The sequence below is a fragment of the Panicum virgatum genome, chromosome 4K (assembly GCF_016808335.1).
Source record: "Panicum virgatum strain AP13 chromosome 4K, P.virgatum_v5, whole genome shotgun sequence".
NCBI lineage: Eukaryota > Viridiplantae > Streptophyta > Magnoliopsida > Poales > Poaceae > Panicum > Panicum virgatum.
This window is the reverse complement of record NC_053139.1, coordinates 1387633-1529938: the sequence shown is the minus strand read 5'-3', so window position 1 is coordinate 1529938 and position 142306 is coordinate 1387633. Positions and strand designations below refer to the sequence as shown.

General features: G+C 51.1%; 6 protein-coding genes and 3 pseudogenes across 9 annotated transcripts; 6 read left to right on the top strand and 3 right to left on the bottom strand.

Moving 5' to 3' along the window:
* Positions 1-1460, top strand: part of LOC120702435 — a 13461-nt pseudogene extending 12001 nt beyond the window's left edge.
* On the bottom strand, positions 443-3437 carry LOC120702434 (pentatricopeptide repeat-containing protein At5g16420, mitochondrial-like). 2 transcript variants are annotated; one of them, XM_039986232.1, is made up of 2 exons: positions 1646-3425; positions 443-1318 (listed from the first exon to the last, which is right to left on the bottom strand). In XM_039986232.1, the coding sequence occupies exon 1, from the start codon at positions 3371-3373 to the stop codon at positions 1751-1753; it is 1623 nt and encodes a 540-aa protein (XP_039842166.1). In that variant the 5' UTR covers positions 3374-3425; the 3' UTR covers positions 443-1318; positions 1646-1750. The 2 variants fall into 2 exon arrangements, with proteins under 2 accessions (XP_039842166.1, XP_039842167.1); XM_039986233.1 differs by having other exon boundaries at positions 1184-1318; positions 1931-3437.
* A 16796-nt stretch (positions 3438-20233) lies between these two features.
* Positions 20234-24786, bottom strand: LOC120702433 (pentatricopeptide repeat-containing protein At5g16420, mitochondrial-like). Of its 3 annotated transcripts, none has more exons than XM_039986229.1 (5): positions 23001-24786; positions 21977-22610; positions 21363-21518; positions 20955-21038; positions 20234-20567 (listed from the first exon to the last, which is right to left on the bottom strand). In XM_039986229.1, exon 1 carries the CDS (start codon positions 24738-24740, stop codon positions 23106-23108), a length of 1635 nt encoding a protein of 544 aa, XP_039842163.1. In that variant the 5' UTR covers positions 24741-24786; the 3' UTR covers positions 20234-20567; positions 20955-21038; positions 21363-21518; positions 21977-22610; positions 23001-23105. The 3 variants fall into 3 exon arrangements, with proteins under 3 accessions (XP_039842163.1, XP_039842162.1, XP_039842165.1); XM_039986228.1 differs by having other exon boundaries at positions 21977-22169; XM_039986231.1 differs by lacking the exon at positions 21363-21518 and having other exon boundaries at positions 21977-22169.
* Positions 24787-45638: 20852 nt separating this feature from the next.
* LOC120702432 lies at positions 45639-47272 on the top strand (annotated as a pseudogene).
* Positions 47273-54508: 7236 nt separating this feature from the next.
* Positions 54509-83557, top strand: LOC120704782 (oligopeptide transporter 7-like). The gene is made up of 7 exons (XM_039989314.1): positions 54509-54647; positions 56166-56675; positions 68129-68163; positions 68245-68500; positions 68594-68776; positions 68877-69182; positions 83192-83557. Exons 2-7 carry the CDS (start codon positions 56256-56258, stop codon positions 83555-83557), a joined length of 1566 nt encoding a protein of 521 aa, XP_039845248.1. The 5' UTR covers positions 54509-54647; positions 56166-56255.
* A 5089-nt stretch (positions 83558-88646) lies between these two features.
* Positions 88647-89841, top strand: LOC120704781. The gene has a single exon (XM_039989313.1). It carries the CDS (start codon positions 88750-88752, stop codon positions 89839-89841), a length of 1092 nt encoding a protein of 363 aa, XP_039845247.1. The 5' UTR covers positions 88647-88749.
* Positions 89842-130168: 40327 nt separating this feature from the next.
* LOC120702431 lies at positions 130169-132914 on the top strand. The gene has a single exon (XM_039986227.1). The coding sequence runs from the start codon at positions 130272-130274 to the stop codon at positions 132729-132731; it is 2460 nt and encodes an 819-aa protein (XP_039842161.1). The 5' UTR covers positions 130169-130271; the 3' UTR covers positions 132732-132914.
* A 2420-nt stretch (positions 132915-135334) lies between these two features.
* On the top strand, positions 135335-137242 carry LOC120702429 (annotated as a pseudogene).
* Positions 137243-138781: 1539 nt separating this feature from the next.
* LOC120702430 (FCS-Like Zinc finger 3-like) lies at positions 138782-140126 on the bottom strand. Its single transcript, XM_039986226.1, has 2 exons — positions 139817-140126; positions 138782-139706 (listed from the first exon to the last, which is right to left on the bottom strand). Exons 1-2 carry the CDS (start codon positions 139981-139983, stop codon positions 139496-139498), a joined length of 378 nt encoding a protein of 125 aa, XP_039842160.1. The 5' UTR covers positions 139984-140126; the 3' UTR covers positions 138782-139495.
* Between the last annotated feature and the right edge of the window lie 2180 nt (positions 140127-142306).

Below are 142306 nucleotides of genomic sequence, written 5' to 3'. Positions count from 1 at the left end.
TCATTCTGCTATGGAAAACAAGATAATGAAGCTAAGAATCATCGTGCCCTTGTGCAGTGAAATTTGGCAGTTAAGTAAATCAGCTTTTCAAGACAAAAAGGTGGACATACATACAAAGCTTATGAGGAGATATAAGCAAGTCCCCGAGTGGTGGTTCATCTGCATCCTTATTGCTAACATTGCTATCACCATATTTGCTTGTGAATACTACATTGAGCAACTCCAGCTGCCTTGGTGGGGTGTTTTGCTTGCATGTGCCATTGCCTTTTTCTTCACCCTACCAATTGGAATAATCACAGCAACAACGAACCAGGTACCCATTTTAACACCCTATGCATATTATTATTATATGTCACACAGCTCAAGAGCGCAAGATCAGCACTACAGCTTCTTTTGTTGTGTGCAGACTCCGGGCTTGAACATAATCACAGAGTACATCATGGGCTACTTGTACCCCGGACGGCCTGTTGCAAATATGTGCTTCAAGGTATATGGTTACATCAGCATGAGCCAAGCTCTGACCTTTTTGCAAGATTTTAAGCTGGGTCATTACATGAAGATTCCTCCAAGGACCATGTTTATGGCTCAGGTAAGCTCTTCTAACCATTTCTCTACACAGATACTGAGATACATATGTGCTTCTGTTCAATAGTGTCACTAAGCTGCTTCTTATTCTTACAACATGATAGGTGGTCGGAACTCTGATTGCAGCATTTGTATACATCGGAACAGCCTGGTGGTTGATGGACACAATCCCCTACATCTGCAACACTGAGCTCCTCCCACCGGACAGCCCTTGGACATGCCCGGGTGATCACGTGTTCTATGATGCATCAGTTATATGGGGCCTTATTAGCCCACGCAGAATATTCGGCGACCTAGGCACTTACTCGGCTGTGAACTGGTTCTTCTTGGGTGGAGCTATTGCTCCCCTACTAGTATGGCTTGCACACAAGGCATTCCCAGGCCAGAGCTGGATCTTACTCATCAACATGCCCGTGCTGATCGGTGCCACTGGCCAGATGCCACCTGCTACTGCAGTCAACTACACCACATGGATACTTGTTGGGTTTTTGTCAGGTTATGTGGTTTACAGATATCGGCGTGACTGGTGGGAGCGACACAATTATCTGCTTTCTGGTGCACTAGATGCTGGTTTGGCGTTCCGTCCTGATATACTTATGCCTAGGCTTGGAGAACATCAGTTTGAACTGGTGGGGCAACAATTTAGACGGATGTCCTCTTGCTTCTTGTCCAACTGCTAAAGGTATTGTTGTTGAGGGCTGCCCAGTGTATACATGAGAACTCATGGTGTGACCTGGAGAGAAGAAAACAGGGATCGATGTAAATAATTAAACTTTATTTTCAAACAATTTAGAGATGAGAACTTGGTGTAATTTTTATTGAATTCTGGAAGATTCAAATAATATTAAAGGAAAATGGGTAGTTATCGCCAAGCAGCAACTATTTCAGCTTGGAAAGAAGACCCTCCAAGGTTACAAATAAACAAAGCAAAATGCATCTTTTAAACTGGTACCAGTATCAATAACAGATCCTTTCACTTTTGTGTGTATATGTGCAACATAACCTAACCTGTCCAGTCTGTATGCATCCTAGAAGTGCCAGGCCCTGAGAATACACTAACCTGATTAATTTTCTGAAGAAGTCCATTGATATAATTTTCACGAGAAAAAATATCAGAACAAATAAGAAGTTCCAGGCTTCCAGCTATAATATGAATTCTTTGTGGCTACATAGTTAGCACTAACTCAAGATGCTTTGTCCAAGATTCATTTGTATCTAACACTTTTCTGATAAATATTTCCCACGGTTTAGCATCCGAGAAATCATGACCACTTAAAACTGCAGCTTCAACAATAGTGCAAAAAGTATCATCATGACTTGGCTCAGAAAGGCTATCAACCAATACTTGGTAAATAAACTTGCTTGGAGTGCATCCTTTGGTCACCATCTCCTTAAACAGTGCAGCACCTTCATTTGACTTGCCCATTTTGCAGAAACCCTTGATCAAAGCCTCATAAGTCATTGCATTTGGTTCATATCGCCGTTCGACCATGTCATCCCACACCCTCCCAGCCTCATGTAACTCTCCATTCTCGCATAATCCTAGAATAAGTGAGTTATACGCCAACAAGCTTGGCACGAGCCCCTTCTCAAGCTCATCGAACAGCTTCCTCGCCTCCTGAACCATTCCATTCTTGCATAACCAGTAGATCAATGCTCTCGTGATGGCGTTATCTGGTGGGACGTTCTTCTTCACCATCCATATCCACATCTCATTTGCCTCCCCAGCCTTTTCATCCTGGCATATCACATCGACTACTTTAGCACACAGCGGTGTGTCCGGGACATACCCTGCACCTAGCATTTCCCTCATCAAATCACGTGCCTCCGCAGATTTTCCCTCCTTGCAGCAAGCCTTAATCACCACAGAGTATGTAACCTCATTCGGCTGCACCCCAGCAGCTTCCATCTCATCCATTATCCTAGCTGCATCTTGTAGCTTCCCACGCATGCAGTACCCATCTATGAGCACAGTGTACATTGTAGCATCCGGCCTACGCCCGCTGGCGATAACATCATCAACGAGCTTCTGTGCACCTTCAAGATCCCCTTTGCCGCAGTAGGCAGTGAGAACCGTGGTGTAGGTGACGACATCCGGGACGATCCCCCACCCAGTCATTTCGTCGAGCACCTGTAGTGCAGCGTCGAGGTCACCGACGCCAACCAGCCCCTTGAGCAGGATGTTGCAGGATACGAGGTTGGGCGTGATGTAGAGCTTGGTTCGCGCAGCGCGGAAGAGCGCGGCGGCGAGGCGGAGGCGGCGCACGGAGACGAGGGAGTGGAGGAGCGCGTTGAAGGAGCGGATGGAGGGGTGGGAGTTGAAGGACGGGAGCGAGAGGAAGAGGCGGAGGGAGGGGAGCGGGCGGAGCGCGCGGAGGAGCGGCAGGAAGGGGCGGTCGGAGAAGACCGGGAGGCGTGCGGCGCGGAGCAAGGAGAGGACGGGGGGCAGGAGTCGCGCCGCGGCGCCGGCGTCGGAGGCGGCGGCGCGGGCGAGGCGGGAGAGGGCCGCGGCGAAGACCGGGAGCGAGGGCGGCAGCGGAGGGGCAGCGTGGAAGAGCGCGTGGCGGAGGGCGAGGACCGCGGCGTCGGGCGTGGGCTCGCGGAGGAGGAGGAGGCGGGAGAGCGAGCACGCGGTGAGGCGGCGCGGCCAGGGCTGGACCGGCGGGGTGACGGTGTAGCCGGACTCCGGCAGGGACGCCGGGAGCGGGGCGAGGTGCGCGACCGGCACGGTGGCCCGCGCGGCCGGCGCCGCGGAGAAGGCGCGGGCGCCGGGGCTCCACCGGCGCATGGCCCTGAGCAAGGCGTGCGGCGGCGGCGTCGCGGGTAGCGGCGAGCCGGCTGTCGCGACGGACTCGGGTTGTACTGGGCACCGTACATGCGCATGATCTCTGTCGGTGTCCCGACCCGGGCCCGGATTCCGACCAATAAAATGCTGCGTGTTTTCTCGTCCGAGATGACGCAAGAGGCAACACAGTAACGCATGGTTTATCTTGGTTCCGGCCGCGGGGCCGTACGTCCACTAAAAGGGGTGTGCGAGGGCACCGTATTATCTTACACCCGGAGTGCTTTTTGTAGGGGATACAAACGAGGTGAGAGAGGGAGGAAGGCTCTCAGGTCTCTGCTAGAAGAGGGGTTGAACGTGACGAATAGGAAAACCGGAGCGTAAGTGGTGATGGATCACGTCGGGAGACCTTTGAGCGTAGCGTAGCGTCCCCCCGTCCCGTCCAAAGGAAGCCCGCCTCCTACTTTTATAGTCACAAGGAGGGGCGACGCACATGAATGGGGGAGCGTGAAAGTCGTCGTTTCCCCCGAATCGCGGGGGTACAGTGGTCGGATACTGTAGGAAGGAAGTACACTGTGCGAAGGCGGCGGGCGTCGCAGTCGCCCTGGATATCGTCCTTGGTCTTGCGGAGATCGCCGTGCCAGCCCCTGCAGGCGGCGTGGTTGTCGCTGGCGTATGGTCGTCTATATACGGCGCGGCGGCGTTCAGTGGACCTTGCGGTCTAGGGTCCTGCATGCACCAGTGGTAGTGGTAGCGCGCGACGGCCCTGGACCCCCTGGTTGGACTGCGGGCGTGCACACTATGAGGTCCGGGGGACACGTGGAGGTCCCGGACTCCTCAAGGGGGGAGGTCCGGGGCTCCGTCCGTGCGTGCTGAGCGCCCCTCTCGGAAGGACACGTGATGTCGCCGGACCCCTTCCCCAGCGAGGGACGGATCCGGTTGGTCGGCGTAGGCAAAAAAGTAACGGGAGCAGTGCCGAGCCTGTCTTGTCCCGCGTCGCAGATCCCACAGTGCTGCTACAACATCCGGGAAGGCGGAGCGGTGACCGAAGTCAGCGGATGGGACCCCAATCACATCCACTGTGGGAATGGCGGCCTGACGCCGCCTATCCTGGGTGCCGTGGTGGAGTGGCTGGCCTTTAATGCCTTCGTACGACGAGCGGTTGGGCGGCGGGGCCGTTCGTCCTTTGTGCCGAGGGGTGGCCTCGAGCGAAGCGGAGATGAGTTACTCCCTCGAGGGTAGGTTCGCTACCCTCGAGCGAGGCGGAGATGTGTTGCGCGGTCGAGGGTCCCGAGGGGAGCCCTCGAGCGAGGCGGAGATGAGCCACCCGCTCGAGGGTAGATCCGCTACCCTCGAGCGAGGCGGAGATTGTCTAGCGGGCCCGAGTGGGATGCGAATGGGCCGCACGCTGAGCTTCTTTGAGTCCTTTCCTTTCTTCCAGGTTGGAAGGAGGCCGTGGGCCTTCGTGGGCCCAGCTGTCTTAACAGGTGTTTGCGTTTTAAAGCGATCTTAGCACCCCGATTAGGGTGTCCCTAATCGTGGTACCCGACAGTAGCCCCCGAGGCTTTGGTCGAGTCAGGGGATTCGGCCAAAGGGTGATTCGGCGATTTTCCCCTTTAACGTGATCAATCAATGCCGCGCACCCGCCAGACGCGCCTGAGCGCCAGCCCGGTGGATGTGACGACACGCTGGTCGGGGTAGTACGCCCGCGGGGGGAGTACTTCGAGGCGCGCGCCTCTTTGTTTGCTTGTTTAAAGGACAAGTCGTGTCCGCGCGCTGAGGGGGGCCAGGGCGACGGTGGCGCCCGCTGCTTGGCAGCTGGTGCTTTCATCGCATTGTCCCGCACGTAGGGCCTTGGCCCCAGCGTTCCTGGTTGCTTTGTGGCGCGCCGTTCGAGGGCAGCCAGCCAGAGCCGATGCCGCACCGCTTAGCGTCCAGGGACTCAGCTCCGCTTTATTTCGTTCGGTCGTGTCTCGGCGCGGTGATCGAGGACAACCTTCGTTCGTGGAGCGCCGCGTCGTCACGGGCGATACAAGCCTCCGCTCTTCGACAAGCTTGAAGCTTTATGCCCTACGCAGCTATAAATAGGGGTCGTGGGGTTCCCTTTCTTCTCCAACCTCCCAGCTCTTTCTTCCAGCATCGCCTAAATCTTATAATGTTTACTTTGCCTTTTTGTGACCGGCCCCCGGATGGGGCGGCTGGCTTTTTTAGGCTTTTGGCACTAGAAGAATGCTTGCGAGCGGCGGGGGAAGACCGGAGTGGGCGTGCGCTCTATCCCTCAGCTTAAGTGGGATCAGTAGAAGATCATTGGGCCCGTGGGGTCCTGCTCCTGCAATGTCCCCTAGCCTGAAGGGGGATGGAGACGCCTGACCGTGGCGCTGGCACCTGGTCTGGCGGCTGTTTTTCGCATCGTCCCCCCTGGCGACAAGGTTGCTCTCGGGGAGACGGTGCGGAGGGCGCTGTCCGCCAGCTCGACCCCCCGCGTGGTCTTTGGTGGAGGAGACGCTAGGAGAAGGCTTGCGAGGAGAGCCTCCCGCTGGACCCGTGCGGCCTGGGGGCTGCTCCTCGCAACCCTAGCAGCCTCGCTGCTGCGTCAGCCAGGGGATCGGTGTCTTTCTTCGTTGCTCGCTCCTCCCCAAGACAGGAAAAATTGCCATGTAGGTGGCAACGTGTTTGTATCTTTCGACGGCCTCGCGCCGGTAACCCTTTGTAATCTTTATTTGCATTGATCAATAAAATCCCCCTTTCTTTTTTACGAGAAGCATGATCGAGGGTATAGGGGCATACAAGGGTTATCGGCCTCGAATATGTGTGAAGTCTCCTCCACGGGGGCGCGTCAGCGCACCCGCGGGTGTAGCCCCCGAGGCCTTGGAGGAGAGTTTGTGCTCGTCCAAGAGCTATAAATGTTGTCCCACTGGGTAGCCTTACTAGGGTGGCCGTCCAGCGTCTTTTTCAGCCGGCATCGGCACTCTTTCAGCCGGCCTCGGCATTCTCAGTGCTGGAACGACGACCCGGCGTTCAGCTTAACTGTCGGGAGAGCGCACGTAAATAGTGGAGGATTTGGTTACACACGTGGAGCTTCGTAGTTGGGAGTCGTCGACTTATTCGAGGGTGCGATCAGAACCGTGGTGTGCGAGAAGCCCCCGAGCCCAGGCCCACGTGAAGGCGTTCAGGGGAACCCTCGACTTTGACTACGACCCTCGTCGCCCTTCCGTAGGGAGGAGGGGTGAAGCGCACCATGCTACCCATGCCCGGGCCGCGAGCAATGGCTGCTTCGGTGAGCTATTAGCGGGTAGTTCAAGCGGACGTCCGTGCCCCGTTCGATAGGGGTCGGCTCGTGGTCCATGGACACGTCTCATAGAGCGCTCGCAAGGGTTCGCTAGGCGGGGCTCGGACCCATTCGATAGGGTCCGAGGGCTCGATGCTCTCCCTCGATGGGATCCCTCTTCTAGGCACCCTCAACTGGCCTTGAACACTGCGCAGGATGTCTCGAACTCCGTGTTCGAGGGTAGTTTGTATGGCACATCCCTGTAGTCCCTGACTCTGGTGATCTGGGGCGCCTGTCGAACCTCCGAAAGGCCAGGCTTCGAACCCCTGATCAGTAAGGCCTCGAAATGCGATTCCTTCGAGGATAGAGGGACCCTTGAAGGAATATTCCATTTTGATTCGAAAACGACGCAGAGTCGCGAGTCACACGCGCAGGTCTCCCACTGGTGGTGGGCGACGTGGCCTGATTCGTGCGGTGCGGTGTGGGCGCGCCTTTTTAGGCGATAGCCTCGGGTAGATGAAGCGGCGTGGGCGGCGGCTGGCGGATGGGATAGTGCGACAGTCGCGCTCGCCGGTTACCGTGCCGCAGTTATTGCTGCGTGCGCGCGTGGGAGACTCCGCGGTCGTGGGGCCCAGCCATCAGCGACAGCGAACTCTACCGCATTCAATGCGGTAGATTTCAGTCGTGGCGGAAAGTCCGCCCGCCGTGGTGAATAAAAACGAAGAGAAGGGGGTTGTTTGGGCTCACCTGGCTATTTGCCTCCATCTCACTTTGCCTTCTCCGCCTCCCCTGCATCCTGAGCCCGTAGCCAAGAGCGAAAGGTGGAAGAGGAAGGAGGGGGAGAGAAAGCGCACCTTAGCCATCCCAGAGCCTTTGCTCCCACATTCCCCCCTCGAATCGAAGAAATGTTGGACATCTAGGAGCCTTTGCCGTGGGGGAAGTCCTCCGCCACCGTGCGGTCCTGGAGCAGTTGGTCGCCGACCGGCTGCTGCCGCGGATCACCGACTCGGGGGCGCCGGCGTGGATTTCCCCGCATCCGGACGAGACCGAGCCGAAGCCCCCGCAAGGCTACGTCGTGAGCTTCGTGCGCCTTCACGAGCGAGGCTTCGGCATCCCCATCAGCAGATTTATGCGGGCGTTGTGTGACTATTACGGAGCGGAGCTGCACAACTTCAGCCCCAATGCCATCTCACAGGCGGCGGTCTTCGTCACCGTCTGTGAGGGGTACCTTGGGATAGAGGTGCACTGGGATCTCGGGATCCACCTGTTCCGCGGTGAACTCTTCGTCGAGAGCGGGCGGGGCCAACCGAGGTGGTTCGCGCGCGCCGGCGGCCTGACGTTCCATGTGCATCACTCCCGGAGGAACCTCTACATCTACAGCAAGATGACGACAAACAACGCCGGGTGGAGCCGAGGGTGGTTCAACCTTCGGAACTACCGTGGCGCGCTCCCGGCGTTCACCTACAGGGTGCTCCGGGAGCGACCGGCGAAGTGGGATTGGGGGGTGTCGCCCCAAGTGCAACAGGACAAGCTCGAGGGCCTCACTGACGCGCTGGCGCACCTGGCGAGGAAGGGGATGACGGCGGCGGCCGTCATCGCGAACTTCCACCGGTAGAGGGTGATCCCTCTCGTGGAGAGGGCCCTGCCGATTTTCCAGCTCACCCCCGGGAGCCAGGTAGAGGGCTCCAGGACATCGTTCAAGCTGCTTTCCCACACCACCGCCGCCCGGAGGGCAAAGTATGCGGTGGCGGAGTTCCCCCAAAATCCCGAGGATCTTTGGAGGATCAAGATGCGCCCCGAGACGGGGTACATTTCTCTGGTAAGTTTTGACTTCGAATCCGGCGTGTGTGGTGTAGTCCTCTTTTCCTGACTCCATCTCGGGCGTGCTTTGCAGGGGTTGAGGAGCGGCATCTCGAAGCCCCTGGTCCCGGAACAACGCCTGATCAATCGCCTCCACGCAGAGAAGATGAAAAGGCGGAAGGTCGAGAGGAAGAGGATGAGGAAGGCGGAGCACGACAAAGTGCGCAAGCTTGCTCGCGCGGAGGGGAAGCCGCGGCCTGCCATGCCTGAGTCCTCGAACGAGGAGGAGGAGGAGGCCTCGGATGCCGAGGACCACGCTCCGAGGGGCGACGGGGAAGCTACGGGCGCGAGCCCCCCGCCGTTCTACCTGTGGGACGATGACGAGGGGGAGCCGGCGGTGCCGGAAGAGACAAGGGCCGTGGCCTCGGCGCACCCATCCCTCGAGGGGGCTGAGCGGGAGTCGTCGCCTCCGGTAGCCGGTGAGGAGACGCCCGCGCCCCAAGTGCCGATGCGTGGCGACGAGGCTGCGGCGGGCGCGGAGTCATCCGCGCTGCCAGCCTTGAGTCACCAGGCCGACACGAGGGGGCGCCCTCGGGGCAGTCTTCGAGGGGCGGCACGGTGCCTCGGGCTCGAAGAAGCGCCACGAGGAAGCGGAGCATGAGCGCTCGATCCGAGTAAGTAAACTTGGGTTTCGTTTTTGTTGCGTGTTTGGTGGATTTCTCGATCCTGTTGTCCTCAACTCGTGTTCCTTGATTTTTAGCCCTGGGGCCGTCCCCAAGGATGCGGTGCAGCTCGCCCCGGCTAAGGCCATCAGGGCCGGGGCGCGCAGCACGCCGCACATAGTGCCGCAGCCCCTGCCTGTAGTGGATCTCGAGGCGGCGGCCACGAAGCTACGGGAGGCCATGGCTCGAGGGGCCCAGGCGGCGCAGCAAGCTCAGGCACAGGAGGAGGGCGACGCCGGCCAAAGCGGTGCTGAAGCAGCCGCTCAGGCTGCCAAAGCTGAGGAGACCGGCCAGGGCGGCGTGGACGGCGCCGCCCTGGCAGTTACTGAAGTTGAGGCACGTCAGGACAATGCGGCTAGCGCCGCCCGACCGGACACAGGAGGAGAGACTGGCGGGGGTGCGCAGGAGCGCCCCGCCGACCGTGTAGAGGAGGAGACCCTCGTCCTCGAGCCCTCGAGGGCCGAGGGCGAGGGCATCGCAGAGGAGGAGACGGCGCAAGGGGCGCCAGTTGTGGAAGGAGCCCCCGTCTCGGAGCCCACCGAGGCCCGGGACGAGGGTATAGTCGCGGTAGTGCCCGTGCCAACGGCGCAAGGGAGCGCGGCGGCGGTGGTGGAGCTGCCGGACAGCAGTGAGGAGTACGGGGGCTTGATGGACATCGACCCCGCTGCTGCGGCAAGCGCCGCCGCGCACATCGCCGCGCACGTCCGAGGGGGGCCATCTCGGGGCGATCGTCCCGTCCGGGGTCCCCTCGGAGTTCCTCCGCAAGGAGCAAGAGGAGGAGGAAGCCTGGAACGCGCAGATGAGCATCGATCGCGAGATCTTGCAAGCCCTCGACCGCGCCTTCCAGCTCCATCAGAATGCGGATTACCAGGTCTGCCAGGTAAATACTTCCCCCCTGAAAATTGCTCGGATTCGGTTTAACTTTAACGTGTCTTCACCCACGCCCTCCCCTTTGCAGCAGCTGAGGGAAATCTTGTGCGAAAAGAGTGCCGAGATGACCCGGCTGTACTCCCAGATGAGCCAGCTCGGGCAGCACAACGCCGAGCTGGTACTCAAGAACATCGACGCCAACACGAAGATGGCAGATCTGGGAGCGCATCAGCAGGCGCTGGAGGAGGAACTGGCGCGGGTTACCGGTGAGCGGGACGTCCAGAGGGCCGCGGCAGAGCAGAAGGCTCGGGAGGCCGAGGCGCAAACTGCCGAGCCGCAGCGCCTCCGGGCAGCACTCGAGGAGAAGGCTCGGGAAGCCGAGGCACAGAGTGCCGAGCTGCAGTGCCTCGGGACATCGCTCGAGCAGCAGAAGGCCGAGCTCCTCCATAAGGAGGTGGCCGTGGTTGCGCTCACCGGGACCCTCCGGGAACAGGGCGAGGCCCTCGAGGAGAAGGAGGTGGCCCTCCAGAATGTGGGGACCGCCCTCAAAGAGAGGGAGAACTCCTTGTCCTCGCTCGCAGAGGTTTCCCAAGCCCAGAGGGAGGAAGCTCAGAGGAACATCACGGGTGAGTACCTTCGAGTTTTCGTCAATTTGTTTCCTTTCATAGCTTACGTTGATTTTCTTTGCCCAGAGCTGAGGCAGAAGGTGGCGGATGAGTCCGCGGTGAAGGTAGCAGTCCACACGGCGCTCACGGTGGCGCAAATGGAGTTTGCTGAGCTGGAGCAAACTGCCATGACCGTGTGTCAAGAACTCGAGAGGGAGGGTGCTGTCTCGGGCAGTTCGGTGATCAGCCGCCTGCGCGCGCTAGGCGGCCGGATTGCCGAACACGCTAAGAGCACCTTCCGTCTCGGTGTCCTGCGAGCCCTCGCCGTGGCCTCAACACACTACCTCATGGATCTCCGGAGGGTGTCGTCGGGGTACGTCGTTCCCGATGATGCTGATGCGGACGCCGCGTCGGTCATCATGGACGAAGCCGACGCGGCCGCGGAGGAGTTCGCCACCGTCCTCGCCGAGAAGCTCGAAGCAGACATCCCTCCCATCGCCGAATTCGACGCCCCTGAGGGCCCGCAAGGGGGGGAATTGTAGCCTGTAGGAAAACTGGGCTTCGAAGCCCATGTAATAGATTAGTGAATATATCATAGTCGCGCTTTATAATCGCACCCTATGAATATAAGAGATTTATTTTCGTAGTTTGAGTGTGTGGCCCGTCGAGGCCTTGTGCGTTCGAGCCTATGTTTCTTTACTTTATTTCCGTGTTCTCGTATGCGACTTAGATAAACATCTGCGAGGAAGTTCGCGTTCATAAGCAACGTAGGCGTAGGATGGTTAGGGGGGTGCCGTATCCCGGAGGCGTAGGCAGCCCCACGACTCGGCCGGCCACGTACAGTAGTTGCTTATGCCTCGCGTCCGTTTTTTCCAAGGATACGAGAAGCTTAGGGTCGAGACGGAAATATTTCGAAAAAATATTGGCGATTTTTTGGGACGTTCGGGGGTTCCCCCGTAGTAGCCCTCGAGGGAGGCTTGGCTTTGCCGAGGGTAAAGCCGAGCGTACCTCAGTGTTAGCGCGCATCCTAACCTTCGAGGGCCCGGATGGTTCCCAAAAATAAACAAGTAAAGCGTACTTCTTTATTATTTCGGGAAAATTAAAGTGCAAGTACAAATAATGTACAAATAGCTTGGAATGCTAAGGATAGAAACGACGTAGCTGTTGTATGTTCCAAGCGTTGGTGAAGACTTCGCCGTTTTCGTTCGCCAGCTTGTACGTGCCGGGTTTGAGCACCTCGGTGATTATGTACGGTCCTTCCCATGGAGGAGAGAGCTTGTGGCGGCCCCTGTTGTCCTGTCGAAGCCTCAGCACCAAGTCCCCTTCGTTGAGGTCTCGGCGCCGGACCCTCTGCGCTTGATACCTTCGTAAGGACTGCCGGTAGCGCGCAGAGTGGAGGAGTGCCATGTCTCGAGCCTCATCCACTTGGTCCAGCGAGTCTTCGCGAGCTCGCTGGTTTTGTTGCTCTTGGTATGTCTTGAGCCTTGGCGACCCGTACTCCAGGTCAGTGGGGAGTATGGCCTCGGTGCCATAGACGAGGAAGAACGGGGAAAAGCCCGTGACTCTTACTTGATCGACGATGAGTTGAGAGTCCCCGCGCACGTTGAGGCGCTTGACACCGAGCTCGATGGCGATGCGGAGGCCACTGAGGAGAGCCTCGTACTCCGCCATGTTGTTCCAAGCAGGGAAATGCAAGCGTATCACGTATCGCATGTGTTCTCCGAGGGGTAAGATGAAGAGGAGGCCGGCTCCGGCGCCAGTTTTCATTACCGACCCGTCGAAGTACATAGTCCAGCATTCGCTCTGGATTTGTGGCGAAGGTAGCTGAATGTCCGTCCATTCAGCCATGAAGTCGGCTAAGATTTGGGACTTGATTGCTTTGCGGGGGGGCGTAAGTAAGAGTTTCTCCCATCAGCTCCACAGACCATTTGGCGATTCTACCCTCGGCTTCCCGGTTGCGGGCTATCTCTCCCAAAGGGAAAGATGAGACCACGGTGACGGGATGGGCCTCGAAGTAGTGGCGCAGCTTGCACCGAGCCAAAACCACTGCGTAGAGCAGCTTCTGAATCTGCGGATAGTGTGTCTTAGTTTCAGACAACACCTCGCTGATGTAGGACACCGGCCGTTGGACGGGCAGAGCATGGCCCTCCTCTTGTCTTTCGACCACTATCACCGCGCTGACCACTTGGGTCGTTCCAGCTACGTACGGATAGAGGGGCTCGCCCTCCGTGGATGGCGTGAGAATGGAGGCATGAGTGAGCGACGCCTTCAGCCTTTCGAGGGCTTCTTGCGCTTCGGGGGTCCACGTGAAGCGCTCGGTTTTCCTCAAGAGCCGATACAGGGGTAAGCCCTTCTCACCGAGGCGCGAGATGAACCGGCTGAGAGACGCTAGGCATCCCATAACCCTCTGTACCCCCTTTAGGTCTCGGATCGGTCCCATCCGAGTGATGGCCAAGACTTTATCAGGGTTGGGTTCGATGCCCTGCTGGGAGACAATGAAACCCAAGAGCATGCCTCGAGGCACCCCGAAAATGCACTTTTTGGGGTTAAGTTTTACCCCTTTGGCCCGTAGGCAATCGAATGCGAACCTGAGATCGGCAACCAGGTCGTCCGCCTTCCTAAATTTTACAACGATATCATCGACATATGCCTCTACGCTCTGCCTGAGATGGTCTCCGAAAACGTGGAGCATACATCGTTGGTATGTCGCTCCGGCGTTTCTGAGGCCAAAGGGCATCGTAACGTAGCAGTACATGCCGAAGGGCGTGATAAAAGAAGTCGCGAGCTGGTCGGACTCTTTCATCTTGATTTGGTGGTAACCGGAATAAGCATCAAGAAAGGATAGAAGTTCGCATCCCGCAGTAGAATCTACAATCTGATCAATTCGTGGCAAAGGAAAGGGAACCTTCGGACATGTTTTATTTAAACTAGTGTAATCTACACACATCCTCCAGTTTCTACTCTTTTTCTTCACTAATACTGGATTAGCTAGCCACTCGGGATGGAATACCTCCTTGATGAATCCGGCCGCCAGAAGTTTCTGCAACTCCTCGCCGATCGCCCGGCGCTTGAGCTCGTCGAAGCGTCACAGGTGCTGCTTCACCGGCTTGGAGTTGGGTCGGACATCAAGGGAGTGCTCGGCGACCTCCCTCGGTATGCCAGGCATATCCGAGGGTCTCCACGCGTAGATGTTAGCGTTGGCGCGAAGAAAATCGACGAGCACCACTTCCTATTTGCCGTCGAGGGCGGCGCTGATCTGCAACGCCTTGTCATTGGGGTGGCTCGGGTCGAGGGGCACCTTCTTGACACCCTCGGCGAGTTCAAAGCTCCCGGCGTGTCGGTGCGTGGAGTCCAAGGCCTCGCTTGCCATTTTGTCGAGGGTGGCTGCAAGGGCCTCGTCCTCCGCTTGAGCCTCCGCGCGCTCAACGCACTCAACGTCGCACTCGTAGGTGTGCTCGTACGAAGAGCTGATGGTGATGACGCCCTTTGGACCCGGCATTTTGAGCTTGAGGTAGGTGTAGTTGGGGACGGCCATGAACTTGGCGTAGCAAGGACGACCAAGGATCGCATGATAGGATCCTCGAAACCCCACCACCTCAAAAGTGAGCACCTCCTTGCGGAAGTTAGCCGCCGTGCCAAAGCAGACAGGCAGATCGATCTGGCCGAGGGGTTGGACTCGCTTCCCCGGTGCAATGCCATGGAATGGCGACTTGCTGGGGTGAAGCTTGTCCAGTCCGATGCCCATGAGCTCCAAGGTGTGGGCGTACATGATGTTGAGGCTGCTGCCTCCGTCCATGAGCACCTTAGAGAAGCGGGTGTTGCCGATGATGGGATCGACAACAAGTGGATACCGTCCCGAATGCGGGACGTAGTCGGGGTGGTCCTCGCGGCCAAAGGAACTGGTGTCCTTCGACCAGTCGAGGTAGGATGGCGTGGCTTTGGTGACGGAGAAAACTTCCCGGCGCTCGCGCTTGCGCTACCGAGAAGTCAAGTTTGTCGTTACTCCTCCAAAGATGAAGAAGGTGTTCTCCACTGGGGGGAACTCGTCATCTCCACCTTTGTCGACTGCATCCTTCTTCTTTTCTTCGTCGCGATGTGCGACGCGATTGTAATACTTCTTGAGCATTTCACACTGCTTGGGGGTATGATTGACTAGACCCTTGTGGTAAGGGCACGACTTCTTAAGCATATTGTCGAATTGGCCACCACCGTCTCGAGGGGGGCCTCGAGGTCCTTTGCGATCCGGGGCGGCAGCGAAGGCCTCCTCGGAGTCCTCTGCCTGCCCCGACCCGCGCTGGTTCGGTGGGACCGGCTTCTTTCCCTTCCTCCCCCGCTTCTGTTTCTTGGCGGGGGCATTGGGCTTGATGTTGCTGCCCTCCGCGGGCGCGTCGTCCTTGCGCTTGCTAGGCTTGTCGTCGAAGATGGCACCAACAGCCTCTTCGCCGGCGGCGTAGTTGGTGGCGGCGTCGAACAACTCATTGGTGTTGGTCGGACGGCTTCTCGCGAGCTCATGCACCAGGTTCCTGCACGTCGTACCCTCGAGGAAGGCGTTGATGACCTCGACGTGGGTGACGCTGGGGAGCTCGGTGCATCGCTTGGAGAAGCACCGCACGTAGTCGCGCAGGGACTCGTTGGGCTTCTGACGACACCCTTTGAGGTCCCAGGAGTTCCCAGGGCGCACGTATGTGCCCTGGAAATTGCCCACAAAGATCTGGACCAAGTCGGCCCAGTTGTGGATCTGATCTGCAGGCAGATGCTCGAGCCACGTTCGTGTGGCATCAGCAAGGTGAAGAGGAAGGTTGCGGATGATGACCACGTCCTCCGTCGCACCGCCTAGGTGTTGGGTTGTCGAAAGCGCGGGGGAAAAGCTGCAGTTCGGATCTCCCGGCTGAACACTCGGGTGCCCGGAGGCTCCGGTGACTCGTCCCTGTCGTGCTCGGGGTCGAAGCGTCCACCCCGTCGAGGGGTGTACCTCCTGCCATCGATGATGTCGCAGGCATCGCCGTCGTCGGCATGCCCACGTGTGTCACGGATTCGCTCCCTTACGGGAGGCCTTCCGATGCGGTCGTGCACCGAGGGTGCCTTCGCACCGGGCGCTACGGCTGCCTTGCCCTTCCCTGCTGGTGGTGTGTGCACAGAAACCTCGCGGTCCTGGTGTGCGGTCCCATCAGCCCGCTCCGGGGCTTTCGAGCGCATACGAGACGCAGAACTCTCGGCCTGCTGCACGGCAGCTTGTTCGATGAGCTCCTGTGCCTCGCGGCGCAGGTTGCGACCCGAAGGCGTCGATAGCTCGGGCATGGCTTGGAGTAGATAGGCCGCAGTGACGAGTTTTTCGCCGGCCTTCTTTACTTCCGGAGATTTGTCGACGTTGTCGTCGGCCAGGATGCGCTCCCGGGCAACACGTCCCGCCGCCTGGGCATGAGCACCACGCGCGGTACGCTGCTTCTCGAGTGTGGCGCGCAGCTCCTGGGTTTGTTGACGCTGCTCGTCGAGCTTGGCTTGAAGCTCATTGAGCTGCGCCAGCTAAGCTTGTCGCGCCGCCGAGCTTGACGAGGAAGGGGCTGCAGGAGGGACCACCGGTTGGTTTGCCTGCGCGTCTGCCCCGCCGTCCCCGTCGTTGCTCGGGGCATTGTTGTTTTGCTTGTCCGCAAGGTCCGCCGTGAAGCACTCCCGGGAAGGATCGAAATCCCCTTCGCTGGAGTCTTCAGAGCAGGTGAGGCAGTAAGCCATCGCCAGCTGGAACGAGCGAAGAGCGTCGGGGTCGCAGACCCCAGAGAAGTCCTCGGCCTCGTCGGCCGCGAAGTTATTCATGAAGAAGTTGACGTCGTCGGCGACCGAGCTCGCCGTCTCGGGGTAGGATTCATCGGGAGATGACGCGATGAGGTTGCGGATCGACAGAAGATGGTGACCCGGAAGATCCTCATACTCGGTGAAGTTAGTACTGATCGAAGAGGCGTAGGTGCGAGCGGCGGTGTTGCGCATCCCGAAGGGGAAGGGCGAAGGCGAGGTCGAGCCCCCCTGGGAGACACCGGTGCCGCGGTAGGTGATGGTGCCGGCGCAGATGATGCCGAGGCACGTGATGACGAAACGGTGGCCCCGTTGGCCGTGATGCTGAGTTGCGACACGCCAGCCTCGACCCACGTGGGGGAGCCGTGGCGTGCCGCGCGATGTCGCTCCGTGCGCGCTTGTCGCGAACGCTAACCCGAGCGCCCGTTGCGCTGGGCTGGTGAAGTCGGGGTGATGGGGTCGCGTCTGGGCGAGAGGAGCCGCATGAGGTAACTGTTGCCGGTCGCTCTGAACTCGAGACTCCCGAACCAGATCACAAATCCCACTGGGAGCGGATCCGAAACACCCATAGGGTATGGGTTGGATCTGCTCGCCATCCCTGGAGATCAAATGGGAACAAGAGAGAAAAAATGTCACGCAGCTCCCCCTACCTGGCGCGCCAACTGTCGGTGTCCCGACCCGGGGGCCCGGATTCCAACTAGTAAATGCTGCGTGTTTCCTTGTCCCAGATGATGATGCAAGAGGCAACACAGTAACACACGGTTTATCCTGGTTCCGGCCGCGGGGCCGTACGTCCAGCAAAGGGGGTGTGCGAGGGCACTGTATTATCTTGCACCCGGAGTGCTTGTTGTAGGGGATACAAGTGAGGCGAGAGAGGGAGGAAGTCTCCCAGGTCTCTGCTAGAAGAGGGGTTGAACGTGATAAATAGGAAAGCCGGAGCGTAAGTGATGATGGATCACGTCGGGAGGCCTTTGAGCGTAGCGTAGCGTCCCCCCCATCCCGTCCAAAGGAAGCCCGCCTCCTCCTTTTATAGTCACAAGGAGGGGCAGCGCACATGAGTGGGGGAGCGTGGAAGTCGTCGTTTCCCCCGAATCGCGGGGTTACAGTGGTCGGATACTGTAGAAGTACACTGTGGGAAGGCGGCGGGCGTCGCAGTCACCCTGGATATCGTCCTTGGTCTTGCGGAGATCGCGCCGGTCGCCGTGCTAGCCCCTGCAGGCGGCGTGGTTGTCGCTGGCGTATGGTCGTCTATATACGGCGCGGCGGCATTTAGTGGGCCCTGCGGTCTAGGGTCCTGCATGCACCAGTGGTAGTGGTAGCGCGCGACGGCCCCGGACCCCCTGGTTGGAGTGCGGGCGTGCACACTAGGAGGTCCGGGGGACACGTGGAGGTCCGGGGGGCACGTGGAGGTCCCGGACTCCTCAAGGGGGGAGGTCCGGGGCTTCGTCCGTGCATGCTGAGCGCCCCTCTCGGAAGGACACGTGACGTCGCCGGACCCCTTCCCCAGCGAGGGACGGGTCCGGTTGGTCAGCGTAGGCAAAAAAGTAACGGGAGCAGTGTCGAGCCTGTCTTGTCCCGCATCGCAGATCCCACAGTGCTGCTACAGCATCCGAGATGGCGGAGCGGTGACCGAAGTCAGCAGATGGGACCCCGATCACATCCACTGTGGGAATGGAGGCCTGACGCCGCCTGTCCTGGGTGCCGTGGTGGAGTGGCTGGCCTTTAATGCCTTCGTACGGCGAGCGGTTGGGCGGCGGGGCCGTTCGTCCTTTGTGCCGAGGGGTGGCCTCGAGCGAAGTGGAGATGAGTTACTCCCTCGAGGGTAGGTTCGCTACCCTCGAGCGAGGCGGAGATGTGTTGCGCAGTCGAGGGTCCCGAGGGGAGCCCTCGAGCGAGGTAGAGATGAGCCACCCGCTCGAGGGTAGATCCGCTACCCTCGAGCGAGGCGGAGATTGTCCAGCGGGCCCGAGTGGGATGCGAATGGGCCGCACGCTGGGTTTCTTTGAGTCCTTTCCTTTCTTCCAGGTTGGAAGGAGGCCGTGGGCCTTCGTGGGCCCAGTTGCCTTAACAAGTTTGTGGAAACTGGCTATGAAAGTCGTCAAGAGAATGCAGCTGCAGCGACGTGGCAACGCTCGAGCTCTGTTGTCTGCTCTGCTCTCTGACATTTCCTTTTGAACCCGATTCTTGCAGCCTTGATTTCTCCCAAATCTGTTAATGAGTGTCAAAATCGGTCAAAAACAAAGTTGTAGGTCTAACCTTTATCTACAACTTTCTCACAACCATCTCCTTTAATTTTGCATCTAATGCATCCAGAATATACTCTGAACCTGGGAACGGAATGGATGAGCCCATTCAGTTTCGTCAGATAATAGTTGGCAATGACGATTTGCATCTTTGGGCTCCAAACCACATTTCTTCCTTGATCATCACCTCAGCCAGAAACTGCTGCCACGCCTTGTCCAAAGACGGTACATTCAATTTTGCAGTTATATGGCCAAACCTTAGATGCAAAAATATTTACAAATGACTTGCAAATAGGGCTAGCTGAAACTGTTTCAGAGTTTCAGACTTGACCAAATTCAACCTGTCAAACTGATGAACAGCATCACATTCAAACTTTGCATTCAAATTTAAATGTCTAAACCTTCTCTTCTTTCTCCAAGAAATACTGTCATATGTTGAACAACCATGGTACATGCCATTTTACAACTTATTACCCGAGGTTCAGATACAAAATTCCCTATAATTCAACCTCGAAATTGGCTAAACTTCACTGTTTTCAACTTTCAGATAGCCATTTTCGGCTGGTATTTCGAATTCAGAAATAGCCCAACTAGCAATCTGATAAAAATGCATCCAGAAAAGGAATCACATTGAAATGCTTACGGTATCAAAGCTAGTGTTCAGTGAACCATGGCCTTCTCCATCATAGAATTCTATAAATTTCATGGCAAAGAACATAATGTCAGATGGGGCCTTCTGAATGGGAACCTAGACTTACACGTGTCTCCAGTTCTTGAATGACTTGAATTTGAGGTGCATCCTTAGACAGTGCATCGCTGAGACGATGCATGATTTTTTCCCCATGTCAAATAGATTCTCTGTTTATAGATTACTATTGCAATTCCTTTAAAAAAATAGATTGCTCTTGCAAATAACAGGGTGGTGGCTACCTGCTGCGAAATGTAGTTAACTGCAATTTATCTGATGTACCATATATGTATGATTTCATCTCGAAGATTCTGCACCACCCCTGAGGCCAAGTGCAAAGAGCACGTGGAGGCTAGGCATCCCAAGAACGACCTCTACCAGTGCTGCTCCCACCTCAAGAACTAGTAAGCAGCAGCATATGCCAGCTTTGACAAGAGGCATATGCTTTATCAGAACCACAAATAGAGAAAACTTTCGTGATCCACTAGTATTGTTATCATCATCATGTACGTAATGAATGGTTACTCTATGTATTACGGGTCTGAACTGCTGGCAGCAGCTGCTGCTTCGGTTCTGTTTGCCCTATCTAAATATGTAATCCTTCACTGTCAAGTGTCAAGTGTCAACCTGTTGCGTTGCAACATCGATTGTGTGGAGTTGTGATCTGCTTGCTTAATAATTTCATCGTGTCACTATGATGATCAGTGACCAGAGAACTGACAAATCACCTGAAAGTTCATTTGAGCCAAATTTTGCAAGTCGTCTTTAGTTTCTTCGCTCAGCATTGCTAGCTAGGGGAAGGAAAAAAACATTTGAAAGGGCAAGGGTGCCACAAAACACGACATTTCTTAAGGTAGGACGAAAGAATAACTCATGAGCTTGATGGGGTCCAAACAAATGGTTGGTAATTCTTTACAAGCTCAATAATACAGTGGTACAATCTGCCAACAGATAACCTTTTATGGCAAACACCTTACATGAAAATAATGTTCGCAATCACATCTCAAGCTCATAATCTGAATAAATTTGTGTTCCTTGTCAATGTAGTTAAAGACAGACTACAACAGAGGCTCCCTCATAATCTTTTGTTTCCGTCAAGTGACCCAACCGCTATTATACAGCTGAAGATTGATAGAGCCCAGCTGATGATTCAGTTATATATATACGCGCGTCCTGCTGTTCTCTACAGCTCTCCATTGTTGGAATTAAGGGTGCACCTACAAGAATACAAGTATCCAGTATAAGATGAGACAGACTTGACAACATTAATAAATTATCAGGAGGAAATACTATGCAGCATAAATCAATTAAATCTGTTGGGTCTTATAAATACTATGAAGCTTGTTGAGGAAATCTATGGCCTACAGATAAACAAAGAAATCAATCTAGAGGCAAGAACTACTGATCCTAGTTAAGAAAATTTGAAATGCAAGAGCTGTTAGGCCACATCTCAGGAGATACTAGATGTTGGTTATCCGCACTAATAAACTACGACCACCGTTTCCTGCTATGCATGCATCCAAAAAAGGATGTAAATGTACTTCACATAAATAATTATCTTGCATCAAAGGCCTGGTGAGTCATGATATATTGGTATATTGTACCTTCCGATGAGGGCTTCAAGCTGAGGGTCAAGCTCAATTCTGTGCATGTTCAAATAAGCATTCAGTCCATTCTGCTCCAAGTACCTGATAATAAAGGAATGTGGCAATAATTAATGCTGATGTTTCAAAAAGTTCTGCAGATATAGCAGCAGTAATGGTCTCATGATAGAATATATCAGCGGATATGAACAAACATATCAACAAGTAAATGTGCAGGCACAGACTAAAAGTAAACAACTAATTAATTTCCAGAGTATAAGTTCATTAAAAAATGAATAGTCCAAACTGTTTCTTCTGAATGCAACAGGACTAACAGCGACAGATAAAACGATGTTGCTGTGGATACAGCATAAGGAGAACATAAGCAACAAAGATAGTTAAATGGAAAAAAAAAAACTGAAGTAATACCTAAGCAATCTTAACAAGCTGATCGTGGCTGTCATGGCCATATATATGATGGCAGCATATGGTCAACAATAAAATACGAAGCTCATGATCTATCATAACATTGTGAGGCTTCACATCTCGGTGCATAATGCCTTGTGAATGACAGTAATCTAATGCCTGTGCACATAAAATAGAAATAGTAAGATAAATGGAGCCAGACTCACTAATAGTTGTTAATCAGATCAAAAGTAACCTAGTGTGGTCATTTGTTACATATGCAGAATTCCCATTTCCTTTACAATGCACCCCAAAAAGAAACTATTGGGACATTAAAACTCAACAGCAGATATAGATAATACTAAATTACCAAGTCTTCTTTACACAAACAACATAAACCAAGCCTTTACTCCAGAGCAAATGGATGAGTCTCCTCTGCAGTACTGCAGGGAGACTCTCCCACTGACCTGTGGCCCCCTGAACTATGGGGCCCGCAGGTCAGTGGCACCGAGTCCCTCTGCAGTACTGCAGAGGAACTGGTTCCAGAGCAAACTATTGGGTTACCAAGACTTCCTTAGAGAAGGCAATATAGCCGTTAGCCTGTTATGCAATAAGAACAGTATGAGCAAGAATCAAACCTTGAATAACTCGTAGATGTAATAGCGAATGTCATAATCTGTCAATGTTGGGTAAAGCACTTTGAAATCTGTGTTGTTGACATATTCAAAGATCACACTAGGTGTTTTTGAGTGCTGGTCTAACAATATCAAGCAGCTTCACAATATTAGGGCCTCCACCAAGATTCTGAAGGATTTTAATTTCTCTTTTGATCTGCAGCAGCACGAGGTGTAGGTTAAAATCTCGATAAGAATGCCATCGTTATCTAAACAGGTGTAATGAAAACAGTAGCCTGTTCTTGCTAAGCTAGTAGGCTCCATCCGTGTAGGTTGTCTCCAGGGCGGCTGGACGAGGGTGAGTTGAGGATGCGGCAGCGGGGTGCGACTAAATAGCAGGACGGCAGGACGGGCATGGGAGCAGCTGGACCGCGCCGCACCTAGTCCATTCGAGCTCCGCACTGCTCATTCCACACGCGTGCCGCGCGCCCCTCGCTGCCCCCGCATGCTCAGCAGCCTAGACCCGCCCCGCGCGGCTCCCTGCTCCCTGGTCCTCCTGCACCGCGCCGACCTCCTGCCAGTGCTCGCGCGCCACCGCGCAGCAGCTCATGGGGCTCGATGTTGGGAGGCTGGTGCAGCGCCGGGATCGGGTGCACGTCTGGGGGAGAGAGTGGCGACGACAGGGTGGTGCGGCGCCGAACCAAAATCCAATCGGAAGCCGATGCAGACCAGGGTGGATCAGATGGGGAAGATCGGAGAACTTTATTTTCAAACAATTTAGAGATGAGAACTTGGTGTAATTTTTATTGAATTCTGGAAGATTCAAATAATACTTAAGAAAAATGGGTAGTTATCGCCAAGCAGCTACTATTTCAGCTTGGAAAGAAGACACTCCATGGTTGCAAATAAACAAAGCAAAATGCATCTTTTAAACTGGTACCAGTATCAATAACAGATCCTTTCACTTTTGTGTGTAAATGCACAACATAACCTAACCTGTCCGGTCTGTATGCATCCAAGAAGTGCCAGGCCAGGGGAATACACTAACCTGATTAATTTTCTGAAGAAGTCCAATGATATAATTTTCACGAGAAAAAGTATCAGAACAAATAAGAAGTTCCAGGCTTCCAGCTATGATATGAATTCTTTGTGGCTACATAGTTAGCACCAAATCGAGATGCTTTGTCCAAGATTCATTTGTATCTAACACTTTTTTTATAAATATTTCCCACGATTCAGCATCCAAGAAATTGTGACCACTTAAAACTGCAGCTTCAACAATAGTGCAAAAAGTATCATCATAACTTGGCTCAGAAAGGCTATCAACCAATACTTGGTAAATAAACTTGCTTGGAGTGCATCCTTTGGCCACCATCTCCTTAAACAGTGCAGCACCTTCATTTGACTTGCCCATTTTGCAGAAACCCTTGATCAAAGCCTCATAAGTCATTGCATTTGGTTCATATCGCCGTTCGACCATGTCATCCCACACCCTCCCAGCCTCCTGTAACTCTCCATTCTCGCATAATCCTAGAATAAGTGAGTTACACGCCAACAAGCTTGGCACGAGCCCCTTCTCAAGCTCATCGAACAGCTTCCTCGCCTCCTGAACCATGCCATTCTTGCATAACCAGTAGATCAATGTGCTCGTGATGGCGTTATCTGGTGGGACGTTCTTCTTCACCATCCATCTCCACATCTCATATGCCTCCCTTGCCTTTCCATCCTGGCATATCGCATCAACTACTTTAGCACACAGTGGTGTGTCCGGGACATACCCTGCACCTAGCATTTCCCTCATCAGATCACGTGCCTCCGCAGATTTTCCTTCCTTGCAGCACGCCTCAATCACGACAGAGTATGTAACCTCATTCGGCAGCACCCCAGCAGCTTCCATCTCATCCATTATCCTAGCTGCATCTTGTAGCCTCCCACGCATGCAGTACCCATCTATGAGCACAGTGTACATTGTAGCATCCGGCCTACGCCCGCTGGCAATAGTATCATCAACGAGCTTCTGTGCACCTTCAAGATCCCCTTTGCCGCAGTAGGCAGTGAGAACCGTGGTGTAGGTGACGACATCCGGGACGATCCCCCACCCAGTCATTTCGTCGAGCACCTTTAGTGCAGCATCGAGGTCACCGACGCCAACGAGCCCCTTGAGCAGGATGTTGCAGGAGACGAGGTTGGGCGTGATGTAGAGCTTGGTTCGCGCAGCGCGGAAGAGCGCGGCGGCGAGGCGGAGGCGGCGCGCGGAGACGAGGGAGTGGAGGAGCGCGTTGAAGGAGCGGACGGAGGGGTGGGAGTTGAAGGACGGGAGCGAGAGGAAGAGGCGGAGGGAGGGGAGCGCGCGGAGCGCGCGGAGGAGCGGCAGGAAGGGGCGGTCGGAGAAGGCCGGGAGGCGTGCGGCGCGGAGCAAGGAGAGGACGGGGGGCAGGAGTCGCGCCGCGGCGCCGGCGTCGGAGGCGGCGGCGCGGGCGAGGCGGGAGAGTGCCGCGGCGAAGACCGGGAGCGAGGGCGGCAGCGGAGGGGCGGCGTGGAAGAGCGCGTGGCGGAGGGCGAGGACCGCGGCGTCGGGCGTGGGCGCGCGGAGGAGGAGGAGGCGGGCGAGCGAGCGCGCGGTGAGGCGGCGCGGCCAGGGCTGGAGCGGCGGGGTGACGGTGTAGCCGGACTCCGGCAGGGACGCCGGGAGCGGGGCGAGGTGCGCGACCGGCACGGTGGCCCGCGCGGCCGGCGCCGCGGAGAAGGCGCGGGCGCCGGGGCTCCACCGGCGCATGCCCCTGAGCATGGCGGGCGGCGAACACGGTAGCGGCGAGCCGGACTTGGGTGGGCGTCGCCTATGTATCGTCCGGAAGAAGATAGTTAAGCGACTTGTCGCACAGCCCAGTTCGGCTGACCTGCCCAACAGCGTTTTTTTTATATTTTTTAAAATCATTTTTTATAAAAATATATTTTCGGTTTCATAATTTATAGTTTTGTACCCCTACCGCCCGGCTGCGGGGCGGCCGGCCCCCTGTCGCCCTGCTGCCGGGCGGTAGGGACCTAAATATAAATAAATTTTTTTATTCGCATTTTGGCCCTTGGGGAGTCTGCAGCCGGGCGGCAGGTACCCACTGCCCGGTGGCGGGGCGGTAGGCCAACCCGCCGCCCGGCAGGGGGCGGCAAGCCCTCCTCTATATAAAAGGCTGAGCTCCCCCCTCCCCCCTCATTTGCTTCCCACGACATCCAGAGAAGGGGAGGGAGAGAGGAGGGGTGAGGGAGGGAGTTGCAGCTGCGAAGTCCTGCCGGATTTTGGATCCGAACCGCAGGTAATAAATATTTCACAACTTTCTTATTCTAAATTTTTTTGTATATTTAATTATATAATTAGTGTATGCAGCAGTAATGATATTTTAGCGATTTAGGTATTGTTTTTATTATAATTTATGTAGAATTAAGATTAGTTTTTAGAAAAACCATTTAGGTTTACCCACCTTTTTTTTATTGATTAGTTGTTTAATGCGAGAAAATTTTTTAAAAACTGCTCAGAAATTATAGAAAATGCTAGAAAAGTATATGAAAAATTCAGATAAATTGTAGAAAATGCAGAAAAATTGTAGAAAATGTAAGAAAAATTTATTTATAAAAATTTATTGTACAAAAATTGTAGGAAATGCTAGAAAATGCTAGAAAAGTTTATGAAAATTTCAAATAAATTTTAAAAAATACAGAAAACTTATATTTTTTGTGTTAGGTATGGCCGAAGATACGCCAGCTCTACTTGACCGAGTTATAGACTCGTCGCACCGGTCCTTCCTTGCAGTGGTTCAGCGCGTGAAACTAACGTGCTGCGTCCACGTCCACCAGCGGAGTTGATTCCTGTTGACCCACGATGGGTGCCCAGGTGATATGTCGTCGGATTATGTTTCAGAGAATACGTTTGTTTCGTATACGTTTCCTACATAATGTACTTACCTTTGATCGTTCTATTTTTCAGGTTGAGTGAGGCTGGTCTTCTTACTATAGGCCGTCCTGCTGAGAGTGGTTTGGCAAAACTGGACAGGTTCCTACTGACGGCTCTGGTTGATAGATGGAGGCCTGAGACACACACACCTTCCACCTCCCTTATGGGGAGATGTCACCGACCCTACAGGACGTTGCGATGCTGCTGGGTCTTCCTATCAGTGGGGATGCCGTAGGGCCTTGCGTTGTCCCGTCTACGTGGTTGGACGATCTAGAAGAGCGTTTTGCAAATATTGACATCGCGATCCCTCGTTTTGTTATGAGTAATGTTAGAGTTATGCTTTTTACTAGTGCAGTTATGGTTTTATTTTATAATTGATCTTGTACTCATAAATGTTCATCTTTTCTATGCAGTCCGACAATTTGGCACATGATGCTGATGAGGATAGCGTCACTCGATCCCTTGAGACATAGCTGTTGTGGTTGTTTGGATACATAATGTTCAACAACTCACAAGGGGTCTATGTGGATAGAGTGCTTGTGCCTTACGTACAGGAGATCGCAGAGGCAGCTGTGGAGGAAATGCCTCAATACAGTTGGGGTTCAGCGGTAATTGCAGCCACGTACCGTGGCCTCTGCAAGGCATCGGTGCAAAATAAGCACAATGCAATTCTTACAGGATGTCCGATTCTGCTACAGCTTTGGTCGTACGAGAGGATAGCAATTGGTCGTCCGATTATCGACCACTCACCGTATGAGCCGGATATGTACGGTGACACCGAGGATGATAGGCCGACCATGGGGACTCTCTGGTACGCTCGTCAGGTACAGAAATGACTGTTACTCGTACTATTCTGTTGGCAATTCTGTTGCTTTGTTTGACCCTCTTTGTATTTCTTATTGGTATATATTATTAATTTTGTGCAGAAGAGTTGGGCCCACGTACAGTCTCGGCGGTCCTATCCTGAGTTTGTAGCTGAGTTTGATCGGTTAACACCTGAAGACGTTGTGTGGGAGCCCTACTCCTAGTTGGCTATAAACACTCGTGCACCGTTCGGGATATCTTCGGTTTGCTCTCAGGACCAGGGTCTTTGGATGACAACTACAGCGTTGGTGTACAACGTTTACATTGAGGCCCACTGCCCGGACAGAGTCAGAAAGCAGTTCGGTCAAAGGCAGTTGTATCCTGTGCTGTCAGCATTGGATTGGGTCCAACGTCAGGACCACATGTAACGATTCATATGTCATTTCAGTGATAATGCATTGCTGCTTTAACTAATAAATATTTAGTTTGTCGAGGGCTGGTCAACCCTTCTCGAACATGTGGGTGACAAGGGTGCAGCCATGCGTCGATGGCTGGGACCAGGCAGAGGAGAACGTGATGTTTCCGACCCCTGCACACACGGAGGCTTCGTACAGGGCGTACCTGAGCTGGTACCAGCCTAAGACTCGTTGCCGCTTGATATATGCTGATATGCATCCAGAGCCGCATGTTGCGACCCCACAGGATGGCTATGCACGACATAGGGATGAGGCATTAGCTGGGGCGGTGAGTCAAAGTTATCATCGCTTTTCAAATACTTTGGATTAGAGTGTTAATGTCTTTCTTTTTCTTGCATGCAGTTTGAAATGTGCAGGTTGATGGACGTAGATGCCAGGGCGAATTTGATGAGGATTCGAGAGGGAACTATGATGGATAGGAATGAGCAAGAGTCGGCCTGGACCCGAGTTTCACAAAGAGCCCATTCCATGCTTGAAGCCTTTGGTAGCCGGATATCGTACGAGGACTCCTACGGTTCATCTCAAACCTCAACCTCGTTTCCTTGTGGTCCCACACAGCAGCAGCCTTCCCCAGCACCTTATTGGTCTCAGCAGCATTATCCAGGTACGTGAGGATACTTACTGACTTCCTATTTTGATAACAACAATTAATTCTCAGTCCATACAGGTGATGGACACCCACCTTATCAACCTCACGGAGGGACCCAGTTTAGTACCATGGCACCAACTGCAGGGATGTCATTTCAACCAACACATGCACCACCACGATATTTTGGTAAATATATAGTCCATATCTTAATTTCAATTAACTTTGGTATGAAGTCTAATTCCTTTTGCATTTACATATAGGATCACAACACTTATATGATACGGGACCTTCTTCGTATTACCCTATGGCGACAGCAGAAGGAACGCAAGGTAAATATCTAATCCGTAACCCAAATTTATCATGTTCTTCTTATTTCTATGAATATTTTAAATAATTTGAACGGTTTACAGGATCGCACCACCAGCTTTCTGATATGGGTCCTTCTTCGTATCCACCACCAACAGGTACATATGATGAATATGTACCAAAATAGATGACTTATAAGACGATGATTAAGATATCCTAATTGCTACTGCATAGGGGCCACACAAGATACCTTGGAGGCGAACTTCGAAGACTGGAGTCGGTTATTTTCTACACCTAACCAGTATGCCGATCCTACCTTTCAGACACCTGTGGCCACCGGACGTCCAGGTAGAGACATAGGGCCTCCAGACCGACACACATACCCTACACACCACGTCCACGCACAGCGTAAAAGAGGTCGACATGGCCGGGGTGGTTAGGAGGTGCTTCTAGTTGTTTCTGTATTTTTGTTATGAACATGTCATCATGTTATACTTATTTCGTTCTCATGCATCACCTATTTCATTCTCAGTTGCGTATGTGTATGAATTGCTAAGTTATACTTTTCATATTCATCTACTTTACTAACGGTTTTTATTTCTATCCAAAATATTTAAAATCACATCTAATGCCGCACTACCGCACTGACGGGCAAGGTTTAACCTGCGGGAGGGGCCTGCCGCCCCCCTGCCGGGCGGCGGGTACCTGCCGCCCGGCTGCCGGGCAGCATGCTCCCCCCAGGGGCCAAAATGTGATTAAAAATAAATTTTATTTACATTAAGGTCCCTACTGCCCGGCAGGAGGGCGGCAAGGGGCCGGCCGCCCCGCAGACGGGCGGTAGAGGTATAAATCCGTAAATTATGAAACCGAAAATATATTTCTGTAAAAAATGATTTTGAAAAATATAAAAATAAAAAAACGCCTGCCCAATAACGCCCAGCCCGCCAACAAATAAGGCCGTCCGGGATGTTTTCGGGGCTTGCCGGAGCGTTTTTTTATTTTTATATTTTTCAAAATCGTTTTTTACAGAAATATATTTTCGGTTTCACAATTTACAGGTTTATACCCCTACCGCCCGGCAGGGGGCGGCAGGGGGCCTACCGCCCGTCTGGGGGGCGGCCGGCCCCCTGCCGCCCCCCTGCTGGGCGGTAGGGGCCTATATGTAATTAAAATTTGTGTTTTATCGCATGGAGGCCCCTACCGCCCGGCAGGGGGGCGGCAGGGGGCCTACCGCCCGTCTGCGGGGCGGGCGGCACCCTGCCGTCCCCTTACCGGGCGGTAGGGGCTTATATGTAATTAAAATTTGTGTTTTATCATATGGAGGCCCCTACCGTCCGGCAGGGGGCGGCAGGCTCCCCCCTCAATATAAAAGCCGAGGTCCCCCACCTTCATTTGCAGCAAGCAACATCCATAGTAGCATCTATCGTGCTTTGGAGAGAGAGAGGACAAAAAAAAAGATAAAACGGGCACGAGTCTGTGCAGTGCTTGAATAATTTCATGCTCGATCGATCTTTTCTGCTCAAACCCGCCTATAATCACGTTTTGGTCCTAACTTTTCTTTCCCGACGGATTATATAACCTTGGGATCCCAGAAGAACGAGAAAGAACAAACAGCAGGTAGTGCAGTTCATGATGCTGGGTTGCTTTTATTCGATTCTACCTGCCAAGTAGCCATCACACACGGCACACGAAAGAGCAAATGCCACGCCATTATATTCCTTCAATCATCATCATTACCTTGTCGGTTGTCGCAAAGTATATATCCTACCCCTCGTGTTTCATGGCTATCTTTTCTTTACCAAAACCATGAGAGTAACTCCATCCCACCCTCTAAATAAGTCTCCATCTTAAATTTGAAAGGTGGAATAAAAACCATACTAAAACTCCTATTTTGGGGAGGCCACCGAATCTCTTTCTCCACCCTATGCTCCTGGAGGGTCTTTAGGGAGCATCTATCCACTGACAAATGGTTTCTACATTTTAAATTAAAAAAAGAGGGTGAGATTTAGAAACCACTACTGATGTTGAAGTTAAAAAACTAGCACTCAAAAAAAAGAGAGCTCTTACTTAAATAGTGTCGCACCAACATAACATCCTAATTTGCTAAAAAAATATCACTACTACAGAACAAACCTTTGGTCCAAGTCATTTGTCCCGGCTGCCTTTGGACCCGGGACCAAAGAGTGCTTTAGTCCCGGATCCAACGGCTAGCCGGGGCAGCGTGGGAGGGCAGGGGCCTTTTGTCCCAATTGGAGTCACCAACTGGGACCAAATCCCCCACATTTGTCCCGGTTGGTGGATCCAACCGGGACCATTGGTCCCCGGGGCCATTGGTCCCCGGGGCCTTTGGTCCCGGTTGGAGCCACCAACCGAGACCAAAGCGTCACCTTTTTGTCCCAATTGGTGGCTCCATCCGGGACCCGGGACAAATGAGGGGGATTTGGTCCCGGTTGGTGGCTCCAACCGGGACAAAAGGCCCCTGCCTATATCCCCTTTCTTCCTCCCCCGCCCGTGCCATTCGGCTCAGTGTTCTTGCTGTTCTTGGCTCGGGTGGGAGGAGTTCTTGCCCATTTCGTTCACGATTTGTGAAGACTCTTTGATTTCCTGTCCATTCAACAGCTACAAAGGTTAGGAGCTTGTTCCTCTCATCATTCATTTCTTGTTTAGCTAAGTTTTTATTGTTTAGAAATAGAGAAATAATGGGAGGTTTCATTGTGAAAATTTATTCATTTTTAGACCATTTGAACTCAAATGTGTGTGGTACTTTTAGCTGTGCATATATAGACAGATTTACTTGTTTTAGTTTATCTAGATAAGTATAGAGAGTTGACGTGTGATTTTCTTGTATAGAGAGTTGATGTGTGATTTTCCATGTATAGAGAGTTCATATTATTATTATAAATTAAAATTTGATTTTTGTTTACAATGAGAGTATATATATTACAATGTGAGTATGTATATATTACAATGTGACTATTTAGTATTTTATTAATTTTTTTATTGTATTATGAATAATTAGTTTTATTTTGTATGTGTTTTTATTATATTGTTGTAAAGATAAGTGTAGAGAGTATGAGTTTGCCACCTGTGAGTTCATTGGAGCGTCGTGCGTCTGCTCGGGCGGCGGTACGCAATCAAATGGAGGCCACCGGACATTCCCTTGAGTTCCGACCTGAGGAGCGTGTTGGACTTCTGAAATGCCGTATTCGTCGTTGGGTTAAGAGAGCATTTCCATGCTTTGAACTTGGTCGAGAAAATCACAAATTTCAGCGTGAATTTAATGTCGAACTACATGGTACGAATGACGATCGTGAGTTGATGGCTTGATATAATGCAAGGCGTGAAGCGTCAGGGCTAGCATAATTTGACCGTAATGTGGAGAGACTTCGCGAGGCGGTTCACGAGGCCTCGATCAATAGGTCTTGTGAGTAGTTTGTATTAGCATGAATGTATTGTATTTGCTATTATTTCAGCTTGGGCCATTTAAATTATTATGTTTGTGTGATGAATTATGTAGACCTTTTAATTAATCATGGTGTATGAGTAATGTTATTACTTTGGACCATTTATTTTTCTATTCATGTTATTCAAATAATGCAGATGGACCGGTAATGGATGTACAAAGTTGACCGACGTACCAAAGAGTTCATTGATGGCTTGCATTATTTTTTGAATGTCGCCGAGACAAATAAGCAGAATGGTTTCATGTGCTGCCCATGCTTACACTGCCAGAATAATAAAGATTATTCCTCTAGAATAACCCTTCACAGTCACATTTTCCGTCAAGGTTTCATGCCCAATTACTTATGTTGGACCAAACATGGAGAAAATGGTGTTATGAGGGAAGACAATGAAGAAGTAGATTATGATGATGCCCAAATTCCAATCCATGCTGGATTTGGTGCCTTTGACGATGATACTGCCATGGAAGAGCCTGAAGCAGATGATGCAGAAAAATGAGCCCACCGACGAGCTTGGGCATGCATTGTGCGGTGAGCGGTAAGTTTGTGAGAGTGAAAAAGAGAGGCTAAAGTTCCAGCAGATGATAGAGGACCATCGCAAGTTGTTGTACCCATGATGTGAGGATGGGTTGAAGAAGTTTGGCACCACACTGGAGTTGCTGCAATGGAAGGCAACATATGATGTATCAGACAAGGGATTTGGTGAATTACTAAAACTTTTGAAAAAAATGCTTCCTGAAGACAACGAATTGCCTAGCACGACGTACGAAGTGAAACAGCTTGTTTGCCCTCTAGGATTGGAGGTGCAGAAGACACATGCATGTCCCAATGACTGCATCCTCTACCGAGGTGACTACGAGAATTTGGATGCTTGCCCCATATGCGGTGCATTGCGTTACAAGATCCGAAAAGATGATCCTGGGGACGTCGAGGGGGAGCGTCCCCGGAAGAGAGTTCCCGCCAAGGTCATGTGGTACTCGCCTATAATACCACGTCTGAAGCGTCTGTTTAGAAATAAAGATAATGCTAAGTTGATGCGATGGCACAAAGAGGAACGCAAGCAAGACTCAATGTTTAGACACCCAGCGGATGGGTCACAGTGGAGAAAAATAGATAGAACGTATACTGACTTTGCCTTGGATGCGAGAAACATAAGGTTCAGTTTGAGTACGGATGGCATGAATCCTTTCGGTGAGATGAGCAGTGGGCACAGCACTTGGCCTGTCACTCTATGCATATACAATCTTCCACCATGGCTATGCATGAAGCGGAAATTCATCATGATGCCTATACTTATCCCAGGCCCAAAGCAGCCCGCAAATGACATCGATATGTACTTAAGACCATTGGTCAAGGAACTGTTATTGCTATGGCGTAAAGAAGGTTTATGGATGTGGGACGAATACAAACAAGAAGACTTCAACCTACGAGCATTGTTGTTCGTAACCATCAATGACTGGCCTGCTCTTAGTAACATGTCGGGACAATCGAACAAGGGATATAGAGCGTGTACACACTATTTGGAGGATACCGATAGTATGTGGTTGACTCACTGCAGAAAGTGTGTATACATAGGTCATCGTCGGTTTCTTCCCGTCAAACATCAGGTACGAAGGAAATGCAAGCATTTCAAAGGGCAGACGGACCACCGAACAAAACCGAAGCACCGTACTGGCAGCGACATCTTGGAAATGGTCAAAGATCGAGAAGTAGTATTTGAAAAGGGACCAGGTAGCAAACCTGTTCCGAGCGACAACGGATTGGCGCCCATGTGGAAGAAGAAGTCTATTTTTTGAGAGCTACCATATTGAGAAGTCTTAGATGTTCTCCATGCAATTGATGTGATACACCTCACAAAGAATCTTTGCGTCAACCTGATAGGATTCTTGGGAGTGTACGGAAAGAATAAAGATACACTAGAAGCACATCAGGAATTGCAACGAATGGAAGACAGAGATGCCCTACATCCTGAAAAGCGAGACAATGGACGACACTATTTAAGTCCCACCAGCTATACTCTTAACAAATAAGAAAAGGAAAGCATGTTTGAATGCTTGAGCAGTGTCAAGGTCCCATCTGGATACTCATCCAATATAAAAGGAATCCTAAATTTGCAAGAGAAGAAATTGACAAACCTAAAGTCTCACGACTGCCACGTGCTTATGACTGAACTTCTTCCCATTGTGCTGCGGGGGATTCTGCCTGAGAACATGCGGTTAACCATCGTGAAGCTATGTGCCTTCCTCAACGCAATTTCTCAAAAGATAATTGACCCAGATAATCTGACAAAGTTGCAGAACAATGTGGTACAGTGTCTTGTTAGATTTGAGCTGATATATTCACCATCATTCTTCAACATTATAACACATCTTCTAGTGCACCTTGTGAAAGAGATTGATATCCTCGGACCTGTATTTCTACACAATATGTTCCCCTTCGAGAGGTTCATGGGCGTACTAAAGAAATATGTTCGTAACCGTGCTCGTCCAGAAGGAAGCATCGCCAGTGCGTACGGAACAGAGGAGGTTATTGACTTTTGTGTTGATTTTATTGATGATCTTAAACTGATTGGGGTCCCTGAATCATGGTATGATGGGAGACTAAGTGGAAAGGGCACACTAGGGGAAAAAATCTCATGTCTGCACAGATGATGACTCGTTCAAGAAAGCGCATTACGCGGTTCTTCAACAATCGTCCTTGGCGGATTCGTATATCGAGGAACATAAGAAGATTGTAACCTCAGAATTTCCAGAAAAGTCTGAGACCTGGATTATATGTCAACACATCGACACTTTCGGCAGCTGGTTGTGGAGACATCTAATGCATAACATGGATATAGGTGAACAACTGTTCTTGTTGTCTAGGGGACCGTCTTGGAATATCTTAATGTACCAAGGGTACGAGATAAAGGGGAACACATTTTACACGGCAGCCCAAGATAAAAAAAAGCACAAATCAAAATAGTGGTGTTCGTATGGACGCCACAGACAGCAATGAAAAAAAGGAGACATTTTCCGGTTACGTGCCTCTGTTTCGGTGCCAGTGGGTGAAGCTGACTGGAGTAACAAAAGATCAGTACGGTATGACAAAAGTTGATCTTAATAATCTTGGGTACAGAGATGAGCCATTCGTCCTAGCCCAGGATGTTTCTCAGGTTTTCTACGTTAAGGACATGTCTAGCAAGCCAAAAAAGGGGATCAACAAGCAAACCGATGAGCCAAAGCGACACATAGTCCTTTCAGGTAAAAGAAATATCGTTGGAGTCGAGGACAGGACAGACTTGTCAGAGGACTATAATAATTTTGCTGACATTCCACCTTTCACAGTCAATGCTGATCCATGCATCCTGCTGGCCAATGAGGATGCTCCATACTTGCGCCGTGATCATAATCAAGGGACATTTGTGAAGAGGAAGTCTGTTACCGTACCAGTACCTGCTGATCCTTGATGTATTAGAAACTTTTTATGTAATATTTCATAAACATGTGATGGGGAATTTGAAAATTTTGATTTATATATGTATTGCATCAATTTCTCCTCGCACATTGACACCCACAAACTGCTCGCAATACAACACATTGACTAATAACATGAATTGATTAAGTTATATGTGAAAATCACTTTTTTAACATTAATGTATTAAGGAAACTCATTTTATTTCGAAAGCCAATATTTTGAAATATTTCTATTATCTAATACATATTTGCATGGCCAAAATAAAAATTATAATATGTATGAAGTTATATAAATTATGAGTCCTATCACTTAAATAAAATGAAATATTTTTGCTGGACATATAGAACGTAAATTCGTATAGAGAACAGATAAAAAAGAAATAAAAAAAAGATGATAGCCCAAAGTTTTGGCGACAGAATGAAAAACGGGCCTCATTTGTCCTGGTTATTAGATCCACCCGGGACTAAAGGTGGGCCGCAGACGCATTTTCGCCGCGGCCCGCCAAAACACCCTTTGGTCTCGGGTCGTAGCTGGAACCGGGACCAAAGGCTCCCACCCTATATATCCCGGTGCCTTTCTCCCCTGCCTCCTCCCCAACATTTGGTGGTTTTCTTGATCCGTCCGCAGCCGCCGCCAGTTGATCACCATCGTCGTGACCTGCCCCGGAGCGCCGCCGCCTCGTCGTCCCCGGCCCGGAGCACTGCGCCGCCGCGTCGTCGTCCCTGTCCCGAGCGCCACCGCCTCGTCGACCCCACGTACCGCCCTCACGCCGCCGTTCCCTGCGCGGCCCCGGCCCCGGCCCCGGAGCACCGCACCGCCGCCGTCCACTGCTTTCGAGAGCTCGCGCCGCCGCCTCGCCCCGAGCGCCGCCACCTCGCCCAGAGCGTCGCCGCCCCGAGCGTCTGCCCCGAGCGCCGCCGCGCCGTCGTCACCTGCTGTGAGCTGCACCCCGACCCCCCTGCCCAAGCCGGCATTGCACGCCGGCGGGCGGCCCTGCAGGGCACTGCTAGCTTGGAACAGTAGCCCCAAATTGAACCTTGGTTCAAATTTTTGATTCAAATTTGAGGGCTACTGTTTTTTATTATTCAATTTGTTGCATTAATTTCTAGATTAATCCGGTTCAAATTTAGTGCATTAATTTGTTTGTAATTCAAGTCCCATTTGTTTTGTAATTGAAGTTAATTTGTTGTGATTCACATTAATTTGTTTAGTGCATTAATTTGTTTGTAATTTAACCTCAATTTGGATGTATTTAGATTGAAATTTAGTTTGGAAATTTAGTTTGAAAATTTAGTATGGAAATTTAGTTTGGAAATGATTGATGGAAATTTAGTTGGATCCTTGGAAATTTAGATGGAAATTTAGTTTGGAAATTATTGATGGAAATTTAGTTGGAAATTTTGATCCTTGGAAATTGGATCCTTGGAAATTTAGATGGAAATTTAGTTAGGAAAATTAGTTGAAAATTTAGATAGAAATTTAGATGGAAAGTTTGATCTTTGGAATTTTTTATCCTTAGAAATTAGTATGAAAGTTTACTTTGGAAATTTAGATGGAAATTTAGTTAGGAAAATTAGTTGGAAATTTAGATAGAAATTTAGATGGAATTTTTTATCCTTGGAATTTTGGATCCTTAGAAATTAGTATGGAAATTTACTTTGGAAATTTAGTTTGGAAAATTAGTCGGAAATTTAGATAGAAATTTATATGGAATTTTTTATCTTTGGAATTTTTTATCCTTGGAAATTAGTATACAAATTTACTTCAAAAATTTAGATTGAAATTTAGTTTAAAATTTAGTTTGAAATGTATTGGAATTTTAGTTTAAATTTAGATGGAAATTAAGTTGAATACTTACTTTAATTTGGTCAAAACAATTTGTATATTCAATAGTTAGTTGAGATGGACTCGCGATGTGACGAGATGGATGATGAGCAATTCTTAATGGACATGATTGCATCCGGTAGCGCAGCCGCGGCTCCTCATGCCGACGACACCGTCAATACCGACATATACATCAATATGTCCGGTGGCGAGGAAATTGATCAAAATACAGCAGCTGCTGCTGACCAGGAAGCAAATGTATATACCTGGACATCGATCCTTGTGTTGTAAGTCGTACTTACAATGAGTCATAACCATGAATATATATATATTTTTTGAAGCCATCTGGATCATCAAGTCAGCAGACCAAAAAAACGAAGCGAGGCACGACCAAAAAATTGGAAGGGCGATTTATCACAACAGAAGTGGCTCCAGTTGGCGAACCAATCGCTCCAGAAGCAGCCGCAAAGAAATACGTTAGGCAATATCGTTGTCTTGTCCGGGACCACATCCCTATCAGCTTTAGGTTATGGAAAGCTAACAATCCAAGCGAGCAAAGGGATGCGGTGCCTGAAAGAGAAAAGAAGTGGCTCTGGCGGGAGCTGAAGAAGAACTTCACGGTTCCGGCTGAATCAGAAAAAGCAGCTAAGCACTGGACCCTGAGCAAGATGGCCGAACAACTTCAGACATTTAAGAAGAATCTGACGAATAATTATATCAAGAAAGAGAAAACGCCAGAGTTCACTGGAGACCTTGCAAAGCAGAAGGACCACTGGAATGCCTTTGTGGCATATAAGTCTTCAGAGCTTGGAATTCGGAATGTGGAAAAGGCCAAGAAAAATGCCTCGAAGAAAGTATATCATCACACTTTAGGGCAAGGTGGGTACAAGATGGCAAAACCAAAAGGGAGAAGATGGTGCAGGATTTGATTGACAAAGATATCACGCCAATGACCATCACCTGGCCTGAACGTTCAAAGAACTAGTACTATGCTCATGGTGGAACATTGGACCCAGAGACGGGTGAGTGCATCTTTGGCCAGAAAATTCAGCAAGTGGCCCGCAGACTACAGGAGGCCATACAAGCAGTTAGCCAAGGCACATTCCAGCCCATTAGAGAAAACGACAAACTGACATACGCCCTTCAGAACCCAGAATGTGACACCTTAGGTGTCAGTACTTTTAAATACAATCAATGTACCTTAGTTAAAGTTAAAAGAAAAATTTGGGAAATTGAATCAAAGAGAAAGGGGCAAATAAAAGACAAATTATACAAAAGAAATTAAAGGAGACAGGAAAAAGAGTGAAAAGCTATTCAAATTTCAATTCAAAAAGGTGCACAAAATTTTAGTTGGCTTATTAGAGGTGCTTCAATTGACATGTGCTCAATTGAACTTCAGCCAAAATCAAGTCAAAAACTGAATAAAACCAAAGTCCTTTTATGCAAATTTGCAATTGTACGAATAGTTCAAAATGTGAGTTTTAAATGGAAATTTGCATAACACGAAAATTGTAGATCTTGAAAAGTTATGCAAAAGTGGAATTCAACACTTTTCCATTTGAGCCCTCCAAATAGGAGATAATTTTAGTTTACCGAGAGGTCCCTGGATTTTCAGAAATCACAGATAGGCCCTCACCTTCACCTCTCTCTCTCCCCGGTGCTCTGTTTCCCGCCGCCCGCCGTACGCCGCCGGTGGACTTCGTCCACCGCGCGCCCGCGGCCAAATGGACCCGGGGAAACCTCTCAGCGCCACCTGGCCGCCCCTTGGCACCTCCTCGTGCGCACACGCGTCCCAGACGCCTCCTCGAGCCGCCATGACACCCCGGCCGGCGCAGCGCCGCTGCCTCCTTCGCCCGTTCGCCGTCGAGTCGCCCAGGGCCAAATCGACCGCCCCCAGACACCACTTCCCTCGCCCAGGAACTCCTTGGCCTATAAGAACCCCCAGAGCTCCACCGTCGCGCCCCTTCTCCTCCTTCTTCCTCCTCCCGCCGCTCCGCCATGGCCGCCGAGATCCAGCTCGCGCGGACCGGCTAACCCAGCCCTACATTGCCCCATCCGACCCCCGCAGCAGCTTCGCCACCTCCTAGATAAGCTACACGCGTGCGGAATCGAGCCAAATCCTCCTCCCGACGCCGTTCCCCTTTTGCGCCGCCGCCGGCGAGCTCGGGCTCACCGCGGACAGGCCAGCTCAGAGGGAGACCGAGCACGACAGCTACCCCAGGAGCATCCACAAGCTTCCGCGGTGCTCGTGCGTGCCTTGTTCCCCTACCCCGAGCCCTCCTTCACCTCCAGCGCTGGCGAACCGAACAACCGCCCCGCCATTGACGCCGACGAGCTCGAATCCGTGCACCAAACCTTCGAACGCCGACCAGGGTAGGTGTTCCTCGATCCCTACTCTCCCACGCGCCTCCCCGTGGTAGCCCCGGTAAGCCCTGCATCGCAGAACACCACCGGCAAGATGCCACGGCGGAGAAGGCCGGCGAAGGACCCGGTTGTAAATTCTTTTTTTCGTTCAAGGGTGTTTCTGCAAGTATTCCAGTGTATACCAGTGAACTTCTAAAATGTGAAACAAATCACAAAAAAATAGGAAAAATGCAAACTCAACTGATATGGATTCCTTGTAACAAGATCTACAAATTTTGTAACAGCCACATCTGCAGAAACTCAACCGATTTTAATCTGGGAAAAAGAATAATAAAACCACCTTATGCATGTTCAGGAAGTTCTACTTAGCAAATGACCTTGATTTTTGGATATGTTATCACTAATGGAATATTAAGATCACAGTAAAAATATGACACCCAACCAAAATAGTTATCATGTTGGAACAATCAAGATTCCCTAATCTGTTGTTAGCTTTCTCGATTTAATTCTGGAAAATATGCACATGAACTTGCTCTGGAATTTTTACTGAATGCATGTGCCACTGAATCCCTGCTAATCCCTAAATTTCAGATTTATTAAAGTTCATATGCTATATACCATGATTTATGCTTGTTTAATCAACTTAATTCTTCATATATAGTTCTTATGCCCAGAAAAATCTATATTTATTTCTAAAGTCTCTCTTTATCTCTGTGTTCTTGTCTAAAAATTTTGAGCTGCAGTTACTGAGTCTTGCTTTGGTGAATAATCATGCTTAGCATCTTAGGGCTAGATTTACTGTTTTTGTTCTGAGTAATTTACAATGTTTCTGATCATGTTTTTTGGGCGTGATCTTGTTTAGAGTATGTTCTACCTATAATAAAAAGTTCAGATGCAATACTGGTTAAATGCACCTTGAGAAATCTATGCAAACTCATGCTAAGTTAACGGCATAACTAAATTATCATATTGAGTTAAATCTTGAAACATTTTCTGGAGAATTCTTAGCTCATGAATAGTCTCTGGTAAACATTTGAGAGCCATATCCCTAGTAAAACTCTCTGTAGAATTAATCTTAGTTAAAAGCTTGCTGTTTTTGTTCTTTTTGTCACCTCAGTTATATAATTGCATAAAATCTGGAAAAATTTCAGTGCTTAGTATATGCTATGAAATTGCTCTCGTAAAATTTTTAGCACCAGAAGCCATGTCAAAAGTTCTGTACAAAAAGATGAAGTAATTAGAGTAGTCTACTTACATGAATAGTAGTGGTAAATGCTTTATGGTCAATGGCTGAAATTTATACCATGAATGTTTAAGTTTGGATCTGTGTTACTTTAGTTTCTCATCAATAGCTCATTAATAATTGTATTGTTAAGAAATAATGAAAGCGTGCTATGTGTTGAAATTAAAAAATGAAAACTAAAACCCCCACTCATTTATGAAGAAACGTAGTTATGTTTACTACTCTATAAATGACTGCCCATGAAATAAAATGTTGAAATCATCACTAAAGTAACTTTTGTTGGACTACAACTTTATCGTGAAGGAAAGAAATTGTTATCCATGAATAACTCATAATCTTGCATTGCATATAGAAATGGTTAATCTCGCGGACGGTGACTACGAGTTGGTACCCGCGGACTCTCGTGCGGAGCAGGAGGTTAATCTGAACTGTGCTAACTTGTCTCAAGACCTGGGCCAAGCCCCAGAGGCTTTGCTGCCTGACAGTGCCCAAGAAGGCAAGCCCCGGAGCATAATCCCACTATTTTCCGAATTATCATTCAGCTATCTGTTTATTAATGTATTGTAATATCTTGTTTTATGCATTTAACTTTCTAACCGTTGATCGAAAACCGGATCTTTTTATCGACTAGTTGCCATGCCAAATAGATACGGTAGAAGTTGAGTGGTTTCCTGCCTCTCGCGAGCAAATAGGAATTGTACTAACTTTAATTCCTATTGAAATGTAAGGACAACGGGCGGGGTTGTGTAGTTGTGATACCCCGCTGGTGTAGTCAAAAATGGCTAAGGTCGCGGTGTGTGGCTCATTTCGTTAAGCGTTTGAAAGTACTAGCCACATACCGAGAAATATGGTAATCGGTAAGCTGAAGTACCTGATTGGACCGGCGAGTGGAACGATCTCGCACCCTCCTGGTAGAAGTAGGATTTATATTTTTGTCGTGACGTACGGGTGCAGAGTGGTCGGACTCTGTAGTCGGGGAGGGTGCCCCGGATCCACGGACTGGAAAGAAAGGGGAAAAGTAGCGTGGGCGGGAGCGAAGTCGATCCCCATGCGTGTGGTCTATGTTCCCCTGGCCAGGTTGAAATTCGATTCAGAATCGTCCGCCTCTCACGGCATGAGATTGCTTAATGTTTTTGGTCACATAGAGTAACAAGTGAAACATGATGATGATGATAATACTGCTGGTTGATTAAATGATTGCTCTACCATGTTTGTGTAGAGTTGGATGCAAACTTAGAATGGTTAATCTAACTAGAAGATGGCTAAATAAAATCTGAAAATAAGGATCAACCTTTAGTGGCATTTTTGGCAAACAAACCCAACCAACCAAAAAGCCTTGCATGTCTAGTTATCGGACTATGTTATATCCGGTGACGGGTCAGTCTTGCTGAGTATTAGTATACTCAGCCTTGCTTGTGGCACTGTTTTTCAGGTACTAACTTCGAAGATCTGTTTGCAAGTCTTACTTGGCCGTGTACTCTGCCTCCGGGCTGGTCTGTTGAGTGGGATGGCCCTTCAGCTGGTGCTAATCACCCTCCCGCTGAGTGACGCATTCGTACGGGCTTTATCGATGCATCACGTTATGTCGCTAGTTATCTTTAATTGCTTCCGCTGAACAATGAGACTTGAATAATTTGAGTAGTTGGAACCCCGTAGAACTTGCTACTCCGAACATGGTTTGTAATAAATTTTCTTTCCGCTGCAATCACTCTGAGATGTATGAAATGTTTTGTGTTGTAATCTCTGGGCTCACCCTCGTGTGAGTGTTGTCTGCTGATCCTGGAATAGCGTGTCTTTTATTGAGGCTTCACTCGAGGAACTACCGGTGAGTGCCAATTTGGGTCAGAGTTGCTTAGCAACAAAGATCAGTGCACCCGGGCCCAGTAGTTTTGGGTGGTTCCGCCACACAGAACATCCGGGGCGTACAATGGGCAATGGAGTGGTTGCGTAGAAATATGGCTTCAGAGATTACATCGATACATATAGAAGTCGGGATAGAAGGAAGAACGAGGAGCGCCTGCACTTGAGAAGGCTAGAGGAACAGCTCCTCTCACAAGATGAAAGAATGGCAGAAGAGGTTAAACACCAGGTGGCCTTAGCAATGAGCCAGCAGCAGCAACAGCAAATGGAGCCTGCAGAGCCTATTGTCGATGAGGCCGACCTATCTCAACGTAAAAGCAGCTGCGCCTCCACGGGCCTCCCTGCCGATACGGGAATCGCCGCTATTGATACGACGGCCGAGCAACACTATCTAGTGGATGAGATCACCCAGCGAACACCTTGTGCGCTTCAAACTTGCAGTAAGAACTTAAGGTTCACGGTAGCGTACGTTTCCGCCATGCCAAGCACACCAGGCGAGGTGTACCATGGGCAGGAGATCCCGGCTGGATACGCTAAAGCTGGGGTCGAGGAGGTGTGCAATGATTGGAAGAATCTCGAGCTCGATATTCCTGGAGGTGACGGGGAGACAACACTAGCAGATGCTGTTCATGGTTACATCCTATGGGACAAGTGGTACATCATCCTCAAGCCTACCGATCAGGGATCAAGGCCGACATCGCCGCAACCCGATCGTCGTTCACCTCCTCCGCCACCGTCTCCGGGAGCTGCCCCAGAACACTCTGCTGCTGAGCCACCATCTCCTAGGCAGCCGTTGACTACTCCTGCTGAGCCGCCATCTCCTGGCCCACCTCCTCCGTCACCGCCAAAGAAGCGAAAGAAGACAGAGCCAGAGAATCAGGATAAACCACTGGACCCTTCAAAATTAAAATTTTTTATTGGAATGAAAGAAGCGAATAGGAGAAAGTTTATTGAGAAACCTCTTTCGGACTACGATCGCTCAATTAAGAAATCATACCAGAAGAGTAAATCAAGGTCGTCATCGTCCGATGTTCCATAGCTGGGGGCCCAAGAGAAACAGTCAATACAACCGCTAGTTGTTCTAAACCAGGAACAACAAGGCTTTCTGGGGTTCTTGCAATCATCAAGGCTCACTACTGATGACATAACATGGGCTTCGAACTGGAATCCGAATCCGGAGAAAGAGTATCCGATAGCTCCAGTGGTGAGATGGGCATATAAGGAAGGCACCAGCCTTGTCCCCCCAGAGATTGTGCCTTTGCTTCCAACGCAAATGCGAAGGCTACATGACTTGTACATGAAGGCGATGAGTGACTGTAACTTCATGCAGGGCGCAAAGATTACAGACGAAGATTTCTTTCGTGGAGAGGCCATCATATGGATTGATTGGGAAGAAATCTACCAACTATACCATCAGGACTCCCTCGACATCTCTATCGTCGCTTTGTGGCTGTTGTAAGTGTGTTCTTGAAGTCCCGATTCATTACAAGTTCCAAACCTATTGATTCCTTACTTCATTTTGTATCTCGTAGGATGGAGATTCAAACTTGCCGAAAAAAGGGTATTACCATGTCGGCTTCGTCGACCCAATAGTTGTGAATTGCAAGAATCTCAACAGCAATCCTAAAGAAACTTCCAAAAACTTGTACAAATACTTAGCCGTTCAGCACTATAAGTCGACCATTGTATTTCCGTACAACTTTAGGTAAGTCTTTCCTGCCATGTAACTATTTTAGTTCTATATAACTGAATTTTATTAACCCTACATGAAATCTTGCAGAGATCACTGGATACTAATTAACATATATCCTGACAAGAGCTTAGCGATTGTTATGGACTCATTGCGCAGAGATCCAGAACAATACAAAGACATGACCGACATGTTGGACAAGTAATTTACCACCTCAATCACCATTGTTTTGAAATCAACGACAACTATATTTATTCGTTTTGGTTCGTGTTCAGGGTTTGGAAGAAATTCGTTCGGAACCATAGTGGCAATAATTTCAGTCCTGAACTAAAGTGGAGGAAAAACTATCCGGTACGGGTGGGATTCTACTTTCTTTGCATGTTCCATATCCTTTAGTATATATGAATACATTGATAACTAATTACTTCATTTTTCTCTTGAAATGTCGGAGGCAGGCGCAAGGAACTAATTTATGCGTATACTATGTCATAGAGAATATCCATACCCTAATGGGTCCTCAAAGGACCTTTACCGCATGGCAGTAGGAAGTAAGTAAAAACTTTATCAAACTTAGCTTGCGTGCAACTCGTTTTGTAAATTGTTGTAATTAATATTCTCACTTTTCCACAGGTCAGTGATATGCGAGACACACTCATACCAGAGGAAAGGATCCTGGCGATTCAAGAAGCCATGTGCGGATTTATTGTTCATGAGGTCCTGGACCCGGCAGGAGAATTCTACTATGATGGAAGATCAAATATAGCTAATAGGAGTAAATATGACAATATTAAGTAAAACTTTTGTTGCACTTTGTATATAATTGACTTTTGTGTTGCACTTTATATGAGTAAATGAATATATATTTATATTTATATTACTGCAGTTCATACTCCGCTTAAATTCTAATACAAAATTCAATTGAAATGGAATAGAAATAACCCAAAAGAAATAGGAAAAAAGAAACAGAAAAAAATAGGGGCCTTTGGTCCCGGTTGGTAACACCAACCGGGACCAAAGGGAGTAGACCCTTGTCCCGGCTCCTTGACCCGCCTTGGCGGTCCCGGTTGGGAAACCGGGACAAAAGGCCTTTCCCAACCGGGACAAAAGGCATGTTCTGTAGTAGTGTATAATAAAGGCCTTTTCCAACCGGGGCAAAAGGCATGTTCTATAGTAGTGTATAATATCGTACAACTATTTTTCTATAGCTTCTGATGCTACCTCTGCAATAACGTGCTGTATTTTAATATAACCACTACTTCCTTGAGAAAAATATCACCACATCTATTAATTGCCACATGATCGAAAGTCGAACCCTCGCAATTACATTAAGTTTTCAGCTAATTATGCTCCATCCTCCCTAATAAATAGTTTTAGCGCTCCTTTCACCACAACAAATATAGTGAAAAATCATAGTTTCATTTTGATACCCAAAATATTATATTACTACTTAAGTAATAGTGACTCCACATTACTCTACCTAAAAATATATACCAAACGCAACAACATATTGTACACCATGATAGCTATGCGAAGATAACGAAGCGGCAGATTCATTCGCTGCGAGCCGGGCCCCAAAACGAAACCCTGGCGCTCCGATCCCCATTATAAGCGCGTGCTCCTTCCACCCACTCCTTTCCCCGAGGAAACAAACCCCCATGGTCCTCCCCTGATCCCCTCCTTCGCTGGTGAGGGTATCCTCCTGCTCTCTCTTCTCCTTTGTTCATCCTGCTTCGTTTCTTTGCCTACTACTTTATCTTAAGCTAAAATGTTATAATGCAATTCATATGTCATAATAATATATAATCCTTAAATTCACAAAAGATATTATTACAGGCTGATCTGCAGGCTGTAGTAGGTCGTCCCTGGCTGACAAGAAATTACACTAAAATCAATAATGGATTCGGAGGTGAAAGTTGTAGAGTCATCGTTTGTAGCACCGAGAGAGCAGACACCGAGGAAGGGGCTCTGGCTGTCTTCCCTGGACCTCCTGATGGTCAACAGAGGCTACACACCAACTTAACATACTACTTGTTCGACCGCCCCGATGACGACGACGCTGCGTCCGATTTCTTCGACGTGGCCAGGCTCAAGGAGGCTATGGCCAAGGCACTGGTGGCCTTCTACCCCCTCGCTGGCCGCCTCAGCGTCGACGGCAGCGGTAGGGTAGAGATCGACTGCAACGGTGAGGGCGCGCTCTTTGTTGTCGCTCGCTCTGGCAACACTCTTGACGAGATCAAAGAATTGAAACCGTCGCTGGAGCTAAGGAGGCTGCTTGTTCCTCGCATCGACGAGCCGCCGTCCGTCATACTGGCCGTACAGGTCGATCTGATCCACATCCAAGATTGGCGCTTCATTCCCATATATATATATGCTTCAATTCCTCGATCGTATATATACCAATTTGTGCTTGCAGCAGGTGACTTTGTTCGTGTGTGGAGGGGTGGCGCTAGGGACGGCCCTTCACCACGTCTCCATCGACGCCCTGAGCGCGCTCCACTTCTTCCAGACATGGTCGGCCTTGTGCAGGGACGGCGACCGAGCCGCCGTGGAGCTCCCCTGCCACGACCGCACCCTCCTCCGTGCGCGGTCCCCGCCCGCCGTCCAGCCCGACGCTCTCCTGACCTTCTACCCGAAGGTCGCCTTGTCCGACCCGTCAGGGCCCACCGCCAATGAGGTCTTCACCATTTCAAGGGACCAGGCCGCCGCCCTCAGGCGCCTCTACGGCGGCGCTAGCACTTTCTGCGCCGTGAGCGCCCTCCTGTGGCAGTCGCGCGGCGGCTTCCGCTGGACTCCAAGGCGCTCCTCGCCTTCCCGGCCAACGTCCGGCGCAGGGTGAAGCCGCCCCTCCCGGACCGCTACTTCGGCAACGCGCTTCTCAGGGTGGGCGTCGCCGCCGCAGCGCGGGATATCGCATCGGAGCCGCTGGGCTCCGTCGCCGGCCGCATCCGAGCTGCATGTTATCAGCTGGCTCGGAATGCCGTTGTACGACGCGGATTTTGGTCCGCGAGTGGTGTCTCGCGCGGAGTCCAACCGCGGCGGGTTCCTGCACCTCATGAGCAACGGGGCAGCAGACGGCGGCGTCCGTGTGCTTATGTGCATGGAGGCTGCAAATATCAAGGAGCTGGAGCGGCTGCTTCACGAAGCTCTAGCAAGATGCTAGTGGCTTCATGCGGAAGCTGATGGTTCTTTTGCTGTTTCGCGGCATGCATGCAAGGTTGGGAATATAATAATGGGTCGAGATTTTTACATATGTACTGTTATAAAAATTGTCTCTTACTCATGTACCATCATAAATTTCTAAAACTTTTCAGTACCATTAAATAAAATTTTCTTTCGCTACCTACCACTCCCACTCACCTTCCATCTGATTCTTGCTATTTGCCCGTCCTGACATGTGGGCCCAGTCCACAGCGCCGCCCCACCTCCGCTAGCCTCGCCTGCACCAGCCCCTCCTCCGCTGGGCTCACCTGCAGCCCCTTCACCACCTCCTCATCTAGCACCTCCTCCAGCGCCGTCTCCTCAGCACCTCCTCCGATCCCGTGCCTCCTCGCCGCGCCTCGTCCGGCACCTCCCATGTGCCCAGCCGATGCACTCTGACGCCACCACGACAGTGCCTGCCAATAGGTTGATGACCATCCCGGCCGCCCCACACGAAGTCGCGCCTTGATCCTCCACCGGCCGCCGTGGGCTAGCGCGGGGTGAGCTCGCCCCGGCGGCCGTGGGCGCGAGCACCGCCCTAGCCCACCATCGTGGGCGCGCGCTCCGCCCCGGCCGCCGCGTCACCAGCTCCGGCTGACAGCGTGGAGAGAGAAGAGAGAGTAGAGAGAGTAGTTTCTAAGACCGAGCCTACATGACGGTAAGAATCAGACGGAATCTATTCATCTCTCTCCTCCATGCACCCAATCACGAATCGGTTTATCTCTCTCCTCCATGCACCGCATATCTCCAGTAGTTGATTGGACTCCTGTAAATGGCACGGCACCTTATTTTTTATCTTTCATGAAGAAGTTTTACCTACGTGCAAACTACTAGCTCTTTTCAAAAGAGCGCCGATTCCCATGTCAACAAAGAAAGAGCTTCAAATAAATGAAAGCAAGATTGCTTGTTGTCTTATTACTCTTTTTGCGAATTGCTTTGAACTCCTCACTGGAGAAGCCTTACCTGTAGGGCGTCGCCGCTTCACTAGGCGTGGTGGGACTAGGGCCCTGTTTATTTTCAGAAATTTTTTGGTAGCTGTGACTTAAAAAAGTCCCTTAAAACCCGAACAGGGGAACTTCTTAGGGACTTTTTTGGCTGTTGGGACTTAAAAATAAATACACCTCCATGAGGGACTCCTTGGGACTTTTCCAGCAGCTTCCTCACATCCCCCCCCCCCCAAATGACTTTAAACCTTATTTAAGTTCCTGAAATAAATAGATAGGGACTTAACTTTTATAAGTTGGGACTACTAACCCAAGACTTTTTTATTCAAACAGAGTCTAAGGTGTCTGCTGTGTGGACACCCGCTACCCGCCTCTGTCCCTGGGGCTGCTTCGTTGGGGTCTGGTTCATGCCTTGGCCCACGTGATGGCCCAGGCCTTCTCATCAGGCTCACTTAGGGCCCGATTGGTTTCTGCATATGAGGGAACCAGGTTCCCGAGATGCAGAGATGCAGGGTCCTTATGTTTGGATACCTGGTCAAGGGGCAGAGCCTGGCCCTGTAGATGCAGCGGAGGCCATCGAGCTAGGCTCGCGGGAGAAGGGTCAGAAGTGTTTCTCGGGAGCTTGGCCGGGCGCGTGCGAGTGGGAGCTGCGCGCAGAGAGCACCGATGCAAGAACAGCTCATACACTCAGGCAACCAATCAACTTCATGCTCAGCCATGCTACATGCGCACAGGCAACCAAACAGCGGGCATTTGCATGCGCAGGACCGAGCTCAGTGGAGCCTGGCTCCGCGATGCGAGCCTGGCTTGCGTGGGAAGACAACCAATCGGACCCTTAGGGCATGTACACACGGGAGGTTCTGTCTCTAAACCGTCTCGAATCTATCATACAAACAAGTATAAAGACAAACATACAACTCACAGATGGAGCATGTCTCTAAAGCTATTTAATATTTTGCATATAGCTAGAATCAACTTGTAAATAAATTTTTGTATACCATTGTGTGGCTAGTTGATAGAAATGTATGGAGCATAAATAAGAGCAATAGAATTACAATAATTTTTAGAAAAATCAATAATAATTATATTATCTATACTTGAAACGCCTTTCCTATCTATTTTCCTTTATTTTCATAGCGTTGCCATATGTGCTCCATTAGATTCATAAGCAAACACACAACTTCCATATCTGTTCCTTTAAGCGGTGAAAGATAATCACCATAAGCAAACACATATGAGCAATTCTGTTTGCAGAAAAAAAATCATATGCTAATGGAAGCAATAGATATGATTTTCCTGGAACTGTGAAAAGGCAAGTGCATTGTGATTACAGAATTGGCATTATTTGCATGAGTTGTATATTATTATCAGGTACAATATTGTGGAGTAACTAATAATCACAGAAAAATGCATACATTTCTAGCACACAACACCAGCATCAAACCATGATCCAGCACTCAATACCAGCACACACAGAAAAAGGTGCGTTGTGATCTACTCCCTCCTTCCACTTTTATAAGGCACACATGCATATCAAAATTCAAACATTTCTATCTTTGACCAAATTTGACTATCAATTTTTTTTTATCTTTTTAGAATGCAAACTTTATATATGATTGGATTCGTAATCAAATATAGTTTACAATAATTATAAATTTATAGCCCTAAGTGATATAATATATGATAAATAAATGATCAAAATATTATTTAGAAGATCGTGTCATGTTCCAGTATGCTTTATAAAAGTGGAAGGAGGGAGTATGAGTTTTGAGTGATTACCATGATTTAGGAGAAGAGGGATCACCGCTGGCCGCATCAAACCAAGCTGGAGGTGGTGAAGGAGGGAACGGAAATCCATCCACGGACAGCGACGAGCTAGGGAAACCACCTCCGCTAGATCCATCAATGGAGGATGGCGCCGTCACTGCGCCCATGCCGACACCACCGGTGGTTGGGCGGGCTGCCGCCGCCGCCATGTCCGAGAGAGCGGGCTGTCGGTGCCGAGCTGCCACCAGGATCGAGGGAGAAAGTCGTCGTCGCTGAGAAGCCACCGCGACCTAGGGTACGGGCTGCGGCCGGCGCTGGCACCGCTGCAGCCGCAGACGATGCGGATCCCTTCTTCTTCCTTGCTGCAGCTGGCATGGACATCTCAGGCGCACCAAATCGGAGACGAGGAGGGTGCAAGGTGCGGATGGATGAGCGGTCTGGGGGAACTGATGAGCAGATTGAGGTGCAGTGCGGGGAGCCAGGTGACATGGCGGGTGGAGATGGATTTGGTGCGGAAAACTCCCGCGCATCCAAATCTGCTGCCGAAGCGCATTGTTGCCGCCCGCGCGGGATCCGAGCACGCCATCATCTTTAGGAGACGAGGCCGTACAATGGCATTGCGCTCGTCTGTTCCGTCTCGGAGCACGGTGCTGCGCTGGGCCGGGGTGTTTTCTAAAAAATACTAGCCATCACCGAGACGAGGAAAAGACGCCTAATGTACGTGCCCTGGAGTCAGAGAAGAGAGAACATCGATACAACAGCCCTATTTGATTTTATAGCACAAGATACTGTAGCCAACTTCAATCATTAATTAAAGATATTAAATAAAATCAGTTTATAAAACTAACTCCACCCTCCTATGCTACTTCGCGAGATAATTTACTAAACTAATTTTACGACCCTGCGCTATAGGCCGTCCTCGTCGGCCTCGTGTTGCCGTCTCGTCGGCAGGAGACAGTGCAGCAAGAGATTAAATAGATTGGTACCGGCTGGCCCCAGCTGATTCAATGCTGCTTCCCCGTGATTGGCCAAGCCGGTTTGGATTCCTCCCTGTCCCTGATGGCAACGCGCGCGGACCCGTCCAAAAGGGCATATTCATCTGATCCCTGCTTATCGTTTTAGTACTAGTATAAATCAAGTGAAAATTCAGGTATACTATTTGTTAACCATTTGTGTTCCTTTCTTCATTCCCTGATCTCGAAACTGGACCTGACGCAATGCAACTGTATTTCTCTAGGAGAGTGAATTCTGTGCGCACATGGGCTGGTGCCCACCCATATGCTTTAGCGTTCGATAGATAATCAGTGGTGGAGATTCATCTAAGAAATCTACACAGTGAACTGTGTGAGAGCATCTTTCTGACACTCTTGTAGGTCACGGACGACCTGTCACTGTCTCATATCTTTCTCCCCCCTGGACTCCTCCCACTGAAGGCACTGGTGAAGCTACACTAGTGCATCTTCGACAGCGAGCACACCTCCTCCACCCCATCGTGGTCGCGCTACGGGGCCGTACTCACCTACAACCACCAGCGGTGGCGGTGGCGGACCGAGCAGCAGGCGGCAAAGCGGCGGCGCCCTCGTCAGCGGCGGCCGCAACGGCGACATCTACATGGGGCGCGCATGGCGGCGTGCGGCGGCCACCACCACCACCAGCAGCTCGGTGGCGGCTGCGACACGAAGGGACAGCAGGACGAGTCCATGGAGTAGCTGCCGGGAGGCGGTGGGTGGTAGCATCGCCGGCTGCGACGGCGAAGGCGCGCACCAGCAGCAAAAGCGTAGCGAAGAGTCCATGAACGCATGGAGAAGCGGCCCCTGTGCGAATGGAGCATGGAGGAGTGTAGGCTCAAGCTCCACGATGCTTCTCAGCCTTGCCTGGTTGGGGCTCCAAGCGTTGTAACCTCAAGCCCATGATTTGGGTGGGTTTCTATGATTTTTTTCTCCTTTATTTCTTGGTCTAATAAATATTTTCTGCTTGCACATGACAATGGGTTGAAGCATTGCTGACGAAATGCTGGTGGGTTTACTAAAAAAACTTTTGTTTTTTTCGGATTGTTTCTTGTCGGATCCCACCAAATCCACTGTAAGAGAGTATTCTTTCTAACCAGATGCAAGCTTTAACTTTCAACTTCAAGTTTCAATTTTTCAATAGTCTAGATAGATTGTGTCAGATTGTCAGTGGATTTGAGTTTGCAATTGGACATGATATTTCCAGGTCTAGATTGGGAAAAAAAATCTACAAATAACTGATGTCATGAGCTATTTTTTAAGACAAAATGCTATAAATTAATTTTAATAGAACCCATCTCCTGGACATTTGCTAGAAAAAAATTTAGATATGAGCTACTGTGCTGATAGAAGTTGAGATGCAAATACAATAAGAATGAAGGATAGAAAAGAAAGGAGGAACAAAACAAGAGGAAGAAGACAATATCCATGTAACGGAGGCTAACGCCGGTGATAGTGGGCACTTGCCCATAGGGGCACGGAGTATTTTCCCTTTCTCTAGACCTATCAAGGAAATTTGACAGCACCTGATATTCAAGGGGCGGATTTTGAAGTTTCAGGATTGCATTTCGTGAAAGCAAAGGGAAGAGAGGAGAAGAGCAGGACGTCAGTTCATCTATGATCCATGTACGGTTGTGCTTCACGCCAGGGTTCCGTGGACCTATTCACGCATGGCCATATGCTAAACGCCCCATGTTTGTCTGCAGGACAGGTCAGCAATAGCTTCTTTCTGGCTGTTGGAGGAGGGGGAAAAAAACAAAGAAGGGAAAACTGAAGAAGAGCAAGAAACACGAGGGAAAAAATGTGTAAAATCCCGACGAGCTCGATTCAATCATTTAAGAGCTGGTACGGACGGTCCAGGATCGGTTCATTGAACCTGGCCGGAAAAAACATAGGCGATGGAATGAATGTGCACAGAGAAAACAGGTGTACATGTGTGTGTTCAAAGAAAAGAGAGGGAAATGAGACAGGTCAAGTGACTTCTCTGCTAGTAGAGGCATGCCAATATAATGGCAGCCATTTGCACATCATCTCATCTCCCAGATCCAGCAATAGCGTCCCCATGCTTAACATGCATGTTCCATGATCTGTAGTTAAAGGGCCTCGTGTTGCTTGCCTCTTTCTGGTCTGAAGATCCATTCAGATCTTCAGATATGATGAAGCTCTCAACCTCAACCACCGCTTGCATCATCACTTCCCTGCATTATCAGTTATCACACAAATGAATCGCCTGGCTTTCCACGTTCACACCTGCAATTTCAATTCTCTTCTTCAATTATTCTCGTCTGAAACAATCTGCAGTACTCAAAATGTCCCGTTGCTTCTTTTGTAGTGCATCCTTCATTGTTGGTACACAAATCTGGGTCAAATACAGTCAGTTCCTTCTGTGTTTTCTAAAGCTATAATAAAATATGGACCACTTGACACTGTGTTCAGCTCTAAAAAAAAACTGTGCCATATACTTCTCACTGGCATGTGGCCCGGTGACCCTAGCTAGGACCCACATGTTAGATAAAGAATCAAGATATAATCCTCCAAGATGTAAAATATGTTGATAATTACAAGTCAGAATTAGACTAGTTCATCGTTACCGGTATTATTTTAAAGCACAAGGACAATCACGAGACAAAATTTGCTGATGAAATGAAACAGAAATTTCCACAAACATCCCTGTCCCATAAAAATGCACAGTGCAATATTAGCAGGCAGCTACAGAATGAAACAGCAGGAGTTGAGTAGAGGACCCCAAAAGGCCACCAAAGCCCAGGACAGACAAGTAGGCAAACGTGCCCCCAGCTACCACTGTTCAGGTATACTCAACTAACCCACCACCCTAGCGATCTGGTCTCTATCTCCATTCCCCAACAAATAAATCTCAGCTAGCTTAATACTAGTGATTAACACCACAGCTTACTTGATTATATATAGCTAAGTAATAAAACAGCTTATCATTGTTGGTCAGTTTTAAAAACAAAAATAAAAATAGAAGCTTACTTGTCATGGATATATGAACAAATATGTGTGATGTGTATGATTGGCACGTAGTAGGTGCATGTGTTTGGCCTTCTGATTTTTAGGACCAGCGTTTACGATAGACAATGGATTCAGATTACATACCTGTCATGGGCCATGCCACCTCGGATTGCTTTTGCTTACATCCAAGAATGAAAGGGATTGCAATGTGACTGGTGCACTGCGGGCCATTTGAGACTATGAACAAAGACAAAAAGAGGGGGATTTGTAGTTTACCTAGTAACTTGTGAATTGTTTGTGACTCTAGTCATGATGAAGCTTTCGATCTGGATAATACAGCAACGTGGTCGCCATGTTGGGCTCTGTCCAAACGTGCTCGGGTTGACCAAGCTGGATCTGAACGATCCCAACAACTGGCTCTAGCAACTTGTTAATTGTTATCATCGGCCATCTCCATTTACAATTAGTTTATAGTTATGGTCAGCTCGTTCGTATTTTATCGGTTATGAAAACGACTAGTGATCTCATAAACACATGCAAAGAAATTTTCCTTGTCAGTCAGTCTAGTCAAGCTGAAGTAAAGACAGTGAGGTAACTGAGTACATGCCATGATTATTCACTTCTTTTTTCAGGGCACAAAACGAAACTTTGTTCCGATGATGTAAATAAATCAAAGATTCGAACAGATGTAGAATCAAATAAACAGTTTTTCGATTCTATACATGATGTTCCTCAACACAACTTTGCACTGTATCTGCTCACCAGGGCGCTCCATGAGAAAGAACAGCGGGTTTGAAAGGAATCGGGTGCTCTAGCCTAAGAGGGGGAGGGGGTGAATTATGCACTAATAAAAACTTTGACCTATAGCTCCAACTAGTTTGCACAAAACGTAAACTAAAATATGCTATCTAAATGTGCAACTAGGTTGTTCTAGTGTGAAAACTCTATCCCAAAAGAGTTTAGCAACCTATAGCCTTTCCTATCAAGAAACTATTCTATGAAAGTAAAGACACACAAATTGCTAGTATGAAATGTGGAAGCTTAAAGAGCGGGATAGGAGATAGCAAACTCTTGACACGGGTGTTTATCCCGTGGTTCGGTTAGCCACAAAGGCACATCTACATCCACGTTGTTGTAGCACTCACTAAGAGTATTGCTACTCGGCCACCAAGTCTCTTCCGTGAACACAATCACGGTCACCTTGGCCCCGGGTTCCACTAAGGAGCTTCTCCACAAAGGATGGGGGTCTCCACGTCCCCCGCACAAAGATGTCGTCGCCGCTCCACACCAAGTCGGAGGGTCGATGACGTTGCCGGCGAGCTTCACGCTCCAAGGTGCCGGCGCACCAAACTCTTGTTTTGGTTCGCTAATGAACCACAACACAAAGGCTCGAAGCCTTGCAAACTCACTCACTAAGAGCTAATCCTTTACACAACACTCTCAAAGTGTGCTAAGGGCTAAGGATATGATCTTGATGCTTTTGTATGGCTTGGAGATGTTATTGGGTGTGTGTGGGATGTCCAGCAACTCCAGCAATCTTCAAATGGCCGGGGTGAGGTGTATATATAGGCCACCAAGTCTTGTAGCCGTTGCTCCAACGGTCAGCAGAAAATCTGCGTATCACCGGAAGAACCGATGTCTCTGGCTGAGGTAGCGTCGGTTCTTCCGGTCACTCATAACCCGAAGTAGCCGTTGAACTTCTGACAGCTGACGCGGTGATCACCGGTTGAACCGATGCTTTGTACCGATGCATCACCGGTTCATCCGGTGCTTAAAGATCTTCTCCTGGACGCTGACGTCATTACACCGATGGTATGCACCGATGCTTCACCGGTTCAACCGGTGCTGAAGACTTGGCTCTTGCGCGACTTGCATCGTCTCTGGAACATAGGACGCCCAATGTACCGATGCCCCTTTTTGACCCGTCGGTTCTTCCGGTGCCTATAAACTGACTTGGCTTCAATTCCCTTCTGTCATGGCGTCGGTTCTTCCGACAACCATCGGATGCACCGATGCCTTATGCGTCGGTTCTTCCGGTGCAACCGACCGAAGAGCTTTCAGGGCGCTGCCCTGAGACCCACGAGGGACGGCTCCCCCTCGACCCCCGTCCGCTAACCGGGTAGCGGAACCCCCGTAGGGGCAGCCCTTCGGGCCTTGCTACGCCTATCTTCTCTTTCTCTTTGTCATCACTTGAACCTAAAAGCCTGAGGATGATCATCTTAACAATCATATTAGTCCAAGTGTTGTGTTGTCATTCGATCACCAAAATCACTCGAAATAGCATAAATGGTGCCATGTTCGTTACAGGGTTAAAGGCAGCTTGACGCGCAACCAGTTCTTCCTGGTGGCATTCATCTGCAGCTTCGCCTACTATATCTTCCCGGGTTACCTGTTCCAGATGCTCACCTCCCTCTCCTGGGTCTGCTGGGTCTTCCCCCACTCTGTGTTCGCCCAGCAGCTCGGCTCCGGTCTGCAGGGCCTTGGCATTGGAGCGATCGGTCTTGACTGGTCCACAGTCTCCTCCTACCTCGGGAGCCCTCTCGCCAGCCCCTGGTTCGCGACTGCGAATGTTGCAGCAGGGTTCTTCATCATCATGTACATAATCACACCCATTGCTTACTGGTTCAACTTCTACAACGCGCAAAACTTCCCCATCGTTTCTGATGGCCTCTTCACCTTGTCCGATCAAAAGTACAACATATCCAGCATCGTGGATTCCCATTTCCATTTCGATACAAAGGCGCACGAGAAGAATGGCCCACTGTACCTCAGCACTTTCTTTGCTGTCACATATGGTGTTGGTTTCGCATCTCTTACCGAGGGGCGACCAGAGGGGGGTGAATGGAAGCCGATTAAAAACTATCGCAATCGGAAGCTCGGCTTAAGATCCAAAGTATGCACCCAACCCTATCGTCCTATGTGAAGTGTGGAGTAGCTATGGAGGAGCTACACTAGCACACGTCAGCCCTAGGGAATAACGAAAACAATCGTGGAAGCAAACGCGAAAAACGGCACAAGATTCAGCACGGTATATATCACCGGTTGATCCGACGTACAAAGACTTGAGCACGTCGGTTTAACCGATGATACAGAGCCTACATCACGATAAAACAGTGCACCGGTTAAACCGACGAAATCGACAATTTACGCCGGTGCAGTTGTCCAGAGAAGCAGCAAAACAACGTAGTGAACACCGGTTAAACCGACGTGCACAGGGAGCACCTCGTCGGTTAAACCGATGCCCAGAATAGGATAGAACCCAGTTCCACTCACCAGTTAAACCGATGAGGGACAAAAAGAACTCGTTGGTGCAACGGTTCAACACCCAGAGAAGCTGTCACGAAAACAAATACACCGGATGATCCGGCATTATTGCATCGGTGCAACAGAGGAGCGTCGGTTCAATTTGTCAAAAACCCTAACAGCCGGAACCCCTACTCACCGGTTGATCCGACGTTTATATGTTTAAACACGTCGGTTCATCCGGTAATAGGGTGAATTCTGTCCGAGCGCAGAAAGAGATTTTTCAGCCCGCGACCTTTTGAAAAACTTGGTGATTGGAGGATCAAATCAAGTCCAAAGGAGCTCAAAATTTGTAGTTACGATCAGAAAGACCTTGTGAACATATCTACGGAAGGAATTGACGAATCACTCCATGATGCAGGAGGAATCGAGGAATTCCCGAGCAAAAACGGAGTTTTCTCAAGAACGCAAGAACGTCAATTCGAGGGAGCTCGTGAATCCTAGTGATCTTGCACTAATAGAAGCGGTTTGGATCCATCACAAAGAGCTCGGAAAGCCACCAAAATCTCGTGCATCAAAACTCGTCAAACCAAAAACGAAAATCATCACACGAGAGGAATACGACCCATGAATTTGACACAAGATCAAAACCCCAGAGGGCACAAGGAAGATAGGGCCTCCTTTCCCAATCAAATTCAATACAAGGTCTAAAAAATCCATCCCTAAGAGAGGAGAGGGCAGGAAGAAGAGAGGAAGGGAGAGAGGCGACGGGGGAGAAGGCGCGCTCCTCTGGGCGCCAGAAGAAGAGAGGGAGAGGGAGAGGGAGGCTGCCCACTCCCTAAATATCTCCCACTAACTCTAAACGCGAAATGACTAAATTACCCCTAGAGCTGAAAATAAACTAGAAGGCCCGCAGGGGCAAAACCGGAAAAGATACAAGGACTCATCCGATGGCCGAGGTTCTTTCTTCGAATCGAAGTCTTCTCCGCGATGCCGCCACGTAGATGAAGATCCGATCCGCGGTTTTGGAGGGTCCGCGAAACCCGGGTAGGTGGCCGGTTTTGAGAAAACTGCCAAAACTCCACGCGCGGGAAGATTCCCGCCTCCACGCCGTGGCCCTGGACGCCGTTCCTGCCTCGGCCTTCTGAAGGCTCTAGACGCCGCCCGAGGCCCGTCACCTCCTCGCCCACAGCGAGGCCCTAGACGATGTCGATGCCCGTTCCACCGCTAGTCCCGAGACCGACGCCCGTGACTCCACGACTTGGCGTCTTCAACCGCCGTACGCCAGCTTGGTTTTGTGGCGCAAACCAAGAAACCCGCCTTCCGTCGGCGCTTGCGCCCTTAATCCAGGAGTGGACGCCACAGCTGCCGCCCGGCCCGAGCTCCGGTCACGGCTGCCCTTCACCACCGTCCACCGCACGGTCCATCGGCCACAGCACCTCTACAGCAGCTCTCCGTCGACACTTGACGCCCGTGTACCTGCAACCAAAGACCAAGCACACGATCACACCGCACGGTTGACAATTCACTCATCACAGCCAGGAGTGAGTACTGCCCATTCCTCAATCTCCCCCTTGATGAGTGCATTGTCAACACACCACCTGTAACCAGAGAAGTGAAAAATAAAAAATGGCAAAAAGAAAGTGAAGAACTCAAGCAAGTGACAAAAAGCTCAAAAAGGCAAGAACAGTCACTTACTCAAGCAAAAATCGATTCCCTAAGACAAGGGCAACGGCTTGACGCAATCGATCAAAAGCCAAAACATGACTCCTCGAAGACAGAGGTAAAGCTCGACGCAGTCATGCAAGAAGCGAAGGGAAAACTAGGAGCTAAACAAAGCAGAAACTCCCACTGAAATGCATTTCCCCCTTACCAGTGCAACTCTCACCACATGTATGCACTCTCAAAGCCCTGTGCGCAACAAGTTTTTCAAAACTCAAACAAGTCTCAAGTCCCCCCTTGTTCGATCACTTCTCCCAAAAATTCTCCCCATTGTTGGCACATGCACACATCAAGCCTAAAATATGCCTAAACCTCCCCCTGAAATCATGCTATGCAATGAATGTCGTGCAGATGGTGTAAGTGAAACATTCAGGCATACAAAGATATGATCATCTAGTGACAGGCATGTGTGCTTCATAAACAGGAACTGAATCTAGCTCAACAGGGTATATCAATCAAGTCTGCTAGCAAGTTCAGTTCAACAAAAATAAAAGCATCACCCATGATCTAGCAACAGCAAGTAGGAGAAAGAAAGCAGTGCTTACCAGACTCATACAGGGTGATCCAAAGCAGCCAATATATTTTATCATGAATCAATTCTACTTCTCAAAACTTGCATTTGAACGAAGAGTTAACATGTTATATCAAGCAAGAGTTTCTGCCAGGGGTTGAAAGCTTGTCATGCTTTACTTAGCAGCGAGACCAAGCCTATGCCAAGGGCAGTCAGAAGCTTAAGGCACTCACTTCAGTCATGCACAGCCTTGCCCGGGTTCTCACTAGTGCTATGTGAGCCATCCCGAAAGCTCGATCAGTGCGACAAGCAATGCCACCTGGATCTTTTCATTCCATTTCATACATATATTAAATAATTTTAGCTCATGTCAAAGATTAAAAGCCACACTAGCATGAATAGGATAGCAAAGCATATCAATACAACCTAACATGCTAGAAGCCAAGACAGGGTGATCATGTTTTCAGATTTTCAAATCAAAATAGCTTAACTCAGTTGATATGACATATACTGAAGAGCAAGCTATACATGATCAAGTCTAAGAAACTATACTAGCAAGCACTAGAGGATCATAACACTGTATGCAAGAATGCCAGTGTAGTGAAGCAATGTGAAATGCAAACATGTACAATGCAAATGCATCTATCAGAAGCTAGAAAGCGAAGAGAAACAAAAACAAAGACCTACAAAAAACTAACCAAAGAGAAGTCAGCGATCAAAAGGGGTAACAAACCCCAAGCTCCCCTCGCAAGCGAGCAAAGGTGCCCTGCTCAAGTGGTTTGGTGAGGACATCTGTGGTTTGCCTCTCGGATGGTACATGGATCATGTCTATGTGGCCTCTCTCATGATTATCTCACAGGAAGTGGAACCTGATGTCTATGTGTTTGGTTCTGGAGTGGAGCACTGGGTTCTTTGCAATGCAAATAGAAGACATGTTGTTTACAAAGATGGGAACCCTACCAAAGCTCAACCCATAATCCTGCAAAGTTTGTTTCATCCAAAGAATCTGAGAGCAGCAGCTAGCAGCAGCAACGTATTCGGCTTCTGTGGAAGAGAGCGCTATACTAGCTTGCTTGCGAGAGGACCACGAAACCAGCGATGTACCGAGAAAGTGACAAGTGCTGGAAGTCAACTTGCGATCCAGCCGACACCCGCCAAAATCGGCATCCGAAAAGCCAATCAAGACAAGAGATGAATCCGCAGAATACCAAAGACCGAACTCAGGAGTGAACTTGAGGTACCTGAAGATGCGTTTCACCACTTGCTTGTGGGAGGTGCGCGGTGAGGCCTGATACAGCGCACAGAGGCCGACCCCGAACTGAATGTCCGGCCGGGTTGCTGTCAGGTACAGGAGAGAGCCAATCATGCTCCTGTACTCCTTCTGGTCCACCGCCTCACGTCCAAGTCCTCATCAAGCGTCGTCGATGTGTTGATCGGAGTCGGCTGAGGAGACAAGTCATTCATGTCGAACTTCCGCAGCAAGCCCCTCGTGTACTTGGCTTGATGGATGAACGTGCCCTGGGAAATTTGCTTGATCTGCAGCCCGAGGAAGAACTGCAGCTCACCCATCATACTCATCTCGAATTCCCTGGACATCTACTCAGAAAACTTGGAAACAAGAGCGTGAGAAGAGCCACCAAAGATGATATCATCCACGTAAATCTGAACCAGTAGAAAGTCAGAGCCAGAGCGCATGAGAAACAAGGTTTTATCAACACATCTCATTTTAAAACCTTGAGCAAGCAAGAAAGTTCTAAGCCTATCGTACCAAGCTCTAGGCGCCTGTTTCAAACCATAAAGAGCTTTCTGAAGTTTGTAAACTCGGTTTGGAAACTTGGGATTTTCAAAACCAGGGGGTTGTTTCACATAAACTTCCTCTTCAATAAATCCATTTAAGAAGGCAGATTTCACATCCATTTGGAAAACTTTAAAACCCTTGGAAGCAACAAAAGCAAGAAAGATTCGAATCGCCTCTAAGCGTGCTACCGGGGCAAAAGTTTCCTCATAATCTATCCCTTCCTTTTGGCAAAACCCCTGGGCTACAAGTCAAGCCTTGTTCCGCACAACCAACCCATCTTCACCTTGCTTGTTCTTGAAAACCCACTTGGTTCCAATGGGGTTACAAGCAGGCGTAGGCTCAACCAAAACCCAAACCTGATTCCTTTCAAAATTTTCGAGTTCCTCATGCATGGCATTGACCCAATTGGAGTCAGAAAGTGCGTGTCCAACATCTTTGGGCTCGAAAGAGGCAACAAATGATGAATGAGCAAAGCCAGCGATACTTGTTACCTTGGACCGTGTGACTCGCTCGTTGAGGTCACCTAGCATTTGTTGAGGTGGATGACGACGTTGAATGTGTCGCGGTGCTTCCCTTGTCGAAGTCGCCTCCTCCTCAATCAAAGCTGGTGTCTCCTCAGGTGCAGCTGGTGAAAGCTGAGTCACCTGCTCGATCGGTCCCCGGGAAGTAGATGTAGTCGGGTCGGGGCCGTCATCATCGTCCGAGCTCGTGGCGGAGACGGCTGGGTCCACAGCACGCGTGGTAGCCTCAGCATCACCCTCTGCAGCTTCTTCCTCCTCATCTTCAAAGATGGGGGTGCCGAGCTCATCATCTCCTGTAACCTCAAAGACAGAAGAATTGCACGGTGCAGTCTCGTCGAAAGTGACTTCACAAGTCTCTCTGACGATGTTAGTATCAATAATCAGCACACGGTAAGCTCTAGAGTGAGAAGCATAACCGATAAAAATGCCGTCAGACGATCGAGACTCAAACTTATCAAGATTTTCTTCCTTTAGCACAAAACACCGGCAACCGAAAACTCTGAGATGGTCAACACGGGGCTGGAGTCCAAATCGCAACTCATAAGAAGTCTTGTGCATGAAAGCACGCAAGAAAATACGATTGGACACATAACAAGCGGTGTTAACTGCCTCAGCCCAGTACTTTCTAGGAGTCATATGCTCATCGAGCATCGTCCTAGCCATCTCAACCAACGTCCGATTCTTCCGTTCTACAACTACATTCTACTGTAGAGTGTAGGGGGAAGAGTACTGGTGTTCAAGACCTTGATCACTGCAAAAAGTGTCAAAATGAGTATTTTTGAATTCTGTGCCATTGTCACTGCGAATCGCTCTCATGGCCTGGGGTAGCTCATTTTTCAACCTCAAGATCACGTCTCGAACAAACTCGAAAGTCTCATCCTTGGTTTTCATGAAAAAGACCCAAGAATAGCGAGAAAAGTCATCCACGATCACAAGAACGTACCACTTCCCACCAATAGACATCATCCGAGAAGGACCAACAGTGTCCATATGTAGCAACTCTCCAGGGTGAGTGGTCATCACTTGATTAATAGGCGGATGGAAGGTGGCAACCATCTTCCCATGGCGACACGGATGGCAAACAAGATCCTTCTCAAACTTCAATTTGGGCAATCCTCGGATTAGGCCAAGTGAGCTAAGTCTCGACAACAAGTCAAAGCTCAAATGTCCAAGTCTCCTATGCCACTTCCACAGATCAGAAGGACCAGCCAACAAACAACAAGGAGGACCAAGAGAAGTTCCAGAGAAGTCAACCAGGAAAACCCGATCGCGAGGTAAAATCCGGCAAACCAAATCTCCTCTAGAATCTAAAACACGAGAACAACCCTCCTTGAAGCGAACTTCAAACCCCTCATTAAGAAGTTGCGAAATAGAGAGCAAATTGAACCCAAGGTTCGAAACCAAAGCAACTTCTCTCAGGGTAAAGCGATCAGAAACACGAACAGCGCCAATTCCATGTACTTTTTCTCTTCCATTGTCCTCGAACACAATGTACTCCTTTGAGCGCATCGGGGTGAGGCTGGAGAACCATTTGTCATTCCCGGTCATATGGCGCGAACAACCGGAGTCCATGATCCACCTGTTCTCCAAGCCTCCAACCTGCACATCGGTAGCGAGACAAAGGGTGAGCAAATGTCTCAACACTGGGGTTAGCAATGTGTGAAGCAAACCAGTGTGGAGCCATTTGCTCTACAGAAGGGTTAGCAAGATCTGCCAAAGCGTATCCCCTGTCCCGTCTACCGCGAGGCTGACGACCACCACCACAAGGAAAGTGTGGTGTCTCGTGACCTCCTAGAAAGCCTCGGTCCCGTGGTCCATAGCCGTACTGAAGACGACCAGGAGTACGACCGGCAAAGCGACCATCCGCTGGAGCACGGTAATCACCACCGTCTCCCTGTCCTCCACCTACACGGCGCGCCCTAGCATCTTGCCTACCACCACGCCGAGGAGGACCATGCACTCGAGCAGAGTACATGTCCGAGTTACATCTCTCCTGCTCACGCCTCACTGCCCGCTTCCTCCTGAAGCAAAACTCCTCCAGGTGACCGTCTCTGTCACAGTACTCGCAGTGGTACCTCACCTCTCTCTTGGGAGGTGGAGGCCTTGCCTTTGGACGGGGAGGAGCAGCTCCCTTCTTCTGGGCAACCTGGGCTGCGGCAGCAGGGAGCGTATCGAGGGGATTCCTCAGCTCATTGGGCTTTGGAACCCAAACATGCTTCTATGGAGGTGCTTTTTGTGGTTCTTTCAGCACACCATCCACGAGGTCAACAAGCGAAGGCTGCGTGCTTGTACTAGCAGTGTTTAGAGCACTAGGAACTCCAGCAGCCTTGTCGATCTTACCATACAACTTGTCAAAGTCTGACTTCGTGTACGTGTAATCGACCCCAAACCCATCACTACGCTTAAACTGCTTGATCGTCATGCCCAACTGTGGCTCACTACTAGAAACCCAACTAAGAATCGCCCTAAGATATGTGTTCTCATTCTCCAAGTTGGCTTTCTCTACCACAAGATTATCCAAATCAGAAATCAGACCAGGGCAAACATGACAATCAATAGGTGGGCTAGACTCCCCGACCTTAGTCTTCCCCAAAGACTTAATCAAGGCATTCTTCTCATCTAGCTCTGACCTAAGCGTGGGACAAAGCTTGCAAGCACCAAGCAGAACAGGCCTAGACCTAAGCTCCTCTAGCTCACACACAACAGTAGCAAACTTAGACTGCAAAGAAGCTAGATCTGACTTAAAGATGGGGCACTCATCACATTTAAGCACATCACTAACGATAGGAGCGTCCTTGGCTAGTTCAAGCTCATGCTTGGCCTTGGCTAGCTCGTGAGACATGTCAGCAAGCGAAGTCTTGGCAACATCCAAGTTCGCAACATTCTCATCATGCTTGGTACGGAGAGCAACAAGATCATTCATGTGAGATATGCAGCCAGCGCACTCATCCTCACTAGATTTCTCTCTAGCACAAGCCAGCTCAGCCCTAAGCTTCTTACGCTCTCTAGCTGCTTCCTTAAGCAGCCTTTTCTGATTATCGAGAGCGGCGTACAACTCCCTAACCTCAGTATCAAGCAGGTCGATAGTGGAGTTTACCTCTGAATCACTCTCGGATCCAGGAGAAGAGTCGTCGTGTGTCGGTGTAGCATGTCCACCTGGAGACGCACGAGCACCATTGGCCTCGCCCGCCATGGTGCAGAAACTCTTGCGTCGACCGGCCGCCAAGCAAAGGCCGATGAAGCCGGTGGCTTCCTTGTCCCGCTTCTTCTTCTTCTTGTCATCGTCGTCGGAGGTCGGTGAAGAAGAGCGGTCGGTGTTAGAGCTCTTGTCGAGGTCGCTGAGCTGTGCCAAGAAAGCCTTCTCCCGCTTCTTGGCCTTGTACTGGAAGCGCTTCTTGAGCGACTCCTTATCGAAGCGCCCTCCCTTGTCCCGGTCACGACTGCGGTGCTTGTGGCACCGACGCTCCTTGTTGGAGCCTCCCTCGCCGCGGTGGCGGTGGCGGTAGTAGTCGAAGTTGTTGTTGTGGCCACCGCTGGACTTCTTGAGGCAGTCGGCGACGAAGTGGTTCAGATCGCCGCAGTGGTAGCACCCGGGGTTCTTCCTCCTTTGCCTGTTGTGGTAGATACGCTGGAACTTGTTGATGAGGTGGCACAAGTCGTCATCGCCCAGCGTCTCCAACTGCTCATCTGTAACAGAAGGCAAAGAGGCAAGAGAAAAGCTATGAGCAGAGTTAGCGTTAGAGCTCGATCCACCCGGGCCAGTCACAAGAGCAATGCTTTTGGAAGGAGGGGCACCATTGAGCTTGGCTCGTGTCTGGTTATCCACCTCAGTGGCCTTGAGCTTGCTGAAGAGCTCATTCACGGTCAGAGTCTCATAGCCTGCAGACTCGATGATCGTGTTCACCTTGAGATCCCACACAGAGCGGTCAAGTGCGTAGAGCAACTTGAGAGCCTTCTCATGCTCTGTGTAGTCAAGGACATAAGCAGATCTGTTCGCACTGACTTTATTCACAATCGATTGAAACCGGCTAAACATGTCACCAATGCTCTCACCCGACCCCTGTGTGAAGTTTTCATATTCACGCCGGTGAGTCTCGAAAAGCCTAGCCTTAACCTGAGGTGTGCCCTCGTGGTAGTTCTCAAGGCATGTCCAAACCTTGTGGGCTTCCTGAAAACCCTGGACGCGTGAGAACTCCGCTTGAGAAACGCCAGCGAACAAGGCATTGATAGCCTTGGCGTTAGCCTCGTGCTCGGTCACTTGAAGATGAGTGGTTCGAACGGCAAGCACCTCGTGAGCCTGGTTCTTTGTTATATCTCAAACCTCGGCTCCCATGCATTGCAAGAAGGCTCGCATGCGAACCTTCCAATAAGCATAGTCCTCGCCGGAAAACACAGGGATCTTACCAAGACTTGCCATGGTCACCAAGTGGTTTTCGAACCGGTTAGGGTAATGAAAACTTTAACCAAGCTCTGATACCAATTGAGGGACCGAAAATGCGACCAGAGGGGGGGGGGTGAATGGGAGCCGATTAAAAACTATCGCAATCGGAAGCTCGGCTTAAGATCCAAAGTATGCACCCAGCCCTATCGTCCTAGGTGAAGTGTGGAGTAGCTATGGAGGAGCTACACTAGCACACGACAGCCCTAGGGAACAGCGAAAACAATCGTGGAAGCAAACGCGAAAAACGGCGCAAGATTCAGCACGGTATATATCACCGGTTGATCCGACGTACAAAGACTTGAGCACGTCGGTTTAACCGATGATACAGAGCCTGCAGCCCGATAAAATAGTGCACCGATTAAACCGACGAAATCAACAATTTACGCCGGTGCAGTTGTCCAGAGAAGCAGCAAAACAACGTAGTGAACACCGGTTAAACCGACGTGCACAGGGAGCACCTCGTCGGTTAAACCGATGCCCAGAATAGGACAGAACCCACCGGTTAAACCGATGAGGGACAAAAAGAACTCGTCGGTGCAACGGTTCAACACCCAGAGAAGCTGTCACGAAAACAAATACACCGGATGATCCGGCGTTATTGCATTGGTTCAACAGAGGAGCGTCGGTTCAATTCGTCAAAAACCCTAACAGCCGAAACCCCTACTCACCGGTTGATCCGACGTGTATATGTTTAAACACGTCGGTTCATCTGGTGATAGGGTGAATTCTGTCCGAGCGCAGAAACAGATTTTTCAGCTTGTGACCTTTTGAAAAACTTGGTGATTGGAGGATCAAATCAAATCCAAAGGAGCTCAAAATTTGTAGGCACGATCACAAAGACCTTGTGAACATATCTACAGAAGGAATTGACGAATCGCTCCATGATGCGGGAGGAATTGAGGAATTCCCGAGCAAGAACGGGGTTTTCTCAAGAACGCAAGAACGTCAATTCGAGGGAGCTCGTGAATCCTAGTGATCTTGCACTAATAGAAGCGGTTTGGATCCATCACAAAGAGCTTGGAAAGCCACCAAAATCTCGTGCATCAAAACTCGTCAAACCAAAAACAAAAATCATCACACGAGAGGAATACGACCCATGAATTTGACACAAGATCAAAACCCTGGAGGGCACAAGGAGGATAGGGCCTCCTTTCCCAATCAAATTCAATACAAGGTCTAAAAAATCCATCCCTAAGAGAGGAGAGGGAGGAAGAAGAGAGGAAGAGAGAGGCGACGGGGGAGAAGGCGTGCTCCTCTGGGCGCCAGAAGAAGAGAGGGAGAGAGAGGGAGGCTGCCCACTCCCTAAATATCTCCCACTAACTCTAAACGCGAAATGACTAAATTACCCCTAGAGCTGAAATTAAATTAGAAGGCCCGTAGGGGCAAAACCGAAAAAGATACAAGGACTCATCCGATGGCCGAGGTTCTTTCTTCGAATCGAAGTCTTCTCCGCGATGCCGCCACGTAGATGAAGATCCGATCCGCGGTGTTGGAGGGTCCGCGAAACCCGGGTAGGTGGCCGGTTTTGAGAAAACCGCCAAAACTCCACGCGCGGGAAGATTCCCGCCTCCACGCCGTGGCCCTGGACGCCGTTCCTGCCTCGGCCTTCTGACGGCTCTAGACGCCGCCCGACGCCCGTCACCTCCTCGCCCGCATCGAGGCCCTAGACACCGTCGATGCCGGTTCCACCGCCAGTCCCGAGACCGACGCCCGTGACTCCACGACTTGGCGTCTTCAACCGCCGTACGCCAGCTTGGTTTTGTGGCGCAAACCAAGAAACCCGCCTTCCGTCGGCGCTTGCGCCCTTAATCCAGGGGTGGACTCCACAGCTGCCGCCCGGCCCGAGCTCCGGTCACGGCTGCCCTTCACCGCCGTCCACCGCACGGTCCATCGGCCACAACACCTCCACAACAGCTCTCCGTCGACACTTGACACCCATGTACCTACAACCAAAGACCAAGCACACGATCACACCGCACGGTTGACAATTCCCTCATCACAGCCAGGAGTGAGTACTGCTCATTCCTCACTTACAGCGACAATTGTTCATGTTTTCCTCTTCCATGGAAGGTGAGCAGGTTCTTCTGAAGTTTGTCATTCTGCTATGGAAAACAAGATAATGAAGCTAAGAGTCATCGTGCTCTTGTGCAGTGAAATTTGGCAGTTAAGTAAATCAGCTTTTCAAGACAAAAAGGTGGACATACATACAAAGCTTATGAGGAGATATAAGCAAGTCCCCGAGTGGTGGTTCATCTGCATCCTTATTGCTAACATTGCTATCACCATATTTGCTTGTGAATACTACATTGAGCAACTCCAGCTGCCTTGGTGGGGTGTTTTGCTTGCATGTGCCATTGCCTTTTTCTTCACCCTACCAATTGGAATAATCACAGCAACAACAAACCAGGTACCCATTTTAACACCCTATGCATATTATTATTATATGTCACACAGCTCAAGAGCGCAAGATCAGCACTACAGCTTCTTTTGTTGTGTGCAGACTCCAGGCTTGAACATAATCACAGAGTACATCATGGGCTACTTGTACCCCGGACGGCCTGTTGCAAATATGTGCTTCAAGGTATATGGTTACATCAGCATGAGCCAAGCTCTGACCTTTTTGCAAGATTTTAAGCTGGGTCATTACATGAAGATTCCTCCAAGGACCATGTTTATGGCTCAGGTAAGCTCTTCTAACCATTTCTCTACACAGATACTGAGATACATATGTGCTTCTGTTCAATAGTGTCACTAAGCTGCTTCTTATTCTTACAACATGATAGGTGGTCGGAACTCTGATTGCAGCATTTGTATACATCGGAACAGCCTGGTGGTTGATGGACACAATCCCCTACATCTGCAACACTGAGCTCCTCCCACCGGACAGCCCTTGGACATGCCCGGGTGATCACGTGTTCTATGATGCATCAGTTATATGGGGCCTTATTAGCCCACGCAGAATATTCGGCGACCTAGGCACTTACTCGGCTGTGAACTGGTTCTTCTTGGGTGGAGCTATTGCTCCCCTACTAGTATGGCTTGCACACAAGGCATTCCCAGGCCAGAGCTGGATCTTACTCATCAACATGGTTGTGTGTATATATATATATATATATATATATATATATATATATATATATATATATATGGCATTAGAGGAGTTCTAGTTGCTGAAACCGATAAAAAGATGAACCATAATAGTTATGATAAGGACACTTTAATTTTATTCTAGATGAAAATAGAAATGTCTGCATCATTTTGTGAAGCAATAGATTGGACTTTGCATTGACTCTCTTGGATAAGTGAAGTTTCTGCAAATTTTTTTAAAATAAGTTTGAGCAACACAGTTGTGTGAAATGTTGATAATTGGAAAGTATTTATTTTATTTATGGTTTTAATACCTATGTTTCATTAGACCAATGTAGATATTTTGAATTGGTTCCGCGATTTTTTTTAAAATTAAGTGTGAGCAACACAGTTGTGTGAAATGTTGATAATTGGAAAGAATATATTTTGTTTAATGGTTTAGTACCTATGTTTTATTGGACGAAAGTAGATATTTTGAATCGGTTATGGATTCTCCACCATGGTGATCTGCGTTACTATAGTATAATAGGATGTTAGGAATGGTTGTGATAAAAATGAATGAGTTTGTTAGCACTTACATTACTTTTTGACGTTTTTGTTGCTAATTCCATCATAAAAATTATTCATGTGGCAATAATAAAACCAAGTAAAAAGGTAAGAACTCTCAGTGGGTTGTGGAAGGTCAGGATATGAGCTTTCTTTCAGATCTTATGATAGAAATAAAATGATGATGTGGCTTCACCACATATGAGAGAAATAGCTATTAATGACTTAGCTAGTGGGTTGCACTTATATAAGATGTATAGATTAGTAGTATATCGCATACCTGTACTCCTTGAAAGCAGGTTACGACTCACACGCTATCTAGCAAAATGGATTTTTAGTGTTTGTTTGAAATCCCTTTTCCACTCATTATGTCCATTGATATAAGCATTTATGATATCTTTAAGATAAACTGAACATGGAGCTTAATTAGAGAAAAGTCGTCATGCCCGCCCGCTCATAAGATCGCTCGCCCCCTGCAAAAAGAGATAGAACTAGTTAGCCAGTAGTCACCTTGTGAAAAAATAAAGTGTTCATTACCTACCATTTGAGTTAGACTATCGGGTAATTTTAGACACATCACACATATAGGTCATTCCAAAAAAAAAAGACCATCCTCCAAAAGCTTGGAGGAGGAGTATCGTTGGGCTCTCACAGAAACTAAAAGGTTTCACAAATATAAAATAACTCAAATAATGCTAGCAATAATCAGCAGATCACTCTCACAGAAACTAAAAGGTTTCACAAATATAAAATAACTCAAATAATGCTAGCAATAATCAGCAGATCAACGGATCCGTTCATGATTTAGTTTGATATATATGGTGTGGGAATTGATTCTTACTTGGCTGAAGGGTTTAGGGCTTATATATCTTTTGTTCTGATAGCATTCGTTCCTTGCTTGCTGGCGATAAGCCCGGGAATTTCAATTTTCAAGTGCCAAAATAATTGACTAGTGGCTGTACATTCCACGCTGCCTATAAATGTTGAGCAAGGCATGTGGCAGCTTTGAGAGCACCACCAATAGCAACGAATTGAGAAGAAATGAACGTTCATTGAAGAACGAAAAGAGTTGGAAACAAAAATTGTAAAATAGCATGATGATTCCTGTTTTCCCGCTACTAGTTATCTTGTGTGTTTCTTCTCCAATTGCACACGCAACAACTAGCTCGCTCAAATCCAAGGCTGTCTGCTCCGGCCAGAGAGCAAGGAGAGGACGGGGGTAGGAGTCGCGCCACGGCGCCGGCATCAGAGGCGGCGACGCGGGCAAGGCGGGAGAGTGCCGCGGCGAAGACCGGGAGCAAGGGCGGCAGCGGAGGGGCGGCGTGGAAGAGCGCGTGGCGGAGGGCGAGGACCGCGGCGTCGGGCGTGGGTGCGCGGAGGAGGAGGAGGAGGAGGCGGGAGAGCGAGCGAGCGGTGAGGCGGCGCGGCCAGGGCTGGACCGGCGGGGTGACTGTGTAGCCGGACTCCGACAGGGACGCGGGAGCGGGGCGAGGTGCGCGACCGGCACGGTGGCCCGCGCGGCCGGCGCCGCGGAGAAGGTGCGGGCACCGGGGCTCCACCGGCGCATGGCCCTGAGCATGGCGGGCAGCGAACACGCACGACACGCCGGACTTGGGTGGGCGTCACCTATGTATCGTTCGGAAGAAGATAGTTAAGCGACTTGTGGCACAGCCCAGTTAGGCTGACCTGACCAATAACGCCCAACCCAGCCCAGCTCGATCCACTTGCCCACATGGCCACATATCGAACATGGCCACATAGGCAGGGGGCGGCAGGCTCCCTCCTCAAATATAAAACTCCGCCCCTTCCCTCGGCGCCCTCATTTTCTGCCCACGAGATCCAGAGAGGGGAGAGGGAGGTAAAAAAACCGGCGAAGCCCTGCAGGATTTTGGATCCGAACCGCAGGTAACCAATATTTCTGAACTTTGTCATTTCACATTTTTTGTATGTTTAATTTTATGATTAGTATTTTTGATTATTGTAAGCACTTAGGGTTCGGATTAGTGGTTATAATTTTATGTTTAACCATTGACGGGAGGGTGTTCTGCCGATGTCAGAAGCCAAAGGTGCATCACTTACCATGCTCCCATGTCATCGCGGCTTGTTCTGTATTTGGGTTAGATGCTGCGTCCTATGTTTCTCAATATTTCACAAAAGAAGCCGCAGCACAGACTTGGTGTCATGAGATATACGGCATCGGTATTCTAGGCCCATTCACTCAAAAAAATCCCCATCCAATGCTCATCCCTGATGCAGCTACGAAGCGAGGCATAGGCCGACGGCAAACACGTCGGATCCGGAACGGAATGGACGAGTCCGAGGCTGGAAAGAAGAAAAAACATTGCAACTTGTGTGGAGCGGACGGTCACACTTACAAGAAGTGCCCACAGCTTTCAGTACCCACTGCTGCTGCTGAGGCTGGACCTTCCGGGAATCCGATGGATGGATCGGCTCCACCTACAAGAATTTGCCGCATCTAGTTGTGCACGTAACAGCTTGCAATGTATTTGTGTGTACGAAACTAAGTATATTATGTATTTGTCTCGAATTTGGTTGTAACGAATGAAATCTTTAATGTAATATGTTATGTGGTATTTTGTTTAACATTCTATTTAAATTTCGTTCATTGTATCTTATGTGGTATTGTATCATAAATATAATCATTACAATCAAACATAGCAAACATATAAGTATTGCAATTAAAGGTACAGGCGTCCCGTCACAATTTACATCACAATCTAAAATTGATGTCCATCATAAGTTACAGATCATGTCATGAAATCATCTAAATCGTCATCCCAATTGACAGATGGTGGTGCTGTAGGTGGTGCAGCATTACTTGACGAACCTCTCGACTTTACTTTTCTCTCTTTTCTGGTTTTAGGTTCATGTACAGGGGGAGGAACATCAGGTGTTCGAGGCCATGATTTGGGGGGCATGAAGTCATCCATATCGTCATCCCAGTTAACACAACTAGGTGCTCGAGATGGTGCTGCATGACTTGACGAACCTCCGGTCATCTGTTCTTGCGGAGGCCGAGAACTATCACCCGAAGATCTTTTACATCTCCTTCGTTTAGTTTGCGGCATAACTCCACCGAAGATACATACCAATTTACGGAAATTTGGTATCGATTTGTTAATCAACTCCGTGTCCTCGGGGTAATCCTAGCATATAATTACACAATAATTTTACTATTTCGTAAATATGGATTACAAATAATGGACGTGATTATAACTGAATAAGAGTTACCTTAATGTGCATCTCATACACTTCTGGCCGCATCCATATCTTACAATTAGTTTGTAAGAATCCAATAACATAAGGATGATTCGCTAGTTCACATACCCTCATGTATATCTTCCGACGTTCTAGCAGGTGTTCCTTTAAATCTTGCATTGTAATACCTCGAAACAATGTCAAATCTTTAAACTCAACTAATTTGGACAACACCATCTCTATCGTACCATCCGCTAATGGATCCAACTTCTTACGGATTACAAGATGTGTCATGATCTCAAGAAATATACTAGATTTTTCTTCAGTACATGAAAATCCAACAGAATTGGAGGCAGCCATTGCCTTATGCTGCAATAACAATAAAGTACTGTCATTCTAAGTTTACTATTCTATATTTCACTATCCAAAAACTAAATCTATTCTAATTCATAATTATTTTAGAAACAAGTCTATAATAGTTGAGAAATATTGGTTACCTGCGGTTCGGATCCAAAATCCTGTAGGGCTTCTCCGGTTTTTTTACCTCCCTCACCCCTCTTCTCTCCCTCTCCCCTCTCTGGATCTCGTGGGTAGAAAATGAGGGCGCAAAGGGAAGGGGCGGAGTTTTATATTTGAGGAGGGAGCCTGCCGCCCCCTGCCGGGCGGCAGGCCCCCTGCCGCCAACTGGTGGGGCGGCAGGGGGCCTGCCGCCCGGCAGGGGGGCGGCAGGCTCCCTCCAAGGATCTCTGCGTAAAATAAATTTATTTTTATTTACATATAGGTCCCTACCGCCTCCCTGCCGGGCGGCAGGCCCCCTGCCGGGCGGTAGGAGTATAGAACTGTAAAACCTAAAACTAAAAATATATTTCTGTAAATTTTTTTTTTGAAAAATATAAAAATAAAAAAGACGCACCAATAACGCCCAACCCAGCCCAGCTCGATCCACTTGCCCACATGGCCACATATCGAACGTGAGAGCGATGAGAGAGAGAGACAGAGAAAGCATTGTAACGGTAAAGCAGCAGTGGAGACCAAAGAACTTTTTGATATAATTTTACTTTTTATATCATTTTATGTTAAGTTTTCATTTTTGTACTACCATTTGTTGTTTTATACTTTGTTATTTTTTTACTACCAATTATTTTTCTTGATACATGCCATCAATCAGATATGAGACAACCTTTCTGGTGTCTTTCTAAAAAAGAGACAGTGATGGAATTTCGTCATCAAGCACAGAAGCTAGTAGACTGGTCTAGTATTTTCTTTTTTACTTAACTCTTTTAATGGATTCAACAATATTTTCACACCGATTCAACATTCTAAAAAATTAATTCAACCTTTTTTTAAAAATGTTGAAACTTAAAATCATATATTAAATTGTTAAACTAGTGTATTAATATATTTAAATGTTAGATTAAAAATTAAAAATAGCATTGGATCTCATTTTCTTGGATTAATTCCAATGAACATTATGATTCAATTTTTTTAATTGGATGTATGGTTAAAGAGAAAAGGTCAATTGAAGTTTGGAATCTTTTTTAACTTCCTATCCTCTTCCTCCTCTTGCAACGCGATACGGGGGATATCCCATCGTTGATTGTGTGCTCCAAGCGACACGCTGCTGTGCCTAAATCCTGGCTGCCCACATGTGCTGCTATCTCAGATGTAATTATAACTAGCGCACGAATCTCAATGGAAGGTATATGAACTCAAATCTAGTGGAAGATGGATAGAATTTTCGGAATTCGGTTATACTACTGGCCACAGTTGTCATGGGCTTACCAAAATATTATTGGGCTGAGATCACCGGTATTGATCTCAAGCCCGCCAACAAGAAGGTCAGCTAAGATGTTTTCAGGACTTACTGGAGCAGGAGGCAAGCAGAATATATGTCCAAGCCCATTTGGTGGGCAAGGGGGCGTTCTTTTCTTTTTTATATTTTAAAAAATAAAAATTTCAAAAATATATGTCTGTTTTGAAAAATTTCAAAACTACCCCCCGGTCGCCCTATGGGGGGCGACATGCCCTAGATGTAATTTTTTTCTTCAAATTTGCAACGAGGTCCATGGCCGAAAAAAAAATGAAAGGGGGCCTGTCGCCCCCCCAACGGGCGACAGGGGGGCTGTCGCCCCCCCCCCCCTCGGGCGACCGGTGGCCCCCGCCCACAGGCGCGACAGGGGGGCCTGTCGCCCCCCCCCCCCCCCCCCCCCCCCCCCCCCGCGGACGAAAGGGGGGGCTGTCCCCCCCCTCAGGCGACCGGGCCATACCCCCCTATATAAGCATCCGACTCTCATTCCCTCCTCATTTGAGCCCGAAAATTCCACCAAAAATCCAGAAAAAAGAGAGGGGTGAGGAGAAGGAAAGCGGCGAAGCCCTGCCAGATTCCGCACTTGTGATCTGCAGGTTAATACATTTAGTTTATGTATTTTTCCATTGGTATTGTAGAGTAATTTAATTTAATTAGTGCTATAATATAACCATTTAAGTAGGAGTTTAATGATACTTTAGTTACGTAGTAGTAAATTAGTTTAGAAAATTAGTAATACGCATTTATTATTACAATTGCAGTAGTATTAGAGACGTGTTTATAAATTAATTACGATTTAGAATAGAATTTGGCATATGCAGTATAGAATTTGAGTGTCATCACGTAGTTATGAATACTTATACGTTGTAGTTGAATTCCATACTTAGTTTTTACGGATTATTGAATAAGGTAGTGAAGTAAAGAGTATAACTCGATAAGTATTCTGTGATATACAGATATGTCGAGCAAGATGCAGTTTCAAGTATTTTATGGTGACTACAATGTTTTGTATGGGCCAAATGGAGTAGACCTTTCTGCCTTTAAGTGCACATCTAGCGCCATAGATAAACCTCTGGAAAGGAGTTTTGGTTCCATAAGTGGTTGCAGCGTGGGTTCCGTGTTGATCTGTTGACACATGTGATGACCGTCCAGACTCTTGTCAATTGGGAGGTAGAAAGTGATTTATGGGAATTGATGATGATACACAGTACCGATGACTTGCAGAAGTACATGCAAGCAGCTCTAGAGCGTGGGTGGCCTCTGGCCATTCTTGTTCAAATCCGGGAGAAGACACAAAATGAAATCCAACATGGTGCAGATCAAGCAACTCCGAGTATTCGAAGAGAGACCAATTATGTTGAGCAAGATGAGTCAGAAGAGATAGAGAACCAAAACATGGGACCACAGGGCCTTGCTGATGAGGGAGAGAGGATACATAGCATTGTGGACGAGATGGAGACAGAAGACCAAACCGCAATAGAGATGGAAGAATATGAGGGCTCATCTGATGACGAGCAGTACTCATTGCCAAAAGAGTGGAAGGAGCATGGTTTTGGCAGTCATGTCGCAGAAGACGTACGAAATCAGGAGTGGGAGTACAGAGGGAATGAGGTAGTGCAAGGTGCAACATATCCAAACATTGAAGCCGTAAAAGATGCTGTGAGACTATGGGCAATATCATTGAAACGAGAATTTAGAGTCGTAAAGTATGGCAGTAAAGAATATGAGGTGAAGTGTGTGAATGATGAATGTCCATGGCGAGTACATGCATTCAAGGGAAAATGGAAGTCGAACTGGAAATGTTCCATTGTGACAGAGCACACTTGTTTGCTGTCAGAAGTTCTTCCCTCGCATCGCAATATATCATGCGACTTTATTGCAAAGCAAATATATGGGTTGATTATGGACAACCTAAATTATGAGCCAAAAATGATTGTTCGACACATTGAGCAGACTTACCAGTACACCATTAGTTATTTGAAGGCATGGAGGGCTAAACAAAGGGTGTTCGAGATGCGGTTCGGCACATACGAGGCATCATATGATAACATATCTCGTATGTTATCCCAGGTTGCTGCTAGAAATCCTGGAAGCTTTTAAGACACATACCTCGTACCAGCCGTGACTAGGGGGCAAAGAATTATGCAACGAGCCTTCTTTTGCATAGGTGCTTGTGTTAGAGCATTTCAGTGTTGTCTTCCGGTGATCTGCATTGATGGCACATTTCTGACTGGAAGGTATAAAGGTCAGATACTCACCGCAATCGGGGTAGATTGCAACAACCAAATAGTTCCACTCGCATTTGCATTTGTTGAGAATAAGAACTTAGATAGTTGGTATTGGTTCCTTGAACGAGTGAAGGTTTATGTTGTTGCTGCACGTCCAGATGTGTGCCTTATTAGTGATAGGCATGCAGGTCTGCTGCAATCAATACTGAAATTGCAACGTGGAACTGCGACAACGCCTCCATTGTGGCCCGATGTCCAAAATAGGTGGTGCATTTGGCATATGGGTGCAAACTTCTATGACCAATTCAAGAACAAGGATCTTAAGAACCTGTTTAAGAGGTTGTGCACCCAAAATCAACAGAGAAAATTCAATGCATTATGGCAGATGCTTGATCAGTTGACTGCAGAGCTAGTGAAGGTAAGGGCATCAGGAACAGTCACGAGTCAGGCTGCAGAGGCTAGGGATTCAATTGAGAATCCATTTTCACACTGAATTCGAGGTGCACCTAACAAGAAATGATCATTCCTTTATGATACCAACGAAATACGGTATGGTATTCAGACAACGAACCATGCAGAGTGTTTCAATTTGGTTATGCGTTCTTGTCGTGCCTTTCCTCTTGTGGGAATTGTTGAGTTCATCATGTATGGGTGCATGAAGTATTTCAGAGAGCGTTACATGGCTGCAAGCATAAACATCAGCAACTCCCAAATTCAGTTTTGCACAAGAGTGACACAATATATGCAAGAGAAGATTGAAAAGGTCAAACTGCACCGCGTCATATCGACAAGTACAATGGAGCATAGATTCGAGGTTCTATGCAAGGCTAGAACTGGTCGTGGTATCCGTAGAGATAGGGTGGTACAGGAGAGTTTAATTACAGTAGATGGCAAAGCCTTCTGCTCCTGCATGAAGCCTAAGTTATTGTATTTGCCATGCTCGCATCTCATTGCGGCATGTGCAGAGTCTGGGTTGCAGCCAGGAGTATTTGTTTCACCTTACTTCAGAAAGGAAGCAGCTGTATCCACCTGGGGACATGAGGTATACGGGATTGGAATAGTGGGGCCTTTCATTCAGGATAATGAGAATAAGATGTTTATTCCTGATCCAGCCACTAAGAAAGGCAAAGGCCGCCGTCAGACACGTCGTATTCGGAATGGTATGGACGAGTCTGAAGCAAGCAAGGCACAAAAGCGTTGCAGCCAATGTGGAGCATTGGGTCACAACTACAAGAAGTGTCCTCAGAATGCACTTCACGATGCTGCTGACGTCAGTCCTTCCGAAAATCCCAGAGATGGAGCACCTCCTACGTTCAGACGACTATCGGCGAGAATTGCTCGTGGAAGGCATTCGGTGTCATGATCCACAATTGTATTTCATTATTTGTAATATGTAGTAATCGTGCGTCCAGTTTGTATGGAACATATCTGTAATGTATAAATATCGTGTGTGGAGTTTGTATCGAACCTATCTGTAATATATAGTAATCGTGCGTGGAGTTTGTATCGAACCTATCTGTAATGTATAAATATTACGCGTCCAGTTTGTATGAAACATATATGTACCTATGTGTTCTCATATATTTTGAATGCAGGTATGGAGATGGACTCCTTGCTAGACCTAGTTATCGACTCGAGCCACAGGTCTTACTTTGCAGCAGTTGAGCACTGAGCCCTAGAGGTGCTACGTCCTCGTCCACCCGGGGAGGCGATCTCTATACACCACGATTGGTGTGACAGGTATGTAATGAAATATTATTGTTTATCACTTATGTATTCGTCGGTATTCCTTTGTTTCGACAATTTTGTTTATTGCAGGTTACGTGAGGCCGGTCTACTGACTCTGAGCCGTCTTGTCGAGGGTGGGCCTATTCAGCTCGACCGATCCCTCCTGACGGCGCTCGTTGACAGATGGAGGCCGGAGACACACACGTTCCACCTCCCGTGTGGGGAGATGACTCCTACGCTGCAGGACGTGGCCTACCTCCTCGGCCTCCCTATCGTCGAGGAGGCTGTAGGTCCGTGTGTGGTGGCGGCCTCATGGAAGGATGACCTGGAGGCCTGTTTTGCCCTGGTTGACCGCGTGGAAGAAGCAGGTCCGATCAACCCGCACCCGCGAGCAGCAGGTCCTTCGAAGACCAGTTGCATCAGGTAGTGCACAACTTGGGAAGCCATGTGCAGTACGAAGACAGCCACGAGTCGTCCCAGGCCTCATCGTCGTTCCCGTGTCCGTCGACCGTGCACGGGCCGACGTCGCAGTTCTTCCCAAGTGCAGGTAACGTAGATATCTCTTTAAAATTAGATCAAGTGTTCCTACATATTTACTAATATGACAAACAGGATACGATCCAGCTACTGCGTTCGGCCATACTGGAATGTTTAGAGGGACAGCACCAGTTGGCGGACCGTATCCAGGGATGGTACCGGGGCCACAGATACCGGCCTACACAGGTTAGTTTATGTTTTGTATTTCGGTTTCTACATGTCATGATGAAAGACACGAGCGTACGCTAACATCCGCATTTTATGCGTAGGATTCTACCCCGATGCGGGCGCCGGACCTTCTTCTTCCTCCTTTCGACCAGATAACGAGGGCTTCACATTAGACGACCTCGACAGCTTGACTCCAGACGAGCCTGCCGCGCAAGGTGACCCCGATGTCTTGGGGTATTCACAGCTAGGAGGAGCACCAATTGGGATCTCTCAGCAGCAGACACCGCAGCCCCTTTCGCGTCATGAGCGACAGGTGAGGTCTCCGGATGTTCTCACCTACTCCTAGGGCCATGTCCGTGCCCAGCAGAGGGCTAAGAAGGTCCGACGCCCTAGGGGTGGTTAGATATATCTGATGTTTGTATCTCTGATGTTTATTTGTAATGAGATAGCTGTGGACCGCTTATTTGTATCCGATGTTTATGATTGTGCTAGTTTACTTCTCATTTGTTTCTATAGATACTATTGATGTGAACTTGTTATGTTTGTTTCCGTGACTTAATGAAGGACAAGTTAGGTGCGGTAGGAGTTAGCGGCCGAGATCCCGCCGACGATGATGACGACTACCGCATACAGTGTAAACTTCGTGACACGTTCGAATAGCTCAAAATAGGAACCATAGTGTATCTAGCTGCGAGTACGAGATCACAGGTTGCCACTGCTCAGCACGGCGATCACGGGTTTTCCAAATGTCGCATTCTTTGCCCAGACATACGTGACAAAAGACGACAACCCAATAGCAGTGCCCTTCCACCATTTCAAAAAGATGTGACAGCACGGCAACCACACCAGCTCACCTTCAAAGCAGTCTCTCTGGCGAGGACGACGGACCTGTCATTCTACAGCGAAGGTCTGTGGCGTGTAGTGGGGAAGGCGGCATCTAGGCGCGATCGACCGAGCCGCAGTAATGCAGTGCTGTGAGTCTGCATACACAGAGATGCATCGAGTAGTCATTTCGAGAATCGAATCTAGCCTTTTCAGTGTTAGGTCAGCTAGCCTCTTCACTGTGTTGTCATGTAAGCTTTTTAGGTGCATTTACACTCCACACTCCGGGTACCAGACCTTTGTGCGCCTATAAATACTCCGAAGTTTGTGAACTCCCAGCAGCACTCAAACACCAAAGCTCATTGTGTACCCAATGTCTGGAGGTGGGTCTAGCGGGAAGAATTACTACGGTGTTTGAGTTTCCGCCACAGCACAAGAGTGAATTTACCAATGAAAATCCTCTTCGACAATACGATAACCGTAGAGAACCGTGACCAAAATGCAGACATGGTGAGGACTGCTTAGTGCAGATGTGCACCGACGGGATGGATGACGGTCGGCGTTTCTTTAAATGTCCACACGCATGGGTAATACTCGGTTGTTTCATTTCTTTCTCTTCAATGAGACACCTTACATGAAATTTGTTTTGCAGTCTTCCGATGCTCCAGAAAACTGTGGTTTTACTAGGTGGGTCGATCCTGCACCAATTGATTCTGTTCAGGAGTTCATCGAGTACCTCCAGATAAAGATCTTTGATCTGGAATGCAAAGTGAACCATTATGAGGAAGTGAGCGAGGGAAACAAAGTTGACGAAGATGATGATACCAGCAATGCTGCCGGTTCACAGGATGAACCATGCACTATTTCTTACTGCAACTGCCCTTGTCACAAGAAGAAGGGCCCTGCGCCTCCGGCACCACCGCCTGCACCACCTGCAATGGGTGGATACTGCGGAGAAGGCTCAACGCAGTTTGCTACGTGGGGGTACGGCTACTAGGACTACCCTAGTGTAGTGACATGCTGCATCGTTGTGTTTGTTGTGTTTTTTTTAAATTACCTAAGGCATGTTAGGTTAGTCCAGAATCTGTTTACCGTAGTTTGCAACGGGTTCTGCCATGCCACTGCACGTGTGATGTGTGTTTCATTATCGTTGTATTATGATGTAAACTTGATGGTTCACATTATGTAATGCATTTCTTAGTTCTTATTTCTTATCGTTATATTAATTAAATGTGTGCTTTTTAGTATTCTAGTGACATGAAAAGCTCCGAAAATATTAAGGACAAGTTCAAAGATTTCATAGATTCCCGGCTACAACTGCAAATTAATGGTAAAAGTTACAACACACAGAGTCAAGCTCTCAACTGAAAACATAAACAACTAATTGCAGTGGCATGTGCACGCGACAAGGTAATTTCTTGTTGCATCTAAACCTACCATGCCTTATGGAATGTAAAATGCCGGGATTATATGGTACTACTCTACTGAGTGCACCGAGGATATTTGCCCTTCCTAATTGCTTCGGGGCCGGCTTCCTTCGCATGGCGTGCCCTCTCTCGCTTTCTCTCCCTGTCAGCTTCACGTTCGGCCGCCGCCTTACGATCCACCTCCTCCATTCTCTTGCGGATCTCTTCTTGCTCTTTCTTGCGCTTCTCCTCTTGCTGTTCCTCGTGCTTCATTCGGCGCCAACATTCACCCTGTTCCCTGCACGGTTGCCCCTAGCATGGAGAGGAGCCTTGGCTTTGTCAGCATTGTAGACACACTCCCCGCTTTATCCAAAGCACAAGCATCCACCCTGTTCCCTGCACGAAGAACACAAAAGGAAACCCAACAGGGAGGGAATAATAACCACCCAGTGAAGCTTTGGGCTATCATAAGGAGCCTCAAACCACGTGAGGCATCCAAAATAGCACCAACATAAGACTGAGCAAGATGACGACGACGAATATTTGCGCAGCAAAGATGGGAGGAGAACCATGTCCCACTGGGCGTGCCATTTTGTTTGGGAAGAAAAATCACACAAGATTTTCTCTGCGTGGGAAATAAAGAAGAATGCGGGCGTGCCAGTGTATATAGAAAATACACAAAAGAAACAAAAGATAGGGAACACATATTTTATTCATATTTTATAAATACAAATACAGGTTCCCATACATGAGTGTGCGCTCCATAGCTTGCCGCCGTTGGGCAGATCTAACTTGGGCGAAAGTGATCTTCTGGTTCCCGGGGCCTCGGAAAGCTCCCGGTTAATTACCTCAGCAAGTCTAGCTTGCCAGAGTACCTCCGATTAAGCTGCTGTAGTCGTCGTCTTCAGTCTTCGCTTCACGTTCTCCATGCATGATGATGGTGGTGGTGTAGATGTGGGCGCCGGCGTCATTCATGGCCTCGTCGGTGTCCATGAGCCGGTGTAGTGCAGCTGGAGCATCAGCAGCACTCGCCCGTGTCGTTCGGCCTCGTCGGTCTCGAACGGCGTTGTAGTCGTAGTAGTAGGATGTCGATGCTTGGAGAAGACTTGAAGCTAGACCAAGTGGATGTCGCAGCAGCTCGGTCGAGGTGGTAGAAGTTGTTGATGAAGAGGGAGGGAGTGTCGCCAACCCATGAGCATGTGTGGTGGTGGTGGTTGGAGCATCAACGCCACCCGCTCGCCCGTGCCGTCCAGCTCACCGGTGTCGGACGTCGCGTAGACGGAGTTGGTGTAGCGCAACTGGAACATCAGCTTAATCGTCCGCCTCGCCGGTGTGGGCCTGGCGAGGTCGCAGTGGGGTGACGATGCGTGGTTGAGTCAGGTCGTTGAGACGCTAGCTGATCCTCAAAGAGATGGCAAGGCATCTGCACGGAGATGCACTAGCTTGTTGCTTCTTGTGGAGGCGCACGTATGCTTGTGTGGCTTGCTAGCTTCTCGTACATGTGCACTTGTGCGTGCTATACATGATCTCGCATGTGAGCGCACGTCCAGGCACCGAGGTGCAGATCCTGCAGATCCTCCGGCTGCTCCGCGCGGGCGCGGCTCCTCGGGTCGTCGGCGCGTGACGGCATCTTGCGGCAGCTTGCCATCAGCGTCACCTCTCATCCTGGCATCTTCACGGTGACGGCGTCATCTGGTCGGCGCCGGTTTGAACGGGCAGCATCGGTCATGCCGCCGGCCTCAGCGTCTTCGTGGTGGCGTAGTCGTTGGATCGATGCCGGGCTTGAGCGTGAAGCGCCGGTTGTGCCGGTGCGCACTTCGGTGTCTTTGTGGAGGCGTAGTTGTCGGTCGATGCCGGGCTTGAACGTGAAGCGCCGGGCGTGCTGGTCGCACCTCGGCGTCTTCGTGGCGGCGTAGTTGTCGGTTGATGCCGGGCTTGAACGTGAAGTGCCGGTCGTGCTGGTGTCGCACCTCGGCGTCTCCACAGCGGTGTGGTCGTCGTCGATCGATGCTAGGCTTGAATGTGGAGCGCTAGTCTCGCCGCGCCGTGCCTCGGCGTCTCCACGGCAGCGTCATCGTCGAGTCGGTGCTGGATGTGCAGCGCCAGCCACGATGGTGCCGTCGATGATGAGAAGGTGGACGTCGATGACGCCGCTCCACCGGCAGCCGAGCCGATGTGGCCGTCGATGATGAGGGGTGCCGCGCCGCTTCGCCGGCAGCCGAGCTGAGGTGGTTGTCGATGTAGAGGGGTGCCGCCGGCAGCCGAGCTGAGGTGGTTGTCGTTGTAGAGGGGTGCCGCCGGCAGCCGAGCTGAGGTGGCTGTCGATGTAGAGTCGGCAAGCCATGTTTAACTCGTAGGGCGTCTCGTGTCTGCGTGCTCGCGCAGAGCCGAAGTGGACTTGCAGTGGACGATCGACACATGAGGGCGCCACCGGCCTGGCCTCCAAGTGGATGACGCGCAGGAGGGCGCCGTTGGCCTGGCACAGAGGCTTGTGACGATGGATGCCGGCCGCACGCCACCCTGGTGCTCGATGGAGGAGGAAGGGCGCCGGCAGCCTGCGGCGACGATAAATGATGGATACGAGGGGGACGACCACCTCTTCTGGCTCCTCCATGCACGGGGTCCCTTTCCTCCGCTCGTCAAGGCGAGCAGGAGGTGCACAGCGTCGGCATTGACCAGCTGGGGCGCGCGCCTCGCCGGTGGCTCCTTCGCCCGCTGCTCCCGATCCCAAACCCCGGTGTGTGAGGGTGATGAGGATACCGCCGGCGCGCGGCCGTCAGTCGAGGTTGGCTGCGAACCGGGCAGTGCCGCGCTTGACTTGTTCTGCGTCACCGATGGAATTTCGATGGAGAAGATCAACTCCGGTCGAGGGGGCCGCTGACCACCCTGGAAGTCATCGGCAGTCCCAGATGGCGAGCTTGATGGCTCCCAGATGGCGAGCTTGATGGCGATTGACGATCTGATAATGGACGGCGCACTCGACGACGGCCGGCGATCCTGGCTTCTGGTGCGGACGCCGTGTGTGTGACTCCGGCGGCGATCTAACGAACACGCCCGCCTTCCTGGCTTCTCCGCTTGTCAAGGCGAACAGAAGGTGCGCGGCCACGGCGTCGGCATCTCCGGCCGGAGGCACGCCTCGACCCCCGGCTCCTTCGCATGGCTGCCATCCTGGCGAAAAAAAAGAAAAGCCCCCTGTGTTGGCGATGCAAATACGTAGATGTAGCTTGTTCTTCTTAGCTTCCCACGCCATGCATGGGCCTGTAGCTTCTTAGCTTCTTGCCAACAACACGAGGTGGCTGGTCTTGCACTTGTGGCAGCCTGGACTTGCACGGAGCTCGTACTCATGCGCCAAGATGCAGATCGACTTCTCGGCTTCATGCACGCAGCTCCTCGGCCTTGGCGTGATGGCATCTTGTGGTGGCTTGACGTCAGCCCCGCCGGCGCCGTCGAGCGGCGCATCTCGCTACGGCGCTCTCGAGGCGACGCCGTGGGCGGCGGCACCATGCCGGCCTCGTCGCACAGCACCGGCCTCGTCGCGCCGCGCTTCAGCGTCGGCGGCGGCCGGTGGGCTGTGCCTCAGTATCTCCACGGTGCTGTGGTCGCCGGACGGCAGCCCGCGGGCTTGATGGCGGCGGGGTGTCGTCGCCGGCCGGACTCTCATCATCAGCTTGATGTCTCCACCGTCAACATGCTGGAACAGCACCTCGGCGACACGGACGATGGATCGCCGAAGGCCAGTGGTGGACGTGTGCATGCAATCTGTAGAAAGGCTGATAGAAGATAGAAGATCAACCTACACCTCAAGAGAGAGGCGGCCATGGCTGCCTTCTTGCTTCCTTGGCGTATTACTCGGTATCTACATGATGTAGACACGGTGGTCGGCTCCGCTTCAAGATCGATCTTGGAAGATTCCTCCAGCGAAAAGCCTGATGATGGATGGCGAGCTTGATGATGGATGGCGAGCTCGACGGCGGCCGGCAACCTGATGATGGACGGCGAGCTCGACGGCCTCCCTGGCTTCTCCGCTCGTCAAGGCGAGCAGGAGGTGCACGGCGTCGGCATGGCGATCGGCTGGGGCGCGACTCGCCCCCTCGCTTCCTGGCCCGGCTGCTCCCGTCGAGGAAAAAAAAGCAGACCCCTCCCCCTCAAATGTGAAGACCTCGTGGCCTTTATATAGGCAGGGATTAGGGTGACACGCAGCCCAGGTCTCCCCTCGACGCCGCCGGCCTTCAGTTGAGAAAAACTCGGCAGACTTATCCGCCCGGCTCCTGGCGTGCAAAACGGAACCACACGCATCCTGGCTAGCCAGACTCGCTGCACCGTGGGCCTGACCAAGCATGCCCTCCAGCACACGTGCACGAGAAGCTAAAAGGCTGAGGATAATGCGCGCGGACTTCTCTCCTTTTGCTATGGGCCAAATGGGTCGTTGCCATGTAGAGAGAGTTCAGGGCTTCTAGAATCTTCTAGGCCACGCCAGCTGCCACGTGGGGTCAGCAGCAGCTCGAGATGGCAACACGTATTGTAGAGACCTTGAACGCGTACACGCCGCCGATTCAGGGAACATGCACGCGCGGCTTTGTTATATATGCTTGCCACCATACACACGTATATGAAGCCGACGAGCTTGCTGCAGCTAGCTTCTCTCTCTTTATTGCTTCTTTTCTCTTCTTGCTTTTCAATAAAACACTTGAACTTAATTCATGACATTTGAATATATCATGACAAAAATACGTCAAACACTAATGTTAGAATGGCGTTTTATATTTTGAAGCATCATTTCATTCGTAGTTAAAGTGACAATAAGTTGCATCTATCGTGCTTTGGAGAGAGAGGGCAAAAAAAAAAGATAAAGCGGTCCTTCAAAGAAAAAAAAGATAAAGCAGGGCCTGTCTACTTTCTTTTTTGTTTTTTGAAAAGATGGGCTGTCCGATTTCTGACAGTATGAAAGGTTCCTACTCGCACCTCACGTGTACAGTAATGCACGGCGACTTGATGGACTAGTTGGTCTCCTTTTTGTTCAGGCATAAGAGATACTCCCTCTATATAGAAAATAGATGACGTTTAGGACAAGATTTGAGTCAAAAATTGGGAATATAAATCATGAATAATTTTTAAATTATCGACTTTGAAAAATTAAAAATTATATGAATAGATTTGTCTTAAAAAATACTTCCATAAAAATATATATATATCACTTTTCAACAAATATTTTTATAAAAATAAACAATCAAAGTTATACTTCGAATGCTGTATTACTGTTCTAAGCATCATCTCTTTTCTGTTCGCTCTTTTCTGTTCCAACCCCCGTGTAATCACGTTTCGGTCCTAACTTTTCTTTCTCCATTCCCCGCGGGGGGGGGGGGGGGGGCGGTGCGGTAGCGATCCAGAAGAACGAGAAAGAACAAACAGCAGGGACGCTGCAGTTCATGATGTTGGCAATCTGGTTGCTTTATTCGATTCTAACTACGAACCAGCCAGCACACGGCACGCGAAAGAGCAAATGCCAAACCATTCCTTCAATCACCATCATATCCTACCCCTCGTGTCTTGTGCCTATCTTTTTTTAGTTGGGACCATTGCAGGAAAAGAAATGATCTCTTGCACTAAGGTCAATTCCAGTGCAAAGTTTCAATACACGATTACCAAATGTGACACATCATCAAAAGACCTTTGAAACTATGGATAAAATAGAGCCTCCCAATGCATAGTTTCATTTCACGAATTCATAGGCGAGTCATTGCATTCGATTACTATAAACGTGATTGGGTGAAATCAGATGAGATGAAACTCTCTAACCCCCAACGCTAGTTTCATTAAGGTCAGTCTCAATGGGAGTTTTATGGAGAGTTTCATGACATTGAATATCATTAATTTTGCTGACATAGTAAAGATAGAGAATGATTGAGTTTTATGGGATGTGAAGAAAGTTCCATCACCATGAAACTCATCTGACACGGTTTCCTAGTTCTCAGTCTAGGCATCTGTGCCCATGAAACTCCCATTGAGACTGGCCTAAGTTTCGTAATCTTGAAAACAGTGTAATCCAAATTTCATCTAGATGAAACTTATTTCTTCTCTCTCTTAATAAATTTCTTGCCATGTCATTATTTTTGCCCATGTGGCACCTTATTTAATGTGCATGAAACCTCTATTAAACTTGCACTGGGATTAGCCTAGTCTACTATAAGATTGCTTTATATAGGTTGGGCATTAATAGCAAAAACAATGTGAATAGCAAGCCGAAACAGCTTGGTACATCGACTTTGAAAAAAAATGATCTACAGTTTCCGTAGAACTGCAAAAGCTGCAGTATTTGCTTCCGCTTCAACTTCTCTTCACGATATTGTCTTTTGTTAGAATTACGTCATTTGCAAATACCATAAAATTATTTTAATTTTTAGTGGTAATTTAGTTTGCCAAATTTCCTGGGCAGCTCTAATTCTAGTATTGACGAGACGTCCATACACAAAGTGAACACTCAAGGACCCATTTACGTGTAAAGCAAGACTAGGAAAAAAAATATCCCTACCCTCCTATAAATTAATGTTCACAACTTTTTCCACTAAACTGCGCCATTTCGACAGCTTTTTAACCCACTAGCTAGTTGGATGTGTACAGATGACAAAAGTTGCATGGATCTTTAGTTGTTGTAGCCTAGCTAGGCCCGGCCGGTTCTTCAGATAAAGCAGCTCCCAAATTAATGGAGATTTCGTGATTCCTTGCGTCGTGCTTAGGTAACGAAAAGAAAATGGCAACAGAAAATATATCAGGTGTAAACTAATCTTTCCGTACAAACCATGCAAACTTCAATCTGTGTCATTGGATCAACATCCAAGAGGAGAGGCGCAGGGTGGTGGGAGCGAAAATTTGCAAAAATATTATTACATAATTCAAGGGCGGGCGATTAATTGTAGAATCTATCGTGCCGAGTGTTTCCCGTAGTGCTAGCGTCCAGGTGACGCGGAGCCTGCTCTCTGCCTGTTATATATTGATGCCACTCACGGTCGACGGTGTAGTACGCACACCGGCGTGTATAAGAATGTAAGACGACTCCGGCGGCGAGCCAGATTGATTCCAGCAAAGTCAGGCTAAAATCGTAGAACTAACCATGCTCTTCCATAACCCCTGCCCACAGAACAGTTTTTCATACATCCGTGATCTCACATCATCCTACACCGACAAGAGAAATGACTCTGCCATGGTGTCCGCCTCCGTCATCATGTTCGCCCTCACCGGCCTGTTCTTCAACCTCAACCTCTTCAGCGGCGTCTCTGACGTCAGCGCCATCGTCCACCCCAAAGTCCGCCTCTTCCTCTCCTCGGCACTCTCCCTCTTCCTCCCCGTCATGTCCTACCTCTTCTCCGAGGCCAAGAATGCCGGGTTCTCATCGAGCCCCACCCCCACCCCATTGACGACGACGGACCTGTCGCTGAGGGCTGTACTTATCCTGGCATGGATGCTTCTGGTGGAGCTCCTCCGCAAGAAAGTGGACGTGATCCACATGCACAGCTACTCGGGCACCGTCCAGCGTGCCGCACGCGTCATCTGGCTGGGAAACCTTGTCTTCTTCAACATCAGGGCCATCAGTCGGAAGGTGGTGTTCAGCGTCCTTTGGATCATCTGCGCTACCAAACTTGTGCAGAGAATCGCCTTCACCGAGGCCGGGAAGCGCTCGTACGCCCATGGCAAGAACGCCCGGGTCATCAGCTCCTACATGGCTCAGATGCTAGTAGAGCACTGTCGTTTGAGTAGTGCCCGTGATGTGGAGCAGCAGCAGGGAGGAGACGAGCTGCTCAAGAGGTGCAAGTACATTGTCATGGGAGAAGAGGAGCTAGTGGAGGAGCCCACTGCCGATGGCTACAAGCTGAAAAAGGTGACCTCAGACTCAGATAGCAGCAGCAGCATCGTCACAGTGGGGAAAGTTTGGGAGTTTGCCGATGAACACAAGCTCTTCAATTCCTCGGACAAAAATGACCAGCTGAAAAGGATCTGCCTCTCATTTGCTCTCTTCAAGTTGCTTCGTCGAAAGATCGAGCACCCGCAGGGGATGACCGGCAAAGAAGCCTGCGATTGCCGGGACCTCATATTGAGGGGCCTGTACAACAATGAAGCCGACGAGCTTGCTGCAACTAGCTTCTCTCTCTTTATTGCTTCTTTTCTCTTCTTGCTTTTCAATAAAACACTTGAACTTAATTCATGACATTTGAATATATCATGACAAAAATACGTCAAACAAATGCCCCTCACCAATTTGGGATTGGATGCGTAGCTAATCCAAACTCAAATTGGTGGAGAAAATCCATATCTTAACCGACGCGTCGCGGAACGCACGCAGCCGGAGATAAGATCAAATCTTTTCTGAGAGGGGCTCATGGTTGTCGGAGTAGGCTGGGCCATGTTACTTTGGCTCGAGATAGTTTTTTATGCTCCTGGTCACGTAGACATCTTGGTTAGAGTCGCACTGGTATCTTAATAACTTTAGAGCCTGGCTAGGAACGGGGCATTGTCTGCACCCCTTTTGGTTGATTAGCATGTCGTGCCATACTTTTGTTTTTTGTCGAATAAACTTCCTTAGTTATTCAACTGGATCCTTTCTTTCTTTTTTTTTCTTTTTTTTTTTTTGCACACTACCTCGCAGCTGCCGTTCTGTTGAGCTCAACGAGTTGTATAGATGCAAGCGCTGAGTTCGCCGCAAACTTGCTAGTGTAGGCTGATGATGACCTGATTCTGCACCATTTGCCTTCGCGTCGCTGAGATCACGGCCGCGAGTTGAGCTCATCATGCTGGCGCCGGTCACCTGCTTTGTGCCACCGTGATCATGGTCGGGAACCTTCAAGCTTGTCATTCCCGCGATGGTCGGGCGAGGCAGAGCTTGACTGCGGGGTCGGGCGATGCAGGACCCTCCACTTGCGACCGCTGTTTAACAAACATGAGGAAGCGCCCATTAACGTTGTGAGCTTGCAGCTTGATTGTTTCCAAGCCGGCCAGGAACTCCTTATCTATAATGAAACTTTATGGGCAAATAACATCTGCTCCATATGTATTTTATTGAATATACCTGACTTTGTACATATCTTTTGTGGTGCGCACACTACAGCGTGACCTGCCGTCAGTCCGTCACAGCCGTTCGTGACACTACCCTACTTTACAAGCGACTTTTGTTGTACATATTGTGGCCGTCAGCCAGATCGGCATCCGGTTGGGTGCAGAAGTAACGCCGATGTACATCATTATCTCCGTGTTTGCGAGCCCTCCCGTGGGGGTTGGGGAGTCGGATCTCTCCCGTAGGGGTCGAGCGAGACGGAGCACACCCGTAGGGGTCGGGTGAACCGGAGCCCTCCCGCTTGTACGTCCCTTCAGTTCCTTGATGGCTTCACTCTAGGCGCGCGTGCAATCGGCGCTGCCATGTACAAGAATGACGATCTGACCTCGTCAACATCCGCATCCTCCTTCATGCCATATTGCTATGCTTTCTGTAAGAAGTCAGCACGCAAGAGGGCGTGCAGAGGGAAGAGAGGGAGACGGGAAATGAATAAACTAAAGATGCACAATGGGAAGGACACTTAGCGAATGTTCTTGCTAGCTTCCCATGTATGCTCAGGGGCTTGTGTTGGGGCCGTGTAGCTGCTACGGCATTGGCCAACAAAACACCTTGCCTCCAACTTGCGATGAAGAAACCATACCGCTTGGTGGAGATGTCTTTATCAATCCAGTCGCGACCACCTTGCTGTTGTGGTGCCAGCCGACCAAATTGAAGGGTTTCACAGCTTGGCGCCATCCCGCACAGGTGCGCCGCACTGCTCCCATCAAAGCAAAGCGAAAAGAATCTGCAATGCTTAAGAAAATAGCATACACGTTGCTTGTGCACACTGGTTAGCCATGGAGAAAAGAAAGCATCCAATGCAAGCTGGATCGAAAGGGACACATTTTTGTTGGATTTTGGAAAAAAAAATGTTGGCTCTCCCGCCGAGTGTTAGCTATAAGAGCAGCTTAGGATCGGACTGCCAAAGGACTGAGTCATCTGCTGCCGTATGATCATAGCGATGATGGGATCAACCTTGCCACCTGAGTATATGTGACTGTGGACATCATGCTTCCACTACTCTGCTGGAGGTGATGGGAACTATGGCTTGAGTCTCCTTCACATTGAGTAATACCACAACCCGCTCATGCCCCTTGGCACAGAGACATAGGTATGGCTGCATTGATATTGGAGGCTATAGGATAAAGGCTGAGGGAATTTGCCATTACTTTTGCCGAGGATGGTGAACAGCAACCTTCCGCCTTCCAACGAGATCGGACATGCCTGATGCTTGAGTCGGGCCGTCTTCTTTGGAGGCTTCTCAACGTTTGGACTTGAGGATCACTTTTTCTATATATTTTGTGTTTGGTCATCTTCTTTGGAGACCTTTGAATTTGAGCTTGAATCTTGAAGCTTGTCACAATCTCAAGGAATTTGGAGGGCTGCCATTCACCTATGTGTATCTAAGTGAATCCTCGCAGGCATTATTTTATTTTGGTCCCTTGTTGACACCTTCCAGGGATGGCAAGTGGCTGCACACTGAATGAAACTTGTGTTGCACCAGGTAGTCCTTTTCTTGCTCTTCTCCTATAGTCTTCCCTGGAGAGTGTTGCCCCCAGACCGAGAAGCGCGAGGAGCATGGTCGCCTCGCTGCTCAGGAGTAACCCAAGTCGTCTCCCCACCAGCTCCAGTAGAGCATGCTTGGCATGAGTCGGGCACAGTGTGTGGAGGGGCGTCGGCCGTAAGCTCCACCTTGAATATATCCAGACAAAGTCCTGAGGCAGTTCCAATCCTGCGCTGCAGCTGAACATTGCATAGAGAGAGCCATTTGTTTTTTTTTTGTAGGACACGTGAGGTCCATTTTTGAAAGAGAGAAGGTGACCAAGTAGTGCAATAGTGAATGCACACTGATCATCTAAGAGGCAAAATGATTTATGCAAAAAAAAAACTCGCAAAACTTGGATGCACGTAGGAGTAGTAGTCGGAATACCGTCGACAATGTGGATGACTGAGGAGACGTACTGCTGCCCCCAGTGTTGGAAGTTACGCCAGAACATCATCGGCGTCACATATGGATGAGAATGCAAGATGTTGCCCCCAGTGGTGCTACCGTAGAAGGCCATGCCAGAACGTCATTGGCGGTGTAGATGACCGAGGAGGCATGATGTTGCCCCCAGTGTCGATGCAGAAGGTCACGCCAGAATGTCATTGGCGGTGAAAATGGCCGAGGAGGCACACTGTTGCCCCTAGTGTTGTCGATGTAGAAGTTCACGCCAGAATGTCGTTGGCAGTATAGACGACCAAGGAGGCGAGGTGCTTCTCCTTATGGTGTCGATGAAGGTGCCGAGAAAATGTCGGCGGTGTAGACGACCGTGGTGGTGAGGTGCTTCTCCCTGCGGCGTCGACGTCGATGAGAGTGCCGGGAAGCCGCCGGCGGTGGCGACGGGTGAAGAGGTGAGGTGCCGCTCCTCGTGGCGTCAATAATGTTGACGCAAGCGCCGGGAAGCCGTCGGCGGTGGAGACGGGCGAGGAGGTGAGGCGCCGCTCCTCGTGGCGTCGATGTTGATGAAAACGCCGAGAAGCCATCGGCAGTGGAGACGGGCGAGGAGGTGAGGTGTCGCTCCTTTGTTGTCGATGTAGAGAACCACGCCGAAATGCAGTCGGCGATGGAGACGAGCAAGGGGTTCACTGCTACCCCTGGTGCTGTCGATGAAGAGGACCGCACCGGAACGCCATCGCGGCGATGAGCAAAGGGGGTTCACTCCAGCCCCCTCGGTGCCATCGATGAAGAGGGCCATGCCGGAATGCCGTCGGCGATGGAGACGAGCGAGGGAGTTCACTGCTACCCTCATGTTGTCGATGAAGAGGACCACGCCGAAATGCAGTCGGCGATGGAGACGAGCAAGGGGTTCACTGCTACCCCTGGTGCTGTCGATGAAGAGGACCGCACCGGAATGCCATCGGTGGTATAGATGCTTTAGGGGTGTACTGTTGCCCCAGGTGTTGTTGATGAAGAGGATGCTGGATGCTGTCGGCGGTGTAGCCAGGAAGGTGTCACTGCTCTAGGTGTTGTTGACGAAGAGGCTGCCGGATGCTGTCGGCGGTGTAGCCAAAGAGGTGGTGCTGCTCCAGGTGTTGTTGATGAAGAGGCCGACGAATGCTGTCGGCGGTGTAGCCAAAGAGGTGGCAGTGGCGCATGTACAAATGCATGCGTGCCAGGGCGCCTCTGCGTGTTGCACCCTCATGGTTAGCTTGGTAGATGCTCCTTGCACCGGGTGGACGGCAAGGGTGGGCGGCCGGCGGTGGCGACAGCCATGGATGTGTTGACTTGATGAAGGTGTGGACGATGCAGTGCAGCACCACGACGAGAGAGGAGGCCTCACCACTGGGCTCTCCTTGCATGTGCTTGGATGGTCTCGCCGATATGACGAGCTTCGGCGTGGCAGTATCATGTTGCCTTCTGTCAGTTTGTCGTCTCCATGCTGTCTCTGAGGTCTCCTGCGGCTGGCTCAGAGCCGAACGCGACGTTGTTGTGGTGCTCTACTTCACATGAACACGGATGATCTCTAGCGTTGTTGTTGGCTCCGACCGCCGCTACATCAGCTCTGCATCCCCAGCAGCCTGCAAAACACATAGATATGGAGGAGAAAAGGGCATGTTTTTTAAAAGAAAGGCTATGACGCCCCTCGTTCTTGAGGTGCTCTTCTAGCTTCTTTCGCTCCGCTCGAGCGCGTGGTCGTAGTCTTGGCGCTGCGTCTCCACTCCAGCAGCCTTGCCATACTCCGCTTGGCCAGGGAATAATCTTGGACACACAGGTGCTCCGAAGCTGAACTCAGTACCTAGAGCACAGCATCAGCGGCGCGCTCTCTTCTTGGGCATGCTTGGCGTCTCCTCGTCGAGTAACGTTGTATCGCCCTCTCGCCGAAGTAAACGAGGCCACTGCTTCTCAGCTCTCCACATGACATTGCACCATGGTAATGTATATGTTGTGCATGTACATGATCCATAACAAGCAAATAAAGGGAGAAAAGTCAACCTACCGACCCCAAGGGAAATAGAGGGGCCGTGGCTTCCTTACTTCTTGCTCTCAATAGGTGTGCTCGCCAGCTTCAATCCGGCTCCAATATACACCAGTGTGGACTGCAGAGATAGTAGGTGCCGGCTGCATCATCGTAGACACGTGCTTCATGGCATTGATGGCGCCCAGCCGTCCTGGCGCAAGCTTCATGGCGATGATGTCGTCCAGCCGTCATGCAGCCTTCATGCCCGTGATGACGTCCAGCCGTTGCGGGCGCGGCCTTCATGTCGGTGATGGCGTCCAGCCGTCACGGACGCGGCTCATGACGGTGGTGGCGTCCAGTCGTTGCGGATGCAGCCTTCACGATGGTGATGACGTCCAGCCGTCGTGGACGAGGGCTTCATGGTGGTGATGGCGTTCAGTCGTCGAGGACTACCGCTGGATGCCGCCACGCATGGTGTCCGATAGGACGTTGGCATGTTGGAAGGTATCGCTGCCGTGGATAGCGCTGTCGGCAGACAAGAGCATGTAGCTATTGACGGGGCCTCCGAGCCGGCCACTAGAGTATGGTGCACTGACGTGCCACCTCAATTTGCCCTCTGTGCTGGTACGTGTCGTGATGAACAACACGGGAAGCCACGCTATTGGGCCTTGGCGCCGATTCTGAGCGTCCCCAAACACCCTGCGAGCAGCGCGTGCTGAGAAGGACATTCGCTGGCAGAGATCGATGACGAGCAGGTGGATGTTGATGACGAGCAGAAGAGTGCCGTTGGCCGGCTCCTTTGCCCGTGCGCTTGATGGAGAGGAGCCCCGGCTGAGAAGGGCCACTGGCATTTTGGGCATCGATGGGTGAAGAAGTTCCGCGGGAAGATCCCGTCCGTAGAGAGCTTCATCCTCTTATAGCGGTAAGACATCTGTACATAGAGGCACTTGATCCTTGCACTCGTGCATGGCACTGTAGTTAGCTAGCTTCTCATCAACAGCACACGTGCACTTGCAATGCACGCGTGGGCTCGCATGTGAGCGCATGCTTAGGTACCGCCGGGTTGCAGATTGGCTCTTCGGCTTCGTGTAGCTCGGCCCCGCCGCTAGCATCGCTTGCCGCCTTCACATGGCTTCTCACCCCGGCATCTTCACGGTGTCGGCGACGTCGGGTCGGGTCGGTGCCGGACTTGAGTGTGAAGCGCTGGCCTCGCCTTCGGGCTACACCTTGGCGTCTTCGCGGCGGCAACGGCGTCGGTGTCGGGCTTGAACATGAAGCACCTGCCTCGTCGCCGAGCTGCACTCCGGCTTCTTTGCGGCGGCAGCTTCGTCGATTCGGTGCCGACGTGTTTCTGGTGGTGACGGTGGATGACGAGTTTGAGGGTGATGAAGACCAAGATCGCTGCCGACGTGACGGAGACTTGACGATGAGGGCGAGGCTGCTGCCGGCGTGGTGAAGACATGCACGACGCGGATGAGCCCGGCTCTCCTCCTGCCCAGATGGAGGCGTTGAGCACGCGCGGTGTCATGCCCCTCGACCTTGGCCCTGGGGAGCAGAAGTGTTGGCTTTCTGCGCCGATGTCGTCGATGGAGTCCTGATATGGCCGGACTCGCTTCCTTGGTGGGAGCTTGGTTTTGGGCGCCCCGGTGGCTCGGACGACGATGGATGCACGTCAATCTCGTGGCTCCTCGGTGCACCAGGAGCGCCTCTCCTCCGCTCATCAAGGCGAGCAGGAGGTACACGGCGTCGGCATTGACCGGCTGGGGCGCGCGCCTCGCCTACTGGCTCCATTGCCCGACTGCTCCCTGATGTACAAAAAAGGAAGCTCACCAAAACAATATAATAACGAATCTCACCCCAGAAGTGTGCGGCCATGTTGCCAGTGATCCGATCCCTCGACTCCGACACAGTCTGGTCGTGATGACGAACGACCAGCTTGATGGCGGCCGGCGATCCGATCCCTCGACTCAGGTGTGGCCTCCGGCTTCTGCCTTCTAGTTGCGACGATGGACATGCACGCCCACCTCCCTAGCTTCTCCGCATGCCTGAGCTGTGACCACCCGAAGCCTCCCTCCTCCGCTCGTCAAGGCGAGCAGGAGGTGCACGGCGCCGGCATGGTGATCGGCTGGGGCGCGACTCACCCCTGGCTCTGTGGCCGCCCGCTGCTCCCCGATGGAAAAGGCCGACCGACTGGTTCAGTGCATCATGTGGTTGTTGTGTCGCACCATCATGAGAGCCACCCTGGATAGTAGGCAGCAGCTTGTTCCGCTAGTGTCCACTGGAGCCACTGGCATGTGGCTTCCTGTAGCAGAATGTTCGCCTGAGCAAGCTTGCTTAGGCTGTTATAGATGGACGTGCGGCCCACGGTAGATGTAGGGCCATGTGGAGTTCCAGCCACGTCGCCGGAGTACGAATGAAGTCGACGAAAGCTTGGATTGATGTACACGAGACTTTCGTGACTTGGTGATGAAGTGGGTGTAGTCTTGAAGGAGATGGAAAGCTCCTCCTGGTGCAGCAACGGTGCATGCGTCTGTGCCATTGGGCCGGAGTGTGGACGTCCGTCTCCATGCCACCACCATTCTCCATGGCCGTCCTTCAGCTCGCTGGCGTTCGATCAGCATCAAGGTTGGCGAAGTCATTGTCCCATGGGGTCCACACCTAGCCGGCACCGCCAGGAAACCTCGGGCAGCCTCGGTGGAGGCTTGATGCGTGCGCCTAGGTGCATCCTCATGTTGTTGGTCCCGGCTAGGGACTGTCAATAGCACCTGTCAAGTTGTTGGTGTAGATGGGTGCCAAGCAACGATGTTGCCACTCGAGACATCAAGGACGTCCAAAACCTCCAGCTTGTTGCGTCGGCGAAGAAGTGTGGAGGCATTTTTTTCACAGTTGCCTCATGATGGGAAGCACAATTGCCCCAACGTGAAGATGATCCTTGGCCTTGCCGGAGCTTGACTGCTTCCTCCCACCTTGGCCTCCGCATGAAAACTCCAAAAAAAAAACAAAAACGAAGTGGCCCTAAAAGGGACCACTATTATTGGGCTATGATGAGAGGAGCCTCAAAGTAGTAGAGGCTTCCAAAATAGCACCAGCTGAGGTTGGCACTTCTTGAACATGTGTTCAGTAGATGCACCGAGAGTTGCAGTTCCCACGCTCCTTTTGATCACCTTGGCGCGCAGTTGCTGCACGGCCTGGATGTCTTCCTTCCACTTGGACACCACAAACTCTTTCACTAGAGCTCATGCCTCCTGTATCAGGTCTTCATGTTCCACCTTCACCTTGGCAGAAGCTCGTTTCTGAGCATTCCTAGACTGGAGCATTGAGAAGTTCACCGGATCCCGAGCTCGGTGCATGTATGTTTTGGCGTGATGCTCGAAGACCACCACAGGAGGGACTCGCCCGAAGTGGATCAGGGGTGGCTCCTCGATGTCGATGTCGATGGATGGCTCCTCCAGCTTGGTCGGAGATCATCGTCAAAGGAAGCTGCTCGACTTGGACTACGGGAAGTGCCTCAATCTTGGAGACGATGGTTCCTCCAACTTGCACGGGATCGCCACGGGTGGGAGGTCTTCCGAAAGGGGATGCTGCCGCTCAGCTCGCCATAGCACGAAGCTGACTTCAGCTGCGTCTGGACCTCCTGCTTGCCACACTGAAGAAGTGTGGAGGTGTTCATCGTCACAGTTGCAATGGGGCAGGCACGGTTGCCCCTAGCATGGAGAGGAGCCTTGGCTTTGTCAGCATTGTAGACACACTCCCCGCTTTATCCAAAGCACAAGCATCCACCCTGTTCCCTGCACGAAGAACACAAAAGGAAACCCAACAGGGAGGGAATAATAACCACCCAGTGAAGCTTTGGGCTATCATAAGGAGCCTCAAACCACGTGAGGCATCCAAAATAGCACCAACATAAGACTGAGCAAGATGACGACGACGAATATTTGCGCAGCAAAGATGGGAGGAGAACCATGTCCCACTGGGCGTGCCATTTTGTTTGGGAAGAAAAATCACACAAGATTTTCTCTGCGTGGGAAATAAAGAAGAATGCGGGCGTGCCAGTGTATATAGAAAATACACAAAAGAAACAAAAGATAGGGAACACATATTTTATTCATATTTTATAAATACAAATACAGGTTCCCATACATGAGTGTGCGCTCCATAGCTTGCCGCCGTTGGGCAGATCTAACTTGGGCAAAAGTGATCTTCTGGTTCCCGGGGCCTCGGAAAGCTCCCGGTTAATTACCTCAGCAAGTCTAGCTTGCCAGAGTACCTCCGATTAAGCTGCTGTGGTCGTCGTCTTTGGTCTTCGCTTCACGTTCTCCATGCATGATGATGGTGGTGGTGTAGATGTGGGCGCCGGCGTCATTCATGGCCGCCGGCAGCCGAGCTGAGGTGGTTGTCGTTGTAGAGGGGTGCCGCCGGCAGCCGAGCTGAGGTGGCTGTCGATGTAGAGTCGGCAAGCCATGTTTAACTCGTAGGGCGTCTCGTGTCTGCGTGCTCGCGCAGAGCCGAAGTGGACTTGCAGTGGACGATCGACACATGAGGGCGCCACCGGCCTGGCCTCCAAGTGGATGACGCGCAGGAGGGCGCCGTTGGCCTGGCACAGAGGCTTGTGACGATGGATGCCGGCCGCACGCCACCCTGGTGCTCGATGGAGGAGGAAGGGCGCCGGCAGCCTGCGGCGACGATAAATGATGGATACGAGGGGGACGACCACCTCTTCTGGCTCCTCCATGCACGGGGTCCCTTTCCTCCGCTCGTCAAGGCGAGCAGGAGGTGCACAGCGTCGGCATTGACCAGCTGGGGCGCGCGCCTCGCCGGTGGCTCCTTCGCCCGCTGCTCCCGATCCCAAACCCCGGTGTGTGAGGGTGATGAGGATACCGCCGGCGCGCGGCCGTCAGTCGAGGTTGGCTGCGAACCGGGCAGTGCCGCGCTTGACTTGTTCTGCGTCACCGATGGAATTTCGATGGAGAAGATCAACTCCGGTCGAGGGGGCCGCTGACCACCCTGGAAGTCATCGGCAGTCCCAGATGGCGAGCTTGATGGCTCCCAGATGGCGAGCTTGATGGCGATTGACGATCTGATAATGGACGGCGCACTCGACGACGGCCGGCGATCCTGGCTTCTGGTGCGGACGCCGTGTGTGTGACTCCGGCGGCGATCTAACGAACACGCCCGCCTTCCTGGCTTCTCCGCTTGTCAAGGCGAACAGAAGGTGCGCGGCCACGGCGTCGGCATCTCCGGCCGGAGGCACGCCTCGACCCCCGGCTCCTTCGCATGGCTGCCATCCTGGCGAAAAAAAAGAAAAGCCCCCTGTGTTGGCGATGCAAATACGTAGATGTAGCTTGTTCTTCTTAGCTTCCCACGCCATGCATGGGCCTGTAGCTTCTTAGCTTCTTGCCAACAACACGAGGTGGCTGGTCTTGCACTTGTGGCAGCCTGGACTTGCACGGAGCTCGTACTCATGCGCCAAGATGCAGATCGACTTCTCGGCTTCATGCACGCAGCTCCTCGGCCTTGGCGTGATGGCATCTTGTGGTGGCTTGACGTCAGCCCCGCCGGCGCCGTCGAGCGGCGCATCTCGCTACGGCGCTCTCGAGGCGACGCCGTGGGCGGCGGCACCATGCCGGCCTCGTCGCACAGCACCGGCCTCGTCGCGCCGCGCTTCAGCGTCGGCGGCGGCCGGTGGGCTGTGCCTCAGTATCTCCACGGTGCTGTGGTCGCCGGACGGCAGCCCGCGGGCTTGATGGCGGCGGGGTGTCGTCGCCGGCCGGACTCTCATCATCAGCTTGATGTCTCCACCGTCAACATGCTGGAACAGCACCTCGGCGACACGGACGATGGATCGCCGAAGGCCAGTGGTGGACGTGTGCATGCAATCTGTAGAAAGGCTGATAGAAGATAGAAGATCAACCTACACCTCAAGAGAGAGGCGGCCATGGCTGCCTTCTTGCTTCCTTGGCGTATTACTCGGTATCTACATGATGTAGACACGGTGGTCGGCTCCGCTTCAAGATCGATCTTGGAAGATTCCTCCAGCGAAAAGCCTGATGATGGATGGCGAGCTTGATGATGGATGGCGAGCTCGACGGCGGCCGGCAACCTGATGATGGACGGCGAGCTCGACGGCCTCCCTGGCTTCTCCGCTCGTCAAGGCGAGCAGGAGGTGCACGGCGTCGGCATGGCGATCGGCTGGGGCGCGACTCGCCCCCTCGCTTCCTGGCCCGGCTGCTCCCGTCGAGGAAAAAAAAGCAGACCCCTCCCCCTCAAATGTGAAGACCTCGTGGCCTTTATATAGGCAGGGATTAGGGTGACACGCAGCCCAGGTCTCCCCTCGACGCCGCCGGCCTTCAGTTGAGAAAAACTCGGCAGACTTATCCGCCCGGCTCCTGGCGTGCAAAACGGAACCACACGCATCCTGGCTAGCCAGACTCGCTGCACCGTGGGCCTGACCAAGCATGCCCTCCAGCACACGTGCACGAGAAGCTAAAAGGCTGAGGATAATGCGCGCGGACTTCTCTCCTTTTGCTATGGGCCAAATGGGTCGTTGCCATGTAGAGAGAGTTCAGGGCTTCTAGAATCTTCTAGGCCACGCCAGCTGCCACGTGGGGTCAGCAGCAGCTCGAGATGGCAACACGTATTGTAGAGACCTTGAACGCGTACACGCCGCCGATTCAGGGAACATGCACGCGCGGCTTTGTTATATATGCTTGCCACCATACACACGTATATGAAGCCGACGAGCTTGCTGCAACTAGCTTCTCTCTCTTTATTGCTTCTTTTCTCTTCTTGCTTTTCAATAAAACACTTGAACTTAATTCATGACATTTGAATATATCATGACAAAAATACGTCAAACAAATGCCCCTCACCAATTTGGGATTGGATGCGTAGCTAATCCAAACTCAAATTGGTGGAGAAAATCCATATCTTAACCGACGCGTCGCGGAACGCACGCAGCCGGAGATAAGATCAAATCTTTTCTGAGAGGGGCTCATGGTTGTCGGAGTAGGCTGGGCCATGTTACTTTGGCTCGAGATAGTTTTTTATGCTCCTGGTCACGTAGACATCTTGGTTAGAGTCGCACTGGTATCTTAATAACTTTAGAGCCTGGCTAGGAACGGGGCATTGTCTGCACCCCTTTTGGTTGATTAGCATGTCGTGCCATACTTTTGTTTTTTGTCGAATAAACTTCCTTAGTTATTCAACTGGATCCTTTCTTTCTTTTTTTTTCTTTTTTTTTTTTTGCACACTACCTCGCAGCTGCCGTTCTGTTGAGCTCAACGAGTTGTATAGATGCAAGCGCTGAGTTCGCCGCAAACTTGCTAGTGTAGGCTGATGATGACCTGATTCTGCACCATTTGCCTTCGCGTCGCTGAGATCACGGCCGCGAGTTGAGCTCATCATGCTGGCGCCGGTCACCTGCTTTGTGCCACCGTGATCATGGTCGGGAACCTTCAAGCTTGTCATTCCCGCGATGGTCGGGCGAGGCAGAGCTTGACTGCGGGGTCGGGCGATGCAGGACCCTCCACTTGCGACCGCTGTTTAACAAACATGAGGAAGCGCCCATTAACGTTGTGAGCTTGCAGCTTGATTGTTTCCAAGCCGGCCAGGAACTCCTTATCTATAATGAAACTTTATGGGCAAATAACATCTGCTCCATATGTATTTTATTGAATATACCTGACTTTGTACATATCTTTTGTGGTGCGCACACTACAGCGTGACCTGCCGTCAGTCCGTCACAGCCGTTCGTGACACTACCCTACTTTACAAGCGACTTTTGTTGTACATATTGTGGCCGTCAGCCAGATCGGCATCCGGTTGGGTGCAGAAGTAACGCCGATGTACATCATTATCTCCGTGTTTGCGAGCCCTCCCGTGGGGGTTGGGGAGTCGGATCTCTCCCGTAGGGGTCGAGCGAGACGGAGCACACCCGTAGGGGTCGGGTGAACCGGAGCCCTCCCGCTTGTACGTCCCTTCAGTTCCTTGATGGCTTCACTCTAGGCGCGCGTGCAATCGGCGCTGCCATGTACAAGAATGACGATCTGACCTCGTCAACATCCGCATCCTCCTTCATGCCATATTGCTATGCTTTCTGTAAGAAGTCAGCACGCAAGAGGGCGTGCAGAGGGAAGAGAGGGAGACGGGAAATGAATAAACTAAAGATGCACAATGGGAAGGACACTTAGCGAATGTTCTTGCTAGCTTCCCATGTATGCTCAGGGGCTTGTGTTGGGGCCGTGTAGCTGCTACGGCATTGGCCAACAAAACACCTTGCCTCCAACTTGCGATGAAGAAACCATACCACTTGGTGGAGATGTCTTTATCAATCCAGTCGCGACCACCTTGCTGTTGTGGTGCCAGCCGACCAAATTGAAGGGTTTCACAGCTTGGCGCCATCCCGCACAGGTGCGCCGCACTGCTCCCATCAAAGCAAAGCGAAAAGAACCTGCAATGCTTAAGAAAATAGCATACACGTTGCTTGTGCACACTGGTTAGCCATGGAGAAAAGAAAGCATCCAATGCAAGCTGGATCGAAAGGGACACATTTTTGTTGGATTTTGGAAAAAAAAATGTTGGCTCTCCCGCCGAGTGTTAGCTATAAGAGCAGCTTAGGATCGGACTGCCAAAGGACTGAGTCATCTGCTGCCGTATGATCATAGCGATGATGGGATCAACCTTGCCACCTGAGTATATGTGACTGTGGACATCATGCTTCCACTACTCTGCTGGAGGTGATGGGAACTATGGCTTGAGTCTCCTTCACATTGAGTAATACCACAACCCGCTCATGCCCCTTGGCACAGAGACATAGGTATGGCTGCATTGATATTGGAGGCTATAGGATAAAGGCTGAGGGAATTTGCCATTACTTTTGCCGAGGATGGTGAACAGCAACCTTCCGCCTTCCACCGAGATCGGACATGCCTGATGCTTGAGTCGGGCCGTCTTCTTTGGAGGCTTCTCAACGTTTGGACTTGAGGATCACTTTTTCTATATATTTTGTGTTTGGTCATCTTCTTTGGAGACCTTTGAATTTGAGCTTGAATCTTGAAGCTTGTCACAATCTCAAGGAATTTGGAGGGCTGCCATTCACCTATGTGTATCTAAGTGAATCCTCGCAGGCATTATTTTATTTTGGTCCCTTGTTGACACCTTCCAGGGATGGCAAGTGGCTGCACACTGAATGAAACTTGTGTTGCACCAGGTAGCCCTTTTCTTGCTCTTCTCCTATAGTCTTCCCTGGAGAGTGTTGCCCCCAGACCGAGAAGCGCGAGGAGCATGGTCGCCTCGCTGCTCAGGAGTAACCCAAGTCGTCTCCCCACCAGCTCCAGTAGAGCATGCTTGGCATGAGTCGGGCACAGTGTGTGGAGGGGCGTCGGCCGTAAGCTCCACCTTGAATATATCCAGACAAAGTCCTGAGGCAGTTCCAATCCTGCGCTGCAGCTGAACATTGCATAGAGAGAGCCATTTGTTTTTTTTTGTAGGACACGTGAGGTCCATTTTTGAAAGAGAGAAGGTGACCAAGTAGTGCAATAGTGAATGCACACTGATCATCTAAGAGGCAAAATGATTTATGCAAAAAAAAACTCGCAAAACTTGGATGCACGTAGGAGTAGTAGTCGGAATACCGTCGACAATGTGGATGACTGAGGAGACGTACTGCTGCCCCCAGTGTTGGAAGTTACGCCAGAACATCATCGGCGCCACATATGGATGAGAATGCAAGATGTTGCCCCCAGTGGTGCTACCGTAGAAGGCCATGCCAGAATGTCATTGGCGGTGTAGATGACCGAGGAGGCATGATGTTGCCCCCAGTGTCGATGCAGAAGGTCACGCCAGAATGTCATTGGCGGTGAAAATGGCCGAGGAGGCACACTGTTGCCCCTAGTGTTGTCGATGTAGAAGTTCACGCCAGAATGTCGTTGGCAGTATAGACGACCAAGGAGGCGAGGTGCTTCTCCTTATGGTGTCGATGAAGGTGCCGAGAAAATGTCGGCGGTGTAGACGACCGTGGAGGTGAGGTGCTTCTCCCTGCGGCGTCGACGTCGATGAGAGTGCCGGGAAGCCGCCGGCGGTGGCGACGGGTGAAGAGGTGAGGTGCCGCTCCTCGTGGCGTCAATAATGTTGACGCAAGCGCCGGGAAGCCGTCGGCGGTGGAGACGGGCGAGGAGGTGAGGCGCCGCTCCTCGTGGCGTCGATGTTGATGAAAACGCCGAGAAGCCATCGGCAGTGGAGACGGGCGAGGAGGTGAGGTGTCGCTCCTTTGTTGTCGATGTAGAGAACCACGCCGAAATGCAGTCGGTGATGGAGACGAGCAAGGGGTTCACTGCTACCCCTGGTGCTGTCGATGAAGAGGACCGCACCGGAACGCCATCGCGGCGATGAGCAAAGGGGGTTCACTCCAGCCCCCTCGGTGCCATCGATGAAGAGGGCCATGCCGGAATGCCGTCGGCGATGGAGACGAGCGAGGGGGTTCACTGCTACCCTCATGTTGTCGATGAAGAGGACCACGCCGAAATGCAGTCGGCGATGGAGACGAGCAAGGGGTTCACTGCTACCCCTGGTGCTGTCGATGAAGAGGACCGCACCGGAATGCCATCGGTGGTATAGATGCTTTAGGGGTGTACTGTTGCCCCAGGTGTTGTTGATGAAGAGGATGCTGGATGCTGTCGGCGGTGTAGCCAGGAAGGTGTCACTGCTCCAGGTGTTGTTGACGAAGAGGCTGCCGGATGCTGTCGGCGGTGTAGCCAAAGAGGTGGTGCTGCTCCAGGTGTTGTTGATGAAGAGGCCGACGAATGCTGTCGGCGGTGTAGCCAAAGAGGTGGCAGTGGCGCATGTACAAATGCATGCGTGCCAGGGCGCCTCTGCGTGTTGCACCCTCATGGTTAGCTTGGTAGATGCTCCTTGCACCGGGTGGACGGCAAGGGTGGGCGGCCGGCGGTGGCGACAGCCATGGATGTGTTGACTTGATGAAGGTGTGGACGATGCAGTGCAGCACCACGACGAGAGAGGAGGCCTCACCACTGGGCTCTCCTTGCATGTGCTTGGATGGTCTCGCCGATATGACGAGCTTCGGCGTGGCAGTATCATGTTGCCTTCTGTCAGTTTGTCGTCTCCATGCTGTCTCTGAGGTCTCCTGCGGCTGGCTCAGAGCCGAACGCGATGTTGTTGTGGTGCTCTACTTCACATGAACACGGATGATCTCTAGCGTTGTTGTTGGCTCCGACCGCCGCTACATCAGCTCTGCGTCCCCAGCAGCCTGCAAAACACATAGATATGGAGGAGAAAAGGGCATGTTTTTTAAAAGAAAGGCTATGACGCCCCTCGTTCTTGAGGTGCTCTTCTAGCTTCTTTCGCTCCGCTCGAGCGCGTGGTCGTAGTCTTGGCGCTGCGTCTCCACTCCAGCAGCCTTGCCATACTCCGCTTGGCCAGGGAATAATCTTGGACACACAGGTGCTCCGAAGCTGAACTCAGTACCTAGAGCACAGCATCAGCGGCGCGCTCTCTTCTTGGGCATGCTTGGCGTCTCCTCGTCGAGTAACGTTGTATCGCCCTCTCGCCGAAGTAAACGAGGCCACTGCTTCTCAGCTCTCCACATGACATTGCACCATGGTAATGTATATGTTGTGCATGTACATGATCCATAACAAGCAAATAAAGGGAGAAAAGTCAACCTACCGACCCCAAGGGAAATAGAGGGGCCGTGGCTTCCTTACTTCTTGCTCTCAATAGGTGTGCTCGCCAGCTTCAATCCGGCTCCAATATACACCAGTGTGGACTGCAGAGATAGTAGGTGCCGGCTGCAGCATCGTAGACACGTGCTTCATGGCATTGATGGCGCCCAGCCAGTGGCGGAGGACGGAAAAAATTTGAGGTATGGCGAAGTTGCATTGATGATAAAGTAAAATTTGAATTGAAAGCAGTATGTGCATCGAGCATGCAGTATGCACCTCTCATTGCCTTGCACTTACATTCCTGCTACTACTAGTTACCTTCTCCGTTAATTATGCATACGATCGCCGGCCACTTGAGTCCGTGACGTGACCTTTTTTGCTCGTCTCGGCAGTTTGTGTGGCCTGCTCATCCATCCTCGCCCATCGCCTCGGACTCCCAATCGCGCCACCTCGCACATGGTCACTTCGTCCTCGATCAGAATCACTCACGTTTCTGGGACATTGGGTCGTTGTGACGTGGGCTGTGCAGATGGGCCCATTGAGCAAGCAGAATTGTCCGAAAAAAGCCCACGAAGTTAGCCCAATGCTAGCAAAGTAACGGTTCGCACGAAGCGTCCTCCCTGCGTTGTCTTCCTCACGCTCGGAGAGTCAGAGTCAGAGCCCCGATGGCAGCTGTCGGACAGCAGACTCAAACACCTGGGTAGAGGACTAAAAAATATCAAGGTATGGCGGCCGCCATATCTTGCCACACTGAGTCCTCCGCCACTGCGCCCAGCCGTCCTGGCGCAAGCTTCATGGCGATGATGTCGTCCAGCCGTCATGCAGCCTTCATGCCCGTGATGACGTCCAGCCGTTGCGGGCGCGGCCTTCATGTCGGTGATGGCGTCCAGCCGTCACGGACGCGGCTCATGACGGTGGTGGCGTCCAGTCGTTGCGGATGCAGCCTTCACGATGGTGATGACGTCCAGCCGTCGTGGACGAGGGCTTCATGGTGGTGATGGCGTTCAGTCGTCGAGGACTACCGCTGGATGCCGCCACGCATGGTGTCCGATAGGACGTTGGCATGTTGGAAGGTATCGCTGCCGTGGATAGCGCTGTCGGCAGACAAGAGCATGTAGCTATTGACGGGGCCTCCGAGCCGGCCACTAGAGTATGGTGCACTGACGTGCCACCTCAATTTGCCCTCTGTGCTGGTACGTGTCGTGATGAACAACACGGGAAGCCACGCTATTGGGCCTTGGCGCCGATTCTGAGCGTCCCCAAACACCCTGCGAGCAGCGCGTGCTGAGAAGGACATTCGCTGGCAGAGATCGATGACGAGCAGGTGGATGTTGATGACGAGCAGAAGAGTGCCGTTGGCCGGCTCCTTTGCCCGTGCGCTTGATGGAGAGGAGCCCCGGCTGAGAAGGGCCACTGGCATTTTGGGCATCGATGGGTGAAGAAGTTCCGCGGGAAGATCCCGTCCGTAGAGAGCTTCATCCTCTTATAGCGGTAAGACATCTGTACATAGAGGCACTTGATCCTTGCACTCGTGCATGGCACTGTAGTTAGCTAGCTTCTCATCAACAGCACACGTGCACTTGCAATGCACGCGTGGGCTCGCATGTGAGCGCATGCTTAGGTACCGCCGGGTTGCAGATTGGCTCTTCGGCTTCGTGTAGCTCGGCCCCGCCGCTAGCATCGCTTGCCGCCTTCACATGGCTTCTCACCCCGGCATCTTCACGGTGTCGGCGACGTCGGGTCGGGTCGGTGCCGGACTTGAGTGTGAAGCGCTGGCCTCGCCTTCGGGCTACACCTTGGCGTCTTCGCGGCGGCAACGGCGTCGGTGTCGGGCTTGAACATGAAGCACCTGCCTCGTCGCCGAGCTGCACTCCGGCTTCTTTGCGGCGGCAGCTTCGTCGATTCGGTGCCGACGTGTTTCTGGTGGTGACGGTGGATGACGAGTTTGAGGGTGATGAAGACCAAGATCGCTGCCGACGTGACGGAGACTTGACGATGAGGGCGAGGCTGCTGCCGGCGTGGTGAAGACATGCACGACGCGGATGAGCCCGGCTCTCCTCCTGCCCAGATGGAGGCGTTGAGCACGCGCGGTGTCATGCCCCTCGACCTTGGCCCTGGGGAGCAGAAGTGTTGGCTTTCTGCGCCGATGTCGTCGATGGAGTCCTGATATGGCCGGACTCGCTTCCTTGGTGGGAGCTTGGTTTTGGGCGCCCCGGTGGCTCGGACGACGATGGATGCACGTCAATCTCGTGGCTCCTCGGTGCACCAGGAGCGCCTCTCCTCCGCTCATCAAGGCGAGCAGGAGGTACACGGCGTCGGCATTGACCGGCTGGGGCGCGCGCCTCGCCTACTGGCTCCATTGCCCGACTGCTCCCTGATGTACAAAAAAGGAAGCTCACCAAAACAATATAATAACGAATCTCACCCCAGAAGTGTGCGGCCATGTTGCCAGTGATCCGATCCCTCGACTCCGACACAGTCTGGTCGTGATGACGAACGACCAGCTTGATGGCGGCCGGCGATCCGATCCCTCGACTCAGGTGTGGCCTCCGGCTTCTGCCTTCTAGTTGCGACGATGGACATGCACGCCCACCTCCCTAGCTTCTCCGCATGCCTGAGCTGTGACCACCCGAAGCCTCCCTCCTCCGCTCGTCAAGGCGAGCAGGAGGTGCACGGCGCCGGCATGGTGATCGGCTGGGGCGCGACTCACCCCTGGCTCTGTGGCCGCCCGCTGCTCCCCGATGGAAAAGGCCGACCGACTGGTTCAGTGCATCATGTGGTTGTTGTGTCGCACCATCATGAGAGCCACCCTGGATAGTAGGCAGCAGCTTGTTCCGCTAGTGTCCACTGGAGCCACTGGCATGTGGCTTCCTGTAGCAGAATGTTCGCCTGAGCAAGCTTGCTTAGGCTGTTATAGATGGACGTGCGGCCCACGGTAGATGTAGGGCCATGTGGAGTTCCAGCCACGTCGCCGGAGTACGAATGAAGTCGACGAAAGCTTGGATTGATGTACACGAGACTTTCGTGACTTGGTGATGAAGTGGGTGTAGTCTTGAAGGAGATGGAAAGCTCCTCCTGGTGCAGCAACGGTGCATGCGTCTGTGCCATTGGGCCGGAGCGTGGACGTCCGTCTCCATGCCACCACCATTCTCCATGGCCGTCCTTCAGCTCGCTGGCGTTCGATCAGCATCAAGGTTGGCGAAGTCATTGTCCCATGGGGTCCACACCTAGCCGGCACCGCCAGGAAACCTCGGGCAGCCTCGGTGGAGGCTTGATGCGTGCGCCTAGGTGCATCCTCATGTTGTTGGTCCCGGCTAGGGACTGTCAATAGCACCTGTCAAGTTGTTGGTGTAGATGGGTGCCAAGCAACGATGTTGCCACTCGAGACATCAAGGACGTCCAAAACCTCCAGCTTGTTGCGTCGGCGAAGAAGTGTGGAGGCATTTTTTTTCACAGTTGCCTCATGATGGGAAGCACAATTGCCCCAACGTGAAGATGATCCTTGGCCTTGCCGGAGCTTGACTGCTTCCTCCCACCTTGGCCTCCGCATGAAAACTCCAAAAAAAAAAACAAAAACGAAGTGGCCCTAAAAGGGACCACTATTATTGGGCTATGATGAGAGGAGCCTCAAAGTAGTAGAGGCTTCCAAAATAGCACCAGCTGAGGTTGGCACTTCTTGAACATGTGTTCAGTAGATGCACCGAGAGTTGCAGTTCCCACGCTCCTTTTGATCACCTTGGCGCGCAGTTGCTGCACGGCCTGGATGTCTTCCTTCCACTTGGACACCACAAACTCTTTCACTAGAGCTCATGCCTCCTGTATCAGGTCTTCATGTTCCACCTTCACCTTGGCAGAAGCTCGTTTCTGAGCATTCCTAGACTGGAGCATTGAGAAGTTCACCGGATCCCGAGCTCGGTGCATGTATGTTTTGGCGTGATGCTCGAAGACCACCACAGGAGGGACTCGCCCGAAGTGGATCAGGGGTGGCTCCTCGATGTCGATGTCGATGGATGGCTCCTCCAGCTTGGTCGGAGATCATCGTCAAAGGAAGCTGCTCGACTTGGACTACGGGAAGTGCCTCAATCTTGGAGACGATGGTTCCTCCAACTTGCACGGGATCGCCACGGGTGGGAGGTCTTCCGAAAGGGGATGCTGCCGCTCAGCTCGCCATAGCACGAAGCTGACTTCAGCTGCGTCTGGACCTCCTGCTTGCCACACTGAAGAAGTGTGGAGGTGTTCATCGTCACAGTTGCAACGGGGCAGGCACGGTTGCCCCTAGCATGGAGAGGAGCCTTGGCTTTGTCAGCATTGTAGACACACTCCCCGCTTTATCCAAAGCACAAGCATCCACCCTGTTCCCTGCACGAAGAACACAAAAGGAAACCCAACAGGGAGGGAATAATAACCACCCAGTGAAGCTTTGGGCTATCATAAGGAGCCTCAAACCACGTGAGGCATCCAAAATAGCACCAACATAAGACTGAGCAAGATGACGACGACGAATATTTGCGCAGCAAAGATGGGAGGAGAACCATGCCCCACTGGGCGTGCCATTTTGTTTGGGAAGAAAAATCACACAAGATTTTCTCTGCGTGGGAAATAAAGAAGAATGCGGGCGTGCCAGTGTATATAGAAAATACACAAAAGAAACAAAAGATAGGGAACACATATTTTATTCATATTTTATAAATACAAATACAGGTTCCCATACATGAGTGTGCGCTCCATAGCTTGCCGCCGTTGGGCAGATCTAACTTGGGCGAAAGTGATCTTCTGGTTCTCGGGGCCTCGGAAAGCTCCCGGTTAATTACCTCAGCAAGTCTAGCTTGCCAGAGTACCTCCGATTAAGCTGCTGTGGTCGTCGTCTTCAGTCTTCGCTTCACGTTCTCCATGCATGATGATGGTGGTGGTGTAGATGTGGGCGCCGGCGTCATTCATGGCCTCGTCGGTCTCGAACGGCGTTGTAGTCGTAGTAGTAGGATGTCGATGCTTGGAGAAGACTTGAAGCTAGACCAAGTGGATGTCGCAGCAGCTCGGTCGAGGTGGTAGAAGTTGTTGATGAAGAGGGAGGGAGTGTCGCCAACCCATGAGCATGTGTGGTGGTGGTGGTTGGAGCATCAACGCCACCCGCTCGCCCGTGCCGTCCAGCTCACCGGTGTCGGACGTCGCGTAGACGGAGTTGGTGTAGCGCAACTGGAACATCAGCTTAATCGTCCGCCTCGCCGGTGTGGGCCTGGCGAGGTCGCAGTGGGGTGACGATGCGTGGTTGAGTCAGGTCGTTGAGACGCTAGCTGATCCTCAAAGAGATGGCAAGGCATCTGCACGGAGATGCACTAGCTTGTTGCTTCTTGTGGAGGCGCACGTATGCTTGTGTGGCTTGCTAGCTTCTCGTACATGTGCACTTGTGCGTGCTATACATGATCTCGCATGTGAGCGCACGTCCAGGCACCGAGGTGCAGATCCTGCAGATCCTCCGGCTGCTCCGCGCGGGCGCGGCTCCTCGGGTCGTCGGCGCGTGACGGCATCTTGCGGCAGCTTGCCATCAGCGTCACCTCTCATCCTGGCATCTTCACGGCGACGGCGTCATCTGGTCGGCGCCGGTTTGAACGGGCAGCATCGGTCATGCCGCCGGCCTCAGCGTCTTCGTGGTGGCGTAGTCGTTGGATCGATGCCGGGCTTGAGCGTGAAGCGCCGGTTGTGCCGGTGCGCACTTCGGTGTCTTTGTGGAGGCGTAGTTGTCGGTCGATGCCGGGCTTGAACGTGAAGCGCCGGGCGTGCTGGTCGCACCTCGGCGTCTTCGTGGCGGCGTAGTTGTCGGTTGATGCCGGGCTTGAACGTGAAGTGCCGGTCGTGCTGGTGTCGCACCTCGGCGTCTCCACAGCGGTGTGGTCGTCGTCGATCGATGCTAGGCTTGAATGTGGAGCGCTAGTCTCGCCGCGCCGTGCCTCGGCGTCTCCACGGCAGCGTCATCGTCGAGTCGGTGCTGGATGTGCAGCGCCAGCCACGATGGTGCCGTCGATGATGAGAAGGTGGACGTCGATGACGCCGCTCCACCGGCAGCCGAGCCGATGTGGCCGTCGATGATGAGGGGTGCCGCGCCGCTTCGCCGGCAGCCGAGCTGAGGTGGTTGTCGATGTAGAGGGGTGCCGCCGGCAGCCGAGCTGAGGTGGTTGTCGTTGTAGAGGGGTGCCGCCGGCAGCCGAGCTGAGGTGGCTGTCGATGTAGAGTCGGCAAGCCATGTTTAACTCGTAGGGCGTCTCGTGTCTGCGTGCTCGCGCAGAGCCGAAGTGGACTTGCAGTGGACGATCGACACATGAGGGCGCCACCGGCCTGGCCTCCAAGTGGATGACGCGCAGGAGGGCGCCGTTGGCCTGGCACAGAGGCTTGTGACGATGGATGCCGGCCGCACGCCACCCTGGTGCTCGATGGAGGAGGAAGGGCGCCGGCAGCCTGCGGCGACGATAAATGATGGATACGAGGGGGACGACCACCTCTTCTGGCTCCTCCATGCACGGGGTCCCTTTCCTCCGCTCGTCAAGGCGAGCAGGAGGTGCACAGCGTCGGCATTGACCAGCTGGGGCGCGCGCCTCGCCGGTGGCTCCTTCGCCCGCTGCTCCCGATCCCAAACCCCGGTGTGTGAGGGTGATGAGGATACCGCCGGCGCGCGGCCGTCAGTCGAGGTTGGCTGCGAACCGGGCAGTGCCGCGCTTGACTTGTTCTGCGTCACCGATGGAATTTCGATGGAGAAGATCAACTCCGGTCGAGGGGGCCGCTGACCACCCTGGAAGTCATCGGCAGTCCCAGATGGCGAGCTTGATGGCTCCCAGATGGCGAGCTTGATGGCGATTGACGATCTGATAATGGACGGCGCACTCGACGACGGCCGGCGATCCTGGCTTCTGGTGCGGACGCCGTGTGTGTGACTCCGGCGGCGATCTAACGAACACGCCCGCCTTCCTGGCTTCTCCGCTTGTCAAGGCGAACAGAAGGTGCGCGGCCACGGCGTCGGCATCTCCGGCCGGAGGCACGCCTCGACCCCCGGCTCCTTCGCATGGCTGCCATCCTGGCGAAAAAAAAGAAAAGCCCCCTGTGTTGGCGATGCAAATACGTAGATGTAGCTTGTTCTTCTTAGCTTCCCACGCCATGCATGGGCCTGTAGCTTCTTAGCTTCTTGCCAACAACACGAGGTGGCTGGTCTTGCACTTGTGGCAGCCTGGACTTGCACGGAGCTCGTACTCATGCGCCAAGATGCAGATCGACTTCTCGGCTTCATGCACGCAGCTCCTCGGCCTTGGCGTGATGGCATCTTGTGGTGGCTTGACGTCAGCCCCGCCGGCGCCGTCGAGCGGCGCATCTCGCTACGGCGCTCTCGAGGCGACGCCGTGGGCGGCGGCACCATGCCGGCCTCGTCGCACAGCACCGGCCTCGTCGCGCCGCGCTTCAGCGTCGGCGGCGGCCGGTGGGCTGTGCCTCAGTATCTCCACGGTGCTGTGGTCGCCGGACGGCAGCCCGCGGGCTTGATGGCGGCGGGGTGTCGTCGCCGGCCGGACTCTCATCATCAGCTTGATGTCTCCACCGTCAACATGCTGGAACAGCACCTCGGCGACACGGACGATGGATCGCCGAAGGCCAGTGGTGGACGTGTGCATGCAATCTGTAGAAAGGCTGATAGAAGATAGAAGATCAACCTACACCTCAAGAGAGAGGCGGCCATGGCTGCCTTCTTGCTTCCTTGGCGTATTACTCGGTATCTACATGATGTAGACACGGTGGTCGGCTCCGCTTCAAGATCGATCTTGGAAGATTCCTCCAGCGAAAAGCCTGATGATGGATGGCGAGCTTGATGATGGATGGCGAGCTCGACGGCGGCCGGCAACCTGATGATGGACGGCGAGCTCGACGGCCTCCCTGGCTTCTCCGCTCGTCAAGGCGAGCAGGAGGTGCACGGCGTCGGCATGGCGATCGGCTGGGGCGCGACTCGCCCCCTCGCTTCCTGGCCCGGCTGCTCCCGTCGAGGAAAAAAAAGCAGACCCCTCCCCCTCAAATGTGAAGACCTCGTGGCCTTTATATAGGCAGGGATTAGGGTGACACGCAGCCCAGGTCTCCCCTCGACGCCGCCGGCCTTCAGTTGAGAAAAACTCGGCAGACTTATCCGCCCGGCTCCTGGCGTGCAAAACGGAACCACACGCATCCTGGCTAGCCAGACTCGCTGCACCGTGGGCCTGACCAAGCATGCCCTCCAGCACACGTGCACGAGAAGCTAAAAGGCTGAGGATAATGCGCGCGGACTTCTCTCCTTTTGCTATGGGCCAAATGGGTCGTTGCCATGTAGAGAGAGTTCAGGGCTTCTAGAATCTTCTAGGCCACGCCAGCTGCCACGTGGGGTCAGCAGCAGCTCGAGATGGCAACACGTATTGTAGAGACCTTGAACGCGTACACGCCGCCGATTCAGGGAACATGCACGCGCGGCTTTGTTATATATGCTTGCCACCATACACACGTATATGAAGCCGACGAGCTTGCTGCAACTAGCTTCTCTCTCTTTATTGCTTCTTTTCTCTTCTTGCTTTTCAATAAAACACTTGAACTTAATTCATGACATTTGAATATATCATGACAAAAATACGTCAAACAAATGCCCCTCACCAATTTGGGATTGGATGCGTAGCTAATCCAAACTCAAATTGGTGGAGAAAATCCATATCTTAACCGACGCGTCGCGGAACGCACGCAGCCGGAGATAAGATCAAATCTTTTCTGAGAGGGGCTCATGGTTGTCGGAGTAGGCTGGGCCATGTTACTTTGGCTCGAGATAGTTTTTTATGCTCCTGGTCACGTAGACATCTTGGTTAGAGTCGCACTGGTATCTTAATAACTTTAGAGCCTGGCTAGGAACGGGGCATTGTCTGCACCCCTTTTGGTTGATTAGCATGTCGTGCCATACTTTTGTTTTTTGTCGAATAAACTTCCTTAGTTATTCAACTGGATCCTTTCTTTCTTTTTTTTTCTTTTTTTTTTTTTGCACACTACCTCGCAGCTGCCGTTCTGTTGAGCTCAACGAGTTGTATAGATGCAAGCGCTGAGTTCGCCGCAAACTTGCTAGTGTAGGCTGATGATGACCTGATTCTGCACCATTTGCCTTCGCGTCGCTGAGATCACGGCCGCGAGTTGAGCTCATCATGCTGGCGCCGGTCACCTGCTTTGTGCCACCGTGATCATGGTCGGGAACCTTCAAGCTTGTCATTCCCGCGATGGTCGGGCGAGGCAGAGCTTGACTGCGGGGTCGGGCGATGCAGGACCCTCCACTTGCGACCGCTGTTTAACAAACATGAGGAAGCGCCCATTAACGTTGTGAGCTTGCAGCTTGATTGTTTCCAAGCCGGCCAGGAACTCCTTATCTATAATGAAACTTTATGGGCAAATAACATCTGCTCCATATGTATTTTATTGAATATACCTGACTTTGTACATATCTTTTGTGGTGCGCACACTACAGCGTGACCTGCCGTCAGTCCGTCACAGCCGTTCGTGACACTACCCTACTTTACAAGCGACTTTTGTTGTACATATTGTGGCCATCAGCCAGATCGGCATCCGGTTGGGTGCAGAAGTAACGCCGATGTACATCATTATCTCCGTGTTTGCGAGCCCTCCCGTGGGGGTTGGGGAGTCGGATCTCTCCCGTAGGGGTCGAGCGAGACGGAGCACACCCGTAGGGGTCGGGTGAACCGGAGCCCTCCCGCTTGTACGTCCCTTCAGTTCCTTGATGGCTTCACTCTAGGCGCGCGTGCAATCGGCGCTGCCATGTACAAGAATGACGATCTGACCTCGTCAACATCCGCATCCTCCTTCATGCCATATTGCTATGCTTTCTGTAAGAAGTCAGCACGCAAGAGGGCGTGCAGAGGGAAGAGAGGGAGACGGGAAATGAATAAACTAAAGATGCACAATGGGAAGGACACTTAGCGAATGTTCTTGCTAGCTTCCCATGTATGCTCAGGGGCTTGTGTTGGGGCCGTGTAGCTGCTACGGCATTGGCCAACAAAACACCTTGCCTCCAACTTGCGATGAAGAAACCATACCGCTTGGTGGAGATGTCTTTATCAATCCAGTCGCGACCACCTTGCTGTTGTGGTGCCAGCCGACCAAATTGAAGGGTTTCACAGCTTGGCGCCATCCCGCACAGGTGCGCCGCACTGCTCCCATCAAAGCAAAGCGAAAAGAACCTGCAATGCTTAAGAAAATAGCATACACGTTGCTTGTGCACACTGGTTAGCCATGGAGAAAAGAAAGCATCCAATGCAAGCTGGATCGAAAGGGACACATTTTTGTTGGATTTTGGAAAAAAAAATGTTGGCTCTCCCGCCGAGTGTTAGCTATAAGAGCAGCTTAGGATCGGACTGCCAAAGGACTGAGTCATCTGCTGCCGTATGATCATAGCGATGATGGGATCAACCTTGCCACCTGAGTATATGTGACTGTGGACATCATGCTTCCACTACTCTGCTGGAGGTGATGGGAACTATGGCTTGAGTCTCCTTCACATTGAGTAATACCACAACCCGCTCATGCCCCTTGGCACAGAGACATAGGTATGGCTGCATTGATATTGGAGGCTATAGGATAAAGGCTGAGGGAATTTGCCATTACTTTTGCCGAGGATGGTGAACAGCAACCTTCCGCCTTCCACCGAGATCGGACATGCCTGATGCTTGAGTCGGGCCGTCTTCTTTGGAGGCTTCTCAACGTTTGGACTTGAGGATCACTTTTTCTATATATTTTGTGTTTGGTCATCTTCTTTGGAGACCTTTGAATTTGAGCTTGAATCTTGAAGCTTGTCACAATCTCAAGGAATTTGGAGGGCTGCCATTCACCTATGTGTATCTAAGTGAATCCTCGCAGGCATTATTTTATTTTGGTCCCTTGTTGACACCTTCCAGGGATGGCAAGTGGCTGCACACTGAATGAAACTTGTGTTGCACCAGGTAGCCCTTTTCTTGCTCTTCTCCTATAGTCTTCCCTGGAGAGTGTTGCCCCCAGACCGAGAAGCGCGAGGAGCATGGTCGCCTCGCTGCTCAGGAGTAACCCAAGTCGTCTCCCCACCAGCTCCAGTAGAGCATGCTTGGCATGAGTCGGGCACAGTGTGTGGAGGGGCGTCGGCCGTAAGCTCCACCTTGAATATATCCAGACAAAGTCCTGAGGCAGTTCCAATCCTGCGCTGCAGCTGAACATTGCATAGAGAGAGCCATTTGTTTTTTTTGTAGGACACGTGAGGTCCATTTTTGAAAGAGAGAAGGTGACCAAGTAGTGCAATAGTGAATGCACACTGATGATCTAAGAGGCAAAATGATTTATGCAAAAAAAAAAACTCGCAAAACTTGGATGCACGTAGGAGTAGTAGTCGGAATACCGTCGACAATGTGGATGACTGAGGAGACGTACTGCTGCCCCCAGTGTTGGAAGTTACGCCAGAACATCATCGGCGCCACATATGGATGAGAATGCAAGATGTTGCCCCCAGTGGTGCTACCGTAGAAGGCCATGCCAGAATGTCATTGGCGGTGTAGATGACCGAGGAGGCATGATGTTGCCCCCAGTGTCGATGCAGAAGGTCACGCCAGAATGTCATTGGCGGTGAAAATGGCCGAGGAGGCACACTGTTGCCCCTAGTGTTGTCGATGTAGAAGTTCACGCCAGAATGTCGTTGGCAGTATAGACGACCAAGGAGGCGAGGTGCTTCTCCTTATGGTGTCGATGAAGGTGCCGAGAAAATGTCGGCGGTGTAGACGACCGTGGAGGTGAGGTGCTTCTCCCTGCGGCGTCGACGTCGATGAGAGTGCCGGGAAGCCGCCGGCGGTGGCGACGGGTGAAGAGGTGAGGTGCCGCTCCTCGTGGCGTCAATAATGTTGACGCAAGCGCCGGGAAGCCGTCGGCGGTGGAGACGGGCGAGGAGGTGAGGCGCCGCTCCTCGTGGCGTCGATGTTGATGAAAACGCCGAGAAGCCATCGGCAGTGGAGACGGGCGAGGAGGTGAGGTGTCGCTCCTTTGTTGTCGATGTAGAGAACCACGCCGAAATGCAGTCGGCGATGGAGACGAGCAAGGGGTTCACTGCTACCCCTGGTGCTGTCGATGAAGAGGACCGCACCGGAACGCCATCGCGGCGATGAGCAAAGGGGGTTCACTCCAGCCCCCTCGGTGCCATCGATGAAGAGGGCCATGCCGGAATGCCGTCGGCGATGGAGACGAGCGAGGGGGTTCACTGCTACCCTCATGTTGTCGATGAAGAGGACCACGCCGAAATGCAGTCGGCGATGGAGACGAGCAAGGGGTTCACTGCTACCCCTGGTGCTGTCGATGAAGAGGACCGCACCGGAATGCCATCGGTGGTATAGATGCTTTAGGGGTGTACTGTTGCCCCAGGTGTTGTTGATGAAGAGGATGCTGGATGCTGTCGGCGGTGTAGCCAGGAAGGTGTCACTGCTCCAGGTGTTGTTGACGAAGAGGCTGCCGGATGCTGTCGGCGGTGTAGCCAAAGAGGTGGTGCTGCTCCAGGTGTTGTTGATGAAGAGGCCGACGAATGCTGTCGGCGGTGTAGCCAAAGAGGTGGCAGTGGCGCATGTACAAATGCATGCGTGCCAGGGCGCCTCTGCGTGTTGCACCCTCATGGTTAGCTTGGTAGATGCTCCTTGCACCGGGTGGACGGCAAGGGTGGGCGGCCGGCGGTGGCGACAGCCATGGATGTGTTGACTTGATGAAGGTGTGGACGATGCAGTGCAGCACCACGACGAGAGAGGAGGCCTCACCACTGGGCTCTCCTTGCATGTGCTTGGATGGTCTCGCCGATATGACGAGCTTCGGCGTGGCAGTATCATGTTGCCTTCTGTCAGTTTGTCGTCTCCATGCTGTCTCTGAGGTCTCCTGCGGCTGGCTCAGAGCCGAACGCGACGTTGTTGTGGTGCTCTACTTCACATGAACACGGATGATCTCTAGCGTTGTTGTTGGCTCCGACCGCCGCTACATCAGCTCTGCGTCCCCAGCAGCCTGCAAAACACATAGATATGGAGGAGAAAAGGGCATGTTTTTTAAAAGAAAGGCTATGACGCCCCTCGTTCTTGAGGTGCTCTTCTAGCTTCTTTCGCTCCGCTCGAGCGCGTGGTCGTAGTCTTGGCGCTGCGTCTCCACTCCAGCAGCCTTGCCATACTCCGCTTGGCCAGGGAATAATCTTGGACACACAGGTGCTCCGAAGCTGAACTCAGTACCTAGAGCACAGCATCAGCGGCGCGCTCTCTTCTTGGGCATGCTTGGCGTCTCCTCGTCGAGTAACGTTGTATCGCCCTCTCGCCGAAGTAAACGAGGCCACTGCTTCTCAGCTCTCCACATGACATTGCACCATGGTAATGTATATGTTGTGCATGTACATGATCCATAACAAGCAAATAAAGGGAGAAAAGTCAACCTACCGACCCCAAGGGAAATAGAGGGGCCGTGGCTTCCTTACTTCTTGCTCTCAATAGGTGTGCTCGCCAGCTTCAATCCGGCTCCAATATACACCAGTGTGGACTGCAGAGATAGTAGGTGCCGGCTGCAGCATCGTAGACACGTGCTTCATGGCATTGATGGCGCCCAGCCGTCCTGGCGCAAGCTTCATGGCGATGATGTCGTCCAGCCGTCATGCAGCCTTCATGCCCGTGATGACGTCCAGCCGTTGCGGGCGCGGCCTTCATGTCGGTGATGGCGTCCAGCCGTCACGGACGCGGCTCATGACGGTGGTGGCGTCCAGTCGTTGTGGATGCAGCCTTCACGATGGTGATGACGTCCAGCCGTCGTGGACGAGGGCTTCATGGTGGTGATGGCGTTCAGTCGTCGAGGACTACCGCTGGATGCCGCCACGCATGGTGTCCGATAGGACGTTGGCATGTTGGAAGGTATCGCTGCCGTGGATAGCGCTGTCGGCAGACAAGAGCATGTAGCTATTGACGGGGCCTCCGAGCCGGCCACTAGAGTATGGTGCACTGACGTGCCACCTCAATTTGCCCTCTGTGCTGGTACGTGTCGTGATGAACAACACGGGAAGCCACGCTATTGGGCCTTGGCGCCGATTCTGAGCGTCCCCAAACACCCTGCGAGCAGCGCGTGCTGAGAAGGACATTCGCTGGCAGAGATCGATGACGAGCAGGTGGATGTTGATGACGAGCAGAAGAGTGCCGTTGGCCGGCTCCTTTGCCCGTGCGCTTGATGGAGAGGAGCCCCGGCTGAGAAGGGCCACTGGCATTTTGGGCATCGATGGGTGAAGAAGTTCCGCGGGAAGATCCCGTCCGTAGAGAGCTTCATCCTCTTATAGCGGTAAGACATCTGTACATAGAGGCACTTGATCCTTGCACTCGTGCATGGCACTGTAGTTAGCTAGCTTCTCATCAACAGCACACGTGCACTTGCAATGCACGCGTGGGCTCGCATGTGAGCGCATGCTTAGGTACCGCCGGGTTGCAGATTGGCTCTTCGGCTTCGTGTAGCTCGGCCCCGCCGCTAGCATCGCTTGCCGCCTTCACATGGCTTCTCACCCCGGCATCTTCACGGTGTCGGCGACGTCGGGTCGGGTCGGTGCCGGACTTGAGTGTGAAGCGCTGGCCTCGCCTTCGGGCTACACCTTGGCGTCTTCGCGGCGGCAACGGCGTCGGTGTCGGGCTTGAACATGAAGCACCTGCCTCGTCGCCGAGCTGCACTCCGGCTTCTTTGCGGCGGCAGCTTCGTCGATTCGGTGCCGACGTGTTTCTGGTGGTGACGGTGGATGACGAGTTTGAGGGTGATGAAGACCAAGATCGCTGCCGACGTGACGGAGACTTGACGATGAGGGCGAGGCTGCTGCCGGCGTGGTGAAGACATGCACGACGCGGATGAGCCCGGCTCTCCTCCTGCCCAGATGGAGGCGTTGAGCACGCGCGGTGTCATGCCCCTCGACCTTGGCCCTGGGGAGCAGAAGTGTTGGCTTTCTGCGCCGATGTCGTCGATGGAGTCCTGATATGGCCGGACTCGCTTCCTTGGTGGGAGCTTGGTTTTGGGCGCCCCGGTGGCTCGGACGACGATGGATGCACGTCAATCTCGTGGCTCCTCGGTGCACCAGGAGCGCCTCTCCTCCGCTCATCAAGGCGAGCAGGAGGTACACGGCGTCGGCATTGACCGGCTGGGGCGCGCGCCTCGCCTACTGGCTCCATTGCCCGACTGCTCCCTGATGTACAAAAAAGGAAGCTCACCAAAACAATATAATAACGAATCTCACCCCAGAAGTGTGCGGCCATGTTGCCAGTGATCCGATCCCTCGACTCCGACACAGTCTGGTCGTGATGACGAACGACCAGCTTGATGGCGGCCGGCGATCCGATCCCTCGACTCAGGTGTGGCCTCCGGCTTCTGCCTTCTAGTTGCGACGATGGACATGCACGCCCACCTCCCTAGCTTCTCCGCATGCCTGAGCTGTGACCACCCGAAGCCTCCCTCCTCCGCTCGTCAAGGCGAGCAGGAGGTGCACGGCGCCGGCATGGTGATCGGCTGGGGCGCGACTCACCCCTGGCTCTGTGGCCGCCCGCTGCTCCCCGATGGAAAAGGCCGACCGACTGGTTCAGTGCATCATGTGGTTGTTGTGTCGCACCATCATGAGAGCCACCCTGGATAGTAGGCAGCAGCTTGTTCCGCTAGTGTCCACTGGAGCCACTGGCATGTGGCTTCCTGTAGCAGAATGTTCGCCTGAGCAAGCTTGCTTAGGCTGTTATAGATGGACGTGCGGCCCACGGTAGATGTAGGGCCATGTGGAGTTCCAGCCACGTCGCCGGAGTACGAATGAAGTCGACGAAAGCTTGGATTGATGTACACGAGACTTTCGTGACTTGGTGATGAAGTGGGTGTAGTCTTGAAGGAGATGGAAAGCTCCTCCTGGTGCAGCAACGGTGCATGCGTCTGTGCCATTGGGCCGGAGCGTGGACGTCCGTCTCCATGCCACCACCATTCTCCATGGCCGTCCTTCAGCTCGCTGGCGTTCGATCAGCATCAAGGTTGGCGAAGTCATTGTCCCATGGGGTCCACACCTAGCCGGCACCGCCAGGAAACCTCGGGCAGCCTCGGTGGAGGCTTGATGCGTGCGCCTAGGTGCATCCTCATGTTGTTGGTCCCGGCTAGGGACTGTCAATAGCACCTGTCAAGTTGTTGGTGTAGATGGGTGCCAAGCAACGATGTTGCCACTCGAGACATCAAGGACGTCCAAAACCTCCAGCTTGTTGCGTCGGCGAAGAAGTGTGGAGGCATTTTTTTTCACAGTTGCCTCATGATGGGAAGCACAATTGCCCCAACGTGAAGATGATCCTTGGCCTTGCCGGAGCTTGACTGCTTCCTCCCACCTTGGCCTCCGCATGAAAACTCCAAAAAAAAAAACAAAAACGAAGTGGCCCTAAAAGGGACCACTATTATTGGGCTATGATGAGAGGAGCCTCAAAGTAGTAGAGGCTTCCAAAATAGCACCAGCTGAGGTTGGCACTTCTTGAACATGTGTTCAGTAGATGCACCGAGAGTTGCAGTTCCCACGCTCCTTTTGATCACCTTGGCGCGCAGTTGCTGCACGGCCTGGATGTCTTCCTTCCACTTGGACACCACAAACTCTTTCACTAGAGCTCATGCCTCCTGTATCAGGTCTTCATGTTCCACCTTCACCTTGGCAGAAGCTCGTTTCTGAGCATTCCTAGACTGGAGCATTGAGAAGTTCACCGGATCCCGAGCTCGGTGCATGTATGTTTTGGCGTGATGCTCGAAGACCACCACAGGAGGGACTCGCCCGAAGTGGATCAGGGGTGGCTCCTCGATGTCGATGTCGATGGATGGCTCCTCCAGCTTGGTCGGAGATCATCGTCAAAGGAAGCTGCTCGACTTGGACTACGGGAAGTGCCTCAATCTTGGAGACGATGGTTCCTCCAACTTGCACGGGATCGCCACGGGTGGGAGGTCTTCCGAAAGGGGATGCTGCCGCTCAGCTCGCCATAGCACGAAGCTGACTTCAGCTGCGTCTGGACCTCCTGCTTGCCACACTGAAGAAGTGTGGAGGTGTTCATCGTCACAGTTGCAACGGGGCAGGCACGGTTGCCCCTAGCATGGAGAGGAGCCTTGGCTTTGTCAGCATTGTAGACACACTCCCCGCTTTATCCAAAGCACAAGCATCCACCCTGTTCCCTGCACGAAGAACACAAAAGGAAACCCAACAGGGAGGGAATAATAACCACCCAGTGAAGCTTTGGGCTATCATAAGGAGCCTCAAACCACGTGAGGCATCCAAAATAGCACCAACATAAGACTGAGCAAGATGACGACGACGAATATTTGCGCAGCAAAGATGGGAGGAGAACCATGTCCCACTGGGCGTGCCATTTTGTTTGGGAAGAAAAATCACACAAGATTTTCTCTGCGTGGGAAATAAAGAAGAATGCGGGCGTGCCAGTGTATATAGAAAATACACAAAAGAAACAAAAGATAGGGAACACATATTTTATTCATATTTTATAAATACAAATACAGGTTCCCATACATGAGTGTGCGCTCCATAGCTTGCCGCCGTTGGGCAGATCTAACTTGGGCGAAAGTGATCTTCTGGTTCCCGGGGCCTCGGAAAGCTCCCGGTTAATTACCTCAGCAAGTCTAGCTTGCCAGAGTACCTCCGATTAAGCTGCTGTGGTCGTCGTCTTCAGTCTTCGCTTCACGTTCTCCATGCATGATGATGGTGGTGGTGTAGATGTGGGCGCCGGCGTCATTCATGGCCTCGTCGGTGTCCATGAGCCGGTGTAGTGCAGCTGGAGCATCAGCAGCACTCGCCCGTGTCGTTCGGCCTCGTCGGTCTCGAACGGCGTTGTAGTCGTAGTAGTAGGATGTCGATGCTTGGAGAAGACTTGAAGCTAGACCAAGTGGATGTCGCGGCAGCTCGGTCGAGGTGGTAGAAGTTGTTGATGAAGAGGGAGGGAGTGTCGCCAACCCATGAGCATGTGTGGTGGTGGTGGTTGGAGCATCAACGCCACCCGCTCGCCCGTGCCGTCCAGCTCACCGGTGTCGGACGTCGCGTAGACGGAGTTGGTGTAGCGCAACTGGAACATCAGCTTAATCGTCCGCCTCGCCGGTGTGGGCCTGGCGAGGTCGCAGTGGGGTGACGATGCGTGGTTGAGTCAGGTCGTTGAGACGCTAGCTGATCCTCAAAGAGATGGCAAGGCATCTGCACGGAGATGCACTAGCTTGTTGCTTCTTGTGGAGGCGCACGTATGCTTGTGTGGCTTGCTAGCTTCTCGTACATGTGCACTTGTGCGTGCTATACATGATCTCGCATGTGAGCGCACGTCCAGGCACCGAGGTGCAGATCCTGCAGATCCTCCGGCTGCTCCGCGCGGGCGCGGCTCCTCGGGTCGTCGGCGCGTGACGGCATCTTGCGGCAGCTTGCCATCAGCGTCACCTCTCATCCTGGCATCTTCACGGCGACGGCGTCATCTGGTCGGCGCCGGTTTGAACGGGCAGCATCGGTCATGCCGCCGGCCTCAGCGTCTTCGTGGTGGCGTAGTCGTTGGATCGATGCCGGGCTTGAGCATGAAGCGCCGGTTGTGCCGGTGCGCACTTCGGTGTCTTTGTGGAGGCGTAGTTGTCGGTCGATGCCGGGCTTGAACGTGAAGCGCCGGGCGTGCTGGTCGCACCTCGGCGTCTTCGTGGCGGCGTAGTTGTCGGTTGATGCCGGGCTTGAACGTGAAGTGCCGGTCGTGCTGGTGTCGCACCTCGGCGTCTCCACAGCGGTGTGGTCGTCGTCGATCGATGCTAGGCTTGAATGTGGAGCGCTAGTCTCGCCGCGCCGTGCCTCGGCGTCTCCACGGCAGCGTCATCGTCGAGTCGGTGCTGGATGTGCAGCGCCAGCCACGATGGTGCCGTCGATGATGAGAAGGTGGACGTCGATGACGCCGCTCCACCGGCAGCCGAGCCGATGTGGCCGTCGATGATGAGGGGTGCCGCGCCGCTTCGCCGGCAGCCGAGCTGAGGTGGTTGTCGATGTAGAGGGGTGCCGCCGGCAGCCGAGCTGAGGTGGTTGTCGTTGTAGAGGGGTGCCGCCGGCAGCCGAGCTGAGGTGGCTGTCGATGTAGAGTCGGCAAGCCATGTTTAACTCGTAGGGCGTCTCGTGTCTGCGTGCTCGCGCAGAGCCGAAGTGGACTTGCAGTGGACGATCGACACATGAGGGCGCCACCGGCCTGGCCTCCAAGTGGATGACGCGCAGGAGGGCGCCGTTGGCCTGGCACAGAGGCTTGTGACGATGGATGCCGGCCGCACGCCACCCTGGTGCTCGATGGAGGAGGAAGGGCGCCGGCAGCCTGCGGCGACGATAAATGATGGATACGAGGGGGACGACCACCTCTTCTGGCTCCTCCATGCACGGGGTCCCTTTCCTCCGCTCGTCAAGGCGAGCAGGAGGTGCACAGCGTCGGCATTGACCAGCTGGGGCGCGCGCCTCGCCGGTGGCTCCTTCGCCCGCTGCTCCCGATCCCAAACCCCGGTGTGTGAGGGTGATGAGGATACCGCCGGCGCGCGGCTGTCAGTCGAGGTTGGCTGCGAACCGGGCAGTGCCGCGCTTGACTTGTTCTGCGTCACCGATGGAATTTCGATGGAGAAGATCAACTCCGGTCGAGGGGGCCGCTGACCACCCTGGAAGTCATCGGCAGTCCCAGATGGCGAGCTTGATGGCTCCCAGATGGCGAGCTTGATGGCGATTGACGATCTGATAATGGACGGCGCACTCGACGACGGCCGGCGATCCTGGCTTCTGGTGCGGACGCCGTGTGTGTGACTCCGGCGGCGATCTAACGAACACGCCCGCCTTCCTGGCTTCTCCGCTTGTCAAGGCGAACAGAAGGTGCGCGGCCACGGCGTCGGCATCTCCGGCCGGAGGCACGCCTCGACCCCCGGCTCCTTCGCATGGCTGCCATCCTGGCGAAAAAAAAGAAAAGCCCCCTGTGTTGGCGATGCAAATACGTAGATGTAGCTTGTTCTTCTTAGCTTCCCACGCCATGCATGGGCCTGTAGCTTCTTAGCTTCTTGCCAACAACACGAGGTGGCTGGTCTTGCACTTGTGGCAGCCTGGACTTGCACGGAGCTCGTACTCATGCGCCAAGATGCAGATCGACTTCTCGGCTTCATGCACGCAGCTCCTCGGCCTTGGCGTGATGGCATCTTGTGGTGGCTTGACGTCAGCCCCGCCGGCGCCGTCGAGCGGCGCATCTCGCTACGGCGCTCTCGAGGCGACGCCGTGGGCGGCGGCACCATGCCGGCCTCGTCGCACAGCACCGGCCTCGTCGCGCCGCGCTTCAGCGTCGGCGGCGGCCGGTGGGCTGTGCCTCAGTATCTCCACGGTGCTGTGGTCGCCGGACGGCAGCCCGCGGGCTTGATGGCGGCGGGGTGTCGTCGCCGGCCGGACTCTCATCATCAGCTTGATGTCTCCACCGTCAACATGCTGGAACAGCACCTCGGCGACACGGACGATGGATCGCCGAAGGCCAGTGGTGGACGTGTGCATGCAATCTGTAGAAAGGCTGATAGAAGATAGAAGATCAACCTACACCTCAAGAGAGAGGCGGCCATGGCTGCCTTCTTGCTTCCTTGGCGTATTACTCGGTATCTACATGATGTAGACACGGTGGTCGGCTCCGCTTCAAGATCGATCTTGGAAGATTCCTCCAGCGAAAAGCCTGATGATGGATGGCGAGCTTGATGATGGATGGCGAGCTCGACGGCGGCCGGCAACCTGATGATGGACGGCGAGCTCGACGGCCTCCCTGGCTTCTCCGCTCGTCAAGGCGAGCAGGAGGTGCACGGCGTCGGCATGGCGATCGGCTGGGGCGCGACTCGCCCCCTCGCTTCCTGGCCCGGCTGCTCCCGTCGAGGAAAAAAAAGCAGACCCCTCCCCCTCAAATGTGAAGACCTCGTGGCCTTTATATAGGCAGGGATTAGGGTGACACGCAGCCCAGGTCTCCCCTCGACGCCGCCGGCCTTCAGTTGAGAAAAACTCGGCAGACTTATCCGCCCGGCTCCTGGCGTGCAAAACGGAACCACACGCATCCTGGCTAGCCAGACTCGCTGCACCGTGGGCCTGACCAAGCATGCCCTCCAGCACACGTGCACGAGAAGCTAAAAGGCTGAGGATAATGCGCGCGGACTTCTCTCCTTTTGCTATGGGCCAAATGGGTCGTTGCCATGTAGAGAGAGTTCAGGGCTTCTAGAATCTTCTAGGCCACGCCAGCTGCCACGTGGGGTCAGCAGCAGCTCGAGATGGCAACACGTATTGTAGAGACCTTGAACGCGTACACGCCGCCGATTCAGGGAACATGCACGCGCGGCTTTGTTATATATGCTTGCCACCATACACACGTATATGAAGCCGACGAGCTTGCTGCAGCTAGCTTCTCTCTCTTTATTGCTTCTTTTCTCTTCTTGCTTTTCAATAAAACACTTGAACTTAATTCATGACATTTGAATATATCATGACAAAAATACGTCAAACACTAATGTTAGAATGGCGTTTTATATTTTGAAGCATCATTTCATTCGTAGTTAAAGTGACAATAAGTTGCATCTATCGTGCTTTGGAGAGAGAGGGCAAAAAAAAAAGATAAAGCGGTCCTTCAAAGAAAAAAAAGATAAAGCAGGGCCTGTCTACTTTCTTTTTTGTTTTTTGAAAAGATGGGCTGTCCGATTTCTGACAGTATGAAAGGTTCCTACTCGCACCTCACGTGTACAGTAATGCACGGCGACTTGATGGACTAGTTGGTCTCCTTTTTGTTCAGGCATAAGAGATACTCCCTCTATATAGAAAATAGATGACGTTTAGGACAAGATTTGAGTCAAAAATTGGGAATATAAATCATGAATAATTTTTAAATTATCGACTTTGAAAAATTAAAAATTATATGAATAGATTTGTCTTAAAAAATACTTCCATAAAAATATATATATATCACTTTTCAACAAATATTTTTATAAAAATAAACAATCAAAGTTATACTTCGAATGCTGTATTACTGTTCTAAGCATCATCTCTTTTCTGTTCGCTCTTTTCTGTTCCAACCCCCGTGTAATCACGTTTCGGTCCTAACTTTTCTTTCTCCATTCCCCGCGGGGGGGGGGGGGGGGGGGGGGCGGTGCGGTAGCGATCCAGAAGAACGAGAAAGAACAAACAGCAGGGACGCTGCAGTTCATGATGTTGGCAATCTGGTTGCTTTATTCGATTCTAACTACGAACCAGCCAGCACACGGCACGCGAAAGAGCAAATGCCAAACCATTCCTTCAATCACCATCATATCCTACCCCTCGTGTCTTGTGCCTATCTTTTTTTAGTTGGGACCATTGCAGGAAAAGAAATGATCTCTTGCACTAAGGTCAATTCCAGTGCAAAGTTTCAATACACGATTACCAAATGTGACACATCATCAAAAGACCTTTGAAACTATGGATAAAATAGAGCCTCCCAATGCATAGTTTCATTTCACGAATTCATAGGCGAGTCATTGCATTCGATTACTATAAACGTGATTGGGTGAAATCAGATGAGATGAAACTCTCTAACCCCCAACGCTAGTTTCATTAAGGTCAGTCTCAATGGGAGTTTTATGGAGAGTTTCATGACATTGAATATCATTAATTTTGCTGACATAGTAAAGATAGAGAATGATTGAGTTTTATGGGATGTGAAGAAAGTTCCATCACCATGAAACTCATCTGACACGGTTTCCTAGTTCTCAGTCTAGGCATCTGTGCCCATGAAACTCCCATTGAGACTGGCCTAAGTTTCGTAATCTTGAAAACAGTGTAATCCAAATTTCATCTAGATGAAACTTATTTCTTCTCTCTCTTAATAAATTTCTTGCCATGTCATTATTTTTGCCCATGTGGCACCTTATTTAATGTGCATGAAACCTCTATTAAACTTGCACTGGGATTAGCCTAGTCTACTATAAGATTGCTTTATATAGGTTGGGCATTAATAGCAAAAACAATGTGAATAGCAAGCCGAAACAGCTTGGTACATCGACTTTGAAAAAAAAATGATCTACAGTTTCCGTAGAACTGCAAAAGCTGCAGTATTTGCTTCCGCTTCAACTTCTCTTCACGATATTGTCTTTTGTTAGAATTACGTCATTTGCAAATACCATAAAATTATTTTAATTTTTAGTGGTAATTTAGTTTGCCAAATTTCCTGGGCAGCTCTAATTCTAGTATTGACGAGACGTCCATACACAAAGTGAACACTCAAGGACCCATTTACGTGTAAAGCAAGACTAGGAAAAAAAATATCCCTACCCTCCTATAAATTAATGTTCACAACTTTTTCCACTAAACTGCGCCATTTCGACAGCTTTTTAACCCACTAGCTAGTTGGATGTGTACAGATGACAAAAGTTGCATGGATCTTTAGTTGTTGTAGCCTAGCTAGGCCCGGCCGGTTCTTCAGATAAAGCAGCTCCCAAATTAATGGAGATTTCGTGATTCCTTGCGTCGTGCTTAGGTAACGAAAAGAAAATGGCAACAGAAAATATATCAGGTGTAAACTAATCTTTCCGTACAAACCATGCAAACTTCAATCTGTGTCATTGGATCAACATCCAAGAGGAGAGGCGCAGGGTGGTGGGAGCGAAAATTTGCAAAAATATTATTACATAATTCAAGGGCGGGCGATTAATTGTAGAATCTATCGTGCCGAGTGTTTCCCGTAGTGCTAGCGTCCAGGTGACGCGGAGCCTGCTCTCTGCCTGTTATATATTGATGCCACTCACGGTCGACGGTGTAGTACGCACACCGGCGTGTATAAGAATGTAAGACGACTCCGGCGGCGAGCCAGATTGATTCCAGCAAAGTCAGGCTAAAATCGTAGAACTAACCATGCTCTTCCATAACCCCTGCCCACAGAACAGTTTTTCATACATCCGTGATCTCACATCATCCTACACCGACAAGAGAAATGACTCTGCCATGGTGTCCGCCTCCGTCATCATGTTCGCCCTCACCGGCCTGTTCTTCAACCTCAACCTCTTCAGCGGCGTCTCTGACGTCAGCGCCATCGTCCACCCCAAAGTCCGCCTCTTCCTCTCCTCGGCACTCTCCCTCTTCCTCCCCGTCATGTCCTACCTCTTCTCCGAGGCCAAGAATGCCGGGTTCTCATCGAGCCCCACCCCCACCCCATTGACGACGACGGACCTGTCGCTGAGGGCTGTACTTATCCTGGCATGGATGCTTCTGGTGGAGCTCCTCCGCAAGAAAGTGGACGTGATCCACATGCACAGCTACTCGGGCACCGTCCAGCGTGCCGCACGCGTCATCTGGCTGGGAAACCTTGTCTTCTTCAACATCAGGGCCATCAGTCGGAAGGTGGTGTTCAGCGTCCTTTGGATCATCTGCGCTACCAAACTTGTGCAGAGAATCGCCTTCACCGAGGCCGGGAAGCGCTCGTACGCCCATGGCAAGAACGCCCGGGTCATCAGCTCCTACATGGCTCAGATGCTAGTAGAGCACTGTCGTTTGAGTAGTGCCCGTGATGTGGAGCAGCAGCAGGGAGGAGACGAGCTGCTCAAGAGGTGCAAGTACATTGTCATGGGAGAAGAGGAGCTAGTGGAGGAGCCCACTGCCGATGGCTACAAGCTGAAAAAGGTGACCTCAGACTCAGATAGCAGCAGCAGCATCGTCACAGTGGGGAAAGTTTGGGAGTTTGCCGATGAACACAAGCTCTTCAATTCCTCGGACAAAAATGACCAGCTGAAAAGGATCTGCCTCTCATTTGCTCTCTTCAAGTTGCTTCGTCGAAAGATCGAGCACCCGCAGGGGATGACCGGCAAAGAAGCCTGCGATTGCCGGGACCTCATATTGAGGGGCCTGTACAACAATGGTGGAAGAAGCAGGGCTGAGGCACTATTCCAGGTGATGAACGATGAGGTCACCTTCCTCAGTGAGTACTACCACTCTGTTGTCCCCGTCGTCCTTGCAAGCCCCTTCTTCCTCTTCGTCAACTACTTTCTTCTCCACATAGTCGTAATCATGTTGTGCCTCATGACCATAGTCATATGTGGAAATGGAGATGTGAGCAGCGCATTCCATAGCATCAGTGCAGACAGCAACCTTTTAAGATCTAACGTCGGCGACCTAGTCATATGCCTTGCAAGTAGAGCTGCCTTTTCCACAGCGGCCTTCTTCTCCATAGTAGACCTCTCTATCACCCTTCTTCTATTTCTGATTTTCTTCTACGAGGAAATCTGGGAGTTGCTTGTTTTCCTGCTCTCCAACTGGTTCATGGTATCATTGCTCTACAACCATATACTAGCAGCTAATAAACCCCAAAGGCGCGGCGGCGGCCGCCGCACCTTTAGCAGGGCTCTTCGTATTGTCATGTGGCTACGGAGCAAGATGAGCCACGCCAACATCAGCTTCAAGCAGTTTTCTGTGTTGAGCCTTGGCTGGCCACTTGACCTATTACCTCTGTTCCCCATACCCTACGTGGTTGTGCAAACGAGGCTGGTACCGAACACCTTGAAGCAATCCATCTTGGATTACCTGGTGGAACATGACGACGGCCGTGGTGGTCGTCCTCTTACTAACGGCAAGTCTGCACTGCGAAGGAACAGTCTTTTCCACCGGCTCTCCTGGGCGTGCAAGAGTGACAGCGCCGCGGAGGTCATCCTCACCTGGCACATCGCCACCAGCATCCTGGAGGCCAAGTGCGCCCCTCAGCATCGGACTGCTACTGCTACTGCTAGTAATAAGGAGGAAGCTGCTGCTGCAGCAGCCTTGATGATGATGAGCAGGGTGGCCATTAGACTGTCCAAGTACTGCGCTTACCTGGTGGCGTTCCACCCGGAGATACTGCCTGACGATAACCAGGAGAAGGCGGAGCTTGTGTTCGAGGCCATGTACAAGGAACTCAAGAGCATGCTTGGGTGTCGAGAGTACTACCTGTCTTCGCAGTGCGCACGGATCGACAAGATCTTGGAGACCGCCAGCAGCTGGGAAAGGGATGACCAAGAAACTACAGCAGGCGGCGGCGGCGGCGGCCACCAGATTGTGAGGAACGGAGCCAAGTTGGGCAGGTCTCTAATGGCGGAAGCTAGCAGCAGCAACGATCCACGAGCAGCGTGGAAGGTTGTAGCCGACGTGTGGACGGAGATCGTCATGTACGTGGCGCCATCAGGCGACCAGGATCGCTTCAAGAAGGGGCACGAGGACCTCCTGGCGCAAGGAGGCGAGTTCATCTCCGTGCTCTGGGCCTTGTCCACTCACATCGGCATGTCTAGGCCGCCGGCCGACAAATCGGCGGCGGGTGAGGAGCATCCGGAGGAAGCGCTCGAGGAGTAAACTGGATTCATTCGGCGTCTGTTGTGTGCGTTCCCGCGCCTGCAGGCTGCAGCCAGCTTAGGATTGCATTGATGTGTGTTTGTGTTGGCGTGCTGTGTAAAGACAAGAGAATGCTTGTTTGGTTTGGATTCATCATCATCTTGTTCCGGTGAGATTTGTTCATATAGAAAACTAAACCTCCTACACCATGATTCTGAATTACCCGTATATAGAATTGTAAAGAAAAAAATTAACTTAAATTGTTCATGCACGGATCGTTTAACTTTTTATTCCTTCTTGATACAATGATGGGCAGCTCTCTTGCGTATTCGAGAAAAAAAAATACACGGATCGTTCTTTTGGGCCCAAAACTGCTGTCCATGCAAGCCTCCGGGTGGCATGGGCGTCGAGCCTAGACCTGGGCATAAAACGTCTGGCCCAACAAAAGCCTGAGCTCGGACAAAAATGGGCCTGCTGGAAGGTGAAGCTCTGTGCCTGCCTTCTATGAATGGGCAGGCCTAGCTAGATATGTTACAGTATGACTACAAGCACTAATTTTCCTTTAGAAAGCAATTAGCTTGCTGAGCATTTAGTCCTAGCTAGACGAATCAGATATAATATAGGACGCATAGTTTCTGTTTCCTAGAGTTCAAAGTCGAGTCTTTGTTTAAATGACTTGTCAACCAACCAGCCAATAGTATTTTTATCTTATACCAAATCAGCATTAACCACCAGCACCAGCCAGTGTTATTTTTCTCTCACAACAAATCAGCACTAGCCACCAGCCATAGCCAGCCGAATAGAGTAAGGATCCATCCTTGTGAATAGTGGCATGCAAAACACTCAGACAAGTTTGGTATATAAATTAAAGTAGCTGGTATCTATTCAAAACTTGGAAAGCAATTAATGCCATTCACGGTCTTTCAAAAAAAGTAATGCCACTCATATAGTACATGAGCTTGAACGTTGGCTTATGTAACTTTTTTTTTTAGAAAAACAAAATGGTTCCGGTCTCTACGACCACATACAGCCAATTCATTACATCGTTCCGCAGATAAGCTGATCACAAACTGAAAGAAAAAGATTTTTAAAAAGCAAGGAAAACTATAAGCAAAGTCATCCATGCATTCGTGGTAAAAATTTCCGAAGTGACCATATCCATTGCTTTGCTTGACGAGCGGACGGTCTTCTATGGGGACCAAAAATGCATCCAACAATATGCCCCTCTAAAATTGGCTTATGTAACTGGAAACCGACCAAAGCTAAAATTATGCAGATTTTTTTTCAAAAAAAAGAAAAAACTTATGCAGATGAATCGTATATAGCAGAGGCTGATGTTAGTTCATGCCATAGCTGGACCTCCTCTGCATGCATACTGTAACAACCCGGCCCGGGATAACGGCTAAGATCTATTCCACACTTTGAGTAAACCACACTTGCTAAATAACTCTCTTGCGCTTTCGTCCTCGCTTCGCGCAAAAGGTTCGAACTAGAGTTACTATCTTCCCAGGGACCGGCTATTTAAGCTGGTTCGGCTCCCTCTCTGCTTCCAATTTGGGACTAGAGAGCTGAGCCGCGGTGCTACAGTAGCTCTTGCTACAGTACCCCCCGCGCGGCCTAGTCGGCCCGTGGGCCGTGACAATCTCCCCCGTTAGGATTCGACATGCTCGTCGAACCAACTTATCCATACGGGATAAAGGAGTAGGATCTCCTCTCTTGGCCACGTCCCATACGTCTAGTGGTAACGATCCCATGTGTCACGTCCGTGGGTTCACTGCCAGCAGCCCATGTGTGTCCGTCCACATGCTGGTGGCATTTGTGTCCCCATGCGCACAACGTGCTCATGTATGCGCACTTCTGCCCGTACGTGGCGTGAAACCGCGAAAGTATGGCTCTGATACCCCTGTAATGACCCGGCCCGGGATAACGGCTAAGATCTACTCTACACTTTGAGTAAACCACACCTGCTAAATAACTCTCTTGCGCTTTCGTCCTCGCTTCGCGCAAAAGGTTCGAACCGGAGTTACTATCTTCCCAGGAATCGGCTATTTAAGCTGGTTCGGTTCCCTCTCTACTTCCAGTTTGGGACTAAAGAGCTGAGCCGCGGTGCTACCGTAGCTCTTGCTACAGTAAACCGCGCAGCCCGTGGGCCGTGACACATACCTTGGTATCCATGGACCATGGTGATGGGTATGGTCATGTGAGAGGGGCAACAAAAGGGGATAGCACTAGCTAGTCACCTTGGGGGAAAAAAACAGAAAGAGTGTTCATCATTACCTACCATTTGAGACGTTTCTAGCTACTTTCTTCTCATCATGATGAGTGATTTTAGACACATTTAGGTCATTCCAAAAAAATAAAGAGGACCATGTTCCAAAAGCTCGGAGTAGTATTGTTGGGCTCCCATAGAAATTAAAGGTCATCACAAAAATAAAATAACTCAAATAATGCTAGCAATAATCAGCAGATCAACGGATCCGTTCATGCATGCTTTCGTTTGATATGTATAGTGTGGGAATTGATTCTGACTTGGCTGAAGGGTTTAGGGCTTGGTTTCTTTTGTTCTGATAGCATTCGTTCCTTGCTTGCTGGAGACGAGCCCGGGAATTTCAACTGTCAAGTGCCAAAAGAATTGACTAGTGCCTGTACAGTTCCACACAGCCGGCCTATAAATGTGCAGCTAGGCATGTGGCAGCTTTGAGAGCACCACTAGCTACGATTTGAGAAGAGATGAATGATCATTCAGCATTGTAAAGAGCTGGAAAGAAGCAAAAATACCATGAAGATTCCTGTTTTGCCGCTACTAGTATTAGTTATCTTATGTGTTTCTTCTCCAAATGCTCATGCAACAACTAGCTCGCCCAAATCCAAGGCCGTCTGCTCCGGCCATAGAGGTTTCCGTTTTTTTTACTTGTTGGTTGCAGCATTAATCGAGAATATCATCCACCTCGAAGTAATTGAGTACCACTAACAATTCAGCTGATGATCACCCTGTGTTTAATTTCACCACAGTGAGCATTCCACTCTCCAGTGACGCTTTGCTGCCGTTGAACCACCGGCGCGGCCCTTGCTCGCCGTTCCCCTCCTCGGCGACGGCGAGCATGCCCTCGACGGCCGACGTGCTCCGCCGGAACCGGCTCCGCGCCGACAGCATCCGGCAGCGCCTCAACGGCACGGCTGGAGCAAACAAGCGCGGCGATGCGACCGTCCCGACCACGCTCGGCTCCTCCCTGGACACCTTGGAGTACGTCGTCACCGTGGGCCTCGGCACGCCGGCGGTCACCCAGACCCTGCTCATGGACACCGGCAGCGACCTCTCGTGGGTGCAGTGCCGCCCGTGCCCGGCCGCGACGTGCCACCCCCAGCAGGACAAGCTCTTCGACCCGGCCAGGTCGGCCACGTACTCGGCCTTCCGCTGCGGCTCCGCCGCCTGCAGGGGCCTCGGCGGCGATCTCGACGGCAATGGCTGCTCCCGCCGCGGCCGGTGCCTGTACGCCGTCAGGTACGGCGACGGCTCCAACTCCACCGGGACGTACGGCGCCGACAAGCTGACGCTGACCCCAGCGCACGCCGTCGACGGCTTCCGGTTCGGATGCAGCCACGCCGCGTCGCTGTTCAGCGACAGGGCCGACGGGCTCCTGGGCCTCGGCGGCGGCCCGCCGTCGCTCGTGTCGCAGGCGGCGGCGAGGGCCTTCTCTTACTGCCTCCCGCCGACGGCGAGCTACTACGGGTTCCTGAGGCTCGGCGCGCCGCCGCGCGCCGCCTCGTCGCGGTTCGCGGTGACGCCCATGTACAGGAGCGGCAGCGCCGACCCGTTCTACCTCGTGCGCCTGCGGGGCATCGCCGTGGGCGGGCGGCGCGTCCGCGTGCCCCCGTCGGCGTTCCGCGCCGGCGCGGTCATGGACTAGGGGACGGTGGTCACGCGGCTGCCGCCCAAGGCGTACCGCGCGCTCCGGGCGGCGTTCAGGAGGGAGATGAGGATGTACCCGCGGCGGGCGGTGCCTCCGGCGGCGCTCCTGGACACGTGCTTCAACCTCACCGGCGTCGGCGGCGACGTCAAGGTCCCGAGCGTCTCCCTGGTGTTCGAGCGGGGCGCCACGGTGGAGCTCGACCGGTCGGGGATCATTCGCCACGGCTGCCTCGCCTTCGCATCCTCCGGCGACGACGGGGGCCCGGGGATCATCGGCAACCTGCAGCAGAGGACGCTCGAGGTGCTCTACGACATCGGCGGCGGGGCCGTGGGGTTCCGCCGTAGCGCCTGCTGACTGACTGCTGAGCCGATCGGCGATGCACATCAACGGCTGATAATCTTTGTTGCTTGGAACCATGCGTGTCAGATCAGTCTCAATAATCCAAGGTAATCCTCCGTACGAGTGGTATGGTATGTATACGTTGGCCAACTTCAGTGTACACAATTTTTCCATGTATTTTTTCCCCTTCAAAATAAATTCCATGGGCTCGAATTGGTAAGCCCAACCGTGTCTCTCGATGAAAAGAACGAAGCACGCACCGGCCCAAACCGGAAACCTATACATCTTCCGGAAGAAATTTTATTAGATATCTTCTACTGTTTGAGATTCGTGCGAACTAAAATAAATGGACACGATGAAACCTGGTGGGAGGAATTGTATGCACACGCACAACTTGACGTTGGTGGGAGGAATTGTATGCACACACACAACTTGACGTGGGGGAGCTGGACAGCTGTCCAAGCACAGCTGGCTAGGGTGGAAAGAGAAGTTCCATAGATTCATTTTGGATGGTACACTTTGCTTTCAATTTTCTTTTCAACCATAAATGTTTTCATGATTCTGTTTGGACCATGGTGTTACTTACAATTTATGCAACAAAATAAGATACAATATGAATATATTTTTATTGTTTTAAAAAATCAATATTCCTAATGTATCGTTTCAACAATTTGAATATATATGTTCAATAATTTATATGTGATGATTCAACATGTCCTCATAAATGTTGAATCAGTTTATTAGAATTGTTGTACAGAGTTTTTAAAATGTTGATTGAAGTAGTTTAAAATGTTGACTAGTTTGGCACTTTTGGATGTATCATCTTGAACTATATTCTTTAGCAGAGGAAACAATTTAGTATGTCAGATTAAAAGAAAAAAAAAGCGCACCTATGACCTGTGTTGTGTGTGTCCACGTGCAGTTCGTGGTGGTTGCATGCTACTTTTATTTTTTGAACAGCGGTTACATGCTGTATGCTGCTTGCTGCGGGTGCATTGTAGACATGGGCCGTACGTGGGCTGTGCGATGGATAGTTATGCATCTTCCGGAATATAGATAGGATGCCCCGGCCCAAACCGCACAGAATCAGCTCTAGTCTCCAAGTTGGTCGTGCTGTCCCAAATTAATCTTCATCTTCTCTGATCTGATCAGCTCGTGATCCATATTACCATCTCAGTACTGCCGAGCTCTTGCCCATCTGCGGCTGCATCATCATTCTGTGGTGCTCGATCGCACAATTTTGGACAGTATCTCTTTCATCTTCTGGTCGTTTCCACTGACACTAGGATCATCAAGTCAAGAAGAAACGATTGTGCAACTCTTTCGTCGCTGCAAAAACATGCTTCGTTCACATCTCCTAGATCCAAAGCTAATAGGTGGTGCTCATCCTTGCACTTGATTGATGAGAACGAAGCAAGTACCCGTACATGTACGGAACAGAAGGTCACACTATATATCTATATATTTTATATAAGTGCAACCCACTAAAAATCATTAATAGCTATTTCTCTCACATATAGTGAAGCCACATCATTATTTTATTTCCACCATTAAATCTGAATGAAAGCTCGTATCCTAGCCTTTTACAACCCACTAATAGTTCTTACCTTTTTACTTGGTTTTATTATTGCCATATGAATAATTTTTTTGACAGAATTAGAAACAAAACGTCAAAAAAATAATGTAAGGGCTAACATCCCTTATTCATTTTTATCACACACATTCCTAACATCCTATTATACTACAGTAATGAAGATCACCATAGTGGAGAATCCATAACCAATCCAAAATATTTACATTCGTCCAATGAAACATAGGCACTAAAATCAATAAACAAAATATATTCTTTCCAATTATCAATGCTTCACGCAACTTTGTTGCTCACACTTAATTTTTTTAAAAACAAATTGCAGAAACTTCACTTATCGAAGGGGGTCTATACAAAATCCAATCTCTTGCTTCACAAAATGATGTAGACATTTTCATTTCCTCCCAGAATAAAATTAAAACATCTTTATCATAACTATTATGGTTCCTCTTTTTATCAGTTTCCGCAACTAGAACTTCTTATATGTACAACCATGCCATATATCTCTAATGCTAAAATTGGCTGCAACTTCATAACTCCATATTTTCAGTACACTCAACTTTAACATTTTTGCTCTGAAATTCTGCAGCAACGCGCGGGGTATTCAACTAGTTATTATCATTCCTAGCTACACACTCGTGAACATTTCGTGAAGAGAATCATCATCTAATCCGCTAGCTTCTGCAACGGCATCGTCGTGCAACTCTAAACTTTGTTCTCGGTGATCTCTCTGCACTGTCCGTCGTGAGGCTACACGTCCTTGTACCAGCGCGCTGCGTGCATCTCTAGCTTCTCCGGCGGACCACCTAAGCTAGCAGGCCACGAAAAGAAGAGTAGAAAACCATCGATCCGAGAGACCGCGCGCCGCCGGAGAATCTCTTCCGGCCTCCTCCAGCATGAATCGGCGACCGAGAGAGGTAGCTCACTCGCGCTATGTCCATGGCTAGCTAGCCGGGCATGACGTACAGTGTGGCGGCGGCGAGGCCCGCGACGGTCGGCCGCCGTGGCATCGTGCCCACCGGCGCGCTCCCCGCGGCCGGCGCTGGCAGGGACGCGCTGCGCAGCAGGGCGCGGTGGCGGCGCCTGGCGGCCTTGAGCGCGGCGTCCATCGCCCTCTGGTCCTGCCTGCACTCGTCGCTGCAGAACGCCGCGTCGCCCCTACAATCGCACGCGTCGCGCCGCGGGCATCGCGTGGAGCACGAGGTCAGTCAGTCAGAGGGTAGGATGCATGCATACAGGTCGATCATCGATCGACTGACCAAACGTACTTGTACATGAAGATGTGGCGGTCCGAGGTGATCTCGCGCTTGCACAGGAAGCAGGCGTCGAGGAAGTGGCGGCCGTGACCGCCGCCGCCGCAGCCATCGCCGGCGTTCCCGACCTTCCCGGCGAGGAAGAACCGGGACGCCGCCTTCACGTACCTCGCCTCCATCATTCCGATCCCCTTTCGTGTCGTGCCCAAGAACAACAACTAGTAAAGTAGGATAGTAGTTAGTTCACTCAATTAGCATTTGGCTTGGATTATTTCTTGCTGCCGGGGTGATGCCGGAGTGGAAGGCGATGTGCCGGCTTCTTTATACGCGAGGCCGGGCCGGGGGTTTTCTCCCCAACCGGCGGGTGGTGGCTGGCCATTGGCCAACTTGCGTGTTCCGGCGGGCGACGGCGGCCGAGGCTTTCCCGCAAACTGACGGCCGCGCTCTCCCCCCGGTTTCCTTCCGTCAGGTCGCTCGCCCCGGACAAAGACATGGCCGTGCCCGTGCACAGCTCTACATTCTACGGGCGCACGGACGCAGACGTGCAGCCCACACACGGAAAAAACACGGGCGGTGGCCGTGCTCGCGTGCTATCGTGTCGGGCTGGCGAGTTGCAACTTGCGCGGAGGATTTGGCTGCTCCAGTGGATTGCGCAAGTGCCACTAGCAAGCAACACTGGCATCCTTACACTGTACATGCAGATCAAAAGGAGTAAGATACACTCATGGAGCGGACGCGACAACATGGCTTAAATTGCACAGAACCAGGGTATAGCTAAGACACCAGTAGGAGGAATATGTTAGGCAAAGTCACCGCCTGGCCCTGGACAAGTACACAAGCGTCAAGGCCAAGCCTCCAAGTCATGTATCACCCCACCAGACTGATTAACTGAACACACAAGGTAGGAAGATATTTTGTGGTTCCCGTCAATCGCATCAACCTTTATTAAGAAGTATCAAGCCAAGTTGCACAACTATCATGTCGCACAAGTCAGATGCCAAACAAGCACTAAGCCTTGACAAACCTCGGGCTAAAAGGAAAAAGAGTTGCTCTCAATGATTTATACAGGGTGCAAGTTGAAGAACGAACATAAACCAGAGTCAATTTATTATAACAGAGCACGTTTGGCACCGGAAAGGGAAAGCCATTACAAGGATTCCATTCTAGAAGGGGATTTGATTAGTAGAGAGGCAGGTTTCTTGCAAAATTCAAATGATGCTCTGTTCATATCGATCGAGCTAGGCTTCCTCTCTAGTTCCGGCCCATCGCGGCTCTGTCCTGCTGCCTAAGCCTCTCGCCCTCACGGCAAAGGTAGTTCTGGAATTTCTCCTGCCAACATATGAAAGAACACAGTTATATCAGTGAGAACTCGTGCATTTTAGGGTAGCTGCTGGAAACAAAATTTTTTTTAAAAAAATGAGGGCTACAAAGTGGCTGCTATCACAATCAAGGTTATATGACATGTATATGAGCAATCTGACAGTTTGATTTTTATACAAACCAGTGTACAACGTTAAGAGTCACTTGAAGAAGCGATGTGAAAAAATTTAAATCCTAGCTCTTTAATAAAGAGATAAATGCATAGCAAGTTAGCAGTACCTCTCTGCTCTACATGACATCCAAAGGATAGCTGACTGCATGTCAGCTTGGACAAGTTGGCAGCCATGGGAAACCAACCAAGTTACTATGTTCAAAGTCTTAGAATGCAAACAAGATTAATTTATCTTCCAAGTAATGAAGAAGTGGAGTGACTATTTAGTAATCTACTTGCTTCCCATGTCTTTGATGATCTCATGCACGACACATCAACCAACCTAGCACTTGGTATAAAACACAGTTATATGGCTAACTATCAACTGAATCCTTACATCTCAAAACTCCCAGCATCAAAATTCAAAAATAAAGAATTAAAAAAATCAGTGTCTCAGTCAATATGGCAATCTTTCATTACATCCACAAACTTATAAAATAAATTTGGATGCCACCAATTTCCTTCAGACACTCACAAGAATGCATAAGTACCATCTTAATCAGGGACGTCAAGACTGTAGGCTCTAGGATAATACACCGCTCATGAGTTCAAAATGCATACACAGTTGTACTAAAACTGGTGGCTACTCCATTGGAGAACATATTGGGTGGTTATTTGTGTTTCTACAAATAGGCAAACCAAGTATTTTTTTTTTCTGGTAGGATGAAGACATAAGGAGAAACTTGGAAGCCTAAAAAGGACTATATGGTGAGCATCTAATCTTCCAGAACAACATACATGTAAGGCTTTTCTCTATCTACTGTTCTACTCTACTCAATTTTTGAAGACTTTAAGCATGTAGAGCACTGTCCAATCTCCCAAGAAATAACCGAACAAGGTCGGAGTACATCCCAATCATCAGCATCAACTAAATGTACAGGCCACAGCATAATCTAATCCTGCATCCTAAAATCCTTGGATATGAAAAGGCATGCCACAAAATTCCACGACAATTTGACCCGACCCACATGGCA

Excerpts from the sequence above, each read along its gene's own strand:
- LOC120702431 (XM_039986227.1), top strand. The coding sequence starts at position 130,272 with ATGCTCTTCCATAACCCCTGCCCACAGAACAGTTTTTCATACATCCGT.
- LOC120702434 (XM_039986232.1), bottom strand. The coding sequence starts at position 3,373 with ATGCGCCGGTGGAGCCCCGGCGCCCGCGCCTTCTCCGCGGCGCCGGCC.
- LOC120704781 (XM_039989313.1), top strand. The coding sequence starts at position 88,750 with ATGCTCTTCCATAACCCCTGCCCACAGAACAGTTTTTCATACATCCGT.
- LOC120702433 (XM_039986229.1), bottom strand. The coding sequence starts at position 24,740 with ATGCTCAGGGGCATGCGCCGGTGGAGCCCCGGCGCCCGCGCCTTCTCC.
- LOC120704782 (XM_039989314.1), top strand. The coding sequence starts at position 56,256 with ATGCTCACCTCCCTCTCCTGGGTCTGCTGGGTCTTCCCCCACTCTGTG. Across the intron at positions 68,164-68,244 it reads GTTTTCCTCTTCCATGGAAG|TGAAATTTGGCAGTTAAGTA; the intron begins GTGAGCAGGTTC and ends GCTCTTGTGCAG. Across the intron at positions 68,777-68,876 it reads GGACCATGTTTATGGCTCAG|GTGGTCGGAACTCTGATTGC; the intron begins GTAAGCTCTTCT and ends ACAACATGATAG.
- LOC120702430 (XM_039986226.1), bottom strand. The coding sequence starts at position 139,983 with ATGATGGAGGCGAGGTACGTGAAGGCGGCGTCCCGGTTCTTCCTCGCC. Across the intron at positions 139,707-139,816 it reads CGCCACATCTTCATGTACAA|GGGCGACGCGGCGTTCTGCA; the intron begins GTACGTTTGGTC and ends GTGCGATTGTAG.